At 42.8% G+C, this 133,055-nt stretch overlaps 6 protein-coding genes across 8 annotated transcripts; 2 read left to right on the forward strand and 4 right to left on the reverse strand.

Annotated features, from left to right (window-relative positions):
- Nucleotides 1-19,385: 19,385 nt before the first annotated feature.
- On the forward strand, nt 19,386-39,163 carry LOC149285164 (R3H domain-containing protein 1-like). Of its 3 annotated transcripts, none has more exons than XM_089495767.1 (25): nt 19,386-19,535; nt 21,507-21,548; nt 22,246-22,332; nt 24,529-24,643; nt 25,048-25,126; nt 26,557-26,616; nt 26,745-26,885; nt 27,566-27,674; nt 27,756-27,851; nt 28,630-28,667; nt 28,777-28,827; nt 28,904-29,130; nt 29,880-30,134; nt 30,708-30,856; nt 31,555-31,656; nt 33,766-34,041; nt 34,256-34,388; nt 35,404-35,552; nt 36,099-36,250; nt 36,334-36,443; nt 36,614-36,781; nt 36,997-37,158; nt 37,460-37,542; nt 38,067-38,145; nt 38,802-39,163. In XM_089495767.1, the coding sequence occupies exons 1-25, from the start codon at nt 19,386-19,388 to the stop codon at nt 39,161-39,163; spliced, it is 3,375 nt and encodes a 1,124-aa protein (XP_089351893.1). The 3 variants fall into 3 exon arrangements, with proteins under 3 accessions (XP_089351893.1, XP_089351892.1, XP_089351894.1); XM_089495766.1 differs by having other exon boundaries at nt 36,334-36,437; nt 36,605-36,781; nt 38,061-38,145; XM_089495768.1 differs by having other exon boundaries at nt 36,334-36,437; nt 36,605-36,777; nt 37,014-37,158; nt 38,061-38,145.
- Nucleotides 39,164-42,329: 3,166 nt separating this feature from the next.
- LOC149285165 (UBX domain-containing protein 4-like) lies at nt 42,330-48,068 on the forward strand. Its single transcript, XM_089495712.1, has 13 exons — nt 42,330-42,411; nt 43,460-43,562; nt 43,706-43,734; nt 44,076-44,194; nt 44,523-44,664; nt 44,776-44,878; nt 45,203-45,257; nt 45,505-45,669; nt 45,832-45,959; nt 46,065-46,167; nt 46,579-46,710; nt 47,160-47,371; nt 47,933-48,068. Exons 1-13 carry the CDS (start codon nt 42,330-42,332, stop codon nt 48,066-48,068), a joined length of 1,509 nt encoding a protein of 502 aa, XP_089351838.1.
- Nucleotides 48,069-50,087: 2,019 nt separating this feature from the next.
- Nucleotides 50,088-63,936, reverse strand: LOC149285166 (lactase/phlorizin hydrolase-like). Its single transcript, XM_089495713.1, has 17 exons — nt 63,372-63,936; nt 60,744-60,814; nt 60,509-60,583; nt 59,911-60,025; nt 59,206-59,284; nt 57,467-58,142; nt 56,481-57,126; nt 54,600-56,150; nt 53,646-53,914; nt 53,205-53,495; nt 52,813-53,011; nt 52,241-52,443; nt 51,837-51,946; nt 51,375-51,509; nt 51,048-51,268; nt 50,575-50,811; nt 50,088-50,284 (listed from the first exon to the last, which is right to left on the reverse strand). The coding sequence occupies exons 1-17, from the start codon at nt 63,934-63,936 to the stop codon at nt 50,088-50,090; spliced, it is 5,640 nt and encodes a 1,879-aa protein (XP_089351839.1).
- A 2,173-nt stretch (nt 63,937-66,109) lies between these two features.
- Nucleotides 66,110-80,046, reverse strand: LOC149285167 (lactase/phlorizin hydrolase-like). Its single transcript, XM_089495714.1, has 17 exons — nt 79,482-80,046; nt 77,980-78,050; nt 77,167-77,247; nt 76,168-76,273; nt 75,902-75,980; nt 74,941-75,616; nt 73,955-74,600; nt 71,938-73,497; nt 71,275-71,543; nt 70,513-70,803; nt 69,578-69,776; nt 68,800-69,002; nt 68,595-68,704; nt 67,967-68,101; nt 67,437-67,657; nt 66,608-66,844; nt 66,110-66,348 (listed from the first exon to the last, which is right to left on the reverse strand). Exons 1-17 carry the CDS (start codon nt 80,044-80,046, stop codon nt 66,110-66,112), a joined length of 5,688 nt encoding a protein of 1,895 aa, XP_089351840.1.
- Nucleotides 80,047-80,534: 488 nt separating this feature from the next.
- On the reverse strand, nt 80,535-86,605 carry LOC149285168 (zygotic DNA replication licensing factor mcm6). The gene is made up of 17 exons (XM_089495749.1): nt 86,508-86,605; nt 85,826-85,972; nt 85,320-85,430; nt 84,849-85,098; nt 84,208-84,373; nt 83,783-83,928; nt 83,476-83,626; nt 83,223-83,364; nt 82,931-83,072; nt 82,612-82,719; nt 82,348-82,503; nt 82,095-82,223; nt 81,852-82,013; nt 81,477-81,609; nt 81,188-81,352; nt 80,760-80,899; nt 80,535-80,654 (listed from the first exon to the last, which is right to left on the reverse strand). The coding sequence occupies exons 1-17, from the start codon at nt 86,603-86,605 to the stop codon at nt 80,535-80,537; spliced, it is 2,466 nt and encodes an 821-aa protein (XP_089351875.1).
- A 2,848-nt stretch (nt 86,606-89,453) lies between these two features.
- LOC149285169 (aspartate--tRNA ligase, cytoplasmic) lies at nt 89,454-105,557 on the reverse strand. Its single transcript, XM_089495699.1, has 13 exons — nt 105,538-105,557; nt 99,563-99,665; nt 98,960-99,040; nt 98,455-98,514; nt 95,002-95,113; nt 94,665-94,799; nt 94,062-94,209; nt 92,094-92,240; nt 91,523-91,565; nt 91,309-91,389; nt 90,908-91,019; nt 89,953-90,024; nt 89,454-89,589 (listed from the first exon to the last, which is right to left on the reverse strand). Exons 1-13 carry the CDS (start codon nt 105,555-105,557, stop codon nt 89,498-89,500), a joined length of 1,206 nt encoding a protein of 401 aa, XP_089351825.1. The 3' UTR covers nt 89,454-89,497.
- Nucleotides 105,558-133,055: the final 27,498 nt, after the last annotated feature.

A 133,055-nucleotide genomic window follows, 5' to 3' on the forward strand; every position in this document is an offset into this window, starting at 1 on the left:
AGTGGAACAGCCTCCCAGCAGAAGTGGTAGAGGGTAATAGTGAGGATATTAAACATGCATGGGGTAGGGATACGGCTCCTGAATCTAAGACGAGACCAACGACTGAATAAGGTTTGAGTCTTTACAGCCGGAGAAACGGGCGACTAGACGGGGGCCGAATGGGGCCCGATCTTCTTATTATGTTACTTAGAAAAAACATTAGATGATCAGCCAGCATTTTGTCTTTTTGAACAAGAGATGATGCAATAATGCAAGTGACTTATCACAGGACTATGTAGAAACGCAGTGCCGGAGTATACTCTGACAGTGTGCTCGCTGGTCTCCTGCCACTTGGAACGATACAGGACTCCCAAAGAGCATTCTTCGAAGGCCGGCGCTGCAATGCCATTACTATCCGGAACAACTGGCATAATAAAAAAAGCCTCGGGCCAACGGCTTACACCTGTGCTCTAGTAGGATTATTCCTAAAACGATGTTGACTTTGGCTTCGCTTGGATCGCGGCTTTAATACTTTAGACGTAAGCAAACGCATAAAAGGTCACGGCGTATGCAGGTGAAAAAGTTTTAAACCATTCGGGGTGTAATGATGAGGTCATCGCGATCGCATCATACCTCCCAACAGTCCAAATGCTAGAGACGGGACGCCTGTGTTTAGAGGGTGTGGCTGAACCAGTACTTCTTATGTGACCATGTGACCTCTAGATAGTGCAGTGTTTAGAAGTGATGGGTTTTATTTACACGTTTAATTTATAAAGCCGTTTCCCGCTGTTTCTATACACATTATCAGGGCTTTTAGGGCTGTAGAACCCCGCGATACCTTCATACCCAGCAAAAATTCTGAGCCCCTAGAAAAAAGGGGCACTTAAGAGGTATGAAAGTCACTTTTTTCTCCCTCCTTATCCTCTAAAACCTGAGCTACCTCCCTGTTATTTCTTTTATTGCAAACGTCATTAATACCTTTCATCCCTGACTATAAATAAATCTCAACACCTCCTTCCCGGTATCAGGGTAACAAGCAACACGCCCTGCCCATCTATTACATGATTGGTTAGCTTCTACCTTCCGCCTGCTGCCATTCGCTAGCACTCGGCTTCCCATTGCTATGACTGGCCAGCTTTGTTCGTCTCTGATTGGCTCATCGCTTCTGTACCTCTTATTGGTCGTTAATTTCGCACCACTCGGTCCATATCCGCCCTCAGCTACGGCCCATGGTATTTTTTATTTTCGTATTGGCCAACGCTGCCTCTTGTTTCCACCCACTCTTATCGTTATTGGTCCTTTTCTCCGTCACTAAGCAAACGCTCGCGGAGGTGCGGGGCTAGAACGTGCGCGCGCACTTGTCCTGGTTTTCACCAGCGCGCGCCCCCGCCTCTCTCCCCTCCGGGACTGCGCTGCGCGCCCCTGCACACTCTCCTCCCCCCTCCATTTCTGTCCTAGCCTCTTTCCCACTGTACATCTATTTTTATTTATTTATTTGTAATTACCTATTTTTAATGAGGCGTTAGCCGCTTCTCTCCCCTGTCTTCCCCTTCTCTCTCTGTCCACGGCCTCTCCCCACGCAGGGAAATAAATCTTGCCTCCTGTGGGCTCCCACATATGTGACAGCCTGTGAGCCGGTAAGAGGAGGGGGGTGGGGGTATTTATTTCAATGCATTGCTGTTCATGTAGGTGGGGAGGGGTTAGGGGGGTACCTGGGCAGTCATGCTCCCATTGCCTTTATCTGCCCTGTCCCTCACGCATTGCTGCTGCAGGAGGCCCTGGTGTGTGCCCGGTGCAGGGCTGCCAGGGGTGTCTTTAAAGATGGCAGCCTGCAGTGGAGGTTGGTGTACGGGGTGTGGTGCTGACTTTTGGGGACTCTTGTGTTTGGATGTCATTAGGGGCTCATTTACATTGGTGGTGGGTGAGGGGCAGATGGTTGCTGGATGGGGGTCCCCTTTGTAGAGGTATCTGGGCAGTACCACCCTTCTATTGGGGGGGGGCATATTGGGGTGTGATGGGGATGTAATAATGCCCCTTTGCTGTGGATTTGGCGTGCGTAGTGTTGAATGATTTCGTCGCTTGTCTTTACCCCTCTCGGAGGAGGTCAGGTGTAGCGTGTGCTCGGTGGTGTTGGGGGCCCGGGGTGGCCCCTTTGTCTTCTTGGTCCTTACGGCTCAAAGTCTTGAAATCGTGCGCAGCAGCTCTACCGAACCCTAATGCCAAGGTGTGTGTGTGTGTATATTTTGTATATGTTGTGTATGTTGTGTGTATGTTTGTGTGTGTGTATATGTGTTGTGTATGTTGTGCGTGTGTATATGTGTTGCGTATGTTGTGCGTGTGTGTATATGTGTTGCGTATGTTTGTGTGCGTGTGTGTATATGTGTTGCGTATGTTTGTGTGCGTGTGTGTATATGTGTTGCGTATGTTTGTGTGCGTGTGTGTATATGTGTTGCGTATGTTTGTGTGCGTGTGTGTATATGTGTTGCGTATGTGTGCGTGTGTGTATATGTGTTGCGTATGTTTGTGTGCGTGTGTGTATATGTGTTGCGTATGTTTGTGTGCGTGTGTGTATATGTGTTGCGTATGTTTGCGTGTGTGTATATGTGTTGCGTATGTTTGTGTGTGTGTATATGTGTTGCGTATGTTGTGTGTGTGTGTGTATATATGTTGCGTATGTTGTGTGTGTGTGTGTATATATGTTGCGTATGTTGTGTGTGTGTGTGTATATATGTTGCGTGCGTGTGTGTGTGTGTGTGTATGTATGTTGCGTATGTTGTGTGTGTGTGTGTGTATGTATGTTGCGTATGTTGTGTGTGTGTGTGTGTATGTATGTTGCGTATGTTGTGTGTGTGTGTGTATATGTCGTGTGTGACAGCTATCGCGTGCGCAGCCAACGGTTCCCTGGACCAAGTGAGCTCTGTGGAGCGATATCCCCTTCTAATGTCTTCTCTTTAGATTAGCGCTCTCTCTCTAGGCGTAAACCAATGCAGGGGATCGTGATGAACGCTGCCCAGGAATACATTCTTACTCCTTACTCCTTATCTAACGGATGAGAGAGAAACATCTGAGGTTTAGATGTAATGTAAAGATGTTTTACTTTAGTAATAGGGTGGTAGATAAGTGGAACAGCCTCCCCTTGGAAGTGGTAGAGGTCAATGCAGTGGGGGATTTTAAACATGCATGGGTTAGGCATATGGCTGCCGACGAGACCAATGACTGATCAAGGTTTGAGTCTTTACAGCAGGAGAAACGGGCGACTAGACGGGGGCCAAATGGGGCCGATCTGCTGGATCTAGCAGGATTAAAAAATTCCAAAACAATATATATTTTTCCTATCTACACGAAGGCAGGGTGTAAGGCTAATGGGAGTTATAGTCTGTTTATTGCGGGGGTAACTAGGACTTTTGGTTGTACGTTGCTGCAGTGAGCTGTGCAGCTGAACCGGTTTCTAGTCATTCATAGTTATTTATTTTAAATATGGAAGCTAAAAACAACCAGGTCTTTTTCCTCCCCATGTGTTTTTCTGTGTTTTAAATAAATCCTCATCATCTCAATCGTGGACTCTGTGATCCTGGAGCGAGCGAATTCTTAGATCTCCACATAAAATGTATATTTAGATTTTTATCGTGTAGTTATGATTGTTTGAAAAAAAGACAACCCCGCACCGCACAGCTTACGATCTAAAGACTTGGTGCTGGCAGTGAGCCCTTTTAATGCAGGAAGGGCCACAGGAGGCGCAGTATTTACCGAGTTAAGGCGAGGACGCCGGCGCTATAACTTTTCCAGCTGTTACAGAAGTAAATGTTCCCTTTATATTCCCAGCCCCCTGTCCGCTAGGCATCATGGGAGATGTAGTCCGCAGTGTGCTGGAGGTTACATTCATTCAATATTTACTTCATGTTCTTCCAGGCGGGGCATGTTGGGTTACTGCGGGAAATGGGGGCAGACCCCACCTTTATGGGAATGTTTGGGGTATTTATGAACGGGTGGCGGTAAAAGTACCGACCACTCGTATCTAACGCTGGGTTACGCGAGGTTGGAAGCTTAAATTGTGCTGTTTAGGGTTTGAATGATTCAATATTGTATATTAACAAAATAGAGTAATTAGAGGGGGCAAAAAAAGCTTGTATACAAGTTAGGGACCCACTTGTGATGTATACACACACACTTTTTTATATATATATATATATACACTATTATTTTTCTTTTTTTTGGAGACAGAATCATATATATTTCTTATATATAATATATATATATATATATATATATATATATATATATATATATGAGAGAGACAGAATCCGGTACACTCATGGAGATCAACATAAAATGGGGCAAAATGTTAGGAGCCATAGCAAAAAAAAAAAAAAAGAGGGCCTGTGGGATGTCATTAAAGGTGCGGGGCCACATCGAGTTGTCAGACGTGCTGACTCTTGGAACCTGCGGACGGCACAGAGCTGTTGAGATTCAATGACAACAATCCAAAAGGTCTTGCGTTTGTCACATGACTGTTAAGTATCCCCAACAGAATTCTCAATGGGCCACATGGGAAGTGTTAAAACTACCAAGAATTAGGGTTTTAAAAAAAAAAAATTAAAATATTTTATGTATTTTTTTTGTTGCATAGGGAAATGGAACTTTTAAAAAGGATGAGAACCCATACGGATGACACTTTGGCCTCATAATATCCGTTTAAAAATGATTATTGGTGCCAAGCTTGCGTTGTTACTTTGTATAAACCATTGTTTTTTTCATCGTTTAAATAGCGCGGTGGATCGGCGAGCCTCATTAGCTGGGCTGTGGGTTTTGCGTCGCGCATGTTGTGGACGGGAGACTGGTTAAGTGAAATGCTTTGCCTATTGTGTGCAAGTCCACAAATAACCCCGGGGGCCACTATTAACAAATGACTTGTCCCTCCATAACAAGCCAGCAGCTCGCTGCCACCTGAGCACCGCTCAGCGCCGTCCCCAAGTATTTCCAGGTCATCCTGGCACCAGATTGTGTCTCGCGGCTTTTATTTTCTTAAGGATTTTCTCCTCATTAAACCCGTTTCACAGGTTTGTAGGCCAAAAAAAAAATAATAAAAAAAATAAATAAAAAAAATATATATGACATAACAATAAAGCCCTTTTTTTTCTTAAATTTTTTGTGTCTTTATAAAAACACCTTTAAGTATGAAGCAAAATTGACATAATTACTTTCTTCTCCTTTATTAACCAATCAGCTTCAGCATAAGGGGAGGGGCTATCATGCCGGTCTGTCAAGTAGTTAAAGGGACAGTTTGTCGTCCCGGACAGCCCTGCTCAGGATTAATACACATTACTGTACTCTGTGAGTGGCAGTCCCTTTAATATCAAGGGGAGCGCTTTCTGCGCATGCGCACAAGGATCTAACCCGAGCTCTGCTCGCAGCGTAGGGGCCAGACAGACTACTTCTGTATATAAAATATATTTTTTTAAATTTAAATGTAGATATTAAATAGACGGATATTTAGATTTTTGAGTGGGAACGTGTTCTATAAATGGCTCCGAAGATCCTTCCCAAATCCCCTTCTGTGGAAGACTTTAATACCTTTTACCCCCCCCCCCCTGCTGTCTTCTGGCCGTAACCTCTTCTACTCTTCCTTCTCTCCGATAACGCGGCCGATTCTCCCTCGTCGTGTTTGCCAGGCAGGTCCCCGCATCACTAAAGTAGTTAGGAGTTTGTGTGATCTAATAAAAAAAGTTGATGTTTGACCCAGAATATTGCATTATTCTGCAGAGGTCTCATCTGTAATCCGTATTGTTGCACAATTTCTGTCTCTTCTGACAGGTCCGGAGACTTTATGATTGATAGCGGATGGAATTGTTCGGAAGGTAAATGTCCCGCGGATATATCTGTGTTTTTTATTTAAAAATGCTGCTGCCGTGTAACAATGTACGATGTTTGTGCCGCAAAGAAAGGTTGGTTTTAAATCCTAAAAAGGGGCCATGTCACCTAAATAGCTTATGTAAAAAAAAACCCCAATGTTTTTATTTGGTGCGTCCAGAAAAAAAATAAATGGACAAGCTTGTCAAGTGTTCATTTTTTAACAATAAAAATACTCAACGGCTTCAATTAAAAATTAAAAAAAAATTTATTTGGGCTGCCACCGTGTCTCTTTCATAATATAGGAAGTTATATAATATATACACGGGACATACCTCTTCTTTCTGATGTAGTCCTTTGTTAATAATTTTGTAAACATAGAATGTCCAATTATGTTTCTAGTTCCATTTTACATTAACTGGTGTGAGGCACTGACTGAAGGGCGTTGTTGCCATAGCAGCGGAAATAGTCAATAAAATTATGCATCCAATATAGCTTTTTTTGTGTGTGTGTGGGGGGGGGTTTCTTGAGGCAAGTAAGATTGTCCTTCAGCTGATATTTTTGCAGTAAATCCGGTGAAAATGCATTTTTGGACAATAGATTGTAAGCTCATATGGGCAGGGCCCTTGTCATTATGGCCAGGGGCCTCTTATCATTCCCAGTACCCTTCATAGAAATACTTTATATACAGTTTCTGCCTCATCCAGTCGCGGACCCTCGTTCTGGGGTCAGTCTGTAGTTGTCACCCCAACCAGTTCCAACGATCTGAATATGTATGGCTTGGAGGAGAGAAGGGATATGTGATTAAAAACATTTAAAGGGATTTATCAAAGCACATGAGGGATGTGAAAAATGAGAAATGTGAAAACAAAACAAGACCTTATCATAATCTTACATTCGATGGAATGTAAGGATGTTTTACTAAGAAGGTGACAAAAAAAGGAAACAGCCTCCCAGCAGAAGCGGTAGAGGGTAATACAGTGAGGGTATTACACATGCATGGGATAGACATACGGCTCCTGAATCTAAGACGAGATCAACGACTGATTACGTTTTGAGGCTTTACAAAAGGAAGAACGGGGAGGCCAAATGGGGCCGATCTCCCGTCAGATCGGTTTAGTGTATGACATGAAAGGGTTAATCTGTATGTATCGGTATGAAACACTTTTTCTAATTACTCAAAAAGGGGATGGTCTTGTGTTTTGTTTTTTTTTTGTCCCCCCCCCATTCCTTTCTGCCCCCTTTCACCGAAATGTAACCACGATTTACTTGTCACCCCAGCCTCCTGACGCGGTCGCCGGATAAACTCGTATCTCTTTCTTGACTATAAGGACGTGTTTTCTCTGCGACTTCGTAAGGCGATCGGGTTCATGTATCACCGGTGACAATTACTCACCGCAGAACGGATGGGCTCGCCGCCTTCCATTAATCTTCCCTCCTCTGTTTCCAAGGTAAAGCATGGAAGCAGCTGCTACAAAGTGCGCCTCCTGCACAATTTAGGACATCCTTTTTTTTTTTTGGATATTTCCAAGACCGGGTTTTACATTCGAATTATCGTCAAAGATCCATCAGAATTTTCCTTTAAAATGTCATTATTTTTTTAATTAAACTTTTTATTTAATTCCTCTATTTGAATAATTTTCCAGTTTATTAATCCAAGGATAAATCTAATTGCCTTCTGAAGTCAAGAAAAATAGCTTTTTTTTTGCCTTTTTTTGGATCCAAAGGAGGACGGATAGGTGAAAGAAATGACCTTAGTAGACCTGGGTCTTTTTCGACCTAAGTTACTATGTTACGGTCTCGATTCTAGAGTCTACATATTTAGCTTTCTGAGTATTGGCTCGTATTCTTTGGTAGTAATAAGACCATATTTTAGTGGCCCTTCTTCCCGTTTTCTTTCTTTCCCAAGCCATCATCTCCAGAACCGGACATGATATTCTAAATAAGGTCTCGCCTGTGATCCAGGTGAGCGCCATTAATACATCTTTTTTTCCTCCTACTATTATCACTTGCCATATAACCTAGCATCTTGTTAATTAACCCTGCCTCGCCACGCTTCTGTCCAGTCTTATAACTCCCAAGCCCCTTTCTCCTAGCATTTAACCCTTCCTCTGCCTTTAGATTTTTGTCTCCCAAATGCGTTACTTTACACTTAGCCACGTTAAACCCCAGTCCGTTCCTCTGCTATCCGTAGATCATTTGACAAACGTATCGCCTTTCCTCAGGCGGCTCAGCTGCGGTTCCTCTGCTATCATTACTAGAACACTTCATGTAAGCTCTGGAATAAAAACCTGAAATGGTGTTAGAACAAGGATTTAAAGCCTGTGATCTTTTCAATGGCTTCTGTATCAGTCGCTGCCGATACGCGTCGTCCCCAGAGCTTTCACTCGCAATGTGTTGCTACGCTGTTTGGCGAGCTGCAGATATGCTGCGTAACAATTTTAATGGGACCAAGCAGAATATTGGACGTTTTCGATTCTAAGAAAAAAACAAACGTTAAGACAGACGGGACACGCGTGACCCCAACGTCTCCTTACAGCCCCTGATGATACCGGTGAGGATAACCCAGTGTGGTTGAGAAACCGTTATTGCTAAGAACTTGGATATTAACAGAACGTTCCCTTCTTGCCTCAGAAACCTTGTCTCGCTCTCTCTCCGGCCCCCGGGGAGATCTTTGAGAACCAGTTCCATGAACAGCTCCGAGATTTCCTGGTACGGAGAACAGGCTGAGCGAGCAGAGATATGTACGAAAGGTTGCCTGCGCTAAATGAGTTTGGCGCATCTCACGCTCGCCAGGCGGTCAAATTCAAGGTCAAGCTGTTAGGAACGGAAACGTTTTATTTCCCAGCTACGTGGGAATGGTTTTCGTCGTGTAGACTGGGGTAGCCTCTGTATTGGACGTTATGGGAAGCAGCGAGTGAAAAAATGTGGTTTATGCTGTTCATTTGCAGCATTTCCCAGAAGCGTGAAGATCCACTCGCTGAAAATTGTTTTAGTTCTTCGCTTCTAAAAAAGTGGAATTGTGTTGTTGCGTAAGTGTTACAAAGGGTTGGGGTGGTCCTGCATGGGGACATCTTATCCCATGGGAGATGGAAACGCATTACTGCCTTAAACCTGTGTAAAATAAATAAAAATAACAATAAAATATATAATTTAAAAAAAGCATAGTTGGCTAGGAAGAAATGTATGCCTCCAGAGATACCGCATACTAATTGTGTAACCTCGAGGTTAAAAACCTGTGAATTATTTTACGGCCCCACCATTACATGGATGATCCGTTGGATATGGACGGCTTAGAAGAAAGAAGAGCGAGAGGAGATGTGAGAGAAACATTTAAATACATAAAGAGATTTAACAAAGTACTGGAGAGAAGCTTACTTAAAAAGGAGGAAGATGTTGGGGCAAGTAGGTCAGAGGCTTAGATGTAATGTAAGGAAGTTTTACTTTACTGTGAGGGTCGTAGATAAGTGGGACAGCTTCACAGCAGAAGTGGTAGAGGTTAATACAGTGAGGGGATTTAAACATGCATGGGATAGGGATACGGCTCCTTAATCTAAAACGAGACCAACGACTGATTAAGGTTTGAGTCGTTACAGCAGGTGAATGGGCTGAATAGTTCTTATCTCCTGTGAATTTATTTGGTTTTATCTGAAGAAGCTCTGTGACTTTACATGTTTTTTTGTGTCGGTCCGATGCAAGCTCTCAACTTCACTTTAAGATTCTTGCTTCAGCTGAGCAAGTAAAAATAAAAATCTGAGTGCTCGCGATACGTTGGCTGCGGCTTCCTCACCTCCCTTTGGGCTTATTGTTCAGGTAATTTGAGGTGAGATGAAACTTTTAAAGCTTGGCCCCGCGGAATACGGAGTGAAGAGGGCATTTAATGCTAATTTGCTTCTGCGTTACACAGTCAGCTCAGCCCCTGGGGAAAATATGGCCTGAAGGTGGCCATCAATGTATGGAAAGCCGTTCTTGGACCTATATCTCTCACTCTCTTCTCTTTGTGCATTGTCTTTCTTCTCACCCGTTCTCTTGAACTCCTTTCTTTGCTATTATTTTAGGAGACCTCATAATATACATATATATTATAATATACCTCATAATATACACATGCACACAACACTATCTGGCAGCCCCTTTCTACCTACTGCACCCCGCCCTATCCTTGGGTTAATGTCTGGCATGCTGGGCATGCAGCAGAGGTCCAATAATAGCACATTTCGCTTTAAGCCCCCTCAATATTGGCAATAAATCCCATATTACCAACGCTTTTTATATATAGAGATTACCATGCAGGGACATAGGCGAGATTTTGTTCAAATTATCCAGATTGACCCCAATCATTTAGTTGAGTGGAGGGGTAATGAATCTTTAAATGATTATTTTATGGAAATGAAAGAAACCCTGTCTAAACCATTACTTTTTTCTATTTATTCCTAAAATTGCTTTCAAGGGGGTCCCGCTTCTAAACCGGGATTGTACCCCCAAAAAAGTATACTTGGCTGTCTGTTCCTACAGAATTGGTTAAAAAGAAGTCTTAGCAGAGATCAGGAGTGACTTCCAATCCAAACGTTGCTGGTTTCCAGGCTCGGTTTTAAGCTCGCCTCCAGGATCACGTGCACCATCACCTCTCTGCGTGTGGCGCGAGTTTCACGCTTCCGACGGGTAGCTTTAGCGCGTTCGACACTTAAAATTATTTATAGGAACTGTGAAACACTCAGCAGACAACACTGCTTAATGATACAATGTATCCCGCCACAGCCCACCTGTCTAATATCATTCAGCACCGATTCCCTGCTTCTAAAGCAAGCAAAATGCCTTCTGAATGTGTCTAAAAATTACCTTTACACATAACTATAAAATATTTGCCCCCGTATGACTTTCTGCGTAATCGCATATTTTATCAGATCTTTAACCAAAGCCTGATATGACATATTGAACCTGCGTGGAGGAACGCTGTTTTCATACTTAATTTGATGGACGTTTATGCAACACCTAATACCCCATGTAAAAAAAAAGAATTGCCCCCTTCAAGCTGCAAACGCATTCTGCAGTTACTTATCGCTGCTCTGCGGAGGAATTTCAGTCCATGGAAAACTGCTTATATTTGGATGGTTTTTCGAACACGATCTGCGATTCGGCTCTTGCCACAATATAATGGGCTGAACTTTGACTTTTTTCATTCATAATTTTAACCATCCTAATGTGGGTTGGCTTGTGTATTTTGGGTCATTGCCTTATGGATGGATTGGCCTGACATTCTCCTGTAGGATTCATGGTACCTTATTTTTATTATTTTTTTTTAAGATGGCAAGGTACCCAGGTCCTGTAGAAAAACCAAAACCCTTAAGACCGGTATGCTAGACCATTGGCACGTGGTTCTAAATGTAGAATGTAGAAAACTAGTCTATGAAGGAATGTAGAACGGGAAATCTTGAGGAGCACCCAGGTGTTTTGGTAAACTAGATGGACCCCGAGACCTGCAGTCCTCCTCCATTGGTTCCTCATGGTTCTGATGATGGTTTAAAGGACCATTGTAGAGTAACAGTGAAACCCTTTTCAGGCTGATATGGACGCCTTTGGAGCTGTTCGGGAATGTATTTTGAATGTGGGTGACTTTGGAAACTTGCGTGTCGACTTTGATCTGAAGGCATGGTCCTGGCTTATAATGGCCAGGACTGGCTCCACCGAGGTCTGTTTTTTCTTCTTCTTCTTCTTTTGAGGTTGCTAGCCTGACCCTTTTAACGATTGATATCCAGGTAATTACCGGTTTTGTTGTTTTTGTCCAAAGCCATTTCTGAAAATCTTGCAATCACGCAGGATTTAAAGGGTTTAGTCCCATAAAACCAGCTCAATCAGAGCGATTGTGCGAATTGCTGACTTACCTGTACTCCGAGGGGGATTTCTTTAAAACACAATGGAGATTGCACTAAGAACGGTCTTGCGAAACCTAATTACCTGGGATATAGCCGTGTGGCTTCAGTTTCTTTGGGGTAGACGCAAACGTCAACGGGGGATTTTGTGTTTGCGCGATCAGTTGGCTGCTCTGTAGTCTGTGTCAGCAGTGCAGGGATGTAATAAAAATGGGGTGTAAAAATATCTCTTGAGATATAAGTTTGCTATCGGTAACATTGTATGGATCGGATTTAATGTTAAAAAAATAGATGTTGCTCTGGCAACAAAAGATCAGTGTCTGCTTTTGTGTCGACTGTATTAAAAGCGGGGTTTCTAATGGTGCATCTCGTTGTAAAAGTGTGGCATTTGGTAGACTAGGTGGCACTGCACCTTTAAAGGGTATCTTGCGCCACGTTCTGAACGGTTCTTCAGGAATTCGCTTGCAGCTTAGGAATGATTTAATGATCGGCATCCTTTTCCCAGGTTACCTCTCCGGGCTGTTTCTCTGCTCTGATTGTAGTTGACTAGCCCTCGGGACATGTTTGAAGTGTGACGGCTACTAGTCGTTAGGCCAATGCAAATACCCATAGTTTCTACTTAAACGAGAAGCCCCATGTAAGAAAGAAAGAGAGAGAGAGAAAAAAAATCTCCTTCGCATTAAACCTGCACACGGTAATGTAGGTCGGCATTTTAAAAAGAAAAAAACCTGGCATTATCTTATTTTGTTCCAATAATCTCTCTTTATTGGGAGGCACCATCGCTGTCAGTCCTGTGATATTTCAGATGACTTTCCTGGCTTAAACACCACAGTGAGCTGATGCTTTATGGCAATGCTAATAAAGTCCCTTCCACCATTGCCTTTAATTAGTCAGAGCTGGGAGATTAAGACTGAGCCATTCTATTGCTTCCCACAGGCAGTATGATAAGGAGTCGGGGTGTGTAGTAGATCACGGCTCAGATAACAAGCGAGAACTCATACAAATTGAAATAAAAAAATGAAAACCGCTCAATATAAAAAAAAAAAATAATAATAATAAAAAGGTTATATGTAATGTAGCCTCGGCCCCCGTGTGCTGGGATGGTTTTGGAAGATGAGCGCCGTCTCGTCATCTGGGTTAGTGAAGTGAAGCTTTCCCCCTCCTTTTCATCGCTAATTGCGGATTTCTATATTCACCTTCAAGTTCTTGCTGTTTTTCTGGCCCTCGTTTCCCTGCCAGGTTGTGTGAAATAATGGGAATCTTGTTGTGATTCATGTAAATCAATACCGCCTAATGCAGCTAGAAAAGGATAATGCTGTCATTAGTTCAATTAAAACCTCGCGATGATGGTTTGGCCGTTACGGCGGAACGAGCGAGACGCGGCTCGGGGAACAGAAAAGGTTAACTCCATTATGTTTCCGTGCGGCGATCGGATGCTGAAGCTCCTCGTTCACGCCGCGCCGAGAGATCTCTAGCAGGGTTACTGCAATTTATACATAAAGTGAAGGAAAATGGAATTTAATAGACATCTTGTATTCCTTATCCGTGAAGTTAACCAGATTCAACGATCTTGTGCTGTGATATACCGTCTACCTTTCTCAATACTGTCTGTATCGTTGTTGTTATTATTGTTTTATACAGCGCCATCGAATTCCGTAGCGCTGTACAAAGGGTAGACAGGACATAACAACTAGTATGTAACATAGCAATTTGCTGTACAGAACAGGTGAGGAGGGCCCTGATCAAAAGAGCTTACAATCTAGAGCACAAATGTTTCTCCTGCGCAAAGGGGAGGTTCTGTTAACCCTAACGTTCACGGGTCCAAAAAGGATGGAAGGTAGTTTAATCAAAGGGGTCGGGTAATATGAATCACCCAAGCAATTAAAAGCCGTCATAAGCTCTTTAACGCGTAGGATAGCTCTGTGGCCCCTTTATATCTTCATAATGTTTACAAATGCAGAGGGGGGGTTCTGCAGAATCCCCCAAAATGCATCTGCTCCCTCCAGTCAGCTCCAGGGCTGTGGACGGGAAGCTGTTCAAACATTGTGCGCGCGTATGGAAAGTGCTCCTATTGATCTCAATGGGAGCACTTTCTGACCACTTTTTTTTTTTTTTTTTTTGCTGAAAAATGCATATTAATGAACTTGCAGAGGGTTGGTGACAAAATAGTTTAATATGCATTTGTAAGCCTAGTAAAATGTAGAACCAGAAGGCGGCTTCTTGCTCTTGACCCACCGAAAGCAATACGCAATCTTGGCTGTTAACAAGAGGGCCCTCGGTAAAAAAAAAAAATTAAATAAAAATACATGTCAGCCACTTGGGTCATCAACATTTCCAGTTCCAAGATCCTACAGCATCATTTAATTTCCTTGAACAGGTTGTTTTTGAAAACATGATCTCTTGGCTGCTCGTGAATGAGAACAGATGGCCTCTCGAGAGATCTCCTTCCGTTCCAAGCGGCCGACATCGGTGGGTGCTGCGGGGAATTATTGTGGGGCTAAAATGGGACTTAGAGGGACGTGCTGTGTTTTTTTTGTTTTTTTTGCAAGCCTTGGACAGGGCTAGTATTAAAAATGTCATTACACAAAAAAAAAACAAAAAAAAAAAAACACCAACGCTGACAGTATTCTCAAGGAAACCGGGGCTTGTTGTCACCTTTCGCTGTCAGCGTGTGACCTCAAACCTAGGGCTCTGCGGATCTCTCTTGGGCTTAAAGCTAATTTAGGAGGTTGCAAAGCAAGTGCTACGATGTACAGAACCAGCAAAGGAATGTTAATAAAAGAAGTTCAGCGGAAGAGAGCGGCACCTCGGGGAATACAGCGAGTCACAGAGTGCCGGTGCCTGGCCATCACATCTTATTGCTCAGCTAAACTCGTACTTATGTGGAGGATCACGAAATTAAGTAGAAGTCTACGCTGAGTATGTCTGTCTATAACGAGTGATGCTGCGAGAGCGCAGGCTGTTCCCTAATAACCTATAGAGACATCAGCAATGGGATAAGAGACGGTTGACCCGTACAGCGGGCTCGTTATCTCCAAATGGAAGTTTAGACCCGTTCCTTGGAAGCCACTTATGTGAATCCCATGCCTTTTGAACCTTTAAAGAATTTATCTACATTCATTTTAATCCTATTAATTAATTAGCTAATTTTATTTATTTTTTTTCAAATATTTTCCCCCTGTCGATCAAGACGCCCCTCACCATAAGGGATGCGTTGGATAGGCATAAAGCAATCCCAAATCTAACGTGAGACCAGAGACTGATGAGGATCTGAGCCTTTAAATAACAGGCAGACTAGATGGGCTCCTGATCTGCCATCAGATCCTCTATACTTTCTATACGTGACCTTTTGGTGATCCAATATTCCTAGAGTAAGAAGAGTTCAGAGTTAAGAAGGGACCTTTGACATGCAAAAGTATATGTTTTTGGGAACGGCAGAAGTCGCATAATTTTAAAGTGACCTCCACAAATGAAGCTCTTTAAATGGCATAATTTGCCCCTAAAGCGCTTCTATAATCTATTATAAAATGAAAAGTTCCTAAAATACCATTTGACTACATTTATATTAGTTTTTTATCAGTGTATGATATTTATAAGAGAAAATGATGGTTTATATTCCCCCCCCCAAAAAAAAAAAATAAAAAAAATTGCAATTTGCCTGGTAAATTTTTATTTAATTTTTTTTCCTTGGTACGTTCACACTTTTTTTTTTTTTTTTTTATTTTTTATTCATCTGCTGCTGAATTGCTAATGAGGAGCTGAATTTAGCACGAGACGTATGCCGGCAGCGCTGCTCCGTTACTGGCTGCTCTCGCGCTGACATCACTGTGCACAGCTGTTTGCTTCCCTGCTCACAAGTACAGTAAGCAGACTGCTTGCCAGGTGCCTCAGACGTTGCTGAAGTGCAGGCTTGTAATAACCTCTCTCTCCCAAGGAGCAATTTGGCGTCTTTGTGTCGATGCCATGGAAAGCACATCTTCTGTAATTTGGTGCAATGAAGCTAGATGCCGGTATGGTACGGGTATGTGATAATGAACTGAATTTTTATTGTAGTTTTTTTTTTTAATTATTATTTATAGAGATTTTTTATTTATTTTTATATATTTTATTTTAGATATGTTTAAAATATTAAGTGAAAAAATATTTTTTATTTTTTTTATTTTTAGGTCAATCATCCTGAATGTGCTCAGGATTTTTTCTTTCTTTCTAGTATTAATACGTCACATAGGGTTAACCATGAAAAATAACAATGCCTGCCTCGTATAGCTCTGTTATGGTCTTGCTTGTACGAGATGTTTAGTATTTAGTATTTTTGCAGTGTGATTTAGTTGTGTTTTGGAAAGGGTCGCTTCTCTCTGGCTGTAGGTATCTCTATGCAGAGAACAGTGGGTGCGATTGCACCGAAATTGCACATTCTTGGGCAGAATGTTTAACATATTGGAGGTTCTGTGGATTTTAAACATGCTTACCCGTGCGAAATGCCGAAGCGGTGCCTGCGCAGGTACATGACGTTTGGGGCTCTTTGCGTGTATTTCTCTTGGAACGGTCATACGGTCTCCGTTAAAAGCATGTTGTTCACCTTTTGATTTTTTTTTATGTATGACCTGTTCTTGGTTTTGTCTATTTCAGGAAATTTTGGCACAGTTTGAGGATGAGAGTTTTTATAGTGGCAGCGTATTAACGCTTTTGTGCCGGAATTTACCGAAGGTTTATCGCTTCTCGCGTTCCGTCCTTTTTATAAAAATAATAATAATTTGCTAATCATCGGCGTTATGAAAGTTCTGCTTTCCTGTCCGCACGGATATTCGTTCTAGACTCTTTCATTTTCAGGACCTTCTCCACCCCAAGGTGCCTTTTAATTACAGGCTTTCTCGGTCATCGTGGACGAGTCCCTAATTATCTTGTCGTAAATAGGAATTTTGCTATTAATTTTTTTCTTGACACACAAATCAGGCTGATAATGTTTATTGAAACCCTTTTTTTATATTTATAATAATATATAAAAAATGGTCTGCTTGGTGTACAGTGTTTATTTGTATAAAAATATTTGTCATGCATATGGATTACTTGCCTCCTTTAAACATGTCAAATATCATCATCATCACCATCAATACATTATTATTAATAATAATAATAATAATTTCTCCAGTTGCCGGCAGCCATAATTTAAGGGTAAAAACACCTTGAGAGGTCTACCATGGCTTACGTTTCAGGTGTCCTTGTACGTTAGGTGTGAATTACCCCCAGATAACGACCTGGTCCTGATTTACCCGGATTCACGTTCTTCCTCCCCAAAATGTTTATTTCCTCCTTTATTCCTGTGCTCTTCCTTAATGCGACGGAGCTCTCTTTAACACCAAATTCGTAATTCTATCCAAGTCTTGGTATTTATCGTAATCGCAGCCGAACGCGTTGCCAAATCCCGCGCTTGTTTTTCTCATCTGTTCCTGGATCCTTTGGCAGACTCTCCCGACAGTCGTGTTATTTCTGTGCATGTAACATATATGCCATGTTGGGGGCTTTATAGAGGGCGGTAGTTTCATCATCTAAGTATTGTCCTACATCGTTCCCCAAATCAAGACCCTTAAAGTGGTATCCGTTCTTGTTTGGCCAAATTCTTATGTTTTTCACCCCTTTTTCCTTCTTCAGGTTGGTACGAGGAATGCTGCACTTGACCCTGAGCGGTGCCGTTCGTTCCAGGACATTGCGGTGGTGACAAGGACATGGGACGATTCCTCCTGCCTTCCAGATGGTTCTTTACGACTGACATCCAGCTTAACCTCGGTGGGAAGGGACCAGAGACTCCTTCTCTCTCTAGCCGTGGGGTGCCAGAGCCTCGCAACGGTAGGAGACGTCGGGTAAATGTCACTCCGCCGTCATACAGTAACCAGAAGATGAGGTTTTGGAGCTTTAATTAGCGGAGGAACGCGGCAGGGTGTCTGGTTTGCCGCAGAGCGGAGAGCGGCGCGTATTCTGCCTTTCATTTGCTGCTTTCGAATTGAGTTTACTCTTTATTTTTCTTTCTAAATGTATCTTTTTGGGGTTTATGACCCAGTAACAAGAAGGGGATATATATACAGAATATTGTGTTCCTCACCTTTTAGCTCCTTGCTCTTGTGGACTCAACCTCAGAGAGCAATGAACATCGTGTCTCTATTATTTTAACATATGTATAGATTTAATCAAACACGTTATATAGTCCATCGTTCCCAATGCACGTGCTTGCTGATCCTTGACCCCCCCCCAGCAAGTTTGGTGAAAAATATTGACTTTTGAGCCCGTGGAGGCTTTTTGAAAAGGAAAATCCTTGTCTGTGAAGGTTGAACATCTACCTATAGCATGTGTCACAATGTCTCCGATGCCGGAATGTTGGGAAATTTAACAAATAAGACACGTATTGCTTAAATCAAGATTCGAGGTCTCTGATGAACACTTTGGTCATATTTTGGTAAAAAGCTTGCGTTTCATCGGTCTGAGAACGCTGCGAACGATGTCCATGCCGTTGTCTTTCTGAGAGAAAATTCCAGCGATCGTATATTTCTGCATACGCCGGGAAACCTGCCTTTTGTTCCTGTTACCTGTTCAGCACTTTTTTTTTTTTTTTTTTTTTTTTTTTTTTTAAAGCTTCAGCAAATGGTTCTTCTCTCCGGTTCCCATGGTAACAGGCATCATTCCATTGTTCAGTCTATGTTTAGAATCCTGGCTGACACTTCGTGCGAAACGATTAAAACCATCTCCATTCTATTTTCCTGAATTATAGCCCCTCAAAGACGGCAAAAAAAATAAAATAAATAAAATATATATATAAAAAAATAAACATTTAAATAGAAAAAAAAAACAAATTTGCATTTAATTTGGTGTTGATGCCGTACAGACACAATCATTGCCATTAAACATGCAAATGAAGACATTACTGCGTTAGCAGCAAACGCGCTGACACGTCGCGCTGAGCTTTCCTGTTTTAAAGAAAATTCAATAAAACATAAAAAATCCTTTACATTCAACGCCTTTTCAACTGGACTGTCAGAAATATGCAAAGTTGGTGAATCGCAGCTCTCGCCGATATCGTTAATTATATAGTTTCCTAACTCGAGTATCCAAAGGAATTCCAATTAGTTTGGGGTATTTTCTTAATATAAAAATAAGAGCTGCAGCTTTTTTTTTGTATTTTTTTTTATTATTATTATTTCCATCCCGTAATAAGGCGGTGCCTTAGACATTATTAAAGAAATATTTCTCTTGCTCTGTGAGCAAATTACAATTCTTCCTCTAGATTGTAAGCTCCTCTGAGTATGGCCCTCCTCGCCCTTTTTGTTTCTGTACAGCGCTGCGGAATAGGACGGCGCTATAGAAATCCATAAGAATTCTCAACCTTTGCTAGGTCTGTTTTTATGATTAACCTCTTAACACCTACTCAACGCGATTCGAAACTTATTAAAGACTACAAACCTTGCTTGTGGTTGTAAATATCTCCAGGCGTCAGATAGCCGAGGTTCTAAAAGCAGCGAGTAAGAGGACGGGTTAGACGTTTAATCCAAATCCTAGATGGTTTGGGTCTGTAGCCGTTGCCGTGGGAATAATATATCGATTCTGGAGTGTTTTTTTTTGCTCATAATCGCTCTGGGTTTTTTTTATGTATTTCTTTTTTAAAGGTTCTACGTATTTAAAGTTTTAAAGTGACCTTTTCCAATGAGGATGTCCGGTGCTGTAAAAGACGACGCGGAAGCCATGAAGGGTTCGGAGACGGACGTGAGACGCTCCACCTCGTTAGAAAACCTCACGAAGTCTGAGGGACACGAGAAAGAGGACGCCTGCCTCGATAACAAGCAGGATGCCGCGGTGAGCCATTCCCCCGGAAATAATGCAAAAACTTCAAATAGTACCCAAATGTCTTTAGAAAAAATAATTACATTTTTTGTTTTTAATTAAAATTCTATTTTAAATGAAATATGTAGTTTTATAGATGTAACAGGGATATATAATAACAGGAAATCCCTGCTAATAGTAAAACACATACCTTTTTTGTTGCCACAGTGGTTAAATAAGAGCACCCTTTACATACACCACGACTCTTAAATGTGTGTGTGTGTGTGTGTGTGTGTGTGTGTGTGTGTATATATATATATATATATATATAATGTGTGTGTATATAGTACTACCTCATTAGTTATTCGTAGGTTGGTAGATAAATTATTCTAAACCCTTTTTAATACCATGCAGACAGCGAGAGGTTAAATGAGCTGCATCAATATTTTATTACTTTTCAATATATCGAGGTGCAACAAGCTGTTTTCTGCTCTTCTCCCGGAGTTTTTAATGCACTACAAATGTGACTGCGTGAAACGAACGCTGATCCACACGCTTACCAGATCACCTGCCGATAACTTAAATAAAAATGTGTGTGTTGTCACGTGCGCTGGCTCAGGAGTGACGTGGAATACGTTTTTCAGAATGTTTTAGTCGGTTTGTCGGGTTTTTATTTTTACGCACCGATGAAACCTGTGTGTCGGTTCTGCGCAGGTGAGTACGGAGCCAGGATCTGCCCCCCCAATAATATAGGGGGCATGGCGGGAGGAGGGGGCACCGCCAGGTCACCGTTATTTGAGAAAGTTCACACTTAGGGGCACATAAATGCACGGGTCGCTTGGAATGACCCGGCCTGTAGCGAGAGGTGAACCCGGGTATTCTGCTCTGTGTATCAGGGGGCTGGAAGGGCCCTTCGGCGCTGCAGATCTTTTCTTATTCATGAAGAGATTCTTCCGGGTTAGAAACATCATCTTAGATTCAGGAGCCATGTGCCTGTCCTATGCACGTTTAAGCTTCTATAACTTCTGCTGGAAGGCTGTTCCACTTATCTACCACTCTCTCAATAAAGTAAAAATACACTAGTGGTTCTGTAATGTAAACGAAGATAAATTGAATCTTCAGGCTGCCCATCAATCAACAAAGACAACTCGTGGCAGGGAATGGACGCTGTTTTCTAGTTAAAATAGCCTCCTACGTGGCTCCCGACCACCGCTATTCAGACGGCCTCTTGTTCCCTCTTCCGATCTTCGCTTACGACGTAACATCAAAGCCTTTGAAATCCCTCCGGTTTTGCCATTTTTGGGGGTTTAGACACTGCTGGTGCGTGACGTATATAGTATATAGGATTGTGATGTCAGGGGCCGTTTTATTGGCATCCATTGATCCACTGCTTGAAGCAAACAAGCTGGGAGGACACACAAACTATTGTAATCGCTCTTCTTGCCTGTTTTATATTCCCCAATTGGATGTGAGCTATGAACGTTACTTTAATTTTTACATTATTATTATTATATATCAAGTCCAAGAATCTTACACCATTTTTATATTATTTTCCTTTTGGTCCATACATATTCTATATCATTTCTCACGCAAATGATAGACCAGTCAACCAAACATAGATTTCCTACATAATTACTGGATTAAAGCTATTATTATTATTCTTATTATTATTATTTAAAATTGAAATATGTTGTGGGTTCTGTTTAGTCGTTCAGATTAGAAAAATACAAAAATGTGGTTATTGAAATAATAAAAAAAAACAACCCTTGAATCTCTTCAATTGCGAAAACGACTTAACGAGCCAGAGTTAATGTCGTTTGCGTATTCGCTTTTTTATTTTTTATTATTTTGTGGGTTTCTGTTCCAAAAGTGACTACTCAGTTTTTAAAATATTTCATCCGCAATGTCACGTATTTTCTGGACTGAGAACGAATTGGCTCGAAGCGTTTTCGTACGTCTCGTCCATACGTTTAACGAGAACCTTTTATTGTACCTACTCTTTAGCGGCAAGTGCAACCTTTGGGTCAAAGTGGAAAAAGGTCAAAGGTACGGTAACGGACTGGTTTGTTGGCATGCTTGTAGTGATCTCTTTGTGCTTGGATTTTTGTTTTCGGTGTGCTGTTTTAGTGTAAAACGCAATACTTTTCATCCCTCCCCCATTGCATCTATAATTTTTTCTATACCTGCAATATATTTTGTTGCGGTTTTTTTTGTTTTTTTTTTAATGGAGTTTTTGTTGTTTAATCCGTGTGCCGTTCTTCGTAAAAATTGTTAAATTCATTACATGCTTCAATGAAAGAGAAAATATAATTTATTTAAATAGAGATGCACTGGATTCAGGATTATTAATTTTCCTTTTTTTCTAGCCATAATAATACCATTAAAATATTTTTTTGTTAAGAGGCTTTTATTTAGGCATTTTCTTAATTTTTTTATTTTTTTTTTTTACACAAAAATAAACTGCTACTAGGTGTGAAACTTATTTAAATTAAGAAAATGGTAAAAAAAAAAAAAATATATGGCGGCAGATGGAGTCGGTATTTGATACAATTACCATTTAATGTTATGTTATTGTTTTTTTTGTTTTTTTTTATTTATTTATTTTTATTTTTATCTCCTGTACTTGGGCAGCCTTGAAAATGTGGTGCATCCCTGATTTAAAGTTCTTAAAAGAAGCATTTGCATTTTGCTGCAGCTCTGTACTGTTTTGACGTATAGTTCTATTGTAAATCATTCTCTTTAGTCAAATTCAAAGTTAAAGCTCGTTCGGAGCCTTGCTGTGTGCGAAGAGTCTCCTCCTTCCACAGCCGATATTCCCTCGGACATACAGGTAATAGACTGTGAATGATAAGCCTTTGCTTTTCTGCTACCACGCTTATTTCTGCTGACCTGTGCATTATTGTTAATAAAACTAGCTTATTGTATTATCTCAGAATCGGTGGGTTCCGTAAATCCGATCAAATGACTGTAAATCGCCCTCCGGAGTAATCAATGCATTCTCTGTGTATCCGTTTACTGTATCCGTGCGCCGACGGTGATCGTCGTGCCGCCAGGTGCATGCGAATGAATTACCCCCACGGTTTCAGGTGCCATTTATTGGATCGGTGGTTGTTTGGTTGTAGGGGCGCGCACGTCATGATTGGTCGCCAAAGGAGCCCACCGGGTCACAGCCCTCCAATCAGGAAGGCAGGGTGGGATTCCAGGTCTGGTTAAGCATGGCTTGCGTTGGAATAAATGGCATTCGGTGAAACCTATTTGTTCAAGGGTTATGTTTAATGGAATGTCACTGCATAACAAACATATATTTGCATAAAAAAAAAAATCCTATACTTATGAAAAAAAATTATTAAAATATGTACACGCGACGCTGGGCATCAATGGTGAAGGAATTGGTATTAATGTTGTTAATGGTGCAGCACTCTCACTTGAAAGCAAAAGTCCCCGGCCCTTTTTCGTTGACGATGGGTTGGAAGCGCTGTTCACAAGCATACAAAGTGTTACATTTGAATCATGTTAAAAAAAACCAAAAAAACCATTTTGGGCTAAAAGTGTTATTTATGCAGACTATGTCCATTTCATTTTGTTATATGCAACATGCGCCGCACAGATCTTCTGAAAGGAACGTGCCAAGATTGCAACCTGGTTCCATCTGGGGCAATCTGGCACGGGTTGCAGATGAAGGACATGAGCTGGGTCACAGGGGGAGTTGGTAGAGATCCATGAGTGTTCCTTATTGCGCATCAGAGCGTGGCGCTCGCGGGACATCCGCGTCCAACCCACGGTTCCAAGGTGAACCGGGACTCGTTTCGGCTCATCTTGCGCTATTTTTTTCTTCCGTTGGTTCTCATCTGCTGTGGATGGCTCTGAAAGTAAGACGCTTTACGTGAACGTGGAACTGTTGCCATGACAACCTTTTTATAATGGGTAAACTAATGACGGCTTGGGCTTTGTCGTTTGTCAATCGGGGTTTATTATGTCGGAGATCGGTGAACATTTAATGAAAACTGAGATAGATGGCAGCCTATGGCAGGGTCAGCATTATCCGATACATTTCTCCCCTCCCCCAAGCCTTACAAAGGCTGCCTGAACCAGTTAACAACAATCAGCAATTTAACAACAGGGGGGGGGGGATAATTTTAATGCGGAGGAATATAACGCAGATCTAGCAAAAAAGACGTTTGGATATATTTACAGGGGGGTTTCAAATTATATATAATTAACCCATAAACACCATTCCGTATACTGTATAGATCTGTAGAACGTGTGATTTGGGTTCCGCTTTAAAGTAGGGTTTGCATCAGCCGCCTTACTATCTCTACCCTGTATTAAAAACGTTTATTTTTTACCTATAAATCAACCTAACAATTCCCAGGTTTTAAATTTTTTTTTTTTTTTTTATTATTTCCATTTTTGGGGTAAAATGTGTAAATAAACGTTTTTTTTTTGTTTGTTTGTTTGTTTTTTCCACCAACAAAGCCGAATATTCCGAGGGTTAGGATGTGGAATAAGTTACTGAGAAATGACACGAAAGCTCCTCGTAACGCCGTCTTTGTCTCCTCCGAGCTGTAGAGGAATGCAGCGTTCGTCACAAAGGGCTCTCGCTATTCGCGTTGTCTCAGCGCGTCTTTCCTGATATCAGCTTCACAGTAGGCGTCTGATTTAATTATAAAGCAGCGCGGCCTCGTTGGACGGATACATATGTTGGCGCATTATGTCAGAATTTCCTTCTAGACTGTGTGTGTGATGTCGCTCCTTCTAACGATTTAACCTTGACGTACCGCATAGCAACTTTTAAAGGTCGATAAATCACGTTTGCGGAATTGTTGGTCCTTTTTAAGTTAGGGAAATTGTGCGTCCGTATACAATATGCATGGTGTTTTTATTTTAAATTCAGTTTATTGATAGAATTAAAACCCAAATACTCTCCATCAGTCAGTAGTTTTGCAGCTCTTATTATTGTCCGCTCGTACATTTGTGCGCGCCACAAACGCTGCCGCCGGTCTCATTGTTCGTTTCAAATCCTTAGGAAAATGTACAAGTCCAGCGTACGCCTTCGTTTGGGAAAGAAGAAAAGCCTCCGAAAGATGAAACGGAAAAAGAAAAGGGAAGTGAAAAGTCTTCTCGCAAGATGCTCTCCAGAGGTTTGTCATTCACATATCTTTGGTAGTTTATAGTGTGTATATATAATATTATATTATATATATGTTATATTATATTTATTTATTTATATATATATATATATATATATATATTTTATAATATTATTCAATTATGTTATATATAGAGAGAGAGAGAGTTTATTATATTTTTTTTTTTTCTTTCATTCACGACCTCAGGGTTGTAACATTTAATATCTTTAATCATTTCTTGTGTACCCGGTTTTGTTGCGTGATCCTGATGCCAATGCCCGAGGTGGGCAAATTTCCTCTGAAATGTCTTTTTCGCTCTATCTGATATTTTAGCAAGCTGATATCCTTAAAAAAAACAACAAACCGGAATGGTTTGTGTTTTTGTAATACAACGAAGATGTTTCCTTTTCCTCCAGATTCCAGCCAGGAGTACACGGACTCGACAGGCATTGATCTGCATGAATTTTTAGTCAACACTCTGAAGAGTAACCCCAGGTAGGATATAACGATTCTGTGGGAATGTTTGCTTAACGCTTTAATCTGATTTGCCTTTAGGGGTGGAATAATGCACCGTATATGAACGCATTGTTGGCAACTCAGGGCTATTAAGTCATTAAATAGGCAGAAAACTTTTCTATGACGGAAGCCAAAGTTATTTTTCATGCACCGTGCCTACCGAGAAACAAGAAACTTTCTGTAGCTGTCCGAGCGACACAATGCCGAGTGCTTTCCTGATGCTGATTGGCTAATTTAGTTTTTGAACAATAGGAGGATAATTTGGAAGAAAACTCATTAAAATACTCATGGAGGGTCACTTGCAGTACTCTCATATGTATTCTTCTCTAGCGGGTCTGTCAAGGACATTAAACTGTCCCTTTAAAGCATCGTTCAGTTGCTGCCCATCACGTTCGTGCCCTGCTTTACGGGCGATGAGCTTATCCACGGTCTGCTAGCAGCTCTTTGGCAGCGTTCTGAGAACTATTTCTTCTAGAATCCGAAGCCTACGGTACATCTGGGTACGAGAGTGCGTCAGACCCTTCCTACGGAACCCCCCATACTGAGAACCGGCTACAGAACAGCTAGACCCCCAACATCTTTCTTGTACTCTTACCAAGATATGACGTATAAGCCATTGCGGCAAATCGAGGAGGAAGGGAGAAAGCATTTTATTTCTTTTTTTGTGGATTATCATTTCTTGCTCTCCTGTTTTCTCTTCTCCTTTGTAAAGGGAAGACTGACCTGGGGAGCAACACGGGGCAAAAATGACCAAGGGAGGGGAGACCGTCAGAGAGATAGATCTAACGTGAAAGGAGAAACGAATAACGGCTGAAAGGGGATGCTTTTATCGGAAACGTATAATTATTGCCACAGAACAAATTGCTATAAGTGTACAGTTTTATGTTGGAGATTTGTAAGGCTTCCAGGTAGTTCATCCCATCTTCATGCATATTTTATCAATTTTCCATCAATGTAAACACCATTACGTAGGTTTATTAAGTTCGCTGAACTATAAAGTATCTGATTTGTTATAAAATCCACTTATTTTTACATCATGTACCAGTTTCAAACATGCAGTTTGGGTGTGTTGCTGCTAACATCGCGCTTAAGGCACAAAGCACCTATTAATGGTTACGTCCCTTTATCCGTGTTATCGAATGCTCGTTATCTGTATTATCTGGCAGATACATTGTCTTTTCTAATCCCTAGAGATCCATTCAGAGATATCGATCTGTAGTAAAGTGATATTATGCGTTATGATTCCCAGATACAAACTCACTTTTACTAGATTAATAATTTAAGGGTGAAATTGGCGATGTGTTATTTTTGGGACCTTCTATTGCCGTTAAATATGCAAGGATTTGCATAGTTTTAGGGTTTTATTATATTCTTTGATTATTAAGACCATTTTTTCTTTTCCCCCACAGAGACCGAATGATGCTGCTGAAATTGGAACAAGATATATTAGATTTTATTGGCACCAATGAGTATGTGTGTTTGTATTCTATTATTCTCCTTTTTATTTAACATATATTTAAAGACAAATTTATATATATATATATATATATATATATATATATATATATATATATTTTTTTTTTTTTTCTTTCCATAGAATGCAACGTAAAAAGTTTCCTCCGATGACCTCCTACCATAGAATGCTGTTACACCGGGTCGCTGCGTATTTTGGACTGGATCACAACGTGGACCAAAGTGGTAAATCGGTCATTGTGAACAAAACAAGCACTACCCGAATGTGAGTAGTTCCCTTTACGGGATTTTGTTTTTTTTACAGTATAAGGTTTTGTTCCCGTTTTATTACCCCCCCCCCACCCCCCCCCCCCAAAAAAAAATATATATATATCTTTACCGTTCAAGGATTTGGGGTCACTCAGCTGTTTTCATGGAAACAAGGACATTTCTGGCTGTAACATAATTACAACGATGTAACGATCAATTAGCCTTTTAAACTTAAACTTGGATCAGCGAACACAACGTGCCATTGGAACACAGGAGTGATGGGAGTGATAAAGGGCCATTGGAACACAGGAGTGATGGGAGTGATAAAGGGCCATTGGAACACAGGAGTGATGGGAGTGATAAAGGGCCATTGGAATACAGGGGTGATGGGAGTGATAAAGGGCCATTGGAACACAGGAGTGATGGGAGTGATAAAGGGCCTCTGTACGCTTATGAAGAAATTCCATTAAAAATCAGCCGTTTCTAGCTACAATAGTCATTTGCATCATTAACCCTGTGTGTGCTGGATTTCTGATCCATTTCATGTTATTTTAATGGGCAAAATTTGCTTTTCTTTCAAAAACGAGGAAATGAAAAGTGACCCCAAACCTTTGAACCACAGTGTATATAGCACAAAAGAACTTGGGTTTTCTTAAATCAAAAAAGTTCTTGTTCTTCCACCATCATGCCATCTAGCCCCGATCAGAGGTTTGAAGAACACATAAAAGATGAGAAGAATGTAGACTTCCAGAAACGATACATCCTCAAGAGAGACAACTCAAGCCTGGACAAAGATGATAACCAGGTAAGCCTCTTGTGTTTCGCTACCGGGAGTCGGACCAAGAGTGGTCAACAGCCGTATCACCAAACATTGTCTCTGCCGCAGATGAGGATGAGATTAAAAGATGACCGAAGGAGTAAATCGATTGAAGAAAGAGAAGAGGAATATCAGAGAGCGCGGGAGAGAATATTTGCTCAAGAGGTGAGGATTTGAAAAGAATTCTCCTTTTTCTATATACGTTTATATCTGCTGCTGAATTTCTGGCTCGAGGTGTGAAGTGCGTGTCCTTCCCCGTAGGATTGAGGATAAAACATATCTTCTTAGACATGGACTCTTAGCAACGACGAGATACCCTTCAATTTCATGCAGCTCCTTCCATTCGCAGCTCTTGTTGATTATTCAGTTTAGTGTAACGTGTAATCATCCTTTCATTGTGTCATTCACTTTTAGATACTCTTAATAACGTCTGCTTGGTTTTTTTCTTCTTCTTTTCTTCCGCGAGGGACAATTTCAAGAAGCTTTTTTTTTGCTATTTATGTAAAAAGCTAATTTTTTTTTCTTCTCTCAGCTAAAAAATGGCCATAATTGTAACACTTTCACATCATTCCAAATTACCCAAATTAACACAATTTTGTGTGCGCTGTTGCTTGAATAGCTGTCAGTCGTTGTGTCATTTATACCCAGCCACTTAATATCGTACCGAGATCAATTTTTAAGAATCTTTTCGTGGAAACATGGCAGGCTTTTAATGGGTTATCCATAAGTGTTTGTAAACCGTGACACTTCGTTCATCCTCTCGTTACGATAAATCTCCCGAGTGTCCTTTTATTTAGGAATTCTGGGAATGTAGCAATCTTAAGAGTTTTCCCTTTCGCTCTGGAAATATTGCGGGGAACGATCAAATGCTCAAGAATCACCTTATTCTGTAACAATGTAACAAATGATAACACTTTAAACGTTCTTTCTTTTTTCTCGCCAGTCCTTGTGTTCTCAGGAGAATTACCTTATGGATAAAAGGTGAGCGACATTTCACACCAGCCATCCTTCATAAGATTACAATGGATTTTATATATTAAGGTGTTTTTTGTTTTTTTTTTCTTCTTTCTTTCTGTCTTTAATCCATCAGAATTCAAGAAGAAGAAGCCAATATGACCCAACAAAGACGTCAAATATTTAGGTATTTAGGCGCTCCTCTCCCTTTTGCCGTCTTGTTTGAGTTTTTCCGCGTCTTTACGGACCGGTGTCGTTGACAGGATTAATAAGGATGCGTCGGGGAGATCGGCCAACAGCCTCTACAGCAGCACGGAAAACGACCTGAAATACAACGAGCCCCGGCCGTGGAGCAGCACGGACTCCGACAGCTCCATCCGCAATCTGAAGCCCGCCGTCACCAAGGCCAGCAGCTTCAGCGGGATATCCGTGCTGACGAGAGGCGATAGCTCCGGGAGCAGCAAAAGCACGGGCAGGCTTTCCAAAACAGGTATCGCCTCTGCGCCCGAGAACCTCCACCTTCTGGGTCGCTTTCTGCTAATATTCTGTCTCAAAGACCCAACTGCATGCCGTAGTCCTGTCTGCATCGGAAGATGCGGCTCATGTGGCTGACGGCGGTGGTCTCGCCAAACTTATCTCAAAATCATTATTTTTGCTTTGGCTTTAAGAGAGAACCTGTGACAAAATTACGTTTTTAATGTTTAAATGCTACTTTACGGAATGTTCTAGCAGCAATTCCTCCTCTAATAAAACACGCAGTTCCAGTCACGCGTGTGAACAAGGAGCATATTCCGTGATTTACATTTGGGTATGAGTTTCTCATTTGAACTGCAGTGGGTCCTTGTCCGGTAATTGGGGGTCAATTAACCAACTAACAATCCTCTCCAGGGATATAATATACAGTTCTGTGGCCAATGCTCGTTGTGTTTCTTCAATCTAATTGGGGTCTTCAGGAATTTCCTTGGTGGGCCATGAACAGAACCTGCTTGAACATAAGTGATGTAACCAATGTTGGCTGTTTTGGTTGAGCTACTTGTGTTCAAGCCAAGGCATCCAAAAAAATCTCGGCCCCCTTTGAAAGCTCTGCATTCATGTCAGTGAGAAGGCTTCATGGCTATACCGCCTCTCATTTTAGATGCTGACGGCCGAGGAGCTTTCCTATATAAATGTGCATGTTTTTGTATTTTCTATTTTTCGGGGACCTGTACGTAAGAACACATTTCTTTCCGTTTTCCGTAGGTTCCGAGTCTTCTAGTAGTGTAGGTTCATCCACTGGTTCCCTCTCTCACACCCAGCAGCCGCTTCCAGTAACCGCTATAAGCCAGCCTTCCCACGGCACGCCGGCTGTCCTTCCAGCGATCAGTACTAGTAATTCTGTTACCTATGATGGGGGAATAAGCGGACAAGTGGCTCCTTCTAGTACTAGCTTCTTTTTACTACCCCTGGAAGCCACAGGCATTCCGCCTGGCAGTATTCTCATCAACCCGCAAACAGGTTTGTACCCCGTGGAGAATGCTATAAAGTGTATGTGTATTAAGTGTGTTTAACATTCTGTTTATTGTGTGTTTGGTTTCGTAATTTGTTACTGTTTATTGAATGAGCCAGATTTATGTCATTAAGAAACTGTTGTGTTTTGGTTTATTTCAAAGAAGGAGAAATGTACCTACACCTCCACACACGCACACCTACACCTCCACACACGCACACCTACACCTCCACACACGCACAACTACACCTCCACACACCTACACCTCCACACACGCACACCTACCTACGACATATATGTACTTGAGGTCACAGACTTTGATTCTTTAGTTGAAAGTATGCCTTCTCTTTTTAACTGCACCGACCCACCAGATTCCATGCACCCTAATCTATTCTCTCTTTTCCGGGGCATATCTTTACCCTTCCTAAATAATACAAATTAAACATATCGCTAAGCATTGCCGGCCTGCTCCTGCCCCTTCTAGGGGGTTTATTAACTAACACACGCAACAGGTGTCTGTATTTTTTCCTTTTCTAAATGTATTTATCTGTTTCTGACGGCTGATGATCCGTTTCCCCCAGGTCAACCCTTTATAAACCCTGATGGCACTCCAGTTGTGTATAACCCCCCCGTTACTCAGCAACCGGTTAGGACCCAAGTGCCTGCGCCCGCCGCACCCCCTCCACCCCCAGCGCCTCCGCAGCAGGCCGCCAACCATATCATATCGCAGGTAGGTACGGCAGCCGCGATCGCCGCCTGGGCAGCTCGCATTATAGCCCGACTAGTATCCCGAGCCGGTGGCTAAAGGCTCCCTACCGTCCAAAATTTTGGGGCCACTTAGAAATGTCCTTGTTGTTGAAAGAAAGCAAGTTTTATCCATTAAAATAACATGAAATGGATCAGAAATCCAGCGCAGACAGGGTTAATGCTGTAAATGACTATTGTAGCTGGAATATCTTCATAGGTGCCCAGAGGCCCTTTATCACTCCCATCACTCCTGTGTTCCAATGGCCCTTTATCACTCCCATCACTACTGTGTTCCAATGGCCCTTTATCACTCCCATCACTCCTGGGTTCCAATGGCCCTTTATCACTCCCATCACTCCTGTGTTCCAATGGCCCTTTATCACTCCCATCATTCCTGTGTTCCAATGGCCCTTTATCACTCCCATCACTCCTGGGTTCCAATGGCCCTTTATCACTCCCATCACTCCTGGGTTCCAATGGCCCTTTATCACTCCCATCACTTCTGTGACCCCAAACCTTTCAACGATAGCGGATATTTTGCAGGATACTTTAAATAAATCCTTAGACGTGTCTGTCTGCGTGTGCGTGTTTAACCTTGTGTAGAACGGATTTTTCTTGTGTGTTTTCAAGTCCATTTCCTTCCTGTTATTAACCAGATTTGTCCACCTGTTGCTCCTTCAGCCTATTCGATCTCTGCCGTCTTCTTCGCAGCCCATTCAGTACTCCGCGGTCTCTTATCCGCCCGCGCTCCTGCCCGTCTCTCCCACCCAGCAGTACACCGTGGTACTGTATTCCTCTCTGTTTCTTCTGTCTGCTTAAAAACTTATCTGAAAACTTTAACCCTTTGAGTTTCAGTATGCCATGCAACATATATCACTTATGGGGTTTTTTTTGGGGGGGGGGGGTTTGCAGGGTGGCCATATATATGGGATTCTTGGGCAACAATGTGAATGCCCCCATTATGACATTGCCCTGTGCCTAAAGGCTACGTACATTAAATGTATAGACATTTTTGTTCTCCCGTTGTATCACCTATAGAACAAATTAGGAATCAGCGCTATGATTTATTTACCATATTTGTGTTAATCTAGCTGTCCGTTTTTGTTCTATTTTTAATGCATTTTATAAACTCTCAGACTTGCTAAAAGAAAAATAATAAGATAAAGGATATTAGCAAAGGTAAAGTAACCCAAATAGGAAAATACATGGCGAGTGATCTCAAACGGTCATATAAATCGTCCTTAGATCAATTGAACGATCCAGTTTTCTAGAACATATTAAACAAGGGTTAAAAAAAAAACCCCCATCAAAGTGTGAATAAAGAAAGAAAATCAAATAATCTAGGCTCAAAACTGCAAACCAACTTTGGTTTTCTCTATTTGTCAATTTTTTACATTTATAGGTTAAATGCCCTTTAGGTTTGCAGGGGAATCTATTAACTCTGAGCGCTCAGACTTCATATAGGTAATCGATTTGTGAAGATCATCTCTGAATATCCTCCAATATTTGGTGATATTGTAGATTTTGCCCCGAAGTGCACCTTTTGTGGCGTTATTTTTATTTACATTTTTTTTATTATTATTAATTTTTTTTTTTTTTTTGTTAAAGCCATGTTAATTAAAAGAGATTAAAGTAAAAGCCATTTAAAGACTTGCTTGTTTTGGGGAAAAAGCTGGTAGGAGGTCTGCATCATCTTCTCAAATGAATAATTCCTTTTAATTGCGGCAAAGCGAATCGTTGCAGAATTATTCATTTTCGCTGAAGCGCTTTCTTGGTAATGTCAGGTAACTTGGTAATTATACTGTCCCAAAATATCCCCTGTAATATCAGCTAAATAATTTAAAAAAATAAAAAAATGCAAAGGGGATTACGTAAGGACTCGCGGAACCGGGTGTGATTTACATAATCAAGTTTATTTCCCCTCGTTACAATTACGGCAATTACCTAAAAGGCCGTAATTATACCCCAGGGCTGCCAATAATGAAAGGATTTTCGGGGGGTTTTGTCGCTGGCGGAGGTTGGCCAGCTTTTGCTAACGCCGTCCAAACTGTTTTTGACAATGTTATGTATTTCCGTAATTATTCCCCAGCTAAGGGCAAACGCACGTCTTTGTTTCTCAATACGAAGAATGCTTGCTAAGCTTTTTTTTTTTTGTCTGTTCGAGTACAATGGGGATCAATAATAAAAATGATGCTAAAGCAACTTTGTATGATTATAACCGTTACAATGATTTTGTCTGTAATTAATTTTAAAATCTCCATCTGGCCTCCTCTAAAACGATATTCCAAATAACTGCGTGTGCCTTAAAATTTTACTTTCGATTTTTTTATTTTTTACAACTATAGCACATTTTAGTTAATTTTAATACATTTTTTTATGTGGTCGCTTATCTCCTTACATTTACATTAATAATTAAAAAAAAAAAAAAAGTTTTCTAAAATTCTTTAAAAAAGTAAAATAAAAAATAGTAATTTATTGGTTGCTTCTTTTATGATATTGAGTTGTTGATGCAAGGAATACCTTTTTAACCCACATCAGCCTCACCTTATTTTAACCACTGATCAGCAGTAATTAATTTTTTTATTTTTTGTTTTGGAGCCCTGCTCTCTATACATTTTCTATACGTATCCTCTGTTAAAGGAGCCATCCGGTTACCGTCACCTTTACCGCGGGATGTCTCTTGGCACTATTGCTATAATACTTCCTTACAGAGAAAACCAATAATTGTTATAGAATTCTGATATTTATATATATATATAAAAAAAAAATAGAATTTAGAGCTTATTAGCTTTAAACGACTCTGCTGTTTCATTGGTCATCACACAATGCTGGTCTATGAGCCTCTACTGTAGATCTCTGCCTTATATTCGCTTTATCTTTTCTTTTATGTAGCAAGATAACCTGGGATCCCAGTTCAGCCATATGAGCCTCGCCAGGCAGTCTTCTGCAGATGCGTCCGATGCCCACTCGACTATGTTCCAGTCAACCGTGGTGCTTCATCCATCTCCGCAATCCGGCTACATTATGGCTGCGCCGCCACCTCCACCGCCGCCACCAGCAGCGCCGCTCGGACAGCCGGTCCCCCCTCCCAGCTACGCCGCTTCCAATCAGCCTGTAAGCCAGCCGCTGCTGCAGCCGCAGGGATACATGCAGCAGTCTCTTCCGCAGGTACCGGCCCCGTCCTGTAGATTTATTTGGAGGATAATTCATTGAGGTCTGTCTGAAAAGTTCAGCGACCTGTAGGAAGCAGTCCCACAGATACAGATGTAACAAGCCGTCTAGCGAAGAACTTGACTCTAATATCTAGTGTCAGGTCTGGCTGCGACAGTCAGTGTGACCATGTCTTATAATATATATATATAATATAATATTTCTCTTACAGGTTCCGACTTGCTATTGTGCTCCCAGCCAGTACACTCACTCTACTCACGCTAACCAACAATATCGACCAGTGACCTCCATCCAATATAACTCCCAGCCAAACCAAACACTGCCACAAGCTGCCCATCCAACAGGTTTGTGTTTAACTGACGTTGATGGGAAAACCTGGTGCTATCAGCTCATCTTAGATGTAAAATAACAAACCCTCCTTACATCAAGGTCATGCAAATGGTACCTCTTGGATGTGGGCTTGCAGATTTTACATCTAGTTTGGGCTTTATTGACAAAATGTTTCATCCAACCTAAAGAACGATAGAATATTTTGCTTTGCAGCTGTATTTTTTCCCCCCTTATTTATAATATTGATCCCAGAGCTGACTCCTTGGCTCCCAGAGCTGACTCCTTGGCTCCCAGAGCTGACTCCTTGGCTCCCAGAGCTGACTCCTTGGCTCCCAGAGCTGACTCCTTGGCTCCCAGAGCTGACTCCTTGGCTCCCAGAGCTGACTCCTTGGCTCCCAGAGCTGACTCCTTGGCTCCCAGAGCTGACTCCTTGGCTCCCAGAGCTGACTCCTTGGCTCCCAGACCCCATTTTTTTCTCTTATTCAGCCCTGGTTTGGTGCTATAAACTTCTGGATTTAAGTAGCTGGACTCGGGCCCGGGGCGCTGTCTGAGAGGGTTTATGTTTCTCACAGTGAACCGGTCTCTTTTTCAGCTACTTGTTGTTCTTCTTGGATTTCCCTTATCTTTGGTATTTTACCATCAGGCTTCATTCTTCAAACCTGAATTCTCACCCAGATTTTTTTATTGTTTAATTTATGAATTTTATTAGTTATTAGCATTTTATCTTAAAGAATGGTTAATGTACGTTTTTTTGCATCTATATCCCAATGACGTGTTCATCTGTTGGGATGTCTACACTTTTTGTAACATCTGCCATCACACATTAACTTGTGTCATCGTGCATTAAATAACTTTGCTAAGAGATGCCTTTATTATTGGTTATGTATGTCCTCCATGTCTGTCTCGCCATGCTGGTGCTCGGTGGGGACCCAGCGTGTGATCTCCTGTCCCCGTTCTTTCCATCGTCTCTAAATGCGAGCTTTTAATGGTTGCCTTGTTGATGATGATTGTGCTCTCGGTATATTACAGGTTACCCCGCTGTGATGCCCAACCAGCAAGCAAACTACCAGGGCATCGTCGGTGTTCAGCAACCTCCAAATCAAACAGGGCAACACGGGAACATTGCCAACCCCATCCAGGGGGTCATGGTGCAGTACTCCTCCATACCTTCCTATCAGGTTAGGGAGCTTTCTGGCCTTGGAGGGGTTATTAATCTGCGATGGTGCGTGTGTTCTGGAGTTTGATGTCAGAGGGGATCTCTGAAGCTGGGGGAATTCGTACCAGGTTGACTTTCCTCTGTCGGCTTGTTACTGGTATGAAGGTCAAGCGGCATCTTTGGCTGCGCTGAATGTGAAGCGAAAATTAAAAATGTCTACTGGAAAAGGTTACATTTTGAGATTGATGTAATTTTGAGGGCCCAGCAGTCGTTGCGAAGCTTTTATTTGCCTTCCGCTAGCTTTGTTTGCTTTGATCTCAGCATTTCCTTGTCTTAAGGGTTAATAGAATGTAGAACTCCTGGTGCATCCAGAGAGTCCTCGTTCCTGTGATGTGTGTGTAAGAAGGGTTAAGTTTCAAACAGCGGCCCCGTCTATTACCTGTGTCACCTGGGGGCCCGCTTGGCCCCGGATAACACCTCTCTTCCCATCCTGGGCATTAACCTATGTTTGACTTTCTAGAAGAGCTTAACAAAATCCATATTTGATCTCTTTGCAATGTTTCTCCAGGTCCCTGCTCGGCAGGCGTCGCAGCCTGTGTCTCAACAGCCATACCACCAACAGGTGCTGATATCCGGCCAGTCCGGTCAGGGGCCATTACCCGCTGCGGGGATGCCGGTGTATTACAGCGTCGTTTCACCAGGACAGCAAAACAACTTGAAGTAAAGCCATCTTCTATTGTCTCAAAATGATTATACTATCATACTGCGCTGTTTAACAGGTTTAACACTCGTTGTATTCGCAGCTCCTCGGTGGGTTACATTCAGCCCCCTGGATCCGACCAAATGCAGTTTCCCAGAACGACCTCACCGTGTAATTCTCAGCCACTTCTCGGCTCTCACGGCCCAGGTAACTGTCAGGTATTGCCCAGGTATTCCTCAGCCCTGGCTTAGATCTCGTGGCCATACTGACCTGCATTCCTTAACATGGAGAAATAAAGTCCCTTCTTAACCATGAACATATCTGATGAATATATATAAATCCGGGTTAAACCAACCGTTTTGATTATTTGCCAGGTGTTGCAGTGCCTCCCCCCGGTGGCGGGATGGTAATGATGCAGCTCAATGTACCCAGCAACCCCCCACCTCAGACGCATTCACCACCTCATTGGAAGCCAAATAAATATTATTGTGATCATCAGAGGATCCAGAAATCCGGGGACTACAACATTCTGGACCCTTCTACCCAGGTAGGTCCTTTAAGTGATCAGCGTAAGCATCTAGACTTCCCCCAGGTAAAGGCACAGTACTGGGACTGTGGCTGTCAGTATTTCTTATTTATCCAGTAACTGGAAAAACCACGGTTCCTAAGCGTGTGTTCCTCACTCTTTCTCGTATAGTTCTTCACTAGTATGTCATAAAACGGTGGTGTTTCGGCCCCCGGCGTGTGCGTTGCTTCTGGATGATAGATTCATATTTTTTCCAGCATAGTTCCCATGTGAGTAGTCCCGTCACTTCTCCCAATCAGTCGCCCGTCCCCGTGCAACTAACCAACATGAAGAACATCCGCCCGGGTCTAGCGCCTCTCCCTCTCATTCCGCAAATTTCCAGACCATTTCCGCCTGGACAAGGTAAGAGAATTCTCCCCGAAACCCTTGTTTATTGCACCTCCTTAATGATTTCTTTACATATCTAGCGTTACTCAGACCCCCCTAAACCTTCTACTTACTGTTAACATCTTTAATAGCACTGTGATGTATTCTGGGGGGGGGATTCAGTTTCATTTGCTACAATGATACACATAATATGTAGATTATTTTTATTTTACATGTAATATTTAGATAAAAGTCCTTTTTTTTTTTTTTTTTTCTTTCTTTCTAATTGTGTGTGTTTTTTTGTGTTTTGTTTTGTTTCTGTTTTCGTTTCTGGCAGGTGATACAAGATACCCGTTACTTGGTCATCCATTACAATACAATCCTCCTCATGTTATACACGGACACATAACAAGTCAACAGGTTTCAAATTGCGTATTCTAATTATTCCAATTAGATACCAGAAATAAATCCAAAGGTCTTGTATCGCAGCGACTTCACTTTTGAAAAAATAGCCACAAAAAAAAAGATCCTTTTCATTGATACAATTGATTTCGAATTTACTCTCAGACCTACTTTCCGAATGCCGTGCAATTCTTCCTATACTTTGTAGGACCGCGTGCCCTAATTCTTTTATTTTATTAATACGAGACTTCTCTAAGTTATAGTTTAGCTGTGTTTTAAATAAAACCTTCCGGTTACTGGGATACAAAACCCCTGGATGTCGTATTAAAGCCCCGTAGAAGTTCGGCTCGGCTGGGTGTGAAGCGCGTTGCGGTGATTGACTTGCGTCGGCTTTTTGTATCGGGATACAGAGGAGTTCAGCTTTACACGATCCCCGCTTAAAGATCCTTCTTATAAAAGAAAATGTTACACAAGTCACAGAATGCTTAATTTCCTCTCTCCTTATAATAATGAACGCCTTTTGTTTGCGCTTCCAGGGCCAGCCTGGTCACAGACATGGAAATAGAGGTAAAAAGACGGCAAGAAAAGCAGCCTCGACAGATCTTTCCGCAGGTGAGCCAGGTACGTGGATTTGCCTAATAAAAGCACATAAGGAGCCCAAATAATGGATTAATTACTGAACCTTGAGACATTGAATTTGATGCCCCATGTAGTCTGTTGTATTATCCTGCTTTAAAACCCCCGACCCTCACATGGTCCCTGTCTTATGTTCAGATTAGCATTATGCCTACCCCAAGCTGGTGTGCTATATAAATTAATCCCAAAATGTACAAATACGCGGGAAAATTGCCATGCCAAAGTGGCGTGAGAGCGCTTCGCCTAATACTTCTGCATGCACCGAGCCGGAACAACAAATCAATTATTCAATTAAGGCGCTTGGGAAAGGACCCTGCTACCCGTCGGATTGGTGTCTTTCCGTGTATAACTTAAGTATTTAAATCAGGGGTAGAAGAAACGGCTATTTTGGCTTTTTAAGGACTAACCAGGTGCACACAAGTAATCGGAAGCAAACTATGTATCGTAAAGGACTCGTAATTCTTAAATCCCAAAACCATGAGGATTATGAAGATATGAACCCGATTAGACTGAGCTGATAATACGCATGTATTCGGGTGCCGACAGTGAATAAAACTTAGTTTTGCCTGGTGATATGGGAAGCGTGTATGTTAAGTATTTAGAATTTGGTAGCATTTGGCTTTTTTTCATTAATCTTTCAGCAATTGGAAAAGTCCTGGAAATCACAGAACTGCCGGACGGCATAAGCCGCAAAGACGCCGAAACGCTTTTTGGAGAACTGTTTAAAGTTGGCGCCAGGATCCGATGGCTCCGGGACCCCCGTTCCCAACAAGTTCCCCATCAACATTATTGTGGCACCAGTGGCAACCACACGGGCTCCGAACACTCCATCCCATCCCAAGACTTGGCTTCTACGTACACAATAGTAGCCACCTTTCCTACAGTATCTGCCGCTCAAAGTGCGTTGAAGAAACAAAACAATAACTTAATGAACAAGTTTAGACTAAGAACGAGCAGAAAGCACTACGATTTTCATATCCTGGAAAGGGCCAGCTCTCAATAGAAGACGTTGTCGTGTTGGACGCAGACCCTTTCTCGACTTCCATTATTATTTTGTATTCTAATTGATTGTCCAAAACCTGCAGACGCCACTGAAAACCCTCCTATCGCCTTCATTTCATTAGAGAACATGCCAGTGGGGCAGGGGTTAACTAAATGGTTGCATTTGCAAAAAAAAAACAAACTAGAAACACCAGGTTTCTTAATTTTTTTTCCACCCCACCTTTTATAGTCTGTTTTATATTTCTGTACTGGACCCAAAGTTCTCTTGTACGGGGGGGGGGGGGGAGTTGTTCATAATGAATGCCCATGATAGAAAAAAAAAAAAGAAAATGCAAAATTATTAAATTTTTTTTTCTACTTTTTTTTTTTTCCCCTCCTCGCTTGGCACTTTACCATTTTACTACAAAAGGATTGGGGAAATATCGGTTTAATAATTATCATTTGAATAGCAATCCTCCCATAGACTGGAAAAATAAAACGGTGATACATTGTATCATTTAGTCAATCAAGCCCGATATTTTTTTTTTTCTCTCTCCATTCAATGTACATGGTCTGTTTGCACTGAATCCAGTCCGATGACCTCATCATCTTCGCTCCTTTTTACCACGTGTCCTAGGGGTTGCTCCGAGCATACAGTCTTCATGTGTTTCATGAGCCCTTTGACAATAAAGAACTAAAGATTCCCTTAACGGTGTCCTTCGTAACTTAGATACATTAAGGATTTGTGAAAGTAAATTTGCAAATAAATTATCTTTCTCATGAATATTTGGTTTTTTTTTTTGTTAATTTTAATATTTTTATCAGGTGCTGCTGAAACAGGATAAATGATTTGGGGGGAGGAAATAATGTTTTGCTTAAAATAGCGTATCTATCATTTATAACTTATTTTAGTTCACAAAGCGTAAAATAAAAAAAAGCCATTATTGAAAATGGTCAACCTTAGAAGAAGAAATAAAAAAAAAAAATGATTTTTAATATTTACACAACCAGATGTCCACTTCCCTGGCAGTGGGAGGGTTAAACCAAAGGGGCAAACTTCTTTATTAATTTTATTTGCATATAATTTTTTTTTATAGAAATCACTGGATATAAATATTCATTGCACTTATGGGACAGACCGTTCTGTTCTTTTCATTTTTTTTTCCCCATTTTATTTCCGTTTTGTGTGTCCTTCCGCCTCCTTCCTCCAATACCTGTGTAACTTACCAGGCTGTACATTGTGTGCTGGTGTAAGCCTTTTTTTGGGTTTAAAAAAAGAAAAATAAATGTTTACAGATACAAGTGTTTGATTGTAACTTATTTTTCTTGTGTTTTGCTTTCATGGTTTCATTTTGTTTGAAGGAAGGAGAAACGTCGTTTTTTTTTTATTTCATTTTATTGCATTTACTGTTTTGAAACCAATTTTTTATATATATATAATCTTAAATCCTTATCATACCGCCTTGTGGTTAACAATAGAACGCCTGTCTTAATGACTCTGGAAGTCGGGGTCTGATACCATAGATAGAAACTTAAGAGGTTTTGCTTCGACTAGGATATAGCGCCGTTATTTACATCGTTTCCCTTCTAAAGGGCTTTTAACAATTGTCTTCCAGTTTCACGCCATCAGTTGGCAGATGTAGAAATAATTGGTTGCCCGTGATTGTGAAAGGAAGGACAATTTCTGATTAATTTTAAGCTGTTCAGCTGGCACCCTGCTAAATCTGAATACCAGACATTTTGGGGGGCTCTAAACCTGATGATATAGGGCCATCACGGACGTGAAAAAAAATAAAAAATAATAATAAATCCGCAAGGATGGAACATCGATACATTCGGGTTTCTTTGCTACATTTTGTCTGATTGACTCCATTGTTATTTGGCGTGGCACCCCGGGCAGCATCCAACTAAAATGCAATTACGAGGAAGCCGGGCACGAAGAGTTAACCTCTTAGGTTACGGATACTGGCGGGAGAGAAGGAAGAAAGGGTTGTAATAACGGGTTTTGGGGGATAATTGCAGGTAGTAGGGTCGGACTGTAACTCTGTGCCGCCGTCTGTTTTGGGCTCAGGATTGGCTTGGGGTCCCAACCTGTCATAGCCCACCTTGTTTATATCCCCAGCTGCCCCCTTTTTTCTATCTAGAAAAAGCACTGCTTTCCCAAGGGTCGCTCATCTTACTTTAACCCATTCCTTCCCCAGGGCTCCCACATTAAAGCAGCAGAGATTCCCCAAAAGCCCCATGTTTCAGCATCCAGGGTAGATTGAGGGGTACATCAGCGGCCGGACCCCATACAGCTCTGATGGCAGCCCTTCCCTCCCAAAGCAATTGTTGAACCCGACCTACCCCAAGCTTCTTCCAGGCTTCGGCAAAGCGTTTCCAGGTTTAATGACGACGTGACCCAGCGCTTCTATTAACAAAATCTAAACAGAAGGCCTGGGGGATCGGTTCAGAGGTTACATTTATAACACGCCTGAGCCCCTCCGGCCCTCCAGGACCACAAAAAGGCTGCAATTCATGGAAAATCATGGCTTTAGCATGGCCTATTTACGGCTCAAGGTGTCTCGCTAACTGTATTTACAGCGAAACTGGGCAGTGAGTGTGAAACGCATTGGGTATGGTTACAGGTTCTGCTCAATGTCATAAGCATGCACACAGCGGTTATAAGCATGCTTTGGAGGAGACAGCCCTCCAGAGTTGGGGTCCCACCGCGCAGCTTCATGCTGCATGAGCATAAAACTGAACGTGTTACCGCACTTACTTCATTTAACGTCTGTTGGCCTTAAAGTGCCAGTCATTCCAAGTCTGTGGAAGCAACGGAGGCCTTGCAGGCTGGGCATGGACCTCCACAGTGCCCACTGGGCAAGAGGGCACCGAAATACTTACAGGAAGACACAGGAAGTTTAATGTTTTTTCTGACAGTGACGAGCAATATATATATTTTGGGAGCAGATGATCTCTGATGACGTATTCCTCTAATATTAGCAGCTCTGTATTAGTTACTGTTCTGATGACATCACACTGTTTTGCGGTCCCTGCACATGACTGTAACCCACGTGCTGCATTCGCTCCCCCCTCCCTTCTGTGGGCGTGGCGTGCCCGGACTGCGCTGCGTGATGACGTTGCTGCGTCTCGGGGCAGTGTAGCGCTCCGTCATCGCTGTATGTCCGGTGACAGGAGCCGGGATCATGCTGTGGTTTCAGGGCTCTATCCCGGAGGCCATCGGCCTGGCCAAGCAGCGCGGCGCCGTCTTCGTGGTGTTCGTGGCGGGTAAGGAAGCGGGCGTACCCCCGCTGGGTTATTCCCAGGGGGGCAGGGCGAAGCCTGGCGGTGTATGCGGAAGAAAGTAAACACTGACACAGCTGGGGCAAAGGGTAAACCCTGGCATTGCATGGGGGGAGGGTAAATGATGGCGTAGCAGGGACAAAAAGTTATCACTGGCATTACATGGGTAGGGGGTAATAATCACTGGCATTACATGGGTAGGGGGGTAATCACTGGCATTATATGGGTAGGGGGGTAATCACTGGCATTATATGGGTAGGGGGGTAATCACTGGCATTATATGGGTAGGGGGGGTAATCACTGGCATTATATGGGTAGGGGGGTAATCACTGGCATTATATGGGTAGGGGGGTAATCACTGGCATTATATGGGTAGGGGGGGTAATCACTGGCATTACATGGGTAGGGGGGGTAATCACTGGCATTACATGGGTAGGGGGGGTAATCACTGGCATTACATGGGTACAGGGGGTAATCACTGGCATTATATGGGTAGGGGGGTAATCACTGGGGTAGCGCTGCATCGCGTTCGCTGATACTGGTCGCTGGTCCCTGGGAAGACGCGTTGATATCATTTGTTGACATAAAACTCCTGTCCTAATCTGTCAGTTTTAATGATGTATTTTTAGCAGATGCCGTCCGGGGCCGCGTCATGCAGAGGAAATCCTCAGTCAGGGTTTAAAAGATGTTGGCCACGCTATTTACCCCGTCTCATGCCGGCCTCTGCGCTCTACCCGCGTAATGCCAGCCTCTAGTGACTTTTCTATTTAAAAGCACATTCTGTTTAGGCAAAACATAGATTTTTTTTTATTTGAATTATTTTAATTTGATATAATTGATATAAAAATAAATAATCCATGTGATGGTTTTAAGAATGAATTTGAGTGTCCGCCTTAACTCAAACATGACATCATCTCCTTAAACGAGAATAACGTTCCTTCCGGGACAGCAGTTGTTGCAGTCTTGGCAAGTCGGTCCGGAATATCTTTTAATGATTTTTTGTACATTTTGTATTTTTTATTCTCGGACCCAGGAGATGATGAGCCGTCTACGCAAATGGCAGAGAGCTGGGGCAAGGAGGAGGTGGTTCAGGTGGCCGCGGACGGCATCGTCGCCATCAGAATTGACAGCAAGAGGTTGGTGCTTATTCCTATTCTATATTCTCTATTCCCGAGATTAACTTCGGGTGAAGCAGAGATCGGCCCCCGTGAAATGGTTTACGTATTTGCCGTGGTGGCTCCGTTACGGTTTCTAATAATTAATATTCTTTTTCTTTCAGTGAAACTTGTATGCAGTTTTCCCAAATCTGTATCCTTCTTGCTGTAGAATTTGTGCTCCGGGATGGGGAGGAAAATTCTAAAACCCGTTGGTAATATTAGCATATTATACAGAGGGGCTATAACACGACACCGCAGGTATAGCATCAAGATGGAGGCTTTCCTTGCTTATGACATCATGTGTGGTAGGAGAAAATACATTTAAAAACAACTAGACTTTGGAAAGGCTTGAGTGAATGGGATTGATCCCAAAGCAATCGTTGTGTTGTGGTCTATGAACTGATGGGGATGGAGGGGGATGGGCGCCCTTGAGTCCATAAGCTGATGTGTTAAGAAAGTGTGTGAATTTCTCCTTTACACGCGGTTTCTCAGATCCCGTAGTGTGTGTCCCGTCCAGCTTCTTCATCGGGGAGAGCGGGATTCCGCTGGAAGTCATTGCTGGGAGTCTTCCTCCCGAGGAACTGAAAGCCAAGATCTCCAAAGTGAAAGAGGTATGGAGTGACTCCCCCATGACTCCCCCGTGACTCCCCCGTGACGTGCCGGCGTATAGCGGGTGACGGACCAGCCGCTGTTCTTTGGTGTCAGAGGCTGAGTTATAGAATTATACAAACCCCGTATAATGTCATAAAAATGTCTTCACGCTTTGCATTTGCCAATAATGCCACCCAAAGCGCTAAGCCGGCAGATATTGAGAATTCCGCGCACATAGATTGCGCCTGATCGTCTCCATCATCCAAGTTTCTAAAAGTCTAGGTGTTCACCGCACAGAAACCAAGAAAGATTCGTCCCTCTAAACGTCTCTTCTGTCTAATCTGCTAGATGCACAAAGTGAGAAACGATGGGTTGTTGCCAAATGCCAACATGCCGACGGCTTCTTTTACCCCGGCTCCTCAACCCGACAGCTCACCAGATGATGTGCAGCCTGCGCAATCCCAACCGGAATCTCCAGCGTCTTCGCCAAGTAAGGATGCAGCCTGCAGCGATTGTCACGTGCAAGAGATCCGTGTCGCATATAACACCTCGCTTGCGTTTGCTAATCTTTTCTTTTCTTTTTTTCACCTACATTCTCCAGCCGTGAGCACCGAGTCCCCGACAGACTCACCAAAAGAGAGTGGCGAGTCCGAGGCAGCCGCAGACCTGCAGTCCGGAGATAGCCAAGAAGAGAAAGTCCAAAGGTGGGAATACCTTTCAATACCCGAGTATTTAAATCCTATGTCGATGATCAGAGGCTGAATGACTCCCTGCCTCGTTTCTTGGGTGACCTCTTCATAAATTGCCGAGCGATATATTTAAAAAAAAAAAAAAAGTGCTTTCAAGATTTGATTTCATTTTTGTAAATTTTTTTTTTGCTTTTTCAGATGTTTTTTATTATTATTATAAACTTAGCCTATTTCTTTCAGGGTTTATGCATACAAAGATAAAGAGGGGGACATCACCTTTTCCATGTATTATTAAAGTAATGCATCCGCTCTGTTCACGGAGCTTAATTTGTTTTTTAGGCTGACGCAGAAGCTTGAGGAGCGGCGGGAGCTGAAGAAGAAAGAGGAAGAGCAGGTACGTTAAAACTGGAGCTTTGTGTCCCCAGAGGGACCGGTGACGTGTCTGAACTCGCTGTCTATTAATACCTCTTCAGATACGCCTCTAACACCTTCTTATGTTTCACGGACCGTCGCTTTGGCTTTAGTGGATTTCACATTAGGGCTGGACATTCTAAACGGAGCTGGAGGGTGACCGGCCCCTGTGTATATTATAACCTTGTGCTCGTCGTATTACATGCAGTAATCCAACGTTCTTTGCGCAGAGTCAGATCAGGAAGGAAATTGAGAGGAGAAAAAACGGTAAAGAATTGCTCGAATTTAAAAGGAAACACGAAGACGAAATGGCCAAGAAAGCTTTGGAGGAGAGAAACCGAGACAAGGCGGAGGAGAAAGCCGCCAGAGAGCGCGTTAAGCAGCAGATCGCGCAGGTATGAGAATGAGTCTGTCACTCTGGAACATCTCTGACTGCGGGTCCTGTGCTGGTGTGCGGATGAATGATATGACATGTTTAAAGCTGCCGTTCCACTTAGACTAGTAGTTGAGCTATTTTATTGTTTGCGTCACATGGGAATTATATTTTCCTGCCGAAGGATCGTGCCGATCGAGCTGCCCGTTTCGCCAAATCCAAGGAAGAATTGGAAGCCCAGAAGCAAGCGGAGCTGCAGGCCCGACAGGCGGCACTGGAAGCGCGGAAGGAAGCAGCGCAGAAGGAGAGGAGGTAATCTTGCCTTTGTCCCCCTCGCTTTTTTGTAACTTGCAGAGTGTTTATCTGCACTAACATTGTTTAGGTTTTTTGTGTAACGCAATTCATCGCTGTGCACAGCCACGTCGCAAGAATCCAGTTTAGGCTTCCGGACGGATCCTCGTTCACGAACCAGTTCCCGTCGGAGTCGTCTCTGGAAGAGGCCAGACGCTTTGCCGCGCAGGTGAGCCGATGCCGAGATCCGTGTGTTTCTTCTGGTATTTTCAGCTAGGACCGTACGCTTGTGACAGGGTATGCGCGACGCGCGAGCAAGTCCTGAGTCTGTTTACATTTTTGTGCGTGCGGCCATCTTTAGAATCTCTTTTATATTGTAAAGTCCTGTCCACCAATTGTACAGCGCTACGGAATTTGATGGCGCTAAATAAAACAATAACTAATAATAATGCGCGCCGTTTGCTCAGTTCGGCTGCTGTTTATGCAATACACGTTTCCCATCTGTAGATGGCGCTACAGAACATCCACCAGTTACACTTTAACTGGCGCTGATGGTGTTGCTTTGTTTCAATTACTTGTTTATATTAAAACTAAATATTTTTTTTTGCGAATACCTAATATTTTTCTCTCCTGCTAACAGACGGTCGGAAGCGCCTATGGTGATTTCTCCTTAGCGACTATGTTTCCCCGGAGGGAGTTTACCAAGGAAGACTACGAGAGATCCCTGCAGTCTTTGGAACTCGCCCCAAGTGCCTCCATAGTGCTTCTACCAGTAAGTTATATACTGGGAATGACTTTGTGTTCCTTTGGCAAGCTTCGCAGAGTGAACACGAGGAAGCAAGACGTCATCAGAGTATCGACTAAACAATTTAAGAAGAGTGCTATAAGCCATGGATGGGTTTCAGTGGGTTAAGGTCATAGTTATATGCCTTAATGCGACATTCCTCCTTTGGAGACAATTTATCGAGTATTAGGAATCCATTATGTCGTTGGATCCAAAGTAAATTCCCGGTTACATTATCTACAGAAAAGTTAACATTAGATTACCGCAGTGAGACGCCTGAAGACATACATTGAGTCTGGAATGCATAACGCTTGCTGAGTGTACAGCCAACGTTCTAGAATATGCCAAGGATTGTTTGCGTTCATCCAGGTGTCATTGTGGGTTACTAGCTGCCGATCTTCTACCTACATCTTTTTTTTTTGTGTGTTTGCCCATAGGCGAGGAAGCCTGCCCGAGCCGTGGTGCCGTCCTCGGAAGGTGCCGTTTGGGGTGTGCTGGGCACAATACTCTACCCCCTTCTGGCAGTGTGGAGATTTCTCAGCAGCTTTCTGTTCAGCAGCCCTCCTCCTTCACAAAGCAGCGACAGATCAGCACATCCCCAACAGGACAGGACGGACCCGTCGGCGACTGGCAATGCCGAGCCAAAGAGGTGAATGTGCAGAAAAAAAACATTACTGCAAATGATGTCAAACGTCCACATAATGCTGCAAAAAGAAAAAAATGCTTCTTTATTTGTGACATTACCCAAACACAAGAACCTTTCTGCTTTAACCCAAAACACACATAAATTATATTATATATATATATATAATTATATGAAACCTACACAATAAAAAATAAACAATAAGTGTTCCCCTTTGACCGTATACAGCTGTTCTTAATAATAGGCGCGTTGTTGATGTCGGATTCCCGCTGCCGTTATAAAGGTTGTTGACCGCATGTCTATCCTGAGGCTGAGAGCTGGAAGAATACGTTGTCAGTCTTGTTAGATATCTTGATGATTATTTTCTGTAAATATCTTTAAAAAAAGCGGGTCGGCCCATCACTGACATTAACTTCTGGAGGGACGGACCGGCTTACCCACCAAAGCCACACGGCTCCTGGCTCCTCGCGTTATTTAGTAATCCTTCCAGTTACGTTACAATTCATCTTAAAATTCACTTTTTTTTTTTTTTCTTTTTTTTTTTTTTTCTTTTTTTTTTTTTTTTAGAGAAACTGTTCGAAAACGGGTTCTTGAAAAGAGAACAGAGGAGTTCAAAAGAGAAGGCAAGGTCTACAGACTGAGAACTCAGGACGACGACGACGACAACAACACCTGGAATGGAAACTCGACTCAGCAGATGTAGGAGGACCGGGACGCCCGACGTAAATGACCTTTATTGTTTGATTTCAGCTGTATTTTTGCGGGACGAGTTGGGTTCCGTTATTGAAGGCGCATTCATACAGGCGTTTTATTATTTGTGTGATGCATGAAAATAAGTTCTAACCGAGGTATGAACGTTTTCTTTCTTTATACAGCAGATAAATGTATGGTTCTAACGCACTGTACTAAATCCTATTAAACGAAAAACACCATTCTAATATTTTGTTTTTTCTTTTGGATTTTATTATTATTATTATTATGTATGATAATATTGGAACCTCTTACTCTGGTTTGAAGCTGACAAAAGATTTTACCGTAATATAACGCCGTCTTTTTAAGAATTCTGAGAATTATAAACTTAAATAAACTTATTTATAATGACTTCTTTTCTCTCCAGCCATTTCTTGTAGTTTTTCATCTTTTTAGACGTTGCCATTAAAATCTTTTTTTTTTTTCTTCGATTGAAAAGTTTTTTATTGACATCCAGGCACAGCATACAACAGAATATGCAAAAAGAAAAATCAGGTCAGAGTAAAGCGGCGCCTAGACATCATTTCTTTTTTTTTTGTTCGCGTGATAACGATGTGCAGGCAGCAGAAACATCAGCAGTCATCAACATAGGTATCATTGAACCAGTGCATACAAAAAGTAATATCGACATCACTAATGTCGCGGAAAGTCACAGGCCTCAGCAAGATAAGGTGGTAGTGAGGAGACAAATAGGAGAAAAAAGGCCCATAGACAGCGACCCCCAGGACCATGCCTGGAAAACAGGAGCACGATAACTCGTATTGTGAACAAACAGGGGAAGGGAAACCTCAACAAGGGACGGGCCAACCCGTAGGCAGAAACCCCAGGCGGACACCTCGCAAACCTCTGGGCAGCAAAAAAGAAAGGCGGAGCAGCCCTGGTGGGCAGAGGTCCCAACACAGGAACCAGGGGAAAAAGAAGGGGGACTCACAAAGGGAGGGAAGAAGAGGGAAACCAGGGCGGAAAAGCGAGGGAGCAAAAAGAAAAAAAAAAAGGAAGGGGAAGAAAGAGACCACACAGTGCGCCAGAATGGTACCTCACAGAGCAGCAATCCGGCCTGTGGAGCCGTCAGCGTAAGCGGAAGACATCCAGGGGGTCCACACCTTCAGAAAGTGTTCAGTAGTATTGTGGATGTATGCAGTGAGTTTTTCCATGTGCATAATATGCCAAATTTTAGATAAAATTAGTGATCGGGGAGGGATGCATGTGTTCCAATGTTTAGCGATAGAGAGTCGCGCAGCCGCGCATATCCTGTGAATGAGCCGCTGAGTGCACCTGGGAAATTGGGGGTCAGGGTGATCCTTATTGAGTAAAGCCGTCAAAGGGCACTTATCAACCCGGGTGCCCACGAGTTCACTGAGAAGATCAAAGACCCAGGTCCACATATCCACGGCGAGAGGGCACGTCCACCACATGTGAAAGTACGAGCCCCTCTCTCCACAACCTCTCGTACAGCCATCACCGGAGCCCGGGAGCATCCGGTCAACCCGGGAAGGAGGAAGATACCACCTGCCAACCACCTTGAACGCGCCTTCTTTAAAAATCTTTTTTTTTTTTTTTTTAAACAAAAAACAAACTTAATATTTCTCTTTATCTTGAAACGGATTGGCACAATGCAAACGTAGGCTTTTTTCCCGATTTTATGATTTAGGCACATTGATGAACCAATTTTATGGGTGCAAAAAAAAAAAAGTTGATTCTGATTGACACTGATTTCCATTTTTACATTTAAATGATAATTTGAACTATTTCTCTTTAAGAAAACAATTTGGTGGCATTTTGGGGATCGTACAGCATGTAATGATGGGAAGTTTGTTTAGTTTCATTACCTGGCCCAGAGGGTTAATGGAGAAAAGTATTGAGTATCGAACAATAAAGATATAAAAAGTTTCGATATGTTTCTAGCTGCAAATGTATTCATTCGTACAGATCGGCCCGAGATAACAGAATACGCGGCATATGTCTGTAGAATCTAAAATAATTGCGAGCGCTTCAGTTTCTTTTTGAGCTTTGTGTACAGAACGGAAAGCAAGACAACGCCTGAAACGGCGGTAATTAGAAGCGAAAATTCCACGTATAAAGCTATCATGGCATCCGTAGTAGAAATCGCTAATCCAAGGAAGTCCACGGTTCCGGTCCCGTCGTCTTCTATGGGCCCCGTGATGGGATCTGTGTGGCCCCTAGTGGTTCCGGTTGGAACTGCAGACGTCCCTGGAAGAATAAAAACGGGTGAAATACTCAATGCCGTCTAAAGTCTTGGTAAAGCCCCGCCCCCTCCATTAGCCACACCTCCAACCACACCCCTTAAACCAAGGGCCCCTCTTTGTCCTTCTTAAATGATAAAAGTAACAATAAAAAGACTGCATGCCAAGAGTCTTACTAATGTTTGGGGTATAAATACTGGAGCGCATCGCCCGGCTCTGAGAAGAGTTGGAGCCGGACCCCCCTGTTTCACGTACCGTCCGGCTGCGGCTGGAGGCAGGAATGCGGCCCCTCCGCGGGATCCGGGAATCCGTTGCACTGGATCAGGGTTCTGTAATACTTTGTAGACTCTTTCGGGATACGCGGCAGAGAGGGGTCCGAATAGTTTGTGTAATACAAGCCGAACCGCTCGGCGTACCCTGCCGCCCATTCAAAGTTATCCATCAGACACCAGGCCGTGTAGCCCCGCAGGTCCACGCCGTCGTATTTCACGGCTAGAAAACGGATCGATTAAAACTACCCTGAAATCCTCGACATCAGTCAAAGAAGCAAAATACCGGTATATATATTTGCTGAATGATGTTAAAATAGAATCCTAGCTCCTTGTCTTGGTCAGTAGAAAAAGCCACATGAAGCATATATATATATATATATATATATATATATTAATAATTAGCGATTTATCCTTTTCAGTGAGGATTTATAATTTCTTTATAATTAACGGACCCACCTTTCAAGGCTTCGTTCACGTAACTCTTATAGTAATGTTCTCTCCACTTGTCGTTCAGGTTGGTTCCACGTTCGGAAATTCCGTTTTCCGTTACGTAGATCGGGGGGTTGTTGCATTCTTCCTTTATCCAGTTCAATATTTTTCTGAAGCCAAACGGGGTCACTTTCAGCCAAGAAGAGCCGGAACCCAGCCAGGTACGGTCAGACAGCAGGTACACTCCTCTGTGATGCCAGGTAAATAAATAAACGTTTTGACCTCGTCAATGAATTCACGTGTTGACCAGACATTCAATTCAAACACTTTCTCCAAGTGCTGACCGCGTCTTACCTGTCTGCATCAAAGGAAACCTCGTTTAAAGGGTAGTTGGTGGAGCCCACCAGAACGCTGGTGTAATGATTGAAGCCAAAGAAGTCGTAGGTTCCTTTAATCCTCTTCTTCTCGCTTTCTGTGAATTCTGGGAGTCTGGCGGGCGACACAATTTACGCGATTTAATTCTACCGCTTCTGTTCTCTATACAATTTCAGCATCCCAGATTATTATCCCTTATTATTATTCACGATCCTTTCGTGGATAAATTGATTTGCGTAGATTATATTATCGATATCAGTTACAATAATGGAACCGCAATTGAGGCGTAACATCGAAAATCTGATATCGAGTAGCACCTTTGCGGTGTGACGTTTAGCGAGCCCTCTATCTTATGAATGAGAATCGGATAAATAATGTGACTTAAACTACAGCAGGGATACAAAGTTACCCGCAGAGAACGTATGGCGCGCGCGCTCCTACCGGGATGTTGGGAATCCTTGAAGGAGACTTCTTTCTCGTATAGCGGTTTTCATGATTTCATGGTAGTCGCCATTGTTGAAAATAGGATTTGCGAACCACCCTCCAAAAAACTACATACAGAAATAAAAAAAAAATAAAAAAGTTATATATACTTACTGGATGTTATCTCCTTTAAATGGTAAAAATGCATTTTTTGGGGCAATTATGGTCCAATAAAGTCCACCTCCTACCACCCTTGACATAGAAGATGCTCGCAAACCAATGACTGAACACAATCGTATATATATATATATATATATATATACTGTATATATAAGTTGCAACAATATCTTTTAAGCATTAGTATAATAACATTGAAACAATCGATTTTCTGACGTCCTCTTTCAGGTACGTTGATGACGTACCGCCATGTATCTCCTTGTTGCCTCTACGTCCTCCTGTTTATATGGATTTATGGGCTCGGCCCAATCGGTGTTGATGGTGATGGATATGACGCCGCCTTGTTTGGCTCGGTAGGTATCGTTGTACAGATGCCAGACCTCGGCGTGGGATTTGATGAGATTGTGCCCAGCCACGTAAGGGCCGACACCAGGTCTTGATGAAATCCCTTAATAAAATAAAAGAACTACACTGTAGCATTTTATAATGACACGCTTTATGTTTCCATAACTAATACCCTCAAACGCATGTTTTTATTACCTCGCTACCTGCCCCGCTACGCCGGCTGACACTATTCCTGGCTCAACTGGCTCTGTGGCAGTTTCACTTAGACAAAGTGTTAATCTCTCTCTCCAGAGTAGATTGTAAGCTCACAAGAGCAGGACCCACTAGTATGTTTTAACGCATGCCAATTAAAGTGCCAATTATATCTGCGCATGTATCTGCATCCCTGGCAATACAGTCCAGTGCTGATGTCGGCAAAGCAATCTCCCCCTTTAAGCCCAACCCCGTAACTGGTATAAAACAGCGGTTGTACCTGGGGCAAACGAACCGTATCCGTATCCAAGATTGGCGATGATATACGGTTCGTTGTGGGTTATCCAGAACTTGACTTTGTCTCCCAGTCTCTGGAAGAGCAGCTCCGAATACTCCTTAAATCTCTGCACGATGGTTTCGTTCTCCCAGCCTCCGACATCTTGTAACGCTTGGGGGAGATCCCAGTGATAAATGGTTACCTAAAAAACAAAGCAAAGTATATTGGTAAGCGGAGGGTATTGTGGCCATCGGGGACCCGTCTTCACACTTGGTGGATTTATCCCCATTTATCCGGCATTTGCCCTTCGCTATCCCAAATCGACAAATTTCCCCACACGGCCTCAATAGAATTCCGTTGCGTTTTGTAGTAAATGATCTGAATGCGGCACTTACCTGTGGCTTGATATTAGCGGCCAAAAGACCATCGATAAGTCTCACGTAATAACTTAGCCCGGCTTCGTTCACAAAGTTTGTCGTCCCGTCTGGTAGGACTCGTGGCCAAGAGATAGAAAACCGGTAGTGTGTCACCTTCAGGTTCTTAATTAATTCGACGTCCTCCTCCACCCTGTTGTAGCTGTTGCAGGCGATGTCTCCGGTATCGTCGTTATCAATGGTGTTGGGCGAGTGTGTAAACTGGTCCCAGATGCTCAGCCCTTTACCATCGGCCCTCCAGGATCCTTCAATCTAGAGATCGTGAAAAAAGATTGTATTAATTACGGATTCATGCCCGAGGGTCATCAGCTTTTGGCCATTTGTTTTACGACATTGAATGGAATTGTTTAATATGTCATGAAATGGGAACATCTTCCAGCGTTTCTCTGTAGAGCGTCTGACCTGGTAAGATGAGGATGCTACGCCCCATGCAAAGTCCGAGCGGAATTCCCCGTAGAGAAATTCGTCTTCTTTGTCTAGGGGGATCCCTTTATTGCGAACAACTTCCGCGTAGTAAATGGCAGAGCGTTTGGGGGTCCTGGGGCGGTTGGGGTGCTGGAAATCCACGTGGTGCAACCCAAAGCGCACGGTGTAACCAAAGGTCCATCCAAAGGTGTCCATGAGCGACCAGGCTGTGTATCCTTTTAGATTCACCCCGTCCATGCTGTGAGCTGAACGGAGAGAAGGTTGGATGGAAAAAGGTTACAAACGAGTACACGGACCAAAATCATCACCTGAAGACCAGACCCAAGGCGGCACCCCAGCTACCCTCTTAATGAGGTTGTGCGTCCTTGGCAATGGCGCACTGGGGGTCTGATATTTTAAGAGGCAATACCCCCCAAGTTTTGCGGCAAAAGGGACTGCTGCCCTAGGGCATTGGCCAGAATATGGTGCCTACCTTAATTGACAGATAAATGAAAAGTCACCTGGTGGAATATAATTACTTTATTTGAGCAATTACTTTCTGAGTGTTCGCCAATTGATTAACTTTAGACAAATGTAACCAAATATCATATTAAATATGCAAATAAAAAAATATGCCAATCAATAAGAATCTAAATTGGAAATGTTCCGTGGTTGGCTGCCCAGAGCTCCCCCTTTCTCCTGGGGGCTGGAGCTGCAAAATGGGGGTGGGGCTAGATGCATGTGGAGGAGTGGCTAGCCCCAGTTAGACTTTAAAGGGGCTGGAGATGGGCGAAGACTTGGCAGGAGTGGGCAGGGAGTGGGTGGGGCCATACACACTGCTCTGGGGAGACGCCAAGGAAGCATTGACTACAGGTGAATCGCAGGAAGTTCTCCTATTTTATTACTTATTTTGTTATGAGACATATAATACATTTTCAAACAACTATTTACCTTTTAAAGCTTCATCTATGTACGTCTTAAAGTAAAATATACGGCTGGTGTCGTCAAAGTCCGGCCCGCTATTTGTGGAGACCCCATTCTCAGTGATATAAATTGCGGTGTCGCCATATTCTTCTTTTATCCAGTTAAGAAGCCTTCTGAGTCCCCACGCCACCGCTCTGTGCTCGTTAACGTCTGTTGTTGGCCAGTCTTGAACAACTTCTTCCAGGACGTCCATATCTTCCTTCACCGACGCCGGGTTAAAACGAGAAGTTTTGTGAGTAATTGTCTTCGTGGAATAGATGTTTATACAGAAAACATCAGCCGTTCCTCGGATCTCTGCTTTCTCTTCTTCTGTAAAAACAGGTAATCTGGAAGAATGGAGTCCCTGTAATTCACTTTTATTTGCCACTTGCCACTTCATGACATCCGGGAAGTCGCCGTTTTTAAAGATCGGGTGAGCAAACCATCCCAATGTAAATTGCAGGTAGCGGTCGGCTGCTTCTACGTCTCTCGGGTCTTTGTGGTTTTTGGGTTCGACCCATTCTGTGTTGAGGCTGAGAGAAATGACGCCTCCTTGGCTTTGCCGATATTTCTGGTCGTAGGTGTGGTACACCTTGGCGTGGGCTTTCAGGAGACGACGAGCCACCCTGTAAGGTGCATAGCCTGGGTCATTGGCTTGAGGTGGGAAAATACCCAAACCGTATCCCGCTGTGACAACGCTGTGGGGCTCATGAATGGTTATCCAGAATTTGACCCGATCTCCAAAGGTATTAAAACAAAATTCGGCGTAGCTATGAAATGCATCAGCCAACAGGTCATTCTCCCAACCGCCCAAATCTTGAAGTGCTTGAGGCAGGTCGAAATGGTAAAGGGTTACCATAGGAGATATATTGTTTGCCAATAGCCCGTCAATTAGTCTATTGTAATACTCAACCCCTACGTCATTAGGGGTACCTTGACCAGTTGGAAAGATACGAGACCAAGACAAGGAAAACCTGTAGCTAGTTACCCCTAAGGACCTCAGCATGTAAAGATCAGCATGGAGTTGGTGGTAACTGTCACAGGCAATGTCCCCATTACTATTGTCAGCAATATTCCCTGGAACGTGAGAAAACATGTCCCAAACACTAGGTCCTCTTCCATCGGCATTCCACCCACCTTCGACCTGATAAGCCGAGGTTGAAACTCCCCATTTGAAATCATCCGGCAGCGTGGCGTGGAAATACATATCTCTTTCAAAAGCACTTTGACCTGAAAATTTCTCCCATACGACTTTAGCCTTTGAGGGAACTTCCGATGCAGGAAGAGGTGCTGCCTTGTATCCATGTGGCCACTCTGCCCCAGGAGTCAGTGCCTTCTTCTTGGTCTGCGGGAAACCATTACTCTCAATAATGTCAGAGAAAAAATATGCAGATTCTTTGGGGGTTCTTTGCCTGTTTGCATTTTCAAAATCCACGTAATGTAACCCAAACCTCTGGCTGTAGCCATCAGAGCCTTCAAAGCCATCCAGGAGGGACCTGACGATGTATGAATTTACTGACACACCATCGATGTTAACAGCTGTAAACAAAATGGGGGATAAACATCAGAAATAATAAGATGTTTCCAGAGGATGAGATAACAGTTATGAGTAATATGATAGTGCTAAATGAATCAATAAATAATAATAGTATTTTTAGTTAATTTTAACTTAATTTGGGACTGGTGCTGGATTTCCACAGAAACCTTAGGGATCCAAAACAGGTAAGGTAATTGAAAACTTTAAAAGGTTTTTTTTTCACATTTTTGCAAAAAAATATTAAATACTCCAAAATAAGAAGGAATTGTACATCTTCTGCATATCACATGTATCAAATAGCTATGATGTCATATGGTTCTTTCCAACATTACCTTTTAGAACCTCGTTGATGTAGGCGGTTAAGTAGTCCATTCTGGCTATGTCATAAAACACCTCTCCGTCGTATGTTGTCGGCATTCCGTTCCCAGTTATATATATTGGAACGCTGTCTTTTGCATATTCTTCGTTCACAAAGTTCAGCAGCCTCCTGAAGCCCCAGGGGGCCACCCTGATCCACGGAGAGGCAGTTTCAGGCCACGAGGGATCCACGTGGGCTGTGAAGTCCCCAATATTATGGTATTCGGGATCACAGCGGGCGCTCTGGGAGGCGTTGACCAGCCTGGAGGTGTAATGGGAGATGCCAAGGAAGTCGGCCGTGCCACGGATTTGGCTTCTTTCTTCCTCTGTGAATATGGGCAACGGGGAAACTGTGTTGGGGCATTGTTGGTGCTTCTGTTGTATTTGGGTTTTAAGAACCTCGGGGTAGTCACCGTTGATTAAAATTGGATGGGCAAACCAGCCAAGCATGAACTGAAGGTAGCGCTCTGCGGCCTTCACATTCTCAGGGTCAGTGGGCGACGCTGGTTCTGCCCAGTCTGAGTTCAGAGAGACCCCCACTTGGCCATTCTGTTGGGAGCGGTATTTATCATTGTAGACATGCCAGGCTTTAGCGTGGGCTTTCAAGATGTTATGAGACACCTAACAGGGAAACAAAAACACATGATAGCAATGAGGTGACCTTATAATAAAGCAACCACCAGCAGCAGCTTCCATAAAAATAAACTTGTTTAGACATATTTCTCTTTATCAGTGTGATAGTAATTACTACACATAACTATCTGACACCGCTTTCGACATTTTTATCCCTGCAGCTACATTTGTATAGCTTGGTTCTTCAATGTTATCATTATTGGAGGATATATGGATGATTTGTGGCCCCTACGTGCTTATTTCTTTTCAGCAAGAGTAAGAAAACACAAAGCAATTACTATATATATATATAAAAACCCAAACTTCAGTATTCTTTGATGATTTATACCTTGTAAGAAGCGTTGCCCGGATCCTTAATCCCAGGGGCATGTTCTCCAGTGCCATAGCCAGCATAGCTTACAACCCAAGGTTCATGGAAAGTGATCCAAAACTTCACTCGATCGCCAAAACTTCTAAAGCAGTAATCGGCATAATCCGCAAAGGCGTCAACAATACTGTCATTCTGCCAGCCCCCGAGGTCCTGCAAAGACTGGGGCAGATCCCAGTGATACAAAGCGACCATGGGCTCAATGCCGGAGTCCCGTAGGCGGTCAATTAATTTATTGTAGTATTTAACCCCTTTGGTATTCTCTTTCTCTTTAATCCCTGTTGGAAAAATCCTAGACCAAGAAATGGAGAACTGATACATTTTGGTCTGGAGCCCGTTCAGAAGGTACACGTCGTAGTCGATCTTGTGGTAGCTGTCACTAGCCACGTTGGCGGTTGCGTTTTTGTCGGCATGGCCATGCTGCCCAAACGTGTCCCATATAGTCTGGCCCTTCCCTTCTTCTTCCCAACCTCCTTCCACTTTGAAGGCCGCCGTAGATGCCCCCCACCTAAAGCCACTGGGAAAGGTGTCGTGCAGAAAGGCGTCTCTGTCCGGTGACGTCTGATTGGAGAATTTATCCCAAACCGTATTATACGACGAGCGAGCGGCTAATGGCTTCCCTTGTGGGTTTTCCGCTCTACAAAAAATACAAGAAAACAATTTATTTCAGGAGAAGTGGGGTTTTTACTAGGTACATATCTTATGATTTATTTTGAAAGCCAACAAGTCATAGCTTTTAGTATAAGTTAATTATTTTAGTAAAACGACCTATACCGTGTGTTTTTTGTTTGTTAATCAGTATAATTATTTGGAAGATATTTCATTTCAAAGTTTGTCTAATGGAGGCGTCTATCAGTGGCAGCTTGTGGCACGACCAGCATTATCTATGCAATCTCCTGTACTGAAATTTCTTTCCCACCCATCCCCTTTAAATGCTGTCGGAACCCATTAACAACAGCCAGCAGGTTCACAAAAAGCAGGAGATTATTTAATGAGGGGGGATAAGGGCCGCCATCAGAAATTTTGGAGCCTCTTACAGAACAAATGGTCTGGGCCCTCTGGAGCCCCACCACAACCAGGATTTTCCAATTCTTTCATGCCAAAGATAGCACCAACAATCTATTTGGGGAACTGTAAAGCTGTCTGGCGACAAAGATGGCACCGACAAGCTATTTGAGGGCTAAGATGGCACTGGGGTCTCATTACAAATTGTAATTGTTATTTTTTGTTCCCAGAATGCACCTTACCTTACCTTGTTTGCAGCATTTTTCAACCACCTTCCCGCCGCTCTTGGATCAAGTCTCAACATGTCATCCAGTCCCACCGGGCAGATGTCATTGAGACATGACCGGAGACTCGCTCCCACCGGCCCCCTCTAATTGGTGATCCTGTAGTACCGGGATCACGAGACTTTGTCTTCCCAAACAGGCCCCCCTGGACAGCCGGGCCCCCCAGGACAGTCGGGCCCCTTACAACTGCAGTAGTTGAACCCCCCTGATGGCAGCCATGGTGGGAATATTCACGCAGGTCTTGAGGACAGGAAGATAAGATGTTTCGCCCCATGGCGCGCGTTTTAATACAGATTTATTGCGACTTTTAATCTGTAATCACGCTTGAACGGGCTTAGTTACTGTGTAAAGATGTAAAACCTGTAATGTGACGTAAATATACTTTCACTCAAAAACCAGGAGCTCCCGTACCTCTGTTTGCTGTCAGGCGACTCGCCTTGAAACGCGCTGATGTCATACCCCATGGGCACTGCGCCAGAATTAATCACCGCTGCAAGAATCAAACATGTTAATAAAACCTGTCTGAAGTAACTTTCCTCCTGTGTTATCTCGCTCTCCTCTTATCCTTATCGTCCGCGTGACGCTTCTCGTGTCTCTTCCTTTTCTTCCTCCTTCACTCCTGCCTTCCTGCCTTGCGGCCCCTTAACCCCTCGTGAATCCCACCGTTACCTGATCTTCCCCATTGTTCATTTTCCACCCGTTTCCTTTCTCTTCTTCCTTCCATAATTCCTCCCCAGGCCCGTCCTGCTTGTAGGTAAATATAAATCCTTGATTGTTTACTCAGGACCCTAGAAACTCAAGGGCCGTCCCTTATTGTATCTGGCAATCATACTCCGAAATAACTTCTTGGGACCCTCAGGGTATTTACCCTGGCCTCAGGGCACTTTTATATTCTACTCTGATTTAATGATACCCCAGTCCCCCAACATTTTTCACACTGGAATTTATAATCCCTGCTTGAACACAGAAGAACTGGTTTTAATAAAGACATTATTCTAACAATTGTATCGTTGGCGAGCCTTTACAGTAGAATGCTTGTGATCGGATAGAAAGGTTTAAATCTCAGATATTCACATGGTTTCCGGTTATGCCCTCCCGCTGTTCCATTCCATTTACCTTCCAATACTTTGAAGGCTGATTTATATTTTCTTTCCGCCGTGACGGAATTACAGCCACTCAGCTGTAAACTGAAAACCAAGACGTCCCGACGCTCCACAACTTTCTGCAAAACCTGCAAAGAGGAAAGAACTAGAATGAGCGTGAGCCCCGTATACAAAGGTAAGTGCACCCTCAGGGTTAATGCAAACAAGAAGGTTGGTGGAAGGTTCATAGACAACTGCGACGAACACTCAGAGCACATAGAGTGTGTGTGACTGGGTGGAGCTATAATAAAGCCACTCCCCTTTTGTTTTATACACATTCTACCCTTACAAATATATATATATATATTCCATATATGGAGTCTGCGAATTGATTTTGGAATTTTTATAAAAAAATAAATAAAAAAAAAATAAGGTTAATCTACAAAGGATCAGTAATGGCTCCCACTCACCCTCGTAGACCCTCGTGGGTGGGAAGAAGGTCTTATAGCTCAAAACTCTATTCTCCAACTCAGCCCGTTCACCACCAAGCGAAGACTCAAGCCCACCGACTCAAGCCCACCGATTCAGGCCTGTAAATTATTATCGCCCCCCCTTTAGGATTGAATCCTCACCTGTTCCTCCGCGATCAGCGGGTCGTTGCCATGGCAGTTGTAATTTAGGTTCAAAGCAACAAAATCAACAGTTTCCTGAAATTTAAAAAAATATGAAAATTGAGGAGCGGACAATGGTTTCAAGGGCAATAAAAATGCAAACGGAAATAGAGAGAGCGAAAGGAATCTCCGTTAATTATCTTATTACAAAGTATCACAGAGTTATGAATGGGAAGGAAGAACTTATTATATTTACCAGGAGCGTGATGCCAGAGGCGAGGCAGGCGCTCAGCGCGGACGGATCCAGGGCCAAAGACAGTTTTCCACCTGAAAATCGAGAGAATATTTTACCACCTGATGTTTGGTGATTGTGTTGACACGATGAAGAAAGGTTCTGGAATGCAGGGGTATTTTCCAGCGGTGCTTTCCGTTCCCCTCCTAAATAATGGTCACACCTGGGAACTCTCTGGGTCTTGCGCGAAGACTCCAGGTGAAGGCCTGTCTCTTTGGTTCTCCGGGTGAAGGCGGTTATCCTCTGGGGCGAGGGACCGGCATGTAGGCATTTTCCTCCCACCCTGTACAATTTTAATGTTTTTGGAGCAATCCCTGATCCCTCATGTGGAAAGAACTCCACGCGAAGAGCCTTACAAAACAGGTTTGGGATGCTCACGGCCTGTCCTACGGTGCGGCTCGGCTTAGGAGTATCTAAAGCTTTAGCTCTCTTGTGCCACTACAGGGGGGGGGAATCTCCATCAACACATCAGTCTGATCCCAGCCCAAGTCCAGAGGTCCAGAGTCGAAACGTGAGACAAATGTCCCCCTGAAGATGGGACCCAGCAGCCCCAGACACATGTCTTGGCCCAGGGCCGGCCCAAGGCAAAATGCCGCCTGGGGCGAATTTTAAAATGCCGCCCCCCCCTTATCTACTCTTCCTCCCGCCCCCCCCCCATTATCTACCCGGCCCCCCCCCTCCCCTTGTACTTAGCTTTCAGCAGTCCTGCGGCCAGGGCCGGCCCAAGGCAAAATGCCGCCTGGGGTGAATTTTAAAATGCCGCCCCCCCCTTTTTTACCCTTCCTCTCCCTCCGTCCCTGCAGCCCCCCCCATTATCTACCCCCCCATATTATCTACCCTTCCTCCCCCCCCTTGTACTTACCTTTCAGCAGTCCTGTGGCAAGTCTCCCTGTTCGGTCTCGGTGCCGGCTATGAGGAAATCTTCCGGCACTCAGCATTACAAGCCGGCACCGAGACCGAACAGGAAGACTCGCCGCAGAGGAGAGAGAGGGGGGCGCCGAGCGGGTACTCACAGCTTGGTAAGCGGAAACCACTCGGCGCCCCTTTCTCTCTCTTTCGCTTTAGAAGAAAAAAAAAAAGGGCTTGGGGCGGCGAAGTGCCGCCCCTTCAAAAGTGCCGCCTGGAGCGGTGGCCCCACTCGGCTCCATTGTCGGGCCGTCCCTGTCCTGGCCTCATCCATGGAATCAGGTTGGGCTCTCACTGGGGAGGAGGTCCATGTCTAGACACGTGGGGTGAGCCCCAAGACATCCCCGAAGGGTGAAATATCATACAAAACAAGACTGAGATGCTGACCAAAAACAGACAGACGCTTCATAGCCGGTCCTACGGTGCGTCTCTCTCGTGGGAGGATCTCAAGCTTTAGCCCCCCACAAAGCCACCAGCCTAAAAAGGGAAGCTGCAGCCTGGAAGTTCCCAGTTATGATAGTGACTTTCAAAAATGTCTGCCCAAGTATTATTTCTCAGTTCTGCTGTTACTTTTAACACTAGTTTTAAAACTAAATGCAGACCCCACCCTGAAATAAAAAGACATAAAAGCACTGATAGGTTGTTGCCATAGAAGCTGGAAAAGCTTTGCAGAAGTTTCTATGTTACTTTCAAGAATAAAATGACAGATTTCCTCAAAATGTTACCAAGTGCAATTTATTTATTGTCTAACGGAACCTTTAATGACTTATTAGTTAGTTGTTCTGTATATTAATAATCATCCAGGTATATAAATTAGGGCTGGGATCATGTGACCGAAACCATCTCCGGTTTCCCCCAAAGTGTCAAAATTATGAAAAAAAAAGCTTAATTGAGTATTTGCGTAACCTTCTTTTGGATCAAAAACAGAAGGAATGTAGAAGGAATGAACCTGAAGCCGTTAAGTAGTTTTATAACCTAAATTACTGAGTTACGTATCGTACACGTTATGTATTCTGCCGAAGGTCGCTATGTAAGGACATACGTTACGTTGATAAGTAATGTAATTTTAAACGTAATAAATGATCTATTATCATCGATGCTGGTATATAATTCCTGTTATCTGTGTTCAAAGTTCAGAGGCAAATTGTGTTTATTGGTTATTACAACATTATATAATAGTTTGGGGGGGAAACACATGTTTATTAATCTTGATTAGTTTAAATCTCCGGAGCTTTATCTTCTCACTGTGGGTGAAAAAAAGTAATGGTGTCGGGGGAGGGGGGGAGTACATTTTTATTAGTTTAATTAGAATTTGTGCAAAGTGGGCTGAATTTGGATAGATTCTAAGTAATTTAATTCTCCCATAGATTCCAAACTTGGAAAACTAAATGGAACATTAGAAACCAAATTCCTAAAACCGCTGAATGGCCAAACACTTTCCCAAAAATCTTCTTTTTATCTGTAAAAAACTTTGCTTTGTTCATAATTTACCCCGGAATGCTTAATTGTCATGTGACGCAAAAAGCAGTATTTGTGTTGTGTTTATAAAAGCAATAAAATGACAAATCTGCAAAAGTTTTGATGCTATTGGCAAACCTGATCAGTTTTGAATTGTGCGCAAACGTCTGATGAATCCAAAAACGGTCGGAAGGCATCGAACCCCAAAACATACCCCAAGTTCCTCACCTTGTGTGGCGTATTTGCTGCGATACAGCTGGCGAGTTCTCTCGTGCGCTGCGATCACAGCCTGCAGGGTTTGGGGATTTGTTCCGTCATCCGACCAAATATTAAAAGTAATCCAAGTGTGAACCAAATCCCCGAAAACCTTAAAGGCGAAATCGGCGTAATCTACGAAAGCATCAGGTGAGCCGGTCCGGTCGCGCCACGGACCTCCCTGTAAGATCCCCACCGGTTTAACGTTGGCGTCGACGAGACGCCGGAGAAGCTTCCGATAGCAGAGGACCTGCGGCTCGTTGGCCTCGCGATGGCCGCCCTTCAGGAGAACGCTCGGTTCTAGATTGACTTTATAGTGGGTGACACCAAACCTCTGCAGAAAGGCAAGCTGGTCTTCAAATTCCCGCAAGACACCTTCATGACATCCAACGATCGGCTTCACCTCGTTAGAAACATCCCCGCTATCGCTCGGTAAGGGCCCGGCGATCGCAAGGAGGTTTTCAACTGATTTCAAGTTAAATCCTTGGCACAGATAAGGGAGAAGAACTAGAAGGATCCCTGTCCGTCCCGGCCCCATGGTAGACACAATGTATCCCAGGACAGTGAAGAAGGCATTTATACTATAACTAAAGCCATAAAAAAGGAGCATCTGACCTGCTCTGTGTACGGTTCAGATAAGAATACTGCTGAGATACAATGTTTTCGGTGATAAACAGGAACATCTGAAGGAGAAACGCAGAAGGTAAAAGAAGAGTATTTTAATTTATAATAAAACCGTATAACTTGTGCGATTGGGGCACCGGTTTATCTTAAATGACAAACACCTGGAGCGAACAAGCTGGAGCTGTGGGGAAAAAATATATTTTTGTGGTTTTAAGATGTGGAGACCAAACACAGAAGGCCCTTCGGTGCCATTGTGATTGTTTGACTCTTACTTTTACTATAGAAATCATTTGCAAGGGATTTTCATCACCAAATGATATTATTGAGGTATAAAGTATGGTATCCTCAATGTTTTGCGGGGGAAAAACACAACTTCTCAGGAGGAATTTAGGAGAACTTGGCCTGAGAGCAAAGCTCCTCAAGAAACAGGTTCTAGGCAGGCTTCTAAATTCTGAATACAGGGAACAATCAGGAACGATGAGGCTTGTGATGTAAATCCAAGGGCCCCACCAGTGACTGAGTACACTGACAAGACTTTTTTGGTGATAAGTGCTTTAGAAGGTGTCACAGATACTTTGTATCCAGCTAGAAGCTCCTTGTTTGATCAGATCGGACAAGGAAGTAACTTGAATGGAAACGTTGGCAGAACATTGAAAACCTTCAGCTTTGAGAAAGAAACTATGAACCAAGCTCTTCTCAGATAAAAACCTTAAATAAAACTTTACATAAAGAGCATTTTGTAGCCTTTTGGGTGGTTTGGAGGCACAGAGCTCAGGGATACGACATGGCTGTGATGGATGGGGGCCACCATCGGCCTAGACCGAAGTCTCTGGCAATTATATAAGCTCATCTTTTTGTTTGGTGCATTCGGTGAATCTTGCAGAATCCTTGATAAGCATGCCTCACGGCACTCATTTCTTTAAGCGTTTGTATTGTTGAGCTGAAAAGTGCTCTTTTCCACCCATTTTTTGGAGATGAGTGAGTTTTCTGGTTTGTCTCGTCCCTATTCCAATCTATTCCTCAAATCTCTTCTTCTTTCATTAACCAGCTCTCTTTATCTGCATACCCTCATCACCAAAGTTTATTTATTAAATGTTTCTTTTTCCCCTCATCAAACATTTTTCCTCCACATCCCCAACATTTCCTCTCGTCTCCTTCTCTAAACCTCTCATATCCGCCACCTTCTTCCATCTCTCTGAAAATAAACGGAGAAGTTCTCTCTAAAGCGTTGGATCACGTTCGTTATTTCTGTGGCAGAACTCGAGCCCTGAATGCCGATAACTGTGCCTAAAAATATCTTTTATATTCTATATCAGGGGTATTGCGTAGTGCAATAAAATGATTTGGTTTCTCGCTGATAAGGGCAATGAATAAGCACATATTATCTAATCCTCCGGTGAGAAGGTCGTTCTCTTCACATGTACCTGCTCAGCATCGAGTGAAGACTGGAGCCAAGTCAGCTCTTCAGACAATCAGGACCCCTTCTCTTATTGTTAGTTATTCTACGTAAGGGATTCAACCCCCGTCCCAATCACCAATTCCCATTAAATTTTTTAAAAATGACCCTAAAAATGAAATTTGCTAATATTCCAGACAAAAAGGACAATTCCCCTTCTTCTTAAGATCCTTGCAATAAATACATCTTAATAGTTAATAGTTTTCACCACGGAAGATCCATTGTTAGATTGTTCAGATGGGTGAAGCCAGGAACCCACCATCCTAGCGACCCTTCTATGACCTTTCCATATGAAAACCATATTGACCAGTTTGAACGAAAAGATATTCTGACTTGTCACCTGTATTCAAGCAGGAGTTTCAGCCGCGAGAATATAAATTGGGTTTCTCAGATATCATTAAATACAAACTCCAGACTCTGAGGATCTCAAGATCTGCCCATTCGCTCTGAAGTTGGGCTAAAACCTTTGAGATTCAGGGAAAAACCTGATTATCGGTTCACAAATGCCACGGACAAAACAGGCATTGAAATGACAAAAAAAAAGGAACATGTAGATTCGGATTGACCGCTTAATATTTATTGCGAGACTCTTTATTTGTAATTTTAGATGTAGTCATTGAAATAAGACGGTCTAAAATAACTGTGATTTCTTAAATTTCTTTTTTAACTTGCTGTAAAGAACAGAAAGCAAGACAACGCCTGAAACGGCGGTAATTAGAAGCGAAAATTCCACGTATAAAGCGATCATGGCGTCCGTAGTAGAAATCGCTAATCCAAGGAAGTCCACGGTTCCAGTCCTGTCGTCTTCTGCGGGCCCCGTGATGGGATCTGTGTGGCCCCTAGTGGTTCCGGTTGGAACTGCAGACGTCCCTGGAAGAATAAAAATGGGTGAAATACTCAATAGGTGGCAATTGCATCAAAAGTCTTGGTAAAGCCCTGCCCCCACCCTTAGCCACACCTCCAACCACACCCCTTAAAACAAGGGCCCCTCTTTGTCCATCTTAAATGGTAGAAAGTAACAATATAAAGACTGCATGCCAAGAGTCTTACTAATGTTTGGGGTATAAATACTGGAGCGCATCGCCCGGCTCTGAGAAGAGTTGGAGCCGGACCCCCCTGTTTCACGTACCGTCCGGCTGCGGCTGGAGGCAGGAATGCGGCCCCTCCGCGGGATCCGGGAATCCGTTGCACTGGATCAGGGTTCTGTAATACTTTGTAGACTCTTTCGGGATACGCGGCAGAGAGGGGTCCGAATAGTTTGTGTAATACAAGCCGAACCGCTCGGCGTACCCTGCCGCCCATTCAAAGTTATCCATCAGACACCAGGCCGTGTAGCCCCGCAGGTCCACGCCGTCGTATTTCGCAGCTACAATGAAGTAATGCGTTTTTTTAAACTGTTACTTAGTAATTGTAACATTCTACCCCTGAGCCAAGAATCAAAAGGAACAAAAACAAATGCAAAACAATATTCCAAAAATGACTTAAATAACCCGCGGGAGAAATCCCCATCTTCACTCGCTGTTACCGAGTCAAAGCCACCAGAACCCACGTGAGAAACTGTGGCCTACTCTGTACCTTTAGCTGCGAGGAGATCGAGCGTCCCATCACTATTTATTCACTTAATGCCAGGCTATATGGAATTTAGAAATGGGCTATAGCAGGGCTATATCCAACCTGCGGCCCTCCAGCTGCTGCAGGACTACATTTCCCATCCTCCTGAGCCAGCCCCTTAGCTGAAAGAGAATTATGGGAGATGTAGTCCTGCAGCAGCTGGAGGGCCGCAGGTTAGACGCCCCTTTCGTAAAGAGGAATAGATATTGAAGCGCTCTGTGAAATACTTTAATATGCATTAAATTGCACAAAACCAAGCAAGCTGAAAAATCCCCAAGTAGCGATCCTTCCATTTACCGAGGAATACTAGTTACAGGGGCCGTGAATTGTAATCTGTCGCCCGTTACCTTTCAGGGCTTCGTTCACGTAATTCTTGTAGTAATGCTCCCTCCACTTGTCGTTCAGGTTGGTTCCACGTTCAGAAATGCCATTTTCCGTTACATAAATGGGGGGGTTGTTGTATTCGTCCTTTATCCAGTTTAATATCCTTCTAAAGCCAAATGGGGTCACCTTCAACCAGATGGACCCTGAGCCGAGCCAGCTTCGGTCTGTCATGGGGTTGACTCCTCTGTGACGTATCAGATATAAATTCAGTTTAGTTTCTGTATTTTTACCGGCATCTAGTTTTTCATGCTCCTCAAACACCGGTTTGTGGTTTACCTTATGGGTTGTTGGGTAATTTTTGAGATACGCCCTGCTATGGGGTTACTGAATTAATTTGCCCTTCATACCACAGCCAGTGTTAGAAAGCTTCATGATGTGATTGTGGTTGACTTTGAGATCAATATGCTTCAGAATTTGGACATTTCCCCCCAGCATTCCGTAATACATCACTGATATAAATGGGGATTGGTTATTGCCATGTCCCATTTCTTACCTGTCTGCATCATATGACTGCACGGATTGGGGGAAATGAATAGGGGAGGCCAGGATGGTGGTGTAATGATTAAATCCAAAATAATCGTAGGTCCCTTTAATCCTCTTCTTCTCGCTTTCAGTGAATTCTGGCAGCCTAGCGTGCAATAAAATGTAAAAATATTAATAGCGTATTTTCATTTGTTAAGAAATTTCATTTGTTTTAATGGCCAAGTTCTCATCATCTAGAGCTACAGATACAAATACAGTGAAGGGCAGACTGTCGGGTTAAGGCGAGGTGGTGGTGATCGTGGTTGGAAACCATTGGAAAGACCTTATGTCTCCTTAATAAATGAATATTAGATTAGCATTAAAAAATGGCGATTGAAGGCGAAAACTGAAGCTTGGATCAGGAGATCTAGAGAACTGGAGCATGTTGTAAGGAAGGAAGACCACCATGAGAAAGATAGAGTGACAATGTCAACAATCAGAGAAGAGCTTTAAGAAGGAACAGAGCTCTGCGCATGTCGGATTTTGAAGTTCCATTCTTCTTGATATGTTTCTCCAGCTCTGGGGTCTGCAAAGAGAACCTCTAGGGTCAGTATTTCAGTTACAGTGAGGAGCAGGAGAGAATATTGAGAACATCGTACCGTGATGTTGCCAGTCCTTGAGCGAGGCTTCTTTCCCTGATTCTGGATTTCATGATTTCATTATAATCACCGTTTTTGAAAATTGGGTTTGCAAACCAACCTCCATAAAACTAGGGCATAAAATGGAGAATCAAGTGTTTAATTTTTTTAACATCTATTCACAGGCATATTTTATCTACTGCCTGTTCCCATGTTGGCGACGTACCATCATGTACCTCCTAGCTGCATCTATATCTTCCTGCTTATAAGGATTCAGAGGTTCTGCCCAGTCGGAGTTGATGGTGATGGATATGATGCCCCCTTGTCTGGCTCGGTAGGTATCGTTATACAGATGCCAGGCCTCTGCGTGAGCTTTTATTAGGTTATGCCCAGCTACGTAGGGTGCTCGTCCAGGTCTTGAAAAAATTCCTTAAAATAATGAGAAATGGTAAAAATCTCCACCAAGTAACTTCGCATACTTTAATGAAGGTAAATTCCAATGGATTATGGAGATTTCCAATGAAGAGCTCAAACACCCTGCTTTCCGGTTACTCTTACCCTCAATACAACGAGCTAAAACGTCCAATAAATATGGGTGGCCTTGATTAATAGTAAATAACTTGATGAAGACTCGTTATTTGGCCCAGCAGGCAATCACATTGATAGTGATCCATTGGGATTAGCTATAGATATATTTTACCAATGATGTCATGGGTGGTCTCACATTCACTTGGCCAGTTTGGGTTGGCAGAAGTTTAATATGTGGAGTGATAATTACCATGTGTGCTCTGATTAAAAGTATGTAGAACACCATCTAGGTTTAAATATCCCAGATAACCAATATTGCATTGGTTGTCCAAATTTCCACCTTTTTCTGCCATTTTGTATTTATGATGATGTTGCCTAATAAGTCCTCAGTGATAAATAGGAATTCTTGGTAATTTTAAACATAATCACATATAATTTATATGCCATCAGGTGTTATGACTCTAGGTTGCCCATACCTGGTGCTGCTGAACCGTACCCATAGCCAAGATTGGCGATGATATACGGTTCGTTGAGAGTTATCCAGAACTTGACTTTGTCTCCCAGTCTCTGGAAGAGCAGCTCCGAAAACTCCTTAAATCTCTGCACGATGGTTTCGTTCTCCCAGCCTCCGACATCTTGTAACACTTGGGGGAGATCCCAGTGATAAATGGTTACCTGAAAATAAAAACCTCATGTGTATAAATAATTGTTTGGCCTCTCTGCCACGTGCCTGACATCCCAGTCTTTTCGATTCTTGTACGACGGTCATCAAAACCTGATTTCTGTCTTGGAAACTGGGATTGTGAACTGGAAATCCGGGTTTAAGAGATCTCCATTGTTCTAAGAGGTTGTACTTGGAAATGTCTTGGCTTCTATGAACGTGGCCCACTTGTCCACTAAAAAAGCTCCATCTGCATTGGGAACTAAGAAACCTAAACATATATATTTGGTGTTCATAAAAACGGGATGTTACGATGACTGCTCTAATGATACAGGCATAAGGTGGGCTTTCTAACACACATCTAGGACACCGTCACATAGGCTTCTTTAATACAATAAATGTAATATAACTCAAAAGTTACTGATTCGCATTACAAAGCGAAACGTGCTTTGAGCAAGGAGGGCTCGATGTAGATTTTGTCTCCGATAGGTGAGTGAGGGGGTCCTTCGATGACATCAGACAATGTCAGCCGGACCCCAAACATTCTAAAAATCACCAGGGAGAGAAAATGTCATCCCCTAAGTCAGGATGTCTCTGCTGATAAGTATTTATACGTTTTTAAAGCACAGGAACGTGACACAAAACACCACAATGTCTTCTCATATTGGCATAGGGGGTCTCTTAGTTTTGTTTCTAAATGTCTAAGGTGGTATCTGTGCATTTTTAGAGGGACGTTAATTGAATAATTACCTGGGGTGTGATTCCGGCATCCAGAAGAGCATCAATAAGTTTAATATAGTAATTTAGCCCTTTTTCGTTCACAAACTTTGTTGTCCCATCTGGGAGAACTCGCGGCCAAGAGATTGAAAATCGGTAGTGTGTGACCTTGAGATGTTTCAGCAAAGCTACGTCGTCCTCAACTCTGTTGTAGCTATCGCACGCCACGTCTCCGTTTTCATCATTCCCAATTCTGAACGGAGAATGGGCAAACTGGTCCCAGATGCTCAATCCCTTACCATCGGCCCTCCAGGAGCCTTCAATCTAGTGATTTACATATAAAAAGGATAATTGTTTAATGTCTCTTGGACACAACTCTTACAAAACATTTTTTTCTTAGTAATAATCTGCTCATAAATCATAAATCGACACTAACGTTCACCTTGCAAAACTTTTTTGCGCGTTACAGGCGAGGGTATGCAAACCTTTTCAGCTGAATAGACCAAGGTAGCCGTTATCATATGGCCGTGGTATAAACAATAGGATACATAACCCTTAATTATCCAGAGGGACCATCAGACTCTCAAAATGTTATGTAAAATGCACTGCATTTTGGGTCATATTTCTGGAAAGCAGTTTTGGTGCATGTGTACAGTGTAGAGCAATAAACAAAAACATTCCATTGGTTTCCATAGCGCTCCTCATTTACCTGAATTTCCCCCAGTGAGCGGTTTTCTACAATGCGCCTACACCCTTCTTATCCGTACTTCTTGTTTCATTCTACAAAGTCCCTACCTGGTAAGCTGCAGACGCAACGCTCCAAGCGAAGTCTGGACGGAATTCCCCGTAGATAAACTCGTCTTCTTCGTCCAATGGGATGCCTTTGTTTCGTACAACTTCCGCATAGTAAATGGCAGAGCGTTTTGGGGTCCTGGGACGGTTGGGGTCCTGGAAATCTACATGGTGCAATCCAAACCGCACAGTGTACCCCAGAGTCCACTCAAAGGTGTCCATGAGGGACCAAGCTGTGTATCCTTTTAGATTCACCCCGTCCATGCTGTGTGCTGAGCAGATAGAAGTTGCAGAGTATGATAAGATAAGATAAGAGTATCTATAATGTTGGCCAAATTGACTTATCGGCATCCTCTCCACCTCTGATGCTTTATCTGCATTTCCCTTCTCTATAACCTACTCCAACAATGCATATTCCCTCTCCTAAACATTAAAAATGCCCCTTTTGACATGTGCCTTGCTGCAAAAACTTCACTGCTTCCCATTCATCTCACCATCTTCAACAAACACCTCCATGGAACGCACCAACCAACGAAATATTAAACTGAGGTCTTTTCCTTGTGGAACAGACGTCTTTCACCTTGGCGGTCTAACTCATGTATTCAAAATTCTTTCCCTGCACAAATCTCATCCGTATCAACACCCCATCTTTTAAAAACCATTTACCTTTTAAAGCCTCGTCAATGTAAGTCTTGTAGTAAAATATCCGATTGAAGTCATCCAGGTCAAGGTTATTATCTGTGGCCACCCCATTCTCAGTGATATAAACTGAGATATCTCCATATTCTTCTTTTACCCAGTTGAGCAGTCTCCGGAGTCCCCAGGCCACCGCTCTGTGGCCATTAATTGCCGTTGATGGCCAATTAGCGTTTATTTCTTCTGCTATATCCATGTCATCTTGGAAAGACGCTGGATTGAGCCTAGCGGTTTTGTGAGTAATTGTCTTCGTGGAATAGATGTTTATACAGAAAACATCAGCCGTTCCTCGGATTTCTGCTTTCTCTTCTTCTGTAAAAACAGGTAATCTGGAAGAATGGAGTCCCTGTAGGTCACTTTTATTTGCCACTTGCCACTTCATGACATCCGGGTAGTCACCGTTTTTAAAGATCGGGTGAGCAAACCATCCCAATGTAAATTGCAGGTAGCGGTCGGCTGCTTCTACGTCTCTCGGGTCTTTGTGGTTTTTGGGTTCGACCCATTCTGTGTTGAGGCTGAGAGAAATGACGCCTCCTTGGCTTTGCCGATATTTCTGGTCGTAGGTGTGGTACACCTTGGCGTGGGCTTTTAGCAGGCGGTGAGCTACATTGTAAGGTGCGGTACCTGGGTTGTTGCTCATTCCGGGCGGAAAAATACCCAAACCGTATCCCGCTGTGACAACGCTTTGCGGCTGATTAAAGGTCATCCAGAATTTGACCCGATCTCCAAAGGTATTAAAACAGAAATCGGCGTAGCTATGAAATGCATCAGCCACCAGGTCATTCTCCCAACCGCCCAAGTCTTGAAGTGCTTGAGGCAGGTCGAAATGGTAAAGAGTTACCATAGGAGATACGTTGTTTGCCAATAGGCCGTCAATGAGTCTATTGTAATACTCAACCCCTACGTAATTAGGGGTTCCTTGGCCAGTTGGAAAGATACGAGACCAAGACAAGGAAAACCTGTAGCTAGTTACCCCTAAGGACCTCAGCATGTATAGATCAGCATCCAGTTGGTGGTAACTGTCACAGGCAATGTCCCCATTACTATTGTCAGCAATATTCCCTGGAACGTGAGAAAACGTGTCCCAAACACTAGGTCCTCTTCCATCGGCATTCCACCCACCTTCGACCTGATAAGCCGAGGTTGAAACTCCCCATTTGAAATCATCCGGCAGCGTGGCGTGGAAATACATATCTCTTTCAAAATCACTCTGACCTGAAAATTTCTCCCATACGACTTTAGCCTTTGAGGGAACTTCCGATGCAGGAAGAGGTGCTGCCTTGTCTCCATGTGGCCACTCTGCCCCAGGAGTCAGTGCCTTCTTCTTCTTCTTGGTCTGCGGGAAACCATTACTCTCAATAATGTTAGAGAACAAATACGCAGATTCTTTGGGGGTTCTTTGCCTGTTTGCATTTTCAAAATCCACGTAATGTAACCCAAACCTCTGGCTGTAGCCATCAGAGCCTTCAAAGCCATCCAGGAGGGACCTGACAATGTATGAATTTACTGACACACCATCGATGTTGACAGCTGTAAAGAAATAAGAACTATATATATCAGAAGATTGGCTGCCTCTGTATACTACTTTACTTATCGTAATTAATCACCTATATTTTTAATACATTTATCTCTATATATATGTTTAGATACTTCTAATGTTCTGTAGGTGAACCTTCATTTATATATTTATTCCGCCATTATATGGTTAATAAGAGGGAGTATAGAGATACAGCTTGGAGTATTATATATAAAGTGGGGAATAATTCGTATCCTATTAATTCTTGTAACATACGTAGAATCATTGATAGCGGCGGCAGAAGAGTAGCTCCTCTAATGTTATCTTTTTTATTAATTTTTTACTTATTAATTATTTAAGACAACGTGAAGATAATCTAAAGCTTTATTCAATTCCTTTACTGTGGTTGCAGTACTTTTACGGTGTTAATACAAAATATAAGTGATCGTATTACATAAAGTGTTGCTTTACCTTTTAAAACCTCGTTAATGTAGGCGGTTAAGTAGTCCATTCTGGCCACGTCATTAAACGCCTCTCCGTCGTATGTTGTCGGCATTCCGTTCCCAGTTATATATATTGGAACGCTGTCTTTTGCATATTCTTCCTTCACAAAGTTCAGCAGCCTCCTGATGCCCCAGGGGGCCACCCTGATCCACGGAGAGGCAGTTTCAGGCCACGAGGGATCCACGTGGGCTGTGAAGGCCCCAATATTATGGTATTCGGGATCACAGCTGGCGCTCTGGGAGGCGTTGACCAGCCTGGAGGTGTAATGGGAGATGCCAAGGAAGTCGGCCGTGCCACGGATTTGGCTTCTTTCTTCCTCTGTGAATACGGGCAACGGGGAAACTGTGTTGGGGCATTGTTGGTGCTTCTGTTGTATTTGGGTTTTAAGAACCTCGGGGTAGTCACCGTTGATTAAAATTGGATGGGCAAACCAGCCAAGCATGAACTGAAGGTAGCGCTCTGCGGCCTTCACATTCTCAGGGTCAGTGGGCGACGCTGGTTCTGCCCAGTCTGAGTTCAGAGAGACCCCCACTTGGCCATTCTGTTGGGAGCGGTATTTATCATTGTAGACATGCCAGGCTTTAGCGTGGGCTTTCAAGATGTTATGAGACACCTAACAGGGAAACAAAAACACATGATAGCAATGAGGTGACCTTATAATAAAGCAACCACCAGCAGCAGCTTCCATAAAAATAAACTTGTTTAGACATATTTCTCTTTATCAGTGTGATAGTAATTACTACACATAACTATCTGACACCGCTTTCGACATTTTTATCCCTGCAGCTACATTTGTATAGCTTGGTTCTTCAATGTTATCATTATTGGAGGATATATGGATGATTTGTGGCCCCTACGTGCTTATTTCTTTTCAGCAAGAGTAAGAAAACACAAAGCAATTACTATATATATATATAAAAACCCAAACTTCAGTATTCTTTGATGATTTATACCTTGTAAGAAGCGTTGCCCGGATCCTTAATCCCAGGGGCATGTTCTCCAGTGCCATAGCCAGCATAGTTTACAACCCAAGGTTCATGGAAAGTGATCCAAAACTTCACTCGATCGCCAAAACTTCTAAAGCAGTAATCGGCATAATCCGCAAAGGCGTCAACAATACTGTCATTCTGCCAGCCCCCGAGGTCCTGCAAAGACTGGGGCAGATCCCAGTGATACAAAGCGACCATGGGCTCAATGCCGGAGTCCCGTAGGCGGTCAATTAATTTATTGTAGTATTTAACCCCTTTGGTATTCTCTTTCTCTTTAACCCCTGCTGGAAAAATCCTAGACCAAGATATGGAGAACTGATACATTTTGGTCTGGAGCCCGTTCAGAAGGTACACGTCGTAGTCGATCTTGTGGTAGCTGTCACTAGCCACGTTGGCGGTTGCGTTTTTGTCGGCGTGGCCATGCTGCCCAAACGTGTCCCATATAGTCTGGCCCTTCCCTTCTTCTTCCCAACCTCCTTCCACTTTGAAGGCCGCCGTAGATGCCCCCCACCTAAAGCCACTGGGAAAGGTGTCGTGCAGAAAGGCGTCTCTGTCCGGTGACGTCTGATTGGAAAATTTATCCCAAACCGTATTATACGACGAGCGAGCGGCTAATGGCTTCCCTTGTGGGTTTTCCGCTCTACAAAAAAAAACCAAGGAAAATACCAATGTAGCAAACATTCATTAAGCTTTATTATCATTCTTCATTGTCATTTAGCTCCTCCCACAGCTGCCTCTACTGACTCTAGGAAGCATTCGTAAGTACACTTCCTGCACATGCTCAGTATCTCTCCTGGTAAAGTCATTGAGGCGGCAGCCAATCACGTGTTTTCTTGTAAAATATCAGGGGATGTTCACTGAGGGGGGGCTCCTTCAAACACAGAATGCGGAGGGTGGGCTGCGTTGTGCGACGTTAATAGCTCACCTTTCCTGACTGACTGGTGGAGTATCTAAAAACCCGCTGACGTCATATCCTTTGAAAATTGCCCCAGATTTAACCACAGCTGCAAACAATAAAAACACGCGTTAGTTCTCATCCTACATATTTTCTTTAACGATAATATTTCTTCATTTAACCCTTTGATCCATCTACTTCTTTCCTCCAGTCCTTCAATATTGCCACATTCAGAGCAACTTCATACAGCGTTTGTTAGAATGGTCTGGAGTTTATTCCACAGAAAAAAAACTTACCTTCAACAACCTTAAAAGCCAGGATGTATCTTCCTTCTGCGTTTTCGGTATTACAGTCGCTCAGCCGTAAAGTGAAAACCATGACGTCCCGATCCTCCAAAATGTTCTGCAGAATAGAGCAACGTTACCGTCAGTGTCTTTATCTCTTTTTTTTTTTGTTGGGATTTACTTTTTTGTCACTAAATACGTTCTCTGTGGCATTGTTCTGGATTCTATCAAGTAAAAGAAGTTCTAAGAATCACGCCTATGGGTGCTAAACTAATCGGGGCAACAAGGGTCCGGCATTAAGGCTGTGGCCCCATCGTGAGCATAAGGTAGGGCAATAGGAGGAGCATGGGACAGGGCAGCTAGAGGAGCACAGAGCAGAGCAATAGGAGGAGCGTGGGACAGGGCAGCTAGAGGAGCACAGAGCAGAGCAATAGGAGGAGCGTGGGACAGGGCAGCTAGAGGAGCACAGAGCAGAGCAATAGGAGGAGCGTGGGACAGGGCAGCTAGAGGAGCACAGAGCAGAGCAATAGGAGGAGCGTGGGACAGGGCAGCTAGGAGAGCACAGAGCAGAGCAATAGAAGGAGCGTGGGACAGGGCAGCTAGAAGAGCACAGAGCAGAGCAATAGGAGGAGCGTGGGACAGGGCAGCTAGGGGAGCACAGAGCAGGGCAACTGGGGGAGCATGGAGTGAGACTACACAGGGACCTGTCTTTAGGTTGGTAATGGGCCCCACAATTTCTAAAGAGGTGCCCCATTCTCAAGGATTCGATGAAGTTCTATCAAACCGTTTCCTTTACTGACTTTATGGGCTTCGCCACTTCTTATAGTAATTGGTCATTAGGGGTCCCTGATGCCAAAACAAGGATTGCCCTCTGTACAGTAAAGGGGCTCAGGGCCCCTCATAATTAAACATAAAGGATCACATTGTATCTTGGAGACTTTCCATCCAGACTATATGACGAATCGAATAGCTTTTTGGAGATGTGGCCCTTTAAGGGGACGTTTGTCTTACCTGTTGCCCGTTGAAGCCCTGTAGCAGGTCGCCATCTCGACAATCGTAATTTACATTTAAAGCAACAAAATCAACCAACCCCTGAAACAATAAAAATGGGTTTTTAATTTGGCCCTTTATGCATTTACACCATGTTTTATTTTAGAAAGGATCATCTTACAATATAATATCCTCTTTCTGACATCATGACAATTGAGAAAGAACAAAATGCATACTTACTATGTTTTTTTGGTGTTCATAGAGCTTCTTTTCAGGTAAAATTAACATGTTATTTACTGGACTGTTTCTAGGAAAGTTTATTAACTTCTTTTATATTTTGTTTGGTGTTTTGTGTTTTTAATTTTTATTTTTTTAAAACTAAGATATAACTAAATAGCAACTCATTGTTTTACTTGGATAAAATCGTATCTTCTTGTATTAAATAAAAATATTTATTTATAATTTAGATAAAATAATATAAATTATATAAATATAATTTTTTTATGTGTGTTTAGAGCAAAATCTTATGTATATATATATATATATATATATATATATATATATAACCAAGAGATATTGATCATATCTCTCATATTATCTTTATTATAAATTGGCTAGTAATCAGTAATTAATAAAAATAAATTAACGAATACAAGCTGTAGGTGGTTTGAGTAATTCTTTCCGGATTTAATTCTCCTTTAATTTAATGTAATAGAAGGACGAAAATACTGGATAATATTTCCCACAATGTTTAACTGTTTAAGCACCAGTGAGAAAAATGCTTTGCACACCCACCCCTGGCACTCAGCTCATAAGAAATCCCATTTATTTTACCAGGAATGAGGGCCTAAGGGCCAGGCAGGCGCCCAACGTGGCCGGATCCAGAGCAAAGGACACTTTTCTACCTGAAAGGCAAGCAAATATTTGACGGTTACATAAATAGACGATAATATGGTACACAAAACACGCTGAGAGGGTGGTAGAAGAGTGGAAGAGCCTCCCAGTAGAAGTGGTAGAGGGTAATACAGTGAGGGTATTAAACATGCTTGGGATAGACGTACGGCTCCTGAATCTAAGACGAGACCAACGACTGATTACGGTTTGAGTCTTTACAGTAGGAGAAACGGGTGACTAGACGGGGGCCGGATGGGGCCGATCTGCCGGCAGATTCTATGTTTCTGTTGTGCCAAGACTGTGATATTTATTGTGTGGGATCTTCCTATAACTAGGAGAGCAGGATCTCCTATATTTTCCAGGGTGTTCTCTCTGGACCTTTCTCGGACCCAAGCTCTTTAGGGATAGAATCTTGGGCTACCAGAGTTCCTCTTTTGCTTCTCATGTTTCTGGTATCCGTGTTCTTCACGTGTGACTCTGGTCACGCTGAGGATGCCCCACATAAAGATGATGTAAAGGACCCCGGGACGAGCCGACGAGGAAGGCAGGAGGCAAACAAACCTACAAACAAACTCAGGGGTCGTAGCCCAAGGTGGCAACCAAAACATGCTGACTTACACCCTGATCCACGTCAGAAACCATTCCCGGCGAAGGGCTTATCGAAGCAATTACGGATCTCAGATATCGCGCTCATCGGTAATATATTTCTTATCAGACTCATAAGGTATCACCATCTGTTATTGATACTTTTATCAGACGTAACTTATCTACGTTCAGAGTTCAAGGTGAATTCTTCTGTCACTTTGTAACAACCACAAAATCTTTATCAGGATCGATGAAGTAACAGATTGCGTAAATTACCGTATTCGTACTCCTTTGATTAAAACGACACCCTGTCCCTTCTTATAAAATGTCACGATATATGAAGTCTACGTGTCGTTATTTATTAGAAAGAAGGATTTTGGAGATTATTCCACACCGAGAACTCTGCCGTAGGAGTTTTCTTTATAAGTAACGCTTGTCCAGATTTTCGTTGGGCTCGTTAAGATCATCTCGTCACGGCCCACGGATTCCCCATTAAACTTGGGCCCCTGCTGGCATATAGAGCCCACGAGTCCCTTTGAGTCAGACCAGGATTTACCCCTTCGGTATTAGTGTCCAAAAAAAATGACAGATATAGAGATGAACGAATACCATAATGGTTTAAACGCTAAAACGCAGGTTTAGGAAGGCCATTATCTGTGTAATCTTGATTAACGCATGCGCCGTACGCCATAAAAAGATTCTGCGGATGTTTGTTTTCAAAAGAGGAGCTTCCAGGAACAAAATTTTTTAGATGTATCAATGACATATTCCATGCAATTGACTGAACTAGATTCATATATAATGAAATCCATAAAATAAATCAACCCGCCGCCCAACAATAAACCCGAAGTCCTCACCTTGTGTGGCGTATTTGCTGCGATACAGCTGGCGAGTTCTCTCGTGCGCTGCGATCACAGCCTGCAGGGTTTGGGGATTTGTTCCGTCATCCGACCAAATATTAAAAGTAATCCAAGTGTGAACCAAATCCCCGAAAACCTTAAAGGCGAAATCGGCGTAATCTACGAAAGCATCAGGTGAGCCGGTCCGGTCGCGCCACGGACCTCCCTGTAAGATCCCCACCGGTTTAACGTTGGCGTCGACGAGACGCCGGAGAAGCTTCCGATAGCAGAGGACCTGCGGCTCGTCGGCCTCGCGATGGCCGCCCTTCAGGAGAACGCTCGGTTCTAGATTGACTTTATAGTGGGTGACACCAAACCTCTGCAGAAAGGCAAGCTGGTCTTCAAATTCCCGCAAGACACCTTCATGACATCCAACGATCGGCTTCACCTCGTTAGAAACATCCCCGCTATCGCTCGGTAAGGGCCCGGCGATCGCAAGGAGGTTTTCAACTGATTTCAAGTTAAATCCTTGGCACAGATAAGGGAGAAGAACTAGAAGGATCCCTGTCCGTCCCGGCCCCATGGTAGACACAATGTATCCCAGGACAGTGAAGAAGGCATTTATACTATAACTAAAGCCATAAAAAAGGAGCATCTGACCTGCTCTGTGTACGGTTCAGATAAGAATACTGCTGAGATACAATGTATTCGGTGATAAACAGACGCCAAGACAGGAAAACAATTCATACAACTTAAAAAGAAGGGTTTTATGTGAATTATTCCATTAAGATTTTAATATTTTTAAACAAATCTACAGCATGTATACTTGGTACAAAAATACAAACATATAAAAGTCCAGCTTGCCAGGCTTTGTCACAGATCTCGACCTTGTAAGATGTTTTATTCAGACTAAGTCCAGAGACGCATCGCTTCTAAGAACATGAAGCGGTCGTATCCCGTGAAGGTTTCGGGGTCCCGCAGCGCGGTCGGCCGGACCGAACCCGAGAAACCGCGAGCCAAGCTTGCAAATAAAAGTCATTTTATGCGGAAAGCACGCAGACCGCGCACGCTCTAGTCTTCCAATATATAGTTGGGGTTCACAACTAAAAACGGGTCTTCGTCTTTAGGAACGTCTTCATCGCCAGCCTGACTTCTCAATCCGGTGCCTGAAAGTTCGATTAAGATTTGGTCCTGGCAAGGTGGGGAAAAAAAAAAAAGAATGACGTAATCATAAGTTTGTCCCTTTATTTCCACATTAAATTTAAGGTACAATTCCCCTTTTCAAGGTTTACTTACATAATGTACAAGCCTGTGTATCACTTTTTCTATGATCTGTTTCCGTTTAACCAGCTCCTCTTCAGAGTCAATCTCAGCTTCAATCTCCTTTAAATACCAATTGATGAGATCGCTTTTCTTCTGGGAGGAATCGTCGTCCTCTGGAATAAAGAGGACAATTTCTTGCTACAAAGTCTCAAGATTTCGCATCCACGACACAAACAGCGATAAGACCGGCTGGGGCTTCGTTTTTATGAATTATATACTTTTTATACATTTGGGAATTCAAGTCCAGCAACACACTGTGGTAAAACCAATTGACCCAACAATTACCCACTGATCATACCCTTCTAAAGAAATCAAAATGTATCCGCACCAGATATCAGAGAAGCATTAGCTGTCAGGACTGTTTTGACCCATACGATTAGTACGGAAGAGAAGCCACTGACCTTCCAGCTTCCGCAACTCCAGAACCAACAAGTTAGAAATGCGTTTGTAGTCGGCAAAGCTGAGGCGCAGGGTGGGCTTGGCGGCGGCATCCTTTGCTTCGTCGCCTGCTTTTCCGTCAATGCCATCCACGTGACCGTTTACGCCATTGGGAATTCCGGCATCTCCTACAACAAGAACAAGAAGCCGTCACTGACTACTATCTATTAACAAAAATCCTAAATCTCACAAGGAAAGATCATCTCTGGGTCCAATAAAGTTAATAGGGGAGTTTGATATCCGCTCTCTTACCGTTGACCCCGGTCTGAACATCTTCTGCCGCTTCGTTTTCATCGTCTTGGTACAAGTTGACATCAGGCGTCTCAACCCGGATGATGGATTTGTTCAATAACCGGAAGGCTTCCTTTACGTGTTTTGGCTGCACCTATGGAACACGACCAAGAGGGTTAAACAAATCTCACCAACTTCACTATGCATCATGAAGGGCCAGGACTAGCGGACTTCCCCCTGCATAATGCATGGTATGAGAACTTAATACATTGTACAGGGCCGGGTCTGCCCCTTCTTGTCTCAAACATTTAGTACCTTTAAGAGCAATTACAGTATTTTGAAGCTTCCCCATTCTTTAAAGTCTGCGTGGAGATCCCCCCCCCCCGTACTACTGACCTCATCGCTGCAATGCATCCGCGCCATGGACTCCGACAAGCGAATCATGCTCTCCAGCTGCCGCACGGTAATCCTCCAGGCAGATTTTGCCACCCCAGAGCCGTCTCGCTGACGCAGCCGCTTGTACTGCTCCACTATAAAGTCCTCGGACTCTTTAGAGATCTGTAACAGAAAGACACCGTAAACAAAAAGAACCCGACGGCGGAGGAAGACGGGACTACCGGGGGCTTCCCGCGAGCGCACCTTTGGCTTGAACTGCCTGGCAAACAGCAGATATCGTCGGACTTCATCCAGGGAATAAATCCTGTCTATCGATTCTTCGATTCTGGAATGCAGGTCCACAATACGCCGAGCGATGGCGTAATCCGTCACCTGGAAGAACGTATCGATGACATCATCAACCGCCGCTAACATTGCGTACGGTTCTCTACGAAGCCCGTTTCAAACCACAAACATATAGAGATGGCGGATACGTAAATAAAAAAAGGAAGCCCACCTCATTGCACTCGTCCACCAGAATGAAGAACAGATCAAATCTGGACATGATCGGAGCAGACATGTTGACGTTCTGTTTGAGAGATTTCGATCTGTCGTAACGACCTCCGACGGGATTAGCAGCCGCCAGAATGGATGTCCGGGCATTAAGCGTGGCCTGCAGAGTAAAAAAAAAAAAACAAAAAAAAAAACAGCTCATCAGGAAAAAAGCGCCAAAGGTACAGTATTCAAACCCCAAATCGTTGAGAAAGGGGAATATCTTTACCTTGACGCCCGCTTTGGTGATTGAAATGGTCTGCTGCTCCATGGCTTCGTGGATGGCCACCTGATCTTTAAGATCCATCTTATCAAACTCATCGATGCAACAAACACCCTGAAAAGTGAAACGAAACTTAACTGCTAAGTACTGGAAGGCAAGAACAAGACAGAAAGAATCGCACAAAGCGCTCTAGAAGTTTCCGAAGGTTCTAATATAAATACAAATGAAAATCCAGAGGTGCGTTCAGACTATTCTTGGGACGCTCTGCGGTGTTTGTAATCCTCCAGACAGCAGGTGGCAGCAGAGAGGAGGCTGGGATACTCACGTTATCGGCCAGCATCAGAGCTCCGGCCTCAATCACAAACTCGTGGGATTCTTCATCCTTCACAACCGCAGCGGTCAGACCGGCTGCGGAGGAGGCTTTACCGCTCGTGTACACGGCACGAGGGCTGAACTCCTCCACGTGCCTAAAGAAAACAAGACAACGTTCACAGCAGCACAATTTACTGTACCAGGGGAGGCACAACTGGAGACATCGAGGAAGAACCTGGTCACGGCAACGCTAAGGTGGAGAAGTTATCCGGCAAGCGACTTTTCAACTATCAGGCTCTACTTACTTAAGAAACTGACTCTTAGCGGTACTGGGATCCCCGACGATACAGACATTGATGTCTCCACGCAGTGATGTGCCTTCCATGGTTGTCTTCGGGACACCCCCAAACAGCATGAGTAAGATACCTCTCTTTATTTCGTCGTTACCTGACAAGCAGAGCGCTGGGTTAGCTCAGTACATTGCGGGGAGTCCGTATCCCAAGCCTTAAAGGGAACCAGGACTAGCGAGAGTGACAGATCTCAACGCCGTCGGCTCACCGTGAACAGTCGGGAAGAGGCTGGTGCACAAGTGGTGGTACAAATTTTTGTCTTGGCTCATCTCAAACACCTTCTCCCATTCCTTTACGGACATCTGGTTCTTCAGGTTCTCTGCGGTCAAATCCTCATCGTGGAGATCCTTCCCACCAAACTGAAACAAAAACTCAGATCTAGAGACTGCGGACGTACGACGGACGCGGTTTAATTTAGGGTTCGAGTTATAGCCCTTTTAAAGGCTAGGTGAACAACTATGCTGGGGCCCAGGAACTTTGGGGGCTAAACACGGACGTCACGGTACATGTCATACCCTTGGATTTGTCGGGGAGACGTAACACGCAAGGAAGACCAGCTTGTAGGTCAGATCCCTGACACCGAGGGCACGCAGGCCGCGCACTCCCTCCGCTTCGTATCCTTCTCCGCCGGCCACACGAGAACTGGTTTCCGCGCGAACACCTACAAGGGCAACGTGACGGCTCAGAGTTACACATTTTTAATGATACTTTGTAACAATGACAAACAGAACGTCTGAGACCGAGCTGTTATCTGCATCGAGCCAGACACTACGATAACACAACCAGGACAGCAGAAGGGAACGCACCGGCTAAGCTAAAGTGGCCAAGTTAACTAACCGGTGCTGGTTTAGAAAGCCATTTAACGAGTTAGCGTTCCATTAACGGCCACAAACTACGGGCAGCATGTTCTGCGGCGTGGAAATCCCACCATTATCTGTACCTGGGGTTGCGAGCTGTGTTATATCAGGCACAACTATTAGAGATCCGGTGAAGTCACAGCGATCACCGGCCTGACACGATTCCACGGCCTCCGCACGCAGAACAACCTCAAGGCTGCGTGGAATACTCCCCCGCGGCAGCTCTGCCTGCGTCTCTTGGATGCGTACCTGTAGGGAAGAGAGAAAAAAAAAAAAAATATTAAAATCTTCTCAAAACTGAGCAGAAACAGGAATTTTAAATTAACTGCCAGGCTACGAAGGAACCACTAACCAAAAAGTGTATTTACAGCTAAGATTTAATAAAATCACAATTTATGATCTATCTACTAAATGATGTTCTAGTTCGGGGCACTAACTCTCCAAACCTTTCATCAGAACTCAGGAAGCCAATCTACTTTCACCTCTTCTGCGAATGGAAACAAGGCTGGTCTTAATAGGAGAAAAGTCTCCTCAATACCCGATATTTACCAAAAATGGCAAAATAGGAATCCATTTCTAGCTTGAGATCTTTCAAATCCAAAGCACGGCTCACGGGGAACTCTCTCAAACATTACGACATAAGAACACTCCGGAGAGATTAGGGTTCCGTTATCTTATCAAAGATATTCTGCTCTTTGTTCCCGATCGCGCTTTCTGCGATTACCTTCTGGAAATCAACAAATCTGGACTTGTTGGTGTCCAACATAAACCGCCTCCTGTTGGCGCACACCGGGTTCCTGCAGATACTCGGCTGGGTGTACTTGAACTGCTGCTCCACGTCCCTGACCAGTGTCTGGCAGTCCAGACACATGAAAGTGCCGCTGACGAGCTCCGGGTGCACGGGGTGGGTCCGCACGACCTGACCGCTGATACGGAGCAGGGATCCGATGCGCGGGGTGGTCAGCTCCCTGATCCTGAGAAAGGAACGCAGGTCAAGCAGGGGCTCCACAAGTCCTCAGAAATAATTACTCCCCAATGCTATATTCTGCCTCGGGATTCTTATGTCCCAAGTGCATTATTTTACATTTATCAACGTTAAACTGCAACTGCTGCACTCTGGGCCATTCTTCTGATTTCCTTAAACAAAGATATAAATTGGAAGCCGCGTCACGATAACACAATCCATCCTCCTTACTTGTGTCTGGTGGGAAGATCTTGAATGGCAACATAAAACTCCTTGTTTTGCGGGACGTTTCCGTGTTCTTTGGCGAACGCCCTCACTGCTCTGCACAAGTAGGGATACACTCTAAAAACGGGGAGAAGAGTGTGTTAACGCCAACGCATTCCCGGATGGGATTTATTTTATGTCTAATACACTGCTGTGCATCGTCTGCATAAACCGTTTCCGATTATGAAACCCTAATGACGGGGGACGCCAACCAAGTACTCCAAACAGAAAACCTTTATTTTAGTCAATTGACTTATTAATACGTTATAAGTGGGGATCTGAGTCCTTTAATGACCAACAAGCAATCGAGGTTGGGAAACACCGACACTCCAGAGTACGCATTGTAGTTGGGGAAAGGATGCGTTACATTTATTCTTTGTTACTTTGTATCTTTAATACAGGGACACGTGTCCCGTGAAGACATGTACGTGACACGGAGGTGCGTGAGCCGTCACACGAGACGTGTTCTTCACCTGTAGAACTCCTCCTGGATGGTGGTCGCCAGCTGCTGATTAAACTGTTCCAGATCCAGAAAGCTGACCAGCAGGGTGTTTCTTTCCGGGCGAACCAACTCCTCCGCGTCGCTCTGGTACTTCACTTCCCCGTCGCCGCCTCGAAACCTGAGGGTTTAATATAAAAGCGGTGCGTCAGCATCGCCTGGCATTGTAACGGTTAACCTGCACAATAGCATTTTTTAGGACTTTAATGCTGCACATCGATAAAAAGAGCAGAATTAATCTTTACCTGCGCATGGATGCCAGGGAAAGTGAGCCCAGCCATATTAACCCTTTGGGGCGTACTGACACTGGGTAACAAGTTATCCCTATTAAGTACCAATCAGGAATAACCAAGTTAACCCTTGCGGCAACAATAATATCTGAGTACACATTAACCCTCTGGGGCGCAGGGTAGGTGAGCGCAGGCATATTAACCCTTTGGGGTGCAGGGTAGGTGACACGGGCGCATTCAGGAACTGTCAACATGTTAACCCTTGCAGCCGAGCGCCACATATTAACCCTTGACGTAACAACAGTGCCCTATACTCATGCTAAACCTTACAGTAACAGCGGACTGAGTGGCACACTATACACGTCCCCGCCATACTTAAGGGCCCAGACACACGACAGCTAACTGCTTCCCCCGCCCGGCACTCACTCCTCCAAGAAATCCTGGAACAGCTTCTGGCACTTCTCCGCCACCTCATCCTTGACCTGCTGGGCAGCCGCGGCCGCTGCGGGTTCTGTCACATCCATGTTTCGGCGCACAGGCAATGGAGGCCGCTACACCGTCAATGCTGCACTTTCGCGCCAAACGCTTGGATCACGTGCCCAATTTCGCGCCACTCCAAGGCAACTCAGAAAACTTTTGTTCGACCAATCGAAAGTTCTGAGTGACAGCAGTGGGCGGGACCCGGCCTTGGGTTTACTTAACTCTCTGCCGGAAAGCTTTGCTGCGGTTACGTACGAGGAGCGCCATCTGGTGGATATTGAAATGTATTGACGCGTGTGCGCTCTGTGCACCGCTGTATGGGGGAACTTATATCTGTGATTGGAGCAGCCTCCAATATATTATACACATATGTAGAATTATTTTATTATCATAATAACTTTAATAATGATATGTTTTTTTTAAAGAAAAAAATACGATTTCAAGTGGAACATCCTCCCAGCAGAAGTGGTAGAGGGTAATACAGTTGAGGGAATTGAAACATGGGATAGACATACGGCTCCTGAATCTAAGATGAGGCCAACGACTGATTAAGGTTTGAGTCTTTACAGCAGGAGAAACGGACCACTAAACAGGGGCCGGATGGGGTCGATCTGCCCGCAGATTCTATGTTTCTCTAATTAATAATATTATAGTTTTGGATGTTCCCAGGTATGAGCTTTACGTGTCACACGTGTGTGCAATTCGGACTCATTGCTGCCTGTGAAGTGATCCCCCCCCCCAATCCCGGTGCCCCTCTCTACACCTTGATCCCCTTTTCCCCCACCTGATGCCCCTCTTTTCTAGGAGGTCAGAATGTTTGCTGGGTATGAGGGTATCGCAGGGTTCTACAGCCCTAAAAGCCCCCGAAAATGTGTATAGAAACAGCAGGAAACGGCTTTATAAATTAAACGGGGTAAATAAAATAAATTACATCTGGTGGTCACAAAGTTACATAAAAATGCTTTTGTAAGTTATGCCCCTCCCCAGCCACACCCTCAACACCCTTAAAACAAAAGGGGCCCTCTTTGGCCATTTGAACTATTGGAAGATAGCCCCTCCCCTGTGTGCAATATGCCCCACCCCCAGTAAATACCAGGAGGAGGAGCAGAGAGGCGGTCCAGCGCCGGCTCGACGTACGGCAGAGCACATCCGGCTTAAAGATACCGGCGTTCTCTTCTATATACAAAATAGCAGATGTTTATGCGATTTTGTCGATGACATCATTGAAGTGAATTATAGTCTTTTAACTTGCATCATTACAAATATCAGAGCCCCCTATTGGTCAGGACTTGGAACAACAGACAAATGGCACGCGTTGCGGACACAGGAGGAACGCACTCCTATTGAATCCAATGGGGGCACTTTCTGCACATGCACACCGAGAGGATCGTTAACTCTTTCATGAATCCCTTCCTTTTGAGAGCAGGAGATGTGTTTGGCCAAGCAGCCTAGGACCTCTACAGCCTATATGGGGTTAATTATAATTTAAAGAGACAAAGCGCGTGCTATGGCTGGAGCGTCCCTTTAACTTTCCCATAGTCTGAAAGAAACATTGTAATAAATCAGGGCTATCTGCTTCCCGCACGCGTTACAGGGAATAACGGATTCTCTCTTAAGTAAAAGGATTTTGACATTTTGGTTGCAGGTACAGCGTGATATCAAAGCGGCGTTATTTACGGAGCTCAGAAATATGAGCGCGTTCCGAGAGCTGCCTCGCTGATGGATGGCACTTCACGTCCCGGACGATCACCTTGTGCTGGGAGATAAGAGTTTAGACTTTCAGCAGTTTTTTTGGTGGCATTTGGATGGATATCTATAAACCAGAACGACCCCGCCGAGCAGCCAACCCATCAAAATAATAATAATAAAGAAACATTACCCGGCCTAATCGAGGTCTCTGCTGAATGGCGTCAACAAGGAGACTTTTACCGCATTGCCATAAAACAGTCAGCATGGGGACGATGCATGGAGACACAGGGTGAGGTGGCCAAGAGCCAAACTAGCATAACAACTTCACCCCCCCCCCCCAAACCTTACAAAAGGCTGTGATAACCAATTAGCTTCCACCACCAGGGGGCGGTAACATAAAACAAATAAAAGCAGTGATCATACGATTGGTTCTTACAGGAACAGCAATTAACCAACAGCTACTTTGTTATTAGTGCGAGATCATTAACGAAGAGAAATAATCACGCAGATCCTGGGAACCGGAAGTAAAAATGGCTGTAAACACCATACATATTTTAATCTGTAAGCACATTACACGGATCGATTTCATTCACTAAACTATAAAACATATTATTCGGAAAGACGGCAGCTTCTTCCAAGCATCTCTCTTTTGGAAATTTACTTCCAGCGCGTTAAACCATTTTTTGGCTCCGCGGGAAGCTGTGTTAATTATCTTATAATTCACTGATGTTCAGGGTTTTGCAGTCAGTCCGAGCGAGTACACGGGGGCTCTTTATTCAGAAACCCAAACGAAAACACCCCCACCCACGAAAAAGCCCAGAACCACCAACAAAAATCGCAGGCAAAGAAAGGGTTAAAGGCGTAAAAGCTCTTCCGGTGATTTCTACGTGAGGACGCCTATCAGCTCGATCATAAGACGTCACCGTAAGCGAGCAGCGCTTGTCTCGGTTTGTACCCAAATAATGACTCACGACTTATAATGTAACACTAGGTTTTATTCAATGTTTTTAAGACAAGCTGCCGGCCGTCACCGCCGCTATCTACGGTTCGTGTAGTTACCGCGTTATTATTGCGATTTATGGCAGGATTTATGGTTACAATGTTACGCTCCGAGCTTCTTTACCAAACATTAACGTTCTGTTAAAAACTATTGCACAGGGAGAGGTTATTTCCGTACAAAATATTACAGCAGATTCTGGGGTGACGGGCCGCTAGCGGGTGATTTCAGATCACAGCGAGAGGGTCGATTACGGGGTCAGTCTCTTGGGGTCTCTCGGGAACATGGAAGTCTGACGGATATTGTGCAGACCCAGGTACAGCATGGTGACGCGCTCCAGACCTGTAACAGAGACAAGAACATTGGGAACTGGTCAATAGGGCCACTCTGGCCATAGGGGTTTATTCACTGTGGCTAGGGTTCGCAGGAGGGCTGCAGTTTCACCTTACAGACTTCTATGTGCAGGGTCTGATGGGATTGGCCCTGACCAGCCTTTGTGAATAAATCCCTATATAGAAATGTATTTACCAATCTGCCAATAATCCAGCACTGAGAGCAGATTAATTTGCGGTAACAAAAACCTTCAGAATAACCGAATAGCAAATGAAAACAAGGCCAACGGTTGCATGCGCGTAAAAAAAAGGTATCTTCAATAATCTGCCGGGCCACCTATCCGAGGAGCGGTGATAGAAGGCAGATACTCACCGATACCGCCGCCAGCATGAGGAGGAGCTCCGAAACGGAAAGAGTCTATGTAAGCCTTGATTTTTTCCAGGTCTGGGGAAAAATGATGGAAATAAAAAAAAAAAAAAAGCGGATTCTGTCACTTATCCCAAACCCTATATGCTACAAGCTCTATATACTGATACTTATAGATGCACATAGAGTTCAAAAGTTTGGGGTCACTTATAAACACCCATGTTTTTGAAAGAAAAGCACATTTTGTCCTTAAAAATAACATTAAATGGATCAGAAATTCAGAGCAGACGGGGTTAATGTTGTAAATGACTATTGTAGCTGGAAACGGCTGATTTTTAATGGAATCTCTTCAGAGGCGTACAGAGGCCCTTTATCACTCCCATCACTCTGTATCACTCCCATCACTCCTGTGTTCCAATGGCCCTTTATCACTCCCATCACTCCTGTGCTCCAATGGCCCTTTATCACTCCCATCACTCCTGTGCTCCAATGGCACGTTGTGTTCGCTGATCCAAGTTTAAAAGGCTAATTGATGGTTAGAAAACCTTTTGCAATTATGTTACAGACAGAAATCTCCTTGTTTTCCATTAAATCAGCTCAGTGACCCCAAACTTTTGAACTGTAGAGTGTTTTTTAAAAACCAACCCTATGTGTATATTATGGGAGCAGCTACTGAATTTTGTGGGAGCTGCCCAATTATTCCTCCCCATTGCTGTATCTTGCCTGTTAAGTTTCTGATTGTTGTTGATTGGTTCAGCAGCCTTTATAAGGATGGCGGGGGGGAAAAGGGAACTTCAGGAAAAGACATTAATAAGAATTTTTACAATGCTATTGCCAGTTAGAAAGACAGAAAGCTGAATCGTGTGAGCTGCGAAGCCCCTCTATCGCCCTGATCTCTAAGATGCCCCAATTTGAAGTTACCCGTCTGCGAGGCGTACAATAACGCGCTTGTTTTGCTTACCGATTCCATGGTGCTGCGCTCTTTCCGTAAGCAGCTGCGCATCGTGAACTCTCTGAGCTCCGGACAAGATTTCCTCCCCTCTCATAAACATGTCATAGGAGTTGGAGTATTTCTAAACGGAAACGCCGCATTTTACATTCTGACGCTTATAAAAGTGAGCACGGCTGTTCCTTTAAACAAAGCATAACTAATAGAAGGTGGTAGATACTTGGACGTAGAGTCCCAGCAGAAGTGGTAGGATTTAACACAGTAAAGGGATTTAAAAATGCATGGGATAGGCATTTATAAGAAAAGGCCAATGACTGGTTATAATTTGAGTCTTTACAGCAGGGAAAAGGGGCGACTAGGTGGGTCCAATTCTGCTGGCGAATTCTGTGTTTTATACAATATACCGTACTCACCGGGTTTTGAGGATCCGGCATTGTATAGAAGGGTCTCACGGCCAGAGGGTACTTATCGAGGATGTAGAAATCTGTATCGTACTGAGAAGACAGCAGAAAACAACGTGTCACATACAGTATAAAAATAAATACATCTCAGATTAATGTAATGAATGGCTCCTTCTTCGCTGCCGCGCAGCTTTATGCTCCTTCATTCATGCACTTCGAAATTTACCTTCTCTTTGACCAGACGCCCCAGAAGTTTCTCATTAGGAGTGCTGGAAAAAAAAATGCAAAGGGCAGGAGAAGTCAGCTTAAAAGGATCTTACTGAGTATCTTATCGTAAAATGAAACATTTAAAAGGTTTCCCTGCAAGAAGAGCAGAACTGACCCTGCGTGATCAATAGTTAATGTGGAAATATTTCTAGAAGTGCTAGCTCCAGAAATATCTAGCTCACCCCTTCATCGAGGTAGGACCTTCATAACGCATCGAGAGCGAGTCTGTTCCTAGAGATAAAATCAAGTGCAGTAATCTTGGTTCCTACGCAGACTATACTGGTTCGTGTAACATCTGATGTCCATTACTCCATCGTATACAGTTTATCCATCCCTAGTGGTGACCATTGGTGACTTAGCACGGCCTGCAATCACCTCGCCTTTAGGTTATCTTTCAAAAAGCTGTCTAGATGGACCGAGACATCTACTGATCTAGACTGGTCCGGGGTGAAAAGAGCTGCTATATACACCAGAGACATATTAAACCCCAATGTGGCAGAGAGATATAATGATTAACGAGGGTGAAGAACCTAAGGTCTTCTTCATCGCCCATCTCCACGCCAGCTTCCCGTAGCATCGCCACTCCTTCCGTGTACTCCAGCCGCAGCGTGGGCTCCAGGAATTTGAACGGTTCGCTGGGGAACTGCTTGCCCACCGTCTGAATTTCCGTCTGGAACCTGGAGCGAAGCAAAAAAGAGAAAAGAAAAAAAAAAGAGTCAACATTTTACTTTTCGGAAAAACTGCTGATACGTCAACTCTGAGTAAAGATGCTGACTCGCAAAACTACCGAGCTGACTTTGTAGCGGAAGAACCATATCAGTAAATTATTTTGCAATGTATCTAACCGGTGTCTTAGCCCCGCGCTAAATATACCTGCTGGCAAAACCGGACATTATCTTATCAGGAAACATCAAACAGAAAGATGTGGGGATCCTGACACTTCACAAGGACCACGCGATACTTTATTACAAAATATAAATCCACGTATTAAATCAACGGAACGTCACGGGTGTAACAACGAGAAGCCAGGTTCTGATGAAGAAACGTGTGTTCCGAGGCTCCTCTAGCATCAGGCTGGATCATGACGAGGCCGCTCTAAACTTAATTAATTTTTATGAATCTTCCCGATCAGCCCAAACCGGACCAAGTTCTAAAGACTAATTTCTCTTCCCCAGTGTATTGTCCCCAAATATTGTATTTGCTCGGTTATGAGATGAACCCCCCAAACTTTAGATCTTAATGAAAGAAAGAAAAAAAAAAAAAAACCCTGAATATAAGATGACCCTATTAGAAAAAAAATCAAAACCACTGTGGCTTCTCCGCCAACCGCTTCCGTGTCTTTGTCTCCATTTTCACAGCCCTGCTTCTTCTTCTTTTGCTTCTTTTTGTCCTTCTGTCCTCTTTTTCCACGTTATCAGCTCCGGTATCCCGGTACTTCCACCAAAGGGCGGGGACTCTGTGCATACCCTCTCCCCCAATTAAAGAAAAGGGGCTGTCCTGGGGTGTGTGCCGAGGCTCCGCCCTTTTGCGGAAGTACTCCAAGTGTTTCTGGACGTCTCTTTCTCCGTGAATCCGTGCGGCAGTACTTTGTCCTCTTGGAGTACTTCTACGCGGCACACTACACGGGAACAGCCTCTCCCTGATTCATCCAATCGGGGACAGGGAATGGGCAGAGGCTCCGCCCTTTTGCTGAAGTACCTGGATGACGGAGCGGATAGCGGGGAGAATCGGATGCAGAAAGAAGACAGAATAACAAAAGGAGGCGAGATAAGATGACCATATATTAGACAGTTTTTTTTTTAACAGTTTGCATTATGTTTCTTTCATTTAACGAGCTATTATATTTACTGAAATTCAGATTTTTTTTGTGGATAAGCTAAAACTTAGCCAACAATGCATGCGTGTGATCAGTAGAGGGCGCTGCTGTATTATATTAAAAGTGGCTGGAGATGGCAACGGAGATTTTAAAAACTTTTAAACCTCTCAGAAGTTTGGGTTCATGAAAGGGACAGAACTGTGCAAAATGCAATCATTTTCCACTGCCTTATAATGATCTTTGTGATGTTTATGGCAACTAGTATTTTTTGAGTCAGAAATATCTTTAAAAAAAAAAAATATACAAATTAACTACAATCTACCTTTATTAAAAAAAAGGTCCATATTAGGTTATATACGAGAGAACCGAAGGAATAGAACAATTAACACTGAATACAGAGCATCTTTCACTCCGATCCCAAGAGCATGCAGTTAATATGTTGTCACACCAGCGATAATTGGAATTCAGTTTTTTAAAAGGTGATAACGTTATTTTATCTGCACTTACAGAAGGTCTCAGGAGTAACAAAACTATTTGAGAGAGAGAGAGAGAGAGAGAGAGAGAGAGAGAGAGAGAGAGGGGCGAGATACGGGAACTCCAGTAACCGTATGGTTTTAACGAATCATGTTGTGTGCCTATACATTAACGACTGCCCCAGCCAGTGCAAAAAACCCATCCTTACCTATCCTGAAGGCCTTTGAATATCTGAACCATGGTGTCTGCGATCTCATCCACCACCTCGTGGTAGTGGTAATTGAACGCCATCTCAATATCCAGGCCGACGAACTCGGTCAGATGCCGGTGGGTGTTGGAGTCTTCAGCTCGGAACACTAATAAAAAGAAACAAGGTGCTAAAGATCTCACGGCCATCTAACAGGAGCAACACTCGCCCCACCTTCCGATACCGGAGCACAACATTACCCCAAATATTGCTGACTGGGGTTTATATACTGTAGCCTGCAACTGTCAATGAATAAATTAGCACTTATGTCTACATGGCGTACCTTTATCTGGTCAAGTTAACATTTTGCTTCACTTTGTGTGCACGCAAAATGCTATTTTCTATTTTTTGGGCAATAATTCTAATTAACAAAAGGTATTGATTTGTCCCCATAGGGTCGTCTTCTATTCCGGCATTTTCTTATTTCTTTTAATGAGATCCAACGTTTTGGTGGTCCTCTTATAATCGAGTAAATACGGTATATCGCTCTACAAAGACTTCGCCATTGTGATGTTGGCCGTCCCGCTCATGATACGGAGTTACCGATAGACACGTATTCCTTACCTGGCCCGATGCAGAAAACCTTTTCGAAGTCGGCACAGATGCACATCTGCTTATACAGCTGCGGGGACTGCGCCAGATACGCGCTGCTTTTAAAGTACGAAACGGTGAACACGTTGGCGCCTCCTTCGCTGGCGGCTGCGGACCCGAAAGACATACATCAATCATTTATAGTCAAGTGTTCTAGAAGCTCTGCGACCGCTCGGGCTCATCTTTGACGCAGGAGCCTCAAGTAGAGAAAAGATACGGAAGCCAGCAGAATTTATCACTGATATGAAATGAGGTTACGGCCAACAACGTAATGCAATTTAAGGGCCTGCGTAACGGGAAAGGACCCTACCTGAAATTATTTTGGGGGTCTGAATCTCCACAAAACCTTTTTTTGCAAGAGTTTCTCGGAAAAGCTGACAGATTCCCGACTGGAGGCCGAACACGGCTTGGCTGGTAGACGTCTGCGGGGGAAAAACAAGGGGATTAAATGTCTGAAACTCAAAGAGAGAAGTAATCTCTCCCCGTCATAAAGTTGCTCCTGTGTTCCAATGGCCCTTTATCACTCCCATCACTCCTGTGTTCCAATGGCCCTTTGTCACTCCCATCACTCCTGTGTTCCAATGGCCCTTTATCACTCCCATCACTCCTGTGTTCCAATGGCCCTTTATCACTCCCATCACTCCTGTGTTCCAATGGCCCTTTATCACTCCCATCACTCCTGTGTTCCAATGGCACGTTGTGTTAGTTGATCCAAGTTTAAGTTTAAAAGGCTAATCGATCATTAGAAACCCTTTTGCAATTATAGTTACAGCCAGAATTTTCCATGAAAGAGTGACCCCAAACTTTTGAACTGTCAAGTATGTCAATGGCAGTAGCTGCTTCACTATAGGTTCTTGATGGACCCCGATTGCCGAGTTAAGAAACTAAACCCAGCGCACACCTGGCATACCAATGACGTACGCAACTGCGAGTGAAGCAAACGCCATACGATGCTCCTAATGAAACTCAAACAAACACTTTACGTCCGCCGATATCACCGGCATTAATGTCACATAAATATTCTCGGTTTCTATAAACCAGGCATGTTCGAGAAACGTGTTTTGAGTACTGAAAGCTCTTAATATTCAAACGTTATTCTGTAACACCGGTGTGACTTCAAACTAAAACTACAAACCCCCCCCCCAGAGATGTGGCTAACTGGCTAATACGTTAATTAAACTAGGAAGTTACTCTCCACCTCCACTTGCAGCATAGTCCTTGGATTTCGTTCCATGTATTAATCTCTCTGAGCGGGGCGTTAACAGCTCCGTAAACTTTATTGAATGATTACAGTTAGTAAACTTTTCATAACAACAAAATTTGCCAACTTTGTTAATTCGTACGAATGTCTGAAAACGAGGAGGAACCCTCAATGAAAATAAAAAATGAAAATACAGAACATTAGAGAGTTTGAGAATTGAAGAAGACCCCGAATTACATCCGAACCGAAAGGGCAGGAAACAAAATTCGTTTTCCGAATAGGAACGGACAATCGGCCCGAATCGTTTTTGATCGCCGTCTAACAGTAAAAGGCAAGAAGAATCTGAAATAAACTCAAAAAGAAACAACTATGGGTTAGCTGGTGGCACTGTGTCTTTAAACAGCATTATTCTTTAAGCAATCTGTAGGAGACATTTGTTTACTATGTGATCAGACAGTCATGCAGGCGGTCTCACCTCCTGCCTTAAAATGCGTCAGAGAACATACTAACTTCCTCCTTTCCCCCCCCCATCTGGTGTTTTAATGGTGACTGGGGTTTCTAACCACAAATTAATCAACTTTTATCTCATCAAAACAACTGATGTAAGCGGCCGATCTCAGAGAAGTACAGAACGCCAAAACAAAAACCAGATATTTTTAGATGTTCTAGAACGCTCAGATAACGACGGCCAACAGATACGGGCAGAAAAAATACATTGTAGTCATAAAAATACACAAAGTGTAAAACTAGCAAATCCGAGCGCGGTAAGAAGAACTCATCGTATGGTCAGATCGGTTAGTTGTGGTTCACCAGATGAAGCCGCTTTCCATAAACCCGACCATCAAGAGGGTCGTTAAAAAAGAAATACCACAACATGGGGCAAATTTAAGCAGATCATATGTTACATTTATCACTGTCCTAGTACATTTCATTTTTAATATCTTATTTATATAGCGGCAATCATCTACGCAGCACTTCTTACAGTCCAGACATCCCAAAGGGAGGCTGACAAAACTGGAACTGACGGACTAAGACATTTTGGAAAGGGGGCCTTGGCTGGGGAGCTTACAATCTTTATGTTACAGCTCTATACATTAATAAATGTAACTGTGTTAAAATAATAATAATAATAATAAAAAAAATTATATATATATACATATGTATATATATTAAAAGCGATTTTATGTGTATACCAAATGTATCAACCTCCTGTTTTCAGCATCTTCATTATCTTATCTCAGTAGAAAATTATCATTAAGCCATTATTGTGGCTTTCTCTTCGTTAAAATAGATTTGTACATATAAAATAAAATATTTTCAGGGTTCTAGTGCTCGTCTGTCATCCCTTTGCGAGTGTATCCAGCCAACGTCTGTCTTGGATACACAAAGCACTTTGGGATCTCCGTTTGACCTCCGCGTACAATAAGAGGAAGCGGGGTCTGCGCTTGTTTGTTACCTGACCAACGTGAACGGCGGAAATAACCGAGGGGACGCTTTCTATTTGCACGCGGAGCACTCGAGATGCTTCTTGCATATTCTAAATACCAGCTACAGACGAGACCCAGAGACATTCATACACTTGAGCTTCCTTGGTTCACACTGATGTTAGGAGCTGTGAAAACGTACGCTGGGGAAGCGAGCCTCTTGGCAGATGTTGAATGCACCGGAGCATAACAATGCTTCAAAGGAACTTGCGTTCAGGAAAAATATACATTTATTTTTTAGCACGTGCAAATAATAGCGGGCCTTTCTTCCTGTTTACTTAGATACCTGCAAGTGTTCTCACAGTTGTGGGATCAAATCATTGTCCATTCTTCAAAGACGTGCAAAAATCTATTATTGTTTCCATTTTTTTTTTAATAATTTATCTAAATATAAGCATTAAGGTGAAAGAACAATATGATTTCCTTTCCCTTGGTTTTAACTCTTTACAGATGAGGATGATAAGTTTTGGTTTCTTTAACACTTGATCTCACGTGCTTTGCCAATAAAGTTGGTTGATTCTCCATCCCCTTTCCTCTCTAAAGGGGTATATACATTAGTAAATTGGAGCTGGGAGGGGGCGGAGCAGGGTCAACCATGCCTGGGGCGTGGCCTGCTTCAGGCTGGCGGGAGAAGCATGCAGAGTTACTGGAAAGTGGGTGAGACTAAGATGAGTGGGTGGGGCCAAACATCAACCTCACCCATCTACCTGCCCCAGAGGCATTGCAATAATCTGCTACAAAGGAGCCTCCGGGGCAGACAGTTCCCAAGTATGTCCATAAAGAAGATGAAAGTGACTTAAAGGATAAAATTAGAATTTAGTCTGTGGAACCATTAGAGAGTTTGCCCTACTGATGGGTATTTAAAAGAATAATGCTACCTCTGTACAGGTGCAACGCCGATTCCCTGCTAACCTGAAATAAAATCTCGCAGCGGACCAAGAAAGCGTTCCGAAGCCGGCTGCTATTAAATAATGCCTCGACTTTTAAAAAAAAAATTTTTTGCACCTGGACGTTCCCGTCTGCCGGCCGTCAAAAACGACACAGGAAGCTTGGATTTTGCGCGGAGCGAGATTCTTACCCGTAAATCAATGACTCTATTGTCCAGCCGTGTATCCTGGTTAACAGTTGCCCTTCCATCCTGATAATGTAAAAAAAAAAACAATACACAATCACAAAAGACCCCACAAAACCACCAAATAAACATCACGGACATGGTTTTAACTGAATGTTAACGTTTGAGGTCTGACATTAACTCTTCAAGTGAAATGCACCTGTCATCCAAAGACAACGTGGGTACATTGTATAGCGCCAAATTTTTGGTCTATACACTGTTTCAGCCCAAGCCATAGGAAGTATATAGGGACAGTCCCTTTAATTTATCCAGGTATATAGGACAACCTGTGTAGAGTTTATCAAACTCCCTTTTCAAAGCCATCAGCACATATCTCCAAAGTATCCCTCTTCAGTAGGGACAGTCCCAGCATGGCACCCCAAAGTAATGCATTTAGCATTTAGCAGACAATTTAAAGCACATTTCTGTAACCAGGGCGGATGGGAACCGTTTAGGTTAACAATATTCACACCTCTTCTCCTTCGGTTTCGGGCCGCATGGCGTCCTCCAGCTGCAGCGGGAGACGAGGCTCAGCCGCACTGATCACATAGATCTGAAAGAAAGACGGGACAGGAATAGATGTGTCGGAAACAGACTGTCATCGTCAACAGATGTCTGCGGAGGCAACTAACTGAAAACGCGTCACAGAGAGCAGCGCTGCGAGGCATAGAGGACCAGCGTCTTTAAATCGCTATGTTTTCACAAACTAAGATACGGAATTAGCTTCTTTAGATTTTGTATTTAGAAAAACATGAAATAAAAATTGGCAAGACTTCTTGGAGGGCAATTGAAGAGAACCTCCAGCTCTCCTGACTCCAGAGGGACTTGGTGGGGAATCCTTTGCTGTTGGGCATTTACAAGCCAACCATGACGGCGGCTTCTACCGACAATCCTCTTGCGTCTCCCGTTAGAGTTCTTTACCACTACAGAACTTTTGAACGTAGGGATAAGTCGGCTGTACTGGGCTCTCTTGTTTTCCCTTCCATATTGACTACAAACTCACGGGAGGCTACAGTGAGTTCACACTCAGCCCGATAAGCTGCGTTGTGTGCCAAGGTCCGCAGGGCGCTCTCACCCTCTCAATGTGCAGCTCCACGTCTTGCTGGGTACAGCTCTCGATCTTCTGATCCACCTTGCGTACAATGCCTTCCACATCGACAATGCTTTCCTTGGTGATGCTGTCGGAACAAAAAAAAAAAAAGCGGAACATTAATAATTGAACATTTATTAAAAGGAATACATCTGCTTCGCGTTCCACATACAGGACGGTGTCAAGGTCTAGGTCCTAAAAAAATATTAAAATAAATAAAAATCCTGATTAGTAACATTACATTACTTTTTTTTTCTTCCCAATTAACCACAGTAATAATGTTACTTAATGCAGACAGAGCACGGGGTTCTGTTAACTGGAAGTATGGGGCAGGTGGATCTGCAAGACGGGTGAGAAGCAACGAGCCACAGACTGAATTATTTGTGAATACGGAAGACACCTGGAATTAAAGCTCCACTGGCGGATCTACAGGGCCGCTAGATTGTAAGCTCTTTTACGACGGGCCCTCCTTAACTTTTGTAAGTCCACATTGTTATGCGATCCACTGCTTATGACCTGTTAACCCATTGTACAGTGCTATGGAATATGATGGTGCTATATAAATTAGTAATAATCGCTGAGAAACAGTGTTCTGATGGGTTATCCGTTGGGGCGCTATCTGAAAATCACTGTTTATGGAATGCGGTTCTCCCTCACATTTCCCTTTAGTCTCCCGGACATGACCTCTTGTTCTAAAAATCCTCTCTCTGAAATCTGTTTGCAGTCGCTGGAGTACCTTAAATGCCCCCAGACCGAGGATTTAAATGTCCCTGTTTGGATGGTTATTTGGAGCAGAAGTCACCTCTCTTGGGAGAGGCAAGGAACATGGTATTTCTGTACCCCCGCATCCCACCCTAATTCTCTTCCCATAACGTGCTGTAATATATGTTTTTAACATAATCAGATTATGATCTAAGGCACAAAGCAAAGACACGCTGGGATGCCTGGCAACTTCCCGGAGATGCTGGCCACAGGGCTCAGTCTCCATGCCGGAGCCAGGGATGGGTGGAGGGTTGGTTTAATACCCCTCCTGCCCCAGGTGAGATCAAACGTCTGCCCCGAAAACCAGCTTTCACGCGCCTCCGGGGCAGATCCAGAGTTACCCCCCAGGTATGCACAGTGATGTTCCGTTGTAAAAGATCCCGGCGATCGCGTCTGAAGAAGGAACGTCTGACTACTGAGGTTCCTAACGCCTGATTATCTCACATCTTCAATATGTTGGCCGGCTACAGGCCGATACAGACGGCTCACCAGACTATCTCATTTCAAGCGTCATTTGGAGATCTGGGGAATCCCTTTACAAAAGGTGGCTTGCCAAGGCAAGGGTGCAGTAACCTACATGGTGCCCACAGCCCTTATGATGTATAGAAAGGGTTAACCTGATCCTTCAGCACAAACAATAGTGTCAGATAATGACATAAAGGTGAAAGCGATAAGGATATTTCACAAGCAAAACGAGAAGTACGCGCTGCCTTTGTTGTTCAATGGCGATTTCTCCATGTCGTTTGACACAACACCCGTCTAATCGGACGTGACAGACAGGACTGCGGTGGGCTCGGATCCATGAGAAAGTGAACGGACAGATAAAGGATTTAAAGGGAACCCCAACTGCTTTCCCTCCAAACCTTCCTATACCATCATAACTCATTTAACACCAGAGCGGAAGCTTCTGCGCAACGAGACAGCAAGTAACATTTACACTCAGCATAACAAAACGCGAGGATCGTACAGAGACAACTGAAATAAAATATAAGAACATAAGAAGCATTCAGCCCAGGAGCCGTATGCCTGTCCCATGCATGTTTAACTTCCCTCACCACCTCCGCTGGGCGGCTGTTCTACCCATCTGCCACCCCCTCAAGTAAAACTTCCCTACATTCCATCTAAGCCTCTCTAGTTTTAGATTATGGCCTCTTGTTCTAACATTTCTCCTTCTTTGAAACAAACCTCCCTTTTTTCAATCCCTTTATGTACTTGAATGTTTCTATCCCACCTCCCTCATTTATCATTTTCATTTACCAGCCTCCTCTGATCTCCCTCCAGCTTTTTATTTTAATCCATACAGCATGAAAATGTCTACATCTTTGTATGTACATCTGTGTCTTTCTTTCTTTAATGTGATTTTTGTGGCGTGAGTTAAGTGATTCTAACAAAAATGTAAAAAGCAGGCTTATCGCCATAGCAACCCACAGAATGGTTTGTTTCCTGTAACATATATAACACTTTTCAAGCCCCATTGATTATTATAGTGGGTTTATATAGTTCCTTAAGCTCCTTAAAGCAGCAAAATATTCTGCAAAGATTCTTTATTCTTACCCAGAATTCCAAGTAGGTTTAAAAGGCTGCAGCTCGAGTAAAGCCTCCCGTTCCACTAACGCTACGAGACATTGCTGCATGTTCTGTGTTCTAAAATGTGATGGTTTTGCAATTTTTTTAAATTAAATTAGAATTTTTTTTTTTTAAATGCATTTTTCTTTGCTAGTGTGCAAGTATTTAAAACGCTATATTTTTTACATTCCAGATCTCTCCATCTCCCGGCCAAACCCAAGAACGGGGGCAGCAAAATAGCCTCGGAGCCAACGAGCAATGAAAACAAACACCGAAGATGTGTATCAGAGAAGACGCGAGAGGTCGGGCCCCGCAGACCTACGCGGTGCGTTCTGATCTGAGACCACCGGAATAACGAAAGGTTATAAAAGTAAAAGTTACTAATTGCCGTTTCCGCTGCAGGAAATAGGCAGTGACCGGCAGGGTAGCCTAAAACTTTATATTGCTATACAGAAGTATATACTGTATCGCAGTACACTTATTTACATTTACACTGGGTTTGGAAAGATGCACCTTGTTAACCCTTTGGATACTCAAAGGGACCCAACTTTGCATTCATAACAAACGTAAAAAGAAAAAAATCCTTTTTGAAAATGTAAAAAAAATAAACTTAAAAGTTTGTTACTTTTTCATTTACTGATTACGTGGTCAAACAAATGATTTGATGGAATAAGGTTTTGGTGGAACACAGGCCATAATATAACGGTCTCCCGATTCATCTTTTGATATCTTGCTAAGCTGTTATTTTCTTTTATTTAAGAATTCCCTCGGCGCTTCATACAGTCCCTCCATTCAAAGGGTCCGACAAAACTAGCACTGACCAAAAGTTCTTTAATGGGCATTCTCCTTTGGTGAGACGGCCTCCCTTCAAAGCCCGCTTGTGGCATTATATGCACGTATCACACTCGGAAAGTTAGGTACTTTTAAACGTATGTGTTTTACGCTGTATGAGTAACCGGGGTGAAGACTTTCCGCGGTTACAATTCGGCTGTTTTGAGCATGCGGTTTAAGGAACTCTTGTGACATTATGATAATTGTTGTTCTCGCTTGTCTTCACAAACCTGCCGCTGTTACCGTCACCGATCACGGCGTCAATTTCACTTTCAACTTTTTACTCGTCATTGCAGAGGATAAAAAGGGAAATCTGCGCAAAGCTATTATTTAAAAACGCAAAATGTGGGGCATTGCTGGTTGAAAGCAACGTGGCAAGGAAGAAATCCCCCTCCCCCCCCCCCGTGACTCAGTCTGTGATAGAATCAGCCCAAAAACGCCCCTGAAATTCAGGCTTCTGGGAAATTGCTGCAAACCGACGAAAAGCCGACAATGACATTAAGGTGTTTTAAACGAGAGCATTATTCTACATAACTGTGACTACACTGATTTTAGACAAAAACAGAAAAAAAACAATCCCAAAACAGACAAGGAAAAACAAACACGTCACAAGTCTAAGTGTGGTGGGGGGGGGGGGGGGTGAAAAGCTTTGTCTTAAATTAGAGGAAACATCTTGACCTATACGACTCAAAGGAGATCTCGGCAGCGTTTCCAAACAAAAAAAAAAAGTTTGAAAACCTTCTATTTGGACCCAGCTGGACTTTAACTTGTTGCACGCCGACAGTACCGAGCATAATCATAAATAAATAAAACATTTAATATCTAATTATATAATAGATTGTAAGCTCTTTTGAGCAGGGCCCTCCTCACCTGTTTCTGTATGTCATCTTATGTTACATACTAATTTTTATGTCCTGTCTACTCTTTGTACAGCGCTGTGGAATCCGATGGCGCTATATAAATTAAATAATAGAATCAATAGGGTTTCATTCAATCTACAAATACACAAGTCCTTCGTCATTAAGATGGTGTGGCCCTAAACGAGTCATTTAAACTGATCTTTTGAAAACATTTTGGACCATCAAGCAGGGCTTCTAATTATAATTCATGACCACTTGAATGGGACTTGTTTGATGATACATTTGTTATTGTGACGTAGCTATCAATGTTCTTCGGGATATATTGAAGATCAACATAGTCCAGGGCTTGACAGACCCCAGAACGTTATATACCTGCCTTTCCTGCACCAAAACTGAACACAGCCACTGGATTTCTACAGAATTCAACCTCGCTCCATGAAGCTACAGCCAAGCTGCAGCATCCCAAAGGGCTGCCGGACTACAATTCCCAAGATGCTGCTCAACAGCTGGGCGCGCTGGGCACCCCGGTACTACAAGATGCTTTAGGGAAGCCTCACTTACTAAAAATATATAAGAAGTGACTCATCCTAAATCTCACATTTCGTGCCGTTCTAAAGATAGAATGTCCCTGAGCTTCAAGAGACTAAACATCTATTAGTGTCTCTTCCTCATCTCATCTCCTAGCTGTAGAATAACAGCCTACAGAGGAAAACTATCAGGAAATGTAACATATAGAATCATTGTTACGGATGGAGAGAATAATAACAATATCGCTTATTGTGTAGAACACCCCAGGTATATTGCAGAATGTAGAATAAATGTAGCTATGGTGACAACTTAAACATATCTTCTGTCCAAGCCGATATGCGTGCTTATAAAATGTATTATTTCATAGCAGCAATGCATATTTACTAAGAGATCGACGGCTAAGCTGCTTTGAAACAAGAGTCTCTGTCCAAATGATAACTTGCATCAAAGAGAAATGGTGGACATGGAGAGAATACTGGGATATTCGTTTGGCTTGGCTGGCACGCTTTTGTGTTAATAGCACAGAAGGGTTCAAGGGGTGCTGTTCACCCCAAAACATGATGCAAAGGGGTGACGGTATTGGATGTGCCTTATTACCAGTCATTTAAAATCATTAAAGGAACACCCCCACCATAGAAGAATTAATACTAAATACTCTGTGAAGCCGCCAATCAGTGGCAGGAAAGCACTCCTATTAATATCAATGGGAGCGCTTTCTGAACGGACCCCCACCTGCTGCATTCGCTTAGCCACCAATGGGACGGACTGGGGGCGAGTATACACCGGAACGGAGCAGAACACATCTACTGCACAGCTAGGGGTGGTGAAAGTGGCAAATCCATATGGGGGGATTCATAATTTGCGAAATGGATAGCACAAAGACTTAAAGGGACTTCTATCATTTGACTCCTGGAGTGTCCCTTTAACCCGGCTGGTTTTCCCTCCTCTGACGCAGCTCTTCAGGCTTTACGGTTTCTCTGGTGCCCATCGAGAAGCCCCCCGACACGTTCTGCGCATGCTAAACTTACAAAATATTTAGAGGTTGCAGGGAACGGATAAAACAGGGCAGATTTCCATACGCACAAAGCCCTTGAGCCCCCCAAATCTGCCAGGGACCCCAGGCCTTTTGTCCTGCAGTTGAAAGCAGTGCGACCGGTTGCCGGAGAGCCCGTCGCTTCAATGCGTCCCAATGAATTTCCAGGCCTGGCCTCCGCTTTTTTAATCTTTTGTGAACCCCGATGCGTTCAGGGCGATTGCAAAGTGACATTTTTAAACAAGGGGTTTTTTTTTTCTTTCCCCCTTCTTCTTAAATAAACGGAGCATTGAGGAGAATGTGTGAAAGCGGCCCCAGCCCCTGCAGACTGGGTTCCCACCATTGTTTACTCTGACAACAGGATATAATTGCTTACTTACTTGGCAGCGAACTTAACCATCTGTTTGCTTGCGCGGTCTCCCACAGCCACGAGCGCCTGGACGTTAAACTGCTGCTGACGCAGGACTAGAAAACACTGCTTTCCTGAATGCGGAGGAAACAAAGTGCAGGTGCATTATACACTTGTGCAGCCTGGCGTGCTGTGTCGCTGATTATTTTATGGCTGCTTGTACTAACAAACAAAAACAAGAGCCGTAAATAACGCGGGTTTAACCGGCACTGACGGAGCGGCTGTGTGCGCTCGGCCGCAGAGCATTAAACTGGGAACACAATGGGCGATATACTCCATTACATTCACATTAAGGTCAACGTTGTGTGGTTAACCTTTATGAGGCTGGTGGATCAGCCAAGCGCTTTATACAAATCAGAAGCAATAACCCAATAAGCGTTACGTTTTAGAACCGTCCCCGACACCTGGAGAGGCCGTTAGAACATTTTGATGGGGGGGGGGGGGGTGTCTTAGAACGTGCACATCGTTCATATTCAAATCAGGGTCATAAACGTTATGATAAATCAATAAAAGCATCCAATTTGGAAAGAACGAACCTCTTCTAGTGCCGCGCGACTCCTGGCGGACTCCGAAACGAGTTCTGGTGATTATTACTGGGCCAGGTTTGGGTCAATAAAGCTACAGGATATTTGTTAAAAAGGCTTTAGGTGGAACGCCAATGTTAACCTTTTCAGTGCCAGAGGGGTCATTCATACAGTGTGCATACCTTCTTGTAAACACTTTCCCCTATTCTTTCCCCATATCCCAAACAATAGAGGTTTTGCCATATATATATATATATATATATATATATATATATATTACATTTTTCCATTAATAGTGGCAAGATCTGCAGAGATGTTTGTTGCTTGTGTTTAGACTCCAGCAGACAGATTTGTAAGACAATGGTTTCCTGGGTTGTCTTGAGACAATGTTTATTTTGAAAGCCGAAAATAACGTGACATTTTGAAAACTAGCCCCACGCCCCAAGACTGGCACTAATTATATATGCTAACATACACACCAATGCTAATGCCATACTCGCCACAACACACGTGTAAGATACACACTCACTATACACACACAGCAGACAGACTGTAGCACTATACACATTGAGTCTGACACTACAGTATACACACAGTATTCCTGTCGCGATGGCCACCGGGTTTTCGACGAGTACCCAATTGCCTTATTTGTTTGTGATTTCTGCAGTGGTGTAACTTACCCTTGGCTCGGCTGGTGTGAACCCTGGCTCGGACCCACACAACCTCATCAGCCTTCTGTACAGTCAGGTCCTTCACTTTCACCAAGACCCGATCTGTAAGGCGTGAAGAAAAGAATACACTTTAGGAACATTTAATTAACACAAAGGAATACGCACCTCATAGCTTGCAGAAACAAAACTGACTACCGGCTAACATATATATAAAAAAAATAAAAAAAAGGCATTTAATAAGCGACCCCTTACAGTGTTATTACTACAGATACAGGGCTGAACAGAAACTTTCTTTTATTATTTAGTTTATTTCATGGAAAATAGACATAAGAAAAAAAACCAGCGGGTAGGTGGCAAGGTGAGGCTTGCAGAAGTGATAAACTCCACCAGCACTTAAAAGCTTCCGTCGCATGGTTTTAGGTCGAACGGTTTCTCCGTTATTTAACACACTTCACTTCCCACACGTTTTTCTGCAGAGCAGGACTTTGAAGCGGAGGTGACAAACAGATCACGGAAACTTTCACTTAAAGGACTATGAAACGGAAAGTCAAGAGAACCTCTCCTGATGAAGAAGCTTCGAAGTAGACGCAGTTGGAACGGGGCAGAAATACCGTTCATGTCTTATACCCATCGCAGAGAGACAGCCTTTGCCTCCATGGGGAAAAAGGTTATAAGAAGACACTGCAATGGAGGAGGTTTCTGCCCTCTCGCTGTTTGAGACGTGGAGACGAAGGCTGGAGCTTTAAAAATAAATAATAATATAATAGCCGGGGAGCCAGCCTGGCTGAAGGTTAGGGTCCAGCATGGTCCAGCACTGCACAAAGCTTTAGTTCTGGGAGATGATGGAGCTATGTGTCGCTAGTTGGGGATATCATGCATCGAGTGATATACAATATAAAATACAATATCAGAACTATCAGGAACCCCCACTCTCACACCAACCTTACCTGGTTTATCTTGTGACTGGATCATGGTGGAGACACCATATCTGTCTTTGGCAAAGTCCTGGTAAAAAAAACCAAAAACAAATGATCAATGAAACACGGCATTTAAACGCTACAAGCTAGACCAAAAAGTCTAGAGCAGATTTTTTTACGACAGTACTAGAGAATTTTAAAAAGCACAAAGGGTCATAATCACGAAGCCGTGCGGTTACTCGCCTCTTCTTCTTCTCCTTGCTGTTCCGCAGCCTAAAAGACAAACAAAAAAAACCAAAGGTTATCCTATAACGCGTAGAAAAGTCCAACATATTTCATTGCCCAAATAGTTAAATATTATTACCAAAAGGAACCTTTTTTTTTTTTTATATTTTTTTTAATTATAGCCTAATCTTGCCCTGACCCATTGCAATGATTCAGCGGTGATCATCATCAGGTATCTACTCATCGGAACTTGGATAACTTCCGGGTTACACGTTCCTGAAAGAATTCAGCACAGTACTTACACCGATGCCAACAAAGATGCGTATTTACCAGGCTGAGAGGTGACTCCGCTGCGTATTATAAAGGTCCATGACCAACGAAAGGTTCCTTGAAAGCCATCACACCAACTTAACTATACATTATACAGGGCCCTTCTTGCAGGACAAGCTCACCAAGACTGACCTTGTCTAACGCATAATGATGGCTGGGAGTATAATGTTCTTATGCCTTATGGTCCCATCTAACAGCCAATGAGCATTCTGCTCTCCCATTAAACATAATGCTCTATACGTTGTCCCAATACATGTTGAACGACAAGTAGTGCGTTATCAGAGCGGGTGCACAGAAAGGGATCTCGGATGCAGACGACCCTGGTCTGTTTACTTAATTGTAGCAGGGACACAGCGGCCGTTATCGAGTCCCTGCAATAATAGCGCAGCGGGAAGCGTGTTTGATGATGAATAATGTACAGCGGACACCTTCCATTTATACAGGGCCAAAAGAATAACCCGGTAATGCATTGTCTGGAGCTTCTCAATGAAAACACACCACTACCGCTGATTTAATGGGGGCTTATCAGTTACATTGTGAAGCTTGAAACAATGCTTGGGGTTCCTAAGTGCAGTTTTTTTTTGTTGAGCGCCGTTTCTTTAACCTAATGCCAGTGGCTAAAACAACACGGCCGAGCGCAGCACTGACCAACTTGGCCTGCTTCTCTGCCTTCTTAGCGGCTTTCTCGGCTTCCTTCTGTTGTTTCTTGAGAGCTTTCTTCGACTGGGCCTGGTCCTCGGCCGTACTGGAAGAACAAACAAAAAAAACAAACCAGAATGAATAGTCAGACCCCTACAGTAAATATGATTTTAAGAGTTGACCTTGTCACTTCCACTTCTATTTATTAAACTTCCTACAGGAAGTTTTTAGTTAATGGGAAACGCAGGTCCCATTCATAGCATCAGGGGTGCGCTTATTCCCTTTGTCTTACAAAATAAGCTCTCTTTTAAAAGCAACAAAACACTCGATGAATAGATCCCCCCCCCCCCGCCCCCCCGATGTCCAGAAAATAAAAACAGGAAATTTCTGGGGAAACGAGGTTGGAAATAACAAGTTTGGGATGTATCTATTAATGCGTATATCAAACACCAAATGAAACGTATCCTTTTTTCAATGAGGACAATAAATGGCTAATGTGAACCGGACAGAGGTATTAAGTGACCCTTACATTGTCCTGGGAAGCACTTGATGACCTGCAATGGGAACGTGAACATGTCCGCTTCGCGAACAGTGGATGATTTAATGATTATTCAAAACTATACAGCCCCCCCTCCATGATGGAAGGTTTTCCAGGGCACCATTATAGAGAGGGCTATACAGGATCTATCCCAATAATCGGGCGTTCGTGGCAAGGCATGCGCGTCATCGTTCGTTGGTGCCCGATGCGAATCGTATAATTGCACATCTCAAAAACAAACGGCGGACATCCCGGATCCACAGAGAAAGCTCATGTTATGGGTCTTAACGCCCAGGAGCGCACACATTCGTGCACAGTTACAAAGCAGAAAGGAATATTTCTAGATTGTAAGCTCCTTTGCGCAGAGCCCTCCTTAACTTCTAGTTCTCCGAGTCCAAATTGATATGTGATGCACTACTTGTTGTGTCCTGTTTACTGGTTCTACAGCGCTGCGGAATATGATGGCGCTATATAAATCAATAAATTATTAATAAATAATATTAATGATGGTGGCCCCAGCACCCACAATCTCCATGCTAATACCCCACGCCAGCGGAGAGGCTTCCCCCCCAAAAGTGAAGAATCGGACCGCAGGACGATACAAACACAGGAACACCGAGATCAGGACGGCGAAGACAAAAGCACTTTATAGAGGAAACGCTCCTGAGAACAGCAGCAGAGACAAAATCCCATAATTCAGGAAAAAAGAAAAAAAAAAGCACAATCACAGAAGCAGGTGTCGCTCGCCAGCAAAACATGAAAGGACTGACTCACGCAGGCACCTGCCTGAAGTTTGGTGAGCAGGGGGACCGGGCAAAGCTGTGAATCACACTAAATAATGCCATTTATTCGTCCTCAGGCACGCGGGGCTGACGGCAAACACGCTGTATTTTTAGGATTAAACAGAAAAACAACAACAAAGAAATGCGCTTGTCACGGAGGAAATTTCAGCGAACAATAACATGCTGGGTGTTTGGGATGATTGGCTCGGCATAAACATTGTTAACTCCGGCATTGGGTCCATCCGCGTAGAGTTTAAATATACGCACAGATGTTTACGCTACCGTTCAGAAGTTTGGGGTCACTCCGCTGTTTTCATGGAAAACAAGGAAATTTCTGGCTGTTACATAATTACAAAAAGGGTTTTCTGATGATCAATTAGCCTTTTAAACTTAAACTTGGATCAGCGAACACAACGTGCCATTGGAAGACAGGAGTGATGGGAGTGATAAAGGGCCATTGGAACCCAGGAGTGATGGGAGTGATAAAGGGCCTCTGTAAGCCTATGAAGAGATTCCATTAAAAATCAACCGTTACCAGCTACAATAGTCATTTACAACATTAACCCCGTCTGCTCTGGATTTCTGATCCATTTCGCATTATTTTAATGGACATTTGCCCCCCGCCCCCCCAAAAAAACAAGGAAAGTTCTAAGTGACCCCAAACTTTTGAATGGTAGAACAGTTCTTCTAAAAGGTTATCAAAGTCCTGCTGAAGTCACAGGTGGTCCCGCAGATGTCACGGGACACACGCCATTTTTGGCAACGCCGTTCTGGTGACCCGGACCTGGAGTCTCGGGGTTTGGCCCGGGTATGCCAAAAAGGCAGAATGGGCAGATCAGATGCAGCGAATATTTGACATCACGTTATCTGTCCCCAAGTAAACAGCCTTCACAGCTCCAGTATGCCGCATGAATAAATGAATGGACCACACAATGCCATGGGGAGATCCATCTCCCTGGAGCTCGACAGGTTTATTAATCTTGGGTAGTTTAAAATACTATTTAAAGCCAAAAAGGGAAAGACGGGAACCTTTGTGTCTGGTGGGGGGTGTTCAATGCGATGCCTTCGCGGCGACCCGAAGACCGGCGAGGACAATGTATCGCTATAGGAATGTTTCTAAAGAGGCTCTGGCATTCTATTGTTTAAGGGCAGGGCGGCCCAATTACAGGCCGGATGGTGCGATTTCTATAGCCCCTGAATACTGGGAACTTTGATAGGCTTTATTACGCTTTGTTTTAATGAGATCGGATCTAGCAGCACATGAAATTAAATCTTTATCCCCACCCCATAAAAGAGTCGCTCACCAGCCCTGGCTTAATCACTTCAAGGCTGGTTCTACAATGAAAGGGTTAAAAGGCCATTTTTTTTTGTCTTAAATATTGTACAATCAGTTTTGTCTCAAAATAGAATGAAGTCGTAACGTCTTTATTTTGCCAGCTTTGGAATCTGCATCTCAACCTAATTTAAGTTTAAACAGCAGGCAAAACGGGCAGACCAGAAGGGACCGAATTGGGCCGATCTGCTGTCAGATTCTGTGGACCTGGTGCGTTTATACACATTACATACCATTAATTTACTGAGCGACAGTGGGTTCTGTAGTGCTATAACAATTGGGGGGGGGGCTGAAAATTAATAACAACGGGTACAGAAAGAGAAGACGCCCTTGCTCTTGGGAGCTTACAATCTATTTTACGGTCAAAATCAAGACAATCGTATCCCACCAGATCATACAATCATTTGGGGACGATGCAGCAGCGCGGAATCCTTCGGTAATTCAAAAGAAGGTCTCAACTTTTCATAAATATGACAGAGAAAATGAAAGATTAACATAAATAGCAAACAGACGAGAAGGGAACAATAAGGGAACAATCAGGGCCCTAAAAACATCCCTGACAGAATGTCAGCAGCGACACGTCAGCCATTTGCATAAGAATGAAGCTGGACGGCCATTATTCCTATCCGTCAATCGAAGCTGTCTGGGAACATGCATTCGGGACAAAAGGGAATGATGTTCCGTGGGTGAGCGCTTTGGATGTGATCTGCGCCACATGCTGCCCCTTAAATCATCAGAAACTTTTCTCTCCAATGTATGACCTTCAGGTAGCCGACGTAACAATAGCCCAGTCTTCCTGGCTCCAGGGAGATTGAAAGTGTCCATTAGGAGATAAAAAATATAATTTAGGGCCACATCTGGAAGCGGGTGAGAATGGACCAGCAGGAATGCGTGGAACTTGGCTTTTCCCAGCGTGTGGAATGGAGCCGCATCTTCCCCGTCACGCAGCGACCATTTATTATTCAAAGGCTTCAAGGTCTCCATGCTTTATCTTGGATAACCTTCCATTTCTGAGTTCCTCGATCAAAAAGGAAACAGCTTAATTGAATCAAGTCAAATATTCGGCTGTCACCAAACGCCATCTGTACAGCGGGAACGTTCCCATCTGTACTTGACTTCTGATCGTCCAAACTCCCAGGAGAACAATGCGAGAGACATTATACACGCAATACACACGTCTGTGGATAATGTATAGGGGCTTTTAACTGATCACGTTTATTTAATAGTACATTTTTAATTAATTCCATCAAAACTAGTAATGAAACGTCATATTTATAACGCGAGAATGCAGCTCTCCGGAGCTGCTGATGGCAAATTAGGACAATCCGTGTCATTTTAGGGGTTAACTGTCCCTTTAAAGGGATTAAGATTATTTCTAGAAGAACATCAGTTGACGTTTTGTTGTGTGTACCAAGTGCCAAGGTTGTAACTGACAGCGACAGATGCAAACTTGGCCGCTGAGATCCCTGAAGATTCTTCTTACAGACTGTAAGCTCTTCTGTACAGCTCGCTCTATTCCCTGTAGAATGCCGGCACACTATAGGCATATAAAATTATATAATTTCCTCCAGTTTATGACCTTTACCAGCAAAGAAGGCTTAAAGCAGACAAGTCCAAGAGCATGAGGACAACTGTAAAAACATGGACTACCTAAGGTCAACAACATAAAGCATGTGGAAGAAGTTGGACGCAGCTAAATCACTGCTGCGATCGCTGTCTGGGTGAAACATTGTTACTACGTTACTGCTTGCCGCTACAAAGTGTCATCTTTATACTGTATTTGCTCGATTAAAAACTCATTTTATAGTCAAGGTCGTCTTTTATTCAGACCTCAGATCTGCTGAATCAGCCCCCCCCATAATGCATAATGAAGTTGGGGACTTCAAATTGCAATTCTCTGGCAGACTGAATTAATTCTACAGAAGAAGCTCATTAGCTCTGCCACTGCTTTTTTCTGGTTTACAGCATTAAACATTTAAAGTGAAATATACGTGTACGTTCGATTTGTTTAAGGTTCCTTTTGAATGTTTCCGGTGATATCCCCTATCGATTATACAGCCATAAAATTACCAACGACGAGAAAGCTATATATGCAAATTAGCTAAAATACCGGTAATTCAATAGGAATGCCCCAAATTTTACCAGGTTTCCATGGTATCCTGTAACACAAGCAGAGATTAACATAGGCAAAGCCCCATAAAAAAAACATCTTATCTGTATGCCAGCAGGAGCAGCAATCTTAAAGGTGCAGTTCCACCTATACCTTTATAAGCGAATGCGCCCAAACCCTTCCCGGAATCGTGTAAAACTCTGTCTCATTCATTTTTCAGAGGATAGTTAATTGCCTCGAGACACAGAAGCACAAAGGTCGTTGCCGCAGAAGCCGAGAAGACTCCTAAAAACTTTCATTGTGATCAAAACCTTACGAAGAAAGAATAAAATGACAATGCTAACTATTGGCCGGTCTAAGCACCTTTTATTCATTGAATAAAAGTAATGTTTTATGTTTCTGTCTCAGACTGGATTCAATTCAAATCAAATGATCTCTTGTTGCTAATATACATTTATTTAGATATTAAGAAATCTAAATAAATTAAATAATTTTGGGCACAGTCTGCAAATTAAAAGCATGGATGACAAAGGACATATGGTTCGGGTCCATTTACGTTAATTGTTACAAAAGCCAACGGGAAGATTATTTACTATTTTAATTTAGATTCACTTAAAATAAACCAGTTTGTTGGTTGTTAAAGATTTTTATGTTAATCACTAAATCTGAAAAACATAATTGATAAATTGTGCCAAAATAACCACACAGATGATTATAAGGAATAATCATATGTATACACATAAGGATGCGTTTAAATACATATATATTGTTTATATATACAGTATATATCTATTACCAAGGAAGGGATTAAAAGTCTATAGATCCAGATTAGGCACAGAGCGCCAGGTAATTTGGGGTCCATGTTCAGCTGGGTGATCTAAGGATGTTTTAATTGAGAATTTTAACTTAAACTGCCCTTTTCATTATAAATTCTAATCCCCAACGTCTATCGAGCTGAAAGCAAGACGCCCGATGCCAATTTGCACAATAAGAGTATCTGTATCGAATGGAGATTGGATCCAAAGTTTAACCGCAACAGAAGTCGGGCCGGTTTGGCAAGACTGGTGAAATCCGACCAGGATGGTGACTACACCAAAGCCACTATTCTCTTTTTAGTTAATAGCCCAGACAGACAAGTTTGCTCTTTTCAAGGGTCACAAAGGCAGACTGTGCCCTTCTCTTGAACAGTAATTGGACTGGCCCAATGTTTATTGTCCTTCATGGGGCGAGCTCTGGAATGTACAGGGCGGAGGGGGACCAATGTCAAATCCGCATAATCTGTCAGATCTACGAAGACAACAAATACTTGCCGAGAAGTGGCCTTGCGGTAAGAGCGCTCGCCTCTGAGCGATACCAAAGGCCAGCTGCAATTCAATGCGACCACAATCAAGTCACCAACTCCGAAGGCCATATGCAGCACCGTCTGAGAGGCAGCCATTCATCAAACACACGCGGCTCTATCCCAACTAATGGGGCTTCATAGAAGAGCTGTCAAGCTATTCGGCCCATACAATAAATGGTTTTAATAAATAAAGCTATGTTTGTTTCACTGACCCCGTCTCCCTGACAAAAGAGTATTGCTTCAATTAGTAATGCGGTTCAATAGCGTACCCAGTGTTTGCCTGCATCAGACATCTGCGCATGCACATACACAACATCCCGATGCACTTCCACTCTAAGGATAAGTTCAGCAGTCTAAGATATCACTTTATTGGCTGTGACAAATATTACATGACCAATTTATTATATTCCATGCCTCGAAATGTTACATAGTTACTCTAGATCCTTTTACATAAGGGCTCAAAAAAGGGCAGCCGTAAAGTAAAATTGTACCTGGACCTGAATAAAAAAAACTCCTATAAAAATATCCAGATTTTGGTAAGTAGTCTTAGTTAAGATCATCAGAGCCCTGCCTCTGGGCAGCCGTGGGTGATTGCATCATGCCTCACTATGCATATATATATATATATATATATATATATATATATATATATATATATATATCTTATACACAGCATTTCTGCTGCTACACAGACTAGCTGGGCAATACTTAAAAATAAAATGCAGTAAAAGAATTCATATACAAACTCCCAAACCGCATGTGTCTATTCTACATCCGCTCTTATTAAGATATGTACTATTCCTATAAATATAGAAAAAAATTGTATCTGACTAGATACAACCGTACCAAAAACTCATAATTTTCTGTGAAAGGGCAATTCTGTTAGGTGGGAGCAGCAGAGCGATCAGCAGGGATACTTCACCAGTTTCCATGGCGACTGTTGCACCTTTAGAACTTTGCCCCTTAGAAAAGATCTTCGTAAATGGCATGCCCCATGGCAGGCAATGCACGGATTTGAAAGGTTGTATCATTTTGCCTGTTTTAAAGTGTCACTATATTCTGCAACATTGTTACAAGGAAAGAAATAAACATATAAGCAACAGGACAAAGGGGCAACATTTTCTGATTTCAACCTGTATCTGTACAAAACCCATGCAATACACGCAAAGTAGTGAACACGCATCCCGTGTTCATGTCTACAGTGGCACATGTACATTTCTTGCTGTTAATTTACACACCCATGCTAAGTATGTAGTATGACAGCAGGGCTAGCATAGTGAGGCATGATGCAATCACCCACGTCTGCCCAGATGGCATAGTGCAGACACAGCGAACATGCTAAGGAACCGGCCATTAGCGTGTAATTTAAAACCACCACCCTCAATGCACTTTTTTTAAAACATCATGTTCAATGGCAGAAGGACGCTTCAGAGGGGCACTCCGGGCCTGTCTGATTTAATGCAGTTTTACTACATAGATTGGATGAAATAAATCAGGGGTAAAAGGAAAATTCTGAAAGCGCATGCGCAATCCACAGGTCAAATTATTGAAATAAACTGTAAATATGTTTGCATTAAAATGTCAAAAGTGCATGAACATCCCTAAAAGATGGACTTTGTAGGTATAATATTAGAGTGTGCTGTCCCTTTAAGAAACAGCTGAACATTGGGTTTCCAGAAGTTTTTATTAATTCTTTGTGGGGGCAGGGTGCACCCAGATCACTGTGGGGGTTGTTTATTATAGTTACCATGGCCACAGAGGGGCAGGTTAAGGGCTTTACCCTATTTAACCCTTGCCTGCTAGCAGCACCTGACAGGCATAGCGGTGCAGACAGTAAGGGGTTAACCCCGGTCCCTCCTCGCCTACCCTTTGTTCTCCTCCTTTGTCATGGCGAAACGAGATGGACGGGTCACCTCTAGCACGGACAGATGTCACCGTGTCGGCAGCACAACCTCGGCTGCACGCAGTCAGAAACGTGCAAAAGAAGAGGAAGAAGGGGAAGCTATTCGGCGCAACACACACTGAACAGACGAGCGGTGCGCGGCAATAAGGCTCCGGTCAGGAACACGGAACGCTCTGCTGAGTTCCGCATCTACTTCCTTCTATACTATTTAGCAGCACATGGCTGGGGTGAGAGAGGCGGGATTGTCGTGATATAATGGAATCTATATTTAGATTTATTAGCCATACCATTCACACTGTATAGAAATCTGTGTTATAAAAGAGAAATTCTGAAGCAAAGTGGCGTGGTGGCGTTACCATAGCAACCAATTAACTTACTCCGTTCCATTGGATGCCTATAATTGATGATAAGAACACATTAAAAAAAAAAAACATTGCACAAGAATTGCTCTTTTTAGGGTTACTATTGTTTCAGTAAAAATACTATTACGGCTATTGTTTCCATAGCATCATAATTTTAACTAATATATTCTATTGGCCTGATATTAACATCTGTCCAAGCGGCGCTCTAAATAACATATTTGGGACCTGTCGGGGTTTGGCATGGGTCCCAATCTTGGGGTGAATGTGTACATTTTAGGGGTCAATACAGTCAGGCACTAGCTCCTTTATATTCTACTCTAATGATATTTGAGCATCCCACATGGTGATCACTGCTATATCACAGCTGAAATCCCTGCTTGAATACAGGTGACCACATTCAGAATATCTTTCTGTCCCAACAAGTCATGTTGGAATACGCTATTAAGGTCCACATAGCTGAGGTAGAACAAACCGACATCTATTCCTAAGGAAATAACTAAAGAGAGGGTGACTGGATTAAAAAAAGAAAGAGAAATGATGATGAGAAAGGAGAGAGATCAAAAAGGGAAAGAGGAGAGAGGTGGTTCTAAAAGGGAGAGAAAGAAACGGGGGTTAGAAAGAAGGTAGAGAGAGGGTGAGAAATGCTGCTCCATGGGGTGGCCAGTGACTGCTCCTTGATAGCTTCTTTTTAGGAGCACTGAGTGGCTGCGCATGCACTGACACTGGGAACTTGCTTTATTACTGTCTTAGAACTTGCATGTGAGTTTGGTAATGTCCCCAGTAGCACCCCGTCCATGCCATCAGAAGTTATATAGCCACTGTTATTATATCTTGTCCTTTCTGTGCCCCCCAAAACAAGTCTTGGAGACGCCACTGGTTTTTATATAGACCATAATAACCCTAGCCCTGTAGAAGATGGACAAAGGAAACCCACATAAGCTGGTCTACAGGCCCATATTCACTTACCTACCGAATGGCCTCCTCGGCGAAATGTTCAGAGGCATCTATTCACAATACTTTCGATCTACAATTAAATCTGCCCCTAGAGTTGGGGCAATTACAAAGGAGGATAGGGGTGTTTGTGGTAATGTATCTATAATTACCCAGCATGGTGTCCCTGGGAAAGTTTTTTTAAACTGGTGAATATTTCATGCAATCGTTTGTGAGGCCACTCGAGAGCGTCACGAATTCCAACCAATTCGCATGACAGATTTACTGGTTACGATGTAACATCAGAGCCTGCGCCATCCGAAGAAACCATTAAAATTCCTCTGGCAGATGTGAAAGCCTGAGAAGGTGAAGAAGAAGCGGAGTGGCCACCAGCTCCAGAAGTTGGTGTTACAATAAACATGGGACTAAGTGAAGAACAAAATGATTCCTTCTCCATGGCACCCAGAAGACCTCAAGCTGTGATCAGACAAGAACCCTTCACCCATGTTTGCTTACACACCGATCTTTGCTTGTTCCTGAACGTACATCAACAACCTTTATCCAACCTATCTAGTGTTGATTTTACATTTATCCAGGTACATACTTCTTTGTCCTTGTGAGGCAGTTGTTATCATGACTGTTTCAATATTTACACGGTCCATCAGCGCGGAATTTTAGGAGGGAGCCAGTCAGGGCCGGCCCAAGGCAAAATGCCGCCTGGGGCGAATTTTAAAATGCCACCCCCCCTTATGTACCCTTCCTCTCCCTCCGTCCCTGCCGCCCCCCCCTTATCTACCCTTCCTCTCCCTCCGTCCCTGCTGTTTCATGTAAAGAAATCAAGACACAGTAAGCTGTTGGTTTGAGGAATCATGTTGAACTGCATAACTGCATCCAGGTCAGAGGTTGGAACAGGAAACAGGAAGTACAAGGCAATGCAATATTACCATAAACAGACAGTCACAGTATTTGCATAATAACTCCATAACACCTGCTGCCCCCCCCCTTCTTGCACTTACCTTTCAGCAGTCCTGCGGCGAGTCTCCCTGTTCGGTCTCGGTGCCGGCTATGAGGAAATCTTCCGGCACTCAGCATTACAAGCCAGCACCGAGACCGAACAGGGAGACTCGCCGCAGAGGAGAGAGCGAGGGGCGCCGAGCGGGTACTGACAGCGGCGCCCCTTTCTCTCTCTTTCGCTTTAAAAAAAAAAAAAGGGCTTGGGGCGGCGAAGTGCCGCCCCTTCAAGAGTGCCGCCTGGAGCGGTTGCCCCACTCGGCTCCATTGTCGGGCCGGCCCTGGAGCCAGTAAAAGAATGAAATACGTGACATAAAATCCAATGATGCGTATGAACTTCTCGTTGGTTGTTTCTGGAGATGCCTTGGACCTTTCTAAGTCCTCCCTACCTTGGCTCATCTTTTCTTCTCCTTGTCTTTACCTCTTTTCTAAAACACTTTATTATACTAGTTATGTTTTTTTATCATTTAGGATTTTGGAAAACCTATTAACACTTTGTAAAATCTTCAAATCAAGAGCCCCCTGCTCAAGAAAATAGAGAAACAGAATCCTTACTGTGGAAAAGGAAAGTGGACATCTAGAAGAAAGCGTACAATAAAAATAAATCTTAAAAGGTGACTTTTCTAAGTGGTTTAATTTGGACCCTTGGGGATGGTCTTGGAAGCCATCTTTTATTGGTTGATATTGGTCATTACCATGGATAAAATTGGTCCTTAAAGCGATTTCTTGATCTTTTAGGTGTAAGTAGATCACAAAGGCAAAGAAAAAAAATTTCTGCTGTTATTCTGTGATCTACACTTTTTTTACATTAACCCCTTATGCCTATATATGTGCACTTTGTCACCTTTGTAAATTGTTTTTTTTTAGCTAATGATTTTTTTTATAATTGGGAAATTTTAAGGTAGTAAGAATGAAGATTAATGACTATTATCAGCATAGATTTGGTCCTACGGGAGGCCTGGGATAATGAAAAAGAAAAACAGGCTGTGCATTTCCATGCTCATGAAAGTAATTATTTTATATTGACAATAATTTATAGATTCAACCTGTGATGTCAGTAAAAAGAACCTGCAGGGTATATCATGGAAATAATAAATAGATCATTTATCACAATTATTTCCATTTAAAATAGATTATTGTCTATACAGTAAATGCAATTAAATCCCTTATGTCTTACCTTTTATATATTTTATATATTGGGGCAAAATAAAAAGAGAGACACAATTGGAACTTTTTATTCTTATATATTATTATAACAATTTAACTTTTTTGTACATGTTACAAATTATCCTGGTTTCAGTAAATTCTAGTGCAAAAACATGGCTCACTTTTTCATTTTTGGTGCAGCTTTTGCAGAAGCCCCACATCATATCAGAAATACAATTTTAAAATTGGAGATACTAATTTTGGAGATTTTGGTACTTTTTCCGCACAACCGGTTATAAAACATGTTAAAATAAAAATTGAGAAATGAATTAGGAGGAGGGTGCCAGGTGTATCAAGCATGTTCTAAGCAAATGAGATATATAAGTGCAAATGCAGAAATGTGGTTTTCACAATGTTAAAATTACCCAGCCATGACAATGTTAACACAGCATTTACACCGTTTTCTTTGTTTTAATGATTATATGGTTAATTATAAGTGACAGGTTACCTATGGGTATGAGCTAATGCATCATCCCTATCTTTATTTGAACATCTGTTCCTCCTCCCCCACCCTACAATTCTCTTTTTTCTTCCTTTCTCTCAATCTTTTCCTTTTCTTCTCCAATATTTCCTCCTGGGCATAATTAATTAAATTATATATATATATATATGTATATAAAGTTACAGCTGCACAAGTGCCTTTGGTTTATAAATTGCATTCACATATATTGTTTCTTGTATATATTATATATCATATATTTTATTATTACATGTCATTCTATATATTGTTTGTGAATCAATTTCTAAATATCTTTAAGATAAAAATATACCTCTTTAAACATTCTTCATCTCGAACTATTAATTCCATAAGAAATAAATTAATTTCCATTATGCTATTCTGTCTTCATACCTTTGTTGTACCCCTTTATGTTACTGAGAGGGTGGTAGACAAGTGGAACACCCTCCCAGCAGAAGTGGTAGAGGGTAATACAGTGAGGGAATTTAAACATGTATGGGATAGACATATGGCTTCTGAACCTACGATGAGACCAACAACTCATTAAGGTATGTGTCTTTACAGCAGGAGAAACCGGAAGACTACACGGGGGCCGAATAGGGCCGATCTGCCGGCAGATTCTGTTTCTATGTAGCAGGTTTATATAGTCGGTACTAAATGTTTACATAGTTTTATAGGTTAGAGCTAGGGCTCTTTATGCTTCTGTGTTGATTGTTTAAACCGCGTCAAATGGTTGCTCATCCTTGAAACGAGCTTGTTTTCTAGTGACCATTTTTTCTTTACTCCCATCCCCAAAAACACAAACTTTGGTGGATCTTCAAAAGAGCAATAACATCAAAGGTGATGAGTTTTTTAAGTGGTATTATCCAGTCCGCTTTTGGCTTCCTCCTTCACAGCCCACTAACTCGGATTGAGGCAATAAAAATATCTACAAACAAGGAGAAGGGACCCTTCTAGTATAAGCATGAACCCTTTGACCTATGCACTGTCCCTCAAACAGTGAAATACAAGCCAAATCAAAAAAAGAAAAATCTTTAATAAAAAAAACCTTTAAGTTTCCAATTATCTGATTTATGTATAAAGCATTAATAATGGAAGAAAAAAAATAATATTTGAAACAAAAAAAAATCTAGAAAATGTAATGGAGACTTATAGTTATAAATAGTAGTAGTATTAAAATAATGTTTTCATATTATACTGTATGCCATAGAGATGGTATATATATATATACCGTATATATATATATATATATATATATATATATATATATATTATACATTTATGGAAAGTCTGGCTTTTGTGATAACTGACTTTCTAAGCTGTTCTCTATATGTGGTTACTTGATGTATATATATAAATGTATATATAACGTTGATTTATTATATTATATTAATATTTTGATGTTTTAATAATATTTATACCAATTCATTATCAAAGTATGAATAATAAATCAAAAACAGGAGTGTTTTATTGTTAGTTTATTCTTAATAAAAGTTATTAAAATTAAAAAAAGTTTAGATATTTTGTACATGAAGCCAAGGCTGTAAAATCTTTTTTTTTTGTTTGTTTGATCAGTTGGCTGATCAGTTGGTTTTCCCCAAAAGGATATTTTAGAAAACTGATAGTGTTATGTTGGGGAGAGACTCTTGGAAAGGCATTTTAATGGCTCTTTCCTGGAAGTTTGCTTGATACGGGACAGAAGAGTTGGTCTACCTCCTGCTGACCATGCATTTTAAATGCAGAAGGACACGGCTCTCCAAATGTTCCAAAACAAATGGAATGCATGTATTATCCATTATGTGCTTTAGAAAACAGCTCAAGGGGTTGAAAACCCTTCTGAAATACATTTGTTTCAGAGGAGAAATGTTAGAACAAGTGACCATGATATAAACTGGAAGGCCAGATGATTAGATCTATTGGATACTACAAGCAAAACCCGCAGAGTTCTATAATAATAAGAAATGCTTATGCCTCTGAAAATACTGTATGTTTGATTGTATGTTGCCACAGGTTGGTTTGTATATATACAGAAACAATAAGCCACAGGTCTTCAGGTCTTAAAGATCTTCTAGTCCTCCAATAATATTTTTTGGCTCCTTGAAAGAAACAAATTCCTTAGCCATTTGGGTAAAGCATGTTGCACTTTTGGAGGCACAAGCTGCTTTCTATGGGCAGTTGGCTCTGTCCACTTGCCAAAACAAACTGGCCACCAATAGTCACTTGATCTTCTGTTCCAACCCGGTGGGAAAACAAACATCCCTCACCGGAGGAGCAGGTTGTTCTACTTCGAGACCCAGCTTATTGACTAAGACAACGTAGCCATGGCCTGCATCTACGTTTCATAGTCTTCTCGATGCTGTACTCCATGGTTCTTTGGCTAAAACGCTAGATTGTTAAAAACTTAAGATAATGCAGCTATTTTCGTATTGAAAAACATATTGATGAAGCATAACTGAATTTTAAATCATCAGAAATAGGCGTCTAATATGGTCGGTGGGAATTACCGGGGATCAAAAGGACTACAGTGTCTACATTTTCAATGCTGCTTCTCGGATACATATGGATTTCAAAGAATCAATATTCATTTTAAAAGAAATCTGTTTAGAATGAAGAGATGATGCAGAACAAGAACTCCTGAAGATCAGAGTTAGTGAGTTGTCCACGTCGAATTATGAGTCCCACACTGGTTCGCCATATTCTTGGTTTAATGAAGACACTAATGAATATATTAAATAATCTTCTTATTTCTTAATCCCAAGAGCCTTCAGTCAGCTTTTTTTTTTGTTAGCCCCCAAAGGGTGTGCTCTGGGGAAACGTTACTTTCTTTGATGGTAACTGACCACACGGTATCCTAAATGTGGCTTTTTCCTAGGAAATGCTTTACGTTGTGTATTGATAAGATAGCCTTTCTATCTGACCTGTGTTGTTGACCGCTGGCTTACACAATGTTGTGATGCCGCACGTCAGCGCAGACCTAGCATTGGGTGCCTGGGCTCTGATATGTTGTGACATTCCGCCATATGTTGCAAGATCACAATTATCCAACAGCAAAACCCACATCTGCAGAGGCAGCTGGTCCCCGCCAGGAAGTGATATACATTTCATGGACTTCAACGAAACAGAGTCCCAGGAGTTCAAAGTCCAGATGATGAAAGTACCAGGAGGCTGTGAAGGTGGCAGTGACAATTTTATCATCCTGATGGGGAGTTGGGGGTAAAGCTATTAATGTTAACTGTCTTTTGTAGATTTTTCAGGAAAACAAGGAAAAGAAGAACTATATGTTCTGTTTCCACAATAATAAAAAAAAATGTTGTTAAAGGGTCAACAATTAAATAATAAAAAAAAAATACAAAAAAGAAAAACAAATATTTTATGGTTAAAGGTTCACTCTAGCTTCTAATTTAGATTTTTTTTAAAAAATACAAATCAGAAAAAAAACCTATTTTATTGTTAAAGGGTCACTCTCGTTCCTAATTTACATTTTTTTTTAAACTACAAATTGGAAAAAAAATATTTTATTGTTAAAGGGTCACTCTAGTTCCTCATTTAGAATTTGTTTTAATACAAATCAGGGGGGGGGGAAATCTATGTGATTGATAAATCGTCATTTCAGCTCTGAGTAAATGGTCACTCTTGAGTTCATATATAAATATTAATTTGCTAAAAATGAAAGTCAAAATCTACTTTTCATCTCTTTTTAAACCCTCGTCACGTCTTACAGTAAAGAGAAGAGGGCTGATTTATTTACATATCTTCCACACATTACGTCTTATGAGCTTTTATTGATCTTGACATCCAAACCAGCAGTCAATGAAATATTCCATAACATGTCAAGAACCATGAAATTTGGCTCATATAGATAATATTGGATAATTTTTCAGTATTCAGTGACTCACGGCTCATCCAAGCCCAGCAGTCAGACACGCTATAGGCATATGGCCGATGTGTTTGACAGGAACATATCATTCCATCAAGTAGAGGTCGTTTTGGGAGTTCTGGGAGGACCTAAAATTCCATTTATGCTCTTGGCGCAGGATATTCTGTCCCTTCACTAAAAAAGGTTATTTTGGGGCTAATATGTGTGTAATATGTTTCACGACCTCCTAATTTATGGACCTGCCAATCAACAAACCCCAAGTCCCTTCTAAAAGGTTACAAGAAGTAGCAAATATATTAAAATGCCTTCAGTGTCAGAGGGGGGAGATAATAGATTTCGTAGTCCAACGTGATTCATTTTTGGGGCCAAGGCAGAAAAAGATCTACATAGTTACATGTGCTTTGGAAAAGAGTCAGTAATAAAATTGCAACAATTATAGATTTGGCACATTTCTTCTTTCAAAATAGTACTAAAATACAAAAAAAATAATAAAGATGATGAAATTATTACCGAAACAATAATCCTGATTCATAAAGCACAATTATGGGGTAGTTGTCAGGGGCATTCCATTTAATTCTGTGATAACTGCTCCTGTAGCACAATTTCTATTTCTTATAAATATGGCTCATTGAGTCGATTTATGTTTATTTTTGGGAAAGTTTTTCATATGTGATCATTGAACATATCCAGGGGCTTGGACGTTCCATTCAGGGGCCATGCAATGGACCTCCTAGGCCTTAGAAGGTCTCCAGGTTTTCCAGGGACATTTGAACTAAACGCCTGCTGCTAATACTGACTTCCGTAATTATTTATTCCAAGGCTCCATGATATAACGGCACATACAGTAAGCGAGAACATACGTGTTCTGAGACACAGCATCATAGACCCAAAAGAGATGTCAGTGGGTAAAGGTGTGTAAATTAAGTGGCATAAGTGAAAAAAAAATATTGAATTATGAGCTAAAACATTGTTTTGGGTTAATCCCTTTTTTCAGGACAATCTATCAAAAGTATCAACCTTCCTGCCACCTCCCCCATTACACTTATAGCCATAATTTTTAGGACTAGTGTCCCCTGGCTGTCATAACATCATGTTGTATGGGGTCCCTGAGTCCACCGAAGCCAGCGCTATAATGTATCCCAGCGCGTGCCGGGCCGACACGCTTATAATGAGCTCATTGCGCGTGTATTATGAGCTCACACACCTCCAGAATAAGCCACACCGCCTGCTTAAATATTCCCGCAAATGTTAAAAGGCCGTTGTTCCTCTTTCGTTCCTATAGGCTAAATATAATTTGGTGGAATAAATTACCAACCAAAAAAAGCCCAACAAAAACCAGACACTAATTGATTAGGACTTGCGGGGTTCTTCCTCGGGAAGGTGTATGATGAAAATGATTCATTTGTTCCTTAAAATAAACATTTATATATATATATATTTTTTTTAAAAAAAAGTATGGTTTTCCTGTCGTATGAATTAAAGATTTCAGGATTCAGTAAAAAGACATTTCAAACCAGAAAATAGATGATGATTTCATATGATGAATGAGTAAGCGGGTGCATGCGTTCCTAACTGGTGCTCTTACGGGAACTTGGTAAATTGCATTCATTCGGTAGTTAGTCATGAATCATTAAGCAGCCTTTACCATACGGAGAATATGTCACGGGCTAGGAAGCATATTATATCTGCTGCACAGGGCTCTTCATGTTTACTGATATATTAACCGTGTAGTTAATATGTCCGAAGTCCCTTCCAGTGGATCAAAATGTATCATTATTTATTTTGTGTGCCGGCGGTAACTGCCTCCCAGCAGAGGTGGTATAGGGTAATACAGTGAGGGGATTTAAACATACATTGGATAGGCGTACGGCTCCTGAATCTAAGACAAGACCAAAACTTGTATTTGTTGTCAGAACTTTTGCCATAAGTAATGTAATTTAATGAGTCAATGTTACAGCTTTGGTTATTTACTTTACCACCTCATCTCCTGGAAGCCATGGTTGGTGGCAGCCTGTGGCAGAGTCAGCATCACTCCACCCAATTAGCTGCCATATACCAGTTAAACGATAGAGTTTAACCATTTTAAACAAAAGGGTTGTTACATAGAATGTTGCAAATTTGTCAGAATGAGGATAATTGAAACAATATAGAACCTGGGATGGAGGTTTTTACGGGTAATATTAGGTACAGAAAGTCTAGAAATAACTTATAAATAACAGGAATCTCAGGGTGAAACCCGGAGAGTTCCCAGGTATGACTTTAAGGCCTGATGACGTAGGTATGGCTGACGGCTGTATGTCCGCATGCTACATTTTTATTCCCACGTAGTGGCGACCGGGCATTTTAAGCCACTGGCCACATACAACAGCTCCCCGTCTGCTGCGTGAGCAGCCCATCGGGTGAGGATCGAGTGCGCATGAACAGCGGCCCTCCTGGCTTTTCCCCCGTTGTTCCAGGCCTGGGTATGGATTTGACAATTTCTTATCTCCATGTCCTGCGTTTCTAAGGATTAATTACCCCAGCAGCAGCTGACAAGCGGTGACAGAGCGAAGATTGTCATAATAAAGAGGGGACGCTGCCAAGCCGCCGCGTAAATAACCAGCAGATGACAATTTCCCAAAGCGTATATAATAACACTACTAATTTTTGTTAAAATAAACACAAAGAACCCCCGTTGAAACTCAGGGTTTGACCGACTCATCAAAAAAATTGAATCAGCCTGGCATAAATATCTCTTTGTGAACGAGAAAAAGATCTCTAATCCCATTAATGACCATCTTTCAAATGCATCCTACTGGACCAGAATACCAAATCAGGAGATCAAAAGATGGTCCTCATACCCGGCGCTGTCCAGTGGAAGCGTTGGCGGTTGAAGAAACAGCTGTCGCCGCGCGCTTTGTGGTCTACAACTCTCAACATGCTCAGACAGCATTTAGCGAAGTGTTAGTAGGATTAGCTTGAATTTTTTAAAAGAAAATACTAATTTTTCCAAGCCGGTGTCTAAGGAGGAACCGATTGGCCACCGTGGAGTCTTTAATATTTTGTGATACATTTTAACGGGCTGCCATGTTTCTAGAACAAGGTTTCGAGTTTTCTGGACGCCAGCTGGAAATCTGGCAACGCTTATCTGGCTGCATATTTGCAAAATATTAAAGAAGAAGAAAAAAATATATTAAGGAATTGAAATTAACATTTATTGACTTAAAAAGCTCTCGATACATTAAATGTTTGGGGGGAAATGCCCAGAAAAAAGGCAGAGATTATGGCCGGCACTCGTAATTTTGACTATATTTGGGGAATAAAACTAAATTTGGAGAATTCGAATTATTTCTGAAACATTTGGTTTTATAATCTATATACGTGGGATAAAAGAAGAAGGGTTCTTGGAGAAATGGCCCACAAGTCAGCGTGCGGGGCCGTGGATTTGCCTGGGGAGCGCTGACCTCTTGGCTTGTACGTTTTTTGTGATACATATTGTGCTACATGTGGTCCATTGATGCTGGAGGGTGGGTTGGGGTCAGAAGGTGGTAGGCTAAGAGCAGGGTATCTATGACCCTTATGTTCTTGCCTGGGAGTCTAGTCTCCTGGACCCCTTCCCCCAAATATAAATTCCATGTTTTCTTGTACGTTCCTGTTCAGAATAAGTTGTAACACCTCCAATGTGAGCTTTTTAAAGGCGTTTAAAATTGTAGAGGCTGTAGAGGCTCTGGCTGATGGGACTTCTCCTTCTTCAGGAGTGCATTCACTGGAAGGACTTCACTAGGATCCATTGGTGGTCTCAGCCTCGGTCCGAGTCCCGTAATGCTTTACATCTCCATGTTCAATGTCAATCAACTACTAAATGTTTCATGACAGCAAAACTTTAATTTGCAAAACTTTTATTTGAGAAATATCGGAATCAGCTCATTTATCAAGTTCCAATATAGGTCTGAGCCTCATTGATTAACCCTTTAATAGGCCATCACTAGTGGGGACAATCAAAATGCTTCTAATAAGGGACATCAAATATTAAAAACATCTATCAGAAGCATAAATATTGGGAATTCCATCCCACAAAATCCTTAATATTTCTCCTCCATATAAGTGGTTTTAATATTTAATGGGTTTGCGCGGATTTGTTGTTTTGTTGTGTGCATATATTGGTGATTTTAGCAACACCCTGGAACATGAATACAAATTCTTTTTATTGTGTGCTTCCCGTTCTGTATTTTTCCATTCGGCCCCCGTCTAGTCGCCCGTTTTTTCTCCTGCTGTGAAGACGCAAACCTTAATCGGTCTCGTCTTAGATTCAGGAGCCGTATGTCTATCCCATGCATGTTTACATTTTCTCACTGTATTAGCCTCTACCACTTCTGTTCAGAGGCTGCTCCACGTAGCTACCACACTCATCATAAACTGCTCGTTAAATTTAAAGGCGATATTAGTGGTTGAAGTTACATTTATTACAGTCTAATATAGGGGTGAGTGAACGCAGGTGAGTGCAGGACTGAGGAAGGATCTACTGTAAACATATGACCTCATCTTCAGAATGAATCTAATTAAATGATGATTCAATATGTTGACACATATGGTGGTAAAAAGGACTGATGTCACTGCATTAAGGAGATTCGCTGGGGCTCTGGAGAATTGGAAGTGGTCTCATATGAGCGATGACCTAATCCGGGTCTCTTTTTTTCACACCGTTGGATTGAATTGAACAAAATAATATTGATTTTTTGTCTTGTTTTTATTTTTGTAAAACATTGAGAAAAACTTTACCATAATTTAAATGGATATTAAAAAGATATTAAGAAATTCTTAAAACATACTTTACAGTTACAATTGCTTTAACTGTATTTGTATAATGTAATAGTTATATTTTATAAACAATATATTTTTTTATTTTTTTTGTGATTGCAAAAAATGTATATATTTTTCTTTTTTTAGCTTTTTTCCACCATTTTAATGTACACAAATTGAGCCTTGCTATGAGCTGGTGTCATTTTTAAATACAAAATACAAATATCTGTCTTTTATATCTTGTTGTTGTTTATATCACCAAAATAATATGAATTAAAGCCATGGAAACACCGCAGCATGAAATCCACTTTTTTATTCAGGCATATGATATTTTTTTTGGGCCACCCACAAACCTTTTTCAAGATAAATCTTAAAAGAATGCACAAAAAATAGAAAGTATAAACTGTAAAATAACCGATAATAGTTTATAAACTTCATAATTCTTTCTTAATTTCCATTAAAATAAACGGAAATTAAACTTAACTTTATTCAAAGGTTTACAAATTATAAATAATAAATCATTATCCTTTTGTTCAACTCAATTTTCTGGATGTCTGCCATACCTCCCAACTGTCCTGTTTCAAGGGAGTTTTAGAATATATTGAGGTTCTGCTTATATATATATATATATATATATATATATATATATATATATCGGTATATATATATATATATATGCAAAGGACGTTGATGGTCCCCAACACTATCCTTGAGATTTTTTTTTCAACCTCCTTTCCAATTTCTTTTATTTCTTTTTCTTTTTTTAATTTCTTAATAAATAGATTTTAAAACCTTGTGTAAAATTTGACATTGCTGCTCATTTAGCGCAGGTATTCTGCATGGGCCACTTCACGGGATAAACATGGCTCGGACATGGATTATTACACATCATTCTGATTTCGTGTAATTATCTATATTCGACAATGCCTGATATATACCGTAGATATTTTGTTACAATGTCTCGGTATTCCGTACGTCTGTTTTATTTTGAAACTTTAGTGCTGATGTCAGGGGTGAGCTGTCAGTGATCGTTAGGCACTGCGGTCTCCATGGATGGGTAAAATCAATGGCTTTAACCCCGTGTGGCGGGTCAGGCCACATCTTTAATGTTGCACGTGCAGTGGGGATCACATCTGAGGCTTTCAATCCGAGTCCTCGGAGACTTTCACGCTTAACACGATCATGCAGATCTATGCGTTAGAGTGCCATTTATTAGCTGGGTCACGTTACATGGTGCGCTAATTCTCACCTGTTGTTTTTCTAGCATTTTTTTCAGCTCTTTCACTATGCGAATATGAACTTACATACATTAATTATCACATACATATACACACTCACACTATCACACTATTAGAAGGACTCTCGCCAATAACTCCTTTACATTTCATCGTTCTCTCTCTTCTCTCTCTCTTTCTCCCTCTCGCGCTGTCTTTTTCTTTCTCTCTCCTTTTCTCTCTCTTTCTCCCTTTCTCCCACTTTCTGTCTCTTTTTCTCTTTCTTTCTCTTTCTTCCTTTCTTCCTTTCTCTCTCTCTCTCTCTCTTGCTCTGTCTTTTTCTTTCTTTCTCTCTCCTTTTCTCTCTCTATCTCTCTCTTTCTCCCTTCTTGTCTCCCTTTCTCTCTCGCTCGCTCTGTCTTTTCCTCTCTCCTTTTCTCGCTCCTTTTCTCTCTCTTTCTCTCTCTCTCTTTCCCTCTCTCTCTCTCTTTCCCTCTCTCTCTCTCTCTCTGGATATCTGGTGCAACAAAAGAAATAGGCAATGGAAAGAGTACTACTTCTGCAGGGCAAAATAACTAAATATATTGTTAGGACCCAGCCTACGTTTCCACCCCTTACTATCGGATCTTCACCAGGACGACAGGAATTTTTTTTAAAATATCCAACCTTTGAAATGCTTATATGTTCTCAGCAGTGAATGCTGGAAGCCGGTCTGTGGGTTATATTATTATAATCTTTCTCTGCGTTCCCTGTGTGGGATTTTCCCAGGGGGTGGCAAGTGCCCCCTCCGACGGAAGCCCATGGCAATCAGCAGATAAAGTATGTGGCGGGGGCGACCTGCCAGAAGCCGCAGAAAGCATCAGACACACAGGGTGTCCTAATTAGATGCTCTGCCAAGGGCCCGAGGGCATCTCAGCCCAGCTCTGGCAAGGACTCTAAAGCAAGTAGCCCTCATTTCCAGTTCCAATCCACCAATCTGACCGTCTGCAGGAACAACAAAAGCCGACGACCCTCCCAGGGGAAAATAAAAAGGCAGAAGCAGAATTGTCTGCCGATGACATCATCGCATGCCACAGTTTTAGAGACGCTTTATTAAATTCCCCAAGGGTCTGAGATCCCCCCATGGCTCATTAATAGACCCTTCCCTGCACGTCTTGGCAGCATTGAAATCTATTTGGCCCTGCCAATTAAGCTAATTTGCATTAGACAGATAGAGAAGGATTGCCAGGGGTGGGTTTAAATCCCATCTCTCCATTATTCGCGGGTTCAGTGGCGCAGACCCCCCGGTTCTTCATACTTTTTAATTTTTTTAATTCAGTTTGTTACCTCGCTTGAGCCTCGACGGAATCTTAATAAAGCCTCGGCCTTTAATAGACAAAAAAGAATCCGACGTTCTTGAAGACGGCATTTTGTGGGTTTTTATAACTTTGACAGCCTCCATTAAACACAACTGGGGAACTTTACCAGAACGGTGAATGAAAAGAAACTCTTTGAAGTTATTGAGGATCTGGCGCGTTTTTATCGTTATAGCCACCCCTGCTTTTCTGTTGAGAGGTAACAATGGGGCTGGTAATGCCCACACACCTACCTGGCCATTGTGGGAGAGCACCTGGACGTATTGTTGGTGCAGCTGTCAGATCTTCTTACGACAATAAGACGTTTATAGGACAAGTGCGTAATCAAACACAATTTAAGGAGGGACCCGAAAGGACGATGGGGGGATTTAGACATGAAAGGAACAGGGACCATGAGAGATGCTTGTCCCAACTTAACAACGTAACCATATTATTAACCATAAAAGTGCCAGGTGGGTGAGCGACACATGGAGTGATACGAAAACAGAGGGAGGATAAAGGATATGGAGAGAAAAGAAAAAAGAGAAGAGACGAGATAGAAACCTTTAAATACTTTAACTGTACAAGTTGGACGTTTATTATGTTAGAATAAGAGGTCATAATCTAAAACTAGATGGCTAGGGGCTTATATGGAATGTAGGGAAGCTTTACTTTACTGGAAGGGTGGTAGATAAGTGGAACAGCCTCCCAGCGGAAGTGGTAGAAGGTAATACAGTGAGGCTATTTAAACATGCATGGGATAGACATACGGCTCCTGAATCTAAGACGAGACCAACGACTGATTGAGTCTTTACAGCAGGAGAAACAGGCAGACTAGACGGGGGCTGAATGGGTCTGATCGGCCGTCACGTTCTGTTTCTTTGTTGTTTATGTAAATGGAAGTCCAGACATGTCAGGACGCACACGGCAGTAATCTGGAATTACTGGCAAGACAAAAGTGCCATAAGAGAGAATTGTAGATGTAAACTGGTAATTTCATATCAT

Source organism: Sceloporus occidentalis, unplaced genomic scaffold, assembly GCF_023333645.1.
Source record: "Sceloporus occidentalis isolate IW3139 unplaced genomic scaffold, rSceOcc1.0.p SCAF_83, whole genome shotgun sequence".
NCBI classification, from domain to species: Eukaryota; Metazoa; Chordata; class Lepidosauria; order Squamata; family Phrynosomatidae; genus Sceloporus; species Sceloporus occidentalis.

Excerpts from the sequence above, each read along its gene's own strand:
- LOC149285165 (XM_089495712.1), top strand. The coding sequence starts at position 42,330 with ATGCTGTGGTTTCAGGGCTCTATCCCGGAGGCCATCGGCCTGGCCAAG. Across the intron at positions 43,563-43,705 it reads ATCAGAATTGACAGCAAGAG|TGAAACTTGTATGCAGTTTT; the intron begins GTTGGTGCTTAT and ends TTTTTCTTTCAG. Across the intron at positions 45,670-45,831 it reads TTAAGCAGCAGATCGCGCAG|GATCGTGCCGATCGAGCTGC; the intron begins GTATGAGAATGA and ends TTCCTGCCGAAG.
- LOC149285167 (XM_089495714.1), bottom strand. The coding sequence starts at position 80,046 with ATGGGGCCGGGACGGACAGGGATCCTTCTAGTTCTTCTCCCTTATCTG. Across the intron at positions 75,617-75,901 it reads CCACCAGTCAGTCAGGAAAG|AGCGGAAAACCCACAAGGGA; the intron begins GTGAGCTATTAA and ends TTTTTTTTGTAG. Across the intron at positions 66,349-66,607 it reads CCTCCAGCCGCAGCCGGACG|GGACGTCTGCAGTTCCAACC; the intron begins GTACGTGAAACA and ends TTATTCTTCCAG.
- LOC149285164 (XM_089495766.1), top strand. The coding sequence starts at position 19,386 with ATGAGGATGTCCGGTGCTGTAAAAGACGACGCGGAAGCCATGAAGGGT. Across the intron at positions 34,042-34,255 it reads TGCAGCAGTCTCTTCCGCAG|GTTCCGACTTGCTATTGTGC; the intron begins GTACCGGCCCCG and ends TTTCTCTTACAG. Across the intron at positions 36,251-36,333 it reads GGACAGCAAAACAACTTGAA|CTCCTCGGTGGGTTACATTC; the intron begins GTAAAGCCATCT and ends TTGTATTCGCAG.
- LOC149285166 (XM_089495713.1), bottom strand. The coding sequence starts at position 63,936 with ATGGGGCCGGGACGGACAGGGATCCTTCTAGTTCTTCTCCCTTATCTG. Across the intron at positions 57,127-57,466 it reads CGGGCAACGCTTCTTACAAG|GTGTCTCATAACATCTTGAA; the intron begins GTATAAATCATC and ends TTTCCCTGTTAG. Across the intron at positions 53,012-53,204 it reads CCGCTAATATCAAGCCACAG|GTAACCATTTATCACTGGGA; the intron begins GTAAGTGCCGCA and ends TTTGTTTTTTAG.
- LOC149285169 (XM_089495699.1), bottom strand. The coding sequence starts at position 105,557 with ATGGTTAAGTTCGCTGCCAA. Across the intron at positions 94,800-95,001 it reads GACCCCCAAAATAATTTCAG|CCGCCAGCGAAGGAGGCGCC; the intron begins GTAGGGTCCTTT and ends TCGGGTCCGCAG. Across the intron at positions 89,590-89,952 it reads TCATGCTGGCGGCGGTATCG|GTCTGGAGCGCGTCACCATG; the intron begins GTGAGTATCTGC and ends TCTCTGTTACAG.
- LOC149285168 (XM_089495749.1), bottom strand. The coding sequence starts at position 86,605 with ATGGATGTGACAGAACCCGCAGCGGCCGCGGCTGCCCAGCAGGTCAAG. Across the intron at positions 83,365-83,475 it reads CCTCTTCCCGACTGTTCACG|GTAACGACGAAATAAAGAGA; the intron begins GTGAGCCGACGG and ends TCTGCTTGTCAG. Across the intron at positions 80,900-81,187 it reads GGAGTTGCGGAAGCTGGAAG|AGGACGACGATTCCTCCCAG; the intron begins GTCAGTGGCTTC and ends TCTTTATTCCAG.